General features: G+C 38.0%; 4 protein-coding genes and 1 pseudogene across 8 annotated transcripts; 3 read left to right on the top strand and 2 right to left on the bottom strand.

Moving 5' to 3' along the window:
- The first annotated feature begins 2738 nt into the window (after positions 1–2738).
- Positions 2739–30612, top strand: LOC306854500 (NADPH--cytochrome P450 reductase-like). Of its 2 annotated transcripts, none has more exons than XM_079392591.1 (16): positions 2739–2783; positions 6186–6378; positions 17398–17446; positions 17729–17857; positions 17937–18086; positions 20005–20129; positions 21598–21687; positions 21875–21973; positions 23555–23671; positions 23819–23937; positions 24033–24214; positions 26067–26216; positions 27431–27698; positions 29254–29399; positions 29767–29852; positions 29929–30612. In XM_079392591.1, exons 2-16 carry the CDS (start codon positions 6203–6205, stop codon positions 30071–30073), a joined length of 2031 nt encoding a protein of 676 aa, XP_079248717.1. In that variant the 5' UTR covers positions 2739–2783; positions 6186–6202; the 3' UTR covers positions 30074–30612. The 2 variants fall into 2 exon arrangements, with proteins under 2 accessions (XP_079248717.1, XP_079248718.1); XM_079392592.1 differs by having other exon boundaries at positions 2777–2894.
- Positions 30613–32301: 1689 nt separating this feature from the next.
- LOC306854521 (RNA-binding protein FUS-like) lies at positions 32302–50128 on the top strand. 3 transcript variants are annotated; one of them, XM_079392632.1, is made up of 16 exons: positions 32302–32660; positions 33089–33122; positions 33322–33364; positions 33715–33772; positions 33845–33965; positions 34847–34983; positions 42592–42736; positions 44058–44092; positions 44623–44655; positions 45252–45361; positions 45441–45570; positions 45663–45782; positions 45878–45953; positions 46038–46123; positions 49434–49551; positions 49642–50128. In XM_079392632.1, exons 1-16 carry the CDS (start codon positions 32651–32653, stop codon positions 49679–49681), a joined length of 1296 nt encoding a protein of 431 aa, XP_079248758.1. In that variant the 5' UTR covers positions 32302–32650; the 3' UTR covers positions 49682–50128. The 3 variants fall into 3 exon arrangements, with proteins under 3 accessions (XP_079248758.1, XP_079248760.1, XP_079248759.1); XM_079392634.1 differs by having other exon boundaries at positions 32305–32660; positions 34847–34959; XM_079392633.1 differs by having other exon boundaries at positions 32392–32660; positions 33718–33772.
- A 6502-nt stretch (positions 50129–56630) lies between these two features.
- On the bottom strand, positions 56631–62033 carry LOC306854151 (protein FAM124A-like; the record flags this gene model as incomplete). Its single annotated transcript, XM_079391971.1, has 4 exons — positions 56631–57131; positions 59657–60417; positions 60507–60538; positions 61900–62033. The coding sequence occupies 4 exons, from the start codon at positions 62031–62033 to the stop codon at positions 56631–56633; spliced, it is 1428 nt and encodes a 475-aa protein (XP_079248097.1).
- Positions 62034–69953: 7920 nt separating this feature from the next.
- Positions 69954–91401, bottom strand: LOC306854585 (cullin-3). Its single transcript, XM_079392726.1, has 16 exons — positions 90761–91401; positions 87529–87726; positions 85185–85298; positions 82065–82225; positions 80369–80483; positions 79749–79977; positions 77302–77447; positions 77034–77210; positions 76543–76713; positions 76353–76460; positions 75053–75177; positions 74830–74926; positions 74613–74744; positions 73262–73448; positions 71065–71210; positions 69954–70957 (listed from the first exon to the last, which is right to left on the bottom strand). The coding sequence occupies exons 1-16, from the start codon at positions 90821–90823 to the stop codon at positions 70826–70828; spliced, it is 2301 nt and encodes a 766-aa protein (XP_079248852.1). The 5' UTR covers positions 90824–91401; the 3' UTR covers positions 69954–70825.
- LOC306854150 (guanylate cyclase soluble subunit beta-2-like) lies at positions 90999–106168 on the top strand (annotated as a pseudogene). The gene is made up of 12 exons: positions 90999–91082; positions 93002–93075; positions 93200–93294; positions 93843–93946; positions 94171–94387; positions 96669–96991; positions 101534–101680; positions 101756–101902; positions 102064–102218; positions 102345–102556; positions 105774–105881; positions 106011–106168. The product of its transcript is annotated as a guanylate cyclase soluble subunit beta-2-like (transcript).
- Positions 106169–122637: the final 16469 nt, after the last annotated feature.

Raw genomic sequence — 122637 nt, 5'->3', positions numbered from 1 at the left:
GTGAAAACGCCAACATCTCTATATCATCGCAATAGGACCGAGCATCCGCAAACATTCGTCATGACACCAGTCGTTGCACGATACCAACGAGACAGCGAGCATCTTGGAAGGAATGTCGAACTCGCAATCTTTCGCAGAAAACAAACTTCAGACTATATGCCAGTAACCCCGGAAAAAGTCGGGCAATAAGTCAGGTGACAGCTTGCCTGACTGAGCCGTGAACGTCAGCATCATTGACTGTGAAAAATGAAACAGAGAGTTCAGTGCTTATATACTCAGGTCGTTATGTAGTGATTGGCCACACCTGATAGTATGAATGGATGATGTGACATTTAGGCTGTTTCTCAATACCAAGTTCGCAGAGTCTGGACTTCCGTCCTTTCGAGTTTGGACTTGCCAAGTTCGACTCAGAAGAACGAACTCTCGAGGACGGGAGGACGAACTGAATTCTGGGTTATGGCCCGTATCAAGTCCGCACAAGTCACCTCTCGATGCATCCTCGGTAAAAGGGGCGGATCAAGAACACAATCGGGGATTTGAACTGGACTTGGCTAGATGTGAACTTTGAATTGGAACAGTACTTGGGCAGCGACTGATGACGTTTCACAAGTCCACAAGAACACAAGTACAGACAAGTACGCATATTGAGAAACGGCCTTAGTCTTCCTGACAGAACCTGCACTGATGCTTACACTTCTCTCAACTTATTTTTGTAGGAGATTCTCAACTTTTTGTTGTATAAGCTTAAAACAACAAGTTGAGAAAACTCAAAAATCTGCTGAAGCTGGTTGCCTTAAAATTTTAAGTTGGCTCAACTCTTTTTTTTTTACAGTGCATGAACGACCACAGCACAGCACTTCAATATCAGCAAAGGACAATTAAGCAAATCCCCAGGAAAGACCTCATTGACTGGACAAGCCCTCGTGACAGATCCTTATGGACAGCTATGAAAGCGTCATGCCAGTATCAGCAATGCAGTTTTAACAGGAAGGACACTTAACTTATTTTGGTCAGTTGTCTACTGCTGGCTAAATGGCAGCTATACCTTTCATTTTAAGCTCTTCCTTTTCTAATACAGCTGTGATGTATCCCGATCTTCAAGCAGAAGGAAATGGATATGGCCCTCTACACTGATGGAGAATGAAACGTCCAGATCCAAGGCAGCACCACAGATGGTGCTTTTCCACTGCATGGTACAGCACGGTATGGTTCAGTACGGCTCACTTTTGAGGGGTTTCCCACTGGGTACAGTACCTGGTAACTGGTACTTTTTTATTACCACCTCGGCTGAGGTTCCAAGCGAGCCGTGCCATTACCAAAACGTGATGTGTAAACTCTGCTGATTACTGAGTGGCCGGAGAAAATCATCTCTGCCTGCGGCACGAATAGTTCCTATTCTTCATGCAATCTAGAATGGCATGTTTGAACTATGTGTGAATATACATGTGTGAATATACATTTCCTTCAGCCTGATCGTATTCATTTGCTTTTGGTGTCAAAATAGAATAGAACTTTTTCATCTTAAAAACAAACAAGCCAAGACCTGACTTAAAAAGTAAGACAAATGCAATGTAATCTAAATTAGTTACTATTTAAGGGAGTAATGCAATACTGTAATGTGTTACTTTTAAAAGTAACTTTTCCCAACATTGTTTATTTATATGGACATCCAAAGTAAAGTATTTTTTCATACCTGGATTCAGGTGTTTATAATTTAGAATACATTTTGATGAAATATAACTCTCGTGTGTAAACATAATTAATGAACCACTATCAGCAATATTCTAGAGTAAGATATAACAGCTATGATAAGATTAAACAACAATCTGGATTCAAGGTTATGTTGTTGAATGTTGAAAAAAACACACATTGAAACTGTAATCCCTGTTTTTTGTTTTTTTCAGTTTGATCAGCAGTTCTTTAATTAGTTAGGTTGACTAATAAAAAATAAATAACTAAAGTGCTTATTTAATCTAAAAAAGTGAAACATTTACACAGCTGGCTTTTTTCAATCATAGCATAACTGCACATGCAATTTATTTATTTATTTTTGTCTATTTATATTTAAATAAGTGTGTATTTTTACTCTCATCTTATTTTTATTGTCTGTGTACTGGAAGCTTGTGACACTAAAACAAATTCCCTGTATGTGCATGCATATGCAATAAAGCTCTTTCTGATTCTGAAGTGCATACGTTCAATATAAGCCCATCAGACTTCACATTTGTAATTAAACAAACTAAAATAATAGTAATTATTTTAACATATTATATAATAAAGTTTTTAGATGAGAGATTATCCTTGGCCTTGTTGGGAATTAATAAGAAAACATGGAAAACGTTTAGTTATATTTGTGTAACCTAGACTCCAAACATGACCGAGGAAAGTCTACTGTTTATTCAGAAGACACGGTGTGCCATGCATATGCTTGCATAACCCTCACCCTTAACCCGCTGCACTTTGAAATGGATTAATTCACGTTGCATCTTCAGCATTACAAAATCTTCTTTTAGGAGCGTCTACTGCATTACCAGGGGGGTTAAAGTGATGTAAACTTTACACTGCATTATATTACCGCAACACGAAATAAAGACACACTGCTACATATTTGCACTACGAATAACAAACACTACAGACACGTATGACCGTGTTTACCCACGTAAATAGGTATAAATTCACAAATATTGCATGCGTCCCCCCTCTGCGGAGTGGACGAGTCCGGCGAGTGTGACAGAGGGGCTTCCGCATCGCGTGGATCGCTGGTCGGGGCTCAAGTGAAGCAGGTAAGAGCTTTAAACTTACATGTCTTCAAACCATCTTATCAACATAACTTGCATTTATTAGATATTGCGCGGTAATGTCTGCATTTAGATGCCGCTAAAGATTGGCAGTGGGTTAGTATTGTGTCTTTAGTTCTCAGTTTTGTAGAAATATGTCAACAACACTGCAAATATAATGCGTTTAATTCTACAGTTTAAAGTTTTCGTGTTTGATCAACAGTTTAGAACATGCATGCTGATTTTCTAAGTATAATTCACCTTTTTCAAGTTTGCAAATTAAATAAATAAAGTGGGTTATTAAGTTGTTTTCTACGTTATTGAGATTGCAGACAGTATAGATGTTAATAATTAGTTGAATTGCATGTTTTAAATGTAAGAAGAGTGTGTGAATCTCCTTTACTTTGGTACAAACTTGCTTAAAAATGCTATTAATATACTTAAATACAATAAGTAATTAGCTGTACAAAATATATGCAAAGAAAAGCTTGACCTAAACTCTTTATTTCCATCACAGTTAGTAGTTTGGTCTGCTGTGTTGACTGTGATATTGTAGTTTAGAGCTAGGTCATGTTCTCTGATGCTGACAAAGCAGATTCAAACGTGTGCTTTGATAGATTTGTCAAATGCATGGTTCCCAAATTTTAAATTTTCATGATGGAAGCATGAAATATGGCCAGTCATGTTAACAGTTAAGTCACGAGACAGCCTCGGGTTGGAGTCCTAACATTTGAAGGTGTTATTTCGCATTTTAGATGTTCCTTTAGATGCTCAGATGTAAAACATAATTTACTTTAATTGAATATTCGCTCACCTTCAGGCCATCTGAGATGTAGAGGAGTTTGTTTCTTCATCAGATTTGGAGAAATGTAGTAATGTAGTGCTCTGCAGTGAATGGGTGCCGTCAGAATGAGAGTCAGCTGATAAAAACATCACAATAATCCACACCACTCCAGTCCATCTGGAGAAGACAAAAACATCATTAAGATGTTTTATACTTAAAACTAAAATATGAATCCATAATGGTTTGAAATGAAAAACCTCTTAATGATGGATTTGTTTCTTACAAACACGCAGCTTATGTCTTCTTGATTATTATGATGGGGACACACAGATGAGTTGCTATGGTGGCGATGTGGACTTTGGAGGCTGAACATGGCATTGCTAGTGAGATAATAGTAGTGTTTGTCAATGGGTGATAAAAAAGGTTGATGTAAATTTCGTAGCTGGATTGTCTTGCTTGGATCAGTTTGTTTTGACATTTGACTTTTCCAGTCATTTTGACCTGTCGAGGAGTTTGTTTTTACCGAAAAGGCTAGTTAATGTTATTGCATTGGACTAAAACTTACTGACTTTGCTCACACGGGGTATAACAACTTCCCAGAAAATGTTTGATAATTTTTGAAACGTGGAGATTTTTAAAAATAAAATTCCTTTTAAATGACAGGTTTACGAAAATTGCTTATAAATATCTAATTTCTCGTATTTGTTACCAGGTTTTGCGTTTGTTTTTGGAGCTGATTGTTCATAGACCTCATGCACCTCTGCTTTTGAGTGAATATTGCCAACATTTTCCACAAATAATGCTTTTTTTCACTCAGAAACTGAGGTGATTCATCTTGGATCCATCAAAACCTGTGCTAAGTAAATTTTTTTTAAAAGGACAAAAAAGTGAAGCCAAGATTTGATGAAAATATAGCATAACAAGCGATTTACAAGCAGTTGGCTGGTAATGTTTGACCAGGAACACCAAATTAGGTAAATTTTCAGCACAACATAAGGGTTGAATGGAGGCACATCATAAATGAAGCTTACTTGACAACAACAGTTTCTATATAAAAATGATATTATATGCAATATTGTGTCGAGTCCAGTGCATGCCTTATTTATTTATTATTTATTTTTCTTTACTTTAGATACAATTCTTACTAAATGTATGATTACATGTGCATTACACCTATATAGATATGATAGGCTTGGGCGATATGGCCAAAAAAATGATCACAATATATGTTTTTTCATATTGTCATTATCAATAATTATCACGAAAAATGTCAAATCTTTAGCCTATTTTTAGTTTAGGCTTTAGTTTAAAGCCAGATTTTTGCTTCAAAGTGAAAGTTGTAGAAACCAGACCATCGAATGTGGTTTTAAACGACTCTTTATTGCCAGAAAATGACAAACGCTTCATGTTTTTTGAATCTTTACACTTTTCCAGTTATTTACAAAATAAAAATCTTAATAGAAAAAGTTCTAATGAGTGATATTGTTTCAAATAAAGAAACAGGTTTCTGTCGCCTTTTAATATTAATAATAATATATATATATTTTGTCTGAAATGCACATTTGATAGTAGTAGCAGCTTGAGTTGGGATGCAGATGTAAATTTATGTTCATTATTAAATTCATCTGTAAAAATTGTAGCATTTTTATATGGTGAAATTGAATTATTCTGACTGTTTGAGTTTTATTAAAATGAACCATTAGTACCCTGCTCCTGGCGATCGACTGTCCTGCAAAGTTCAGCTCCAGCTCTAATCAAACACACCTGCTTTTAATTGTCACGCGATCCTGAAGACCTTAATTAGTTGCTTCAGGTGTGTTTGATTAGAGCTGGAGCTGAACTTTGCAGGACAGTCGATCGCCAGGAGCAGGGTTGGGCACCCCTGATTTAGATCATGATGATAACCACAGTTAAAACCATTCATATAGCACAAATCAATACCATAGTAAAAATATATCTATATGGTTTCTAGGTTTTTGTATGAAAAACAGTGGTCTAAAAACATTTAAGGTCATCGCAAGTTGGAAATTTTCGCGTGTTAAAAAATAAATATGACCTCACATTGTGTCAGTCGCGTTTACACACGGCCTCCGAAACTTTTGTTCGTCTTAAAAAATTTGGATCAGGTTCGATTCTCTGCGTTTTTGCATCCGTAACAAGGAAAGGATGACGAATACGAAAAACCGCATATGAAACTTTCGGTCTTAAGGTCCTTTCGTATTCGTCATCCTTTCCTTGTTACGGATGCAAAAACGCAGAAAATCGAACCTGATCCAAATTTGGTGCAGTTAGTATTACTACAGTAAATCCATGGTAAATGATGGGTATTTGTAGATTAAAAAGGCTTCTGACTGTCAGCGCTGTCTCTCGTGAGCTTGCTCTGCGCTGCCGTTTGAACTTTGATCCGAGCTAATAAATGCTCTGTGTGTTGCTCTTTCGTTCTACTTTTGGTGCATAAACATTTAGCGAACTTGTATTATCGCTTTATTTAGAAATTATATTGCAATAATTATAGTTATCGATTTATCGCCCAGCCCTGATATCAGATGTGGCGATGTTACTATGTTTGCTGAAGTGACACATAATGTTATCTGCTAATTCTGTGAGTGTTTCCTCTCTCGCAGCGGCGCTCCGCGTAACGATGGCAGACACACAGGCCGATCCCGCCGCGCAGTCGGAGCTGATGGAGGAGGACCAGCCCTTCTTCAGTAACCTGGACGTCTTCCTCTTCTCGCTCATTGCTGGGCTGCTCATCTACTGGCTGATTTTCCGCAAAAAAGCAGAGCCCATCCCGGAGTTCAAAAAACTAGAGTCTACGTAAGTACCTCCAAACCGCTCCTGTATCGTTTCTCCTAAATGAGGAGCGGGAGAACGTTAGAATGCAAAACTGGAAACACTTTTTAGCTTTTTTCTGTGTGAATCAAACTGTCCAGAAATTGCTGGGTCATATTTCACCCCAAAATTGAAAGATTGTATTTTTTATAATATTTTTATAAGGCAATGCATCTTGTTATTAGAATTGTTTTTGTGTGTAAATCGACTGCAGTGTGAATTCTATTATAAATTGTGTAGTATTAACATGTACCACGATGTTATGCCAAATAATTTATGCTGTAAAGACATTGTGTTCATACAGTATCATTTTTTAATTATAATTTTTAATTGCTGTCACTCTCACAATAATAATAATAATATAAATTTTTATTATTTTTCTTGAAATAAATGCGATTGATCCAAAGTCGTGGTCCACAAACGGGACACGAAGCACAATTATCTCCTTTTTGAATACAAGCATCTTAAATCTGGTGTTACATTTATGAGAAGTTTAGAAGTAATCGGTTTATTTTTTTCTCTTTAAGTAGGCTTCATTTTCTTGTTTCAAAATCTAATTTCTTGAGAAATAAAAGTATAATTATGTATATAACCTCAGAGATAGAAATATTTCACGGCTGAGAAGAAAGTAAATTGGCGTCTGTAAGGTCAGTATCACTGCAGTGTTCCTGGTTAAACGCTTCAGTCCTCCTGGAAACAGTCTGTGTTTTCTGGGCCGTAGCTGATTCAGCTGACGCTGGAGGTGCAGGGAATGTTTATTGCTTGTTTAGCCTTGAATAGTGTCATTGGCAATGGTCTCAGTCTTACTCAATGCCAGACATTACAGTCACTCCTGAGCTGTTAGTGAGATAAACCGTAGAGCGTCATCATGGTTGAAGGATACGTTTGTGGTTCATTTATCTCTCTCGCATTAAACATCTCCTGGCTTCAGACACAGACAGCAAGAAAAAGAAAAATAAGTTCCATAAATGTCTACATTTAGTCATTTAGCAGACGCTTTTATCCAAAGAGACCTATAAAATGAGGACAATGGAAGCAATCAAAATCAACAAAAGCGCAATATTATGCAAGTGCTATGATGGTCTTAAAATATGTTTAATTCAGACCTTTGTGTTTCTGCAAAGCATTTCTGTGTGTCGCTAATGGGAAAAAAGACAAAACATATTAAAATTGCTCATAATATATTTGTCTTACAGCGTTATGAGGTAGTACTAGGTAGACTAGACTCTCACGGGAGGAGAAGATCGTGAAAACATTACAGATGTGTGTGAATTTTATTTATTTTTTTTATTATTTTTTATGTCTGGTTTCTACATCTACTTAAACATGCATAAACATACTTTTATAATGATCAGTGATCTAATCTAATACTTTAATTTCTACAATAATCTAAGGTCAGTAAGTGAATATTGTCTGTGCATGGCCAATTTACGTTAAAATGCCGCATCAGAGAACGACAGAGATATAAATATATATATATTTTTAAAAAGCCCATTCATTAGGGCTGGACAATTAATTGAAAAGTAATCAATACCAAAATTCAGAACCTCTAACCGACCTAATTTTCCCACATCCGTTATTTCGTTAATTTAATCCTGGAAAGTATTCCCCAGGGTTGCCAGGTCCATGAAACAAAACGAGCCAGTGGCGTTCTGTCCATATAAGCTGCGAATGCGCCGCATACCCAGGCCATTCAAGAGAATAAGTTCATGGGATAAAATAATATAAACATGATTATAAGTTGATCCCTTGTCATTTGAAATGTAACTTAAAGTTTAAAGAGTTAGGAATAAGTACATAAAATGATTTATTTGCCAAACGGCAGTAATTTTCAGTAAATCTACGTCGGTTGTGGTTGCCTCCAGGCGAGTGGATTCTCTGCAGCTTTGGCGTCTCCGCTCTATCGCTGTGACTCGTCAGGATTGTAGCGCGTTCTCATTGGTTTGCTGTCCTGCGGCTGATTTAATAAGGGTTCTTATCACTCAGCATACCCAGATAAAAAAGTCACCGCTCACCACTGACGAGTACTATTCACAACTAGACCAGAACTACCCCAATCGCACTTTTCCCCTCCGTAAAATTGCATTAAGGGTGATTGCTTTAAAGGTGCTGTATGTAAGTTTTTGACTCTACTAAAGCATAAAAATACCATAATCTGTTTGCAGATATTTAAGAAACATGCTAAGTTAGCATACTTGTTTATCTGAAAAACAATGCTACAGTCAGTTATTCTCCTTTGAAAATGTGCGTTCCAGGCCAGAATGTCTGTCTCTGTTTTAGTTTGTGAAACCCGCCCACTGCCAGTTTACCCAATTGTATTTCAGCACCCCGGGGTTGCCAGTTGGCTGAAAACACAGAGTATTTAATGTCATTCATCGTCATGTGCGCTCTTTTCCGTTGGTGTCGTTAATCTGGCAACCTGTGTGTGCATCAAGTCTGAGGAGGAGGGGCCGCGTGAAAAAACCGGGCGTACATGGTGCAGTTTTTGCTGTGGTACGAGCTTGTAAGTGTTTTTTCCCCCCATTGTGAGAAATCGTTGATGCTCGTGTGGTTGTGTAAGAGGAATTGTGTGAGCTGATGTTGGGGAAAGCTACTTTTAAAAGTAATGATTACAATATTGCATTACTTCCTTTAAAAGAAACTAATTACATGTATGGAAAGTAATGCATTGCATTACCTTTTCTCATCTGGGCTGGGCTTGCTTGATTTCAATATAAAAAAGTTATATTTTTGGCAAATGTAAACGCTCTTTCACACCAAAAGTGAAATGAATATGCCTCAGGATGAAGAAAATGTAAATTCAAAAAACTCAAACAAACGTTTCAGCTGTGCTGCTATTCTGGATTGCATGAAAAATAGCATACATGTTTGTCCAGTTTGTATTTCACTGTTTTTATTCATTTTGAGGAATACTGAATCTGTTTTTGTGCAGTGAGATGAGTAAATACATAGACTAGATCTGTGTTATTGTAGCTCAGTGGCACACACACCAAATAAGAATACAAATCTCTCTTGGGTTTTTATTTATTTGTTTATAAAGTAATGGCTGCAAAGAGTGCTCGGTTTATAATCACTGAACAGCTGTCACTCATAGTTAATATGTCCTACTTCCTAATCTCCACACTATATCTCCTCCTTTTACTTTCCCTAACTTTGAATCAATTCAATTCAAGTTTATTTGTATATAGCGCTTTTTACGATACAAATTGTTGCAAAGCAGCTTTACAGGAAATTAAGTTTCTACAATATATTTATATATTTTAGAAACTTAATATATTTAATTTATGGCACAATTTGGTAATTCTGTATGTTGTCTGAGGGTTGGCATCCTCTGAGGTCCTCTGAGGGGTTGGCATCATCTCTTCTCGGGTGTTTGGTCATCTCAGATCATTTAAGGGTTGGATCCAGACTGAAGCGTCTGTAATTCCTAGTTACCTCGGGATGTTAATCAGAGAAACAGAGAAACAAATAGAGACATGATTAGCGTAGCTGCTGTTCCATCTAAGCAGAAATGATTTGTTCAACCCAAGCTAAAGAATAATAATAATGTACGTCTGATCAGATATAACTGCAGTACAGGATTATAAGATGCATTATGTGAATGCTTGGCTGAAGAGATGTGTCTTTAATCTAGATAATCAATAATCAATTCAGCATTAACATGGTTATCGTTCTTCTGGAGATCAAGCTGTACCTGTGTTATCTAGCATGTTCAATGAGAGAAGTCACTTCTGTTTGCAGCACTGAATGTTCTGGATAACTGCAGTTAAAGTTGCTGTTCGATGCACTGAAATGGTGTTTGATGTTATCAGTCTGTGTGAATAAACAACACTTGTCTTCATCTGTGGTCTGTTTTCAGTGTCTGCTTTTCTTTTCACACGTTTCGATGTCAGACTAACACTGTCCTCTGTCTTGTTTGGTTTTTTACCTTAGATGTGTCAAAGAAAACTAGCACAAATACATGCCACAAATGTGTTTGAAACAGAAACTACGAGCTTTTTTCTAGCACTTCTGCGATTATAACATACAACATTCTGTATGATTGCAAAGACCATTTCGGGTCAGTGGGATTGCCAGCGTTTTCAATTTTGTGACTCTGTTTGTCAAAGGTTACATACAAATATCTGAATCGTTGTTATTGATGAACAAATGGTTGTTTGAATCGAGATCCTTCAATGATTAATCATGCAGCTGCCTTCTTAAATGATCAGAATAAAGAAGTTATGTGTAGAGGAGTACGGCACCCTTTTCTTATTCGCGGTGTTTGCATGATGCAAGATTAGAATGCATAGAATATCTTCACTTAAACAACAGTAAATATACAATAACATTTAGTCATTATTTCTTCAGTCTCTTACATTTGAGCAACTCTAAAGAATAAATGCATCTAAAAATACAAAGTTTTTTTATTTTTTGTTTGCATCCTGATCTCTTATAACCTGATGTTTATTGTAAAAGAAGTATGTCAAGCTTACATTCATCGTTCATTATGCTCTTTTCTAACCATTTACTATCCAACATCATTCTGCCGTTTTTATCTTGTTCACCTGTGCCAGGTGTGGATTTTCTTTGAGAAGTGTACATTTTTCCCCCACAAAACAAAAATGGCTTGGTGATTTCAGTCATTTGTTTGAAGTAGGTAGAAGCTGTACTTCTATGCATGAATAGAAAAAAGCTGCCAGTGGCGAGACAGACCGTTTTCTAATAAGAAGTTCAGTCTTGTCCTGAATGACAGATTTGCGGTGTGGTCCTCACATGTGTGTGTATCAAAGTCTACGAGACCATGCTGATGGCAAACACCACTGGTCATCATGTGTCTTGTGTCCAGTCGTGTTGCTGCAGAAGTTACCTCTTTCGAAGAGATTTAAGCCAAATACAGTTTGAGTTTTTACCAAAAATGAATTTTAAAAACATGACATAATAAAAAAGTCAGAATTGTGTGTTAAACACAATTTCCTTCACAATTAATCTTGATTAATCCCACCTAATATATACATTTATAGTGCAATATTTTCACATTCTATCTTCAAATGAATGTAGAAACAACATAAAGACAGTATATTTTAATATTTGTTTAATGGCATCTGTTTATGACTGAAGGCGAGTGTCACTGATACCAACACTACTGATATCTCTAGGAAATTATAATTTTTTCCCCTAATATTTAACCATAAATATCGACTATACTAACATTAGTGATTGATAAATCAACTACAAAAGTGATTGATTTACTCGTTTTTCTTTTGATGAACAGACATCACAGCAGCTGGTTATTACACTGTAAAAAAAATAAGTGTAATTTTAACTGTCAAATTTAGTAAACTGAAAAAAACTGTTAATATGTTAACAGTGAGTTCCTGGACTATATACTGGGAAAAACTGTAAAAGATCGAACCAGACATTTCATGTCATTTTACAGTAAAATGCTGTTAATTGTACAGTTTTTAGAAGTAAAACTAACAAATCCATGTATAATGTACAGTCAAAAACTGATATTCCCAGAATTCCCTGCGTGACACTCCGCATTTGAAAGTATTTTGTTTAAACAATCATGTTTTTTAATAGTTTTTGTTATGTACATTTGGGCTTTGTTACTACTTCTGTTGTTTAATGAAAGTTTATTGCATTTAAGTATCGTGTGTTACCGTGATGGTGTTCTGTGTTTGCGTGAATGACTCCGTGCACCTTCTATATATCTATATATCTGCTTGTGGCGAAGCTACTTGTGATGAGCTTTAATTCTTCATGTGGCTTTCTCTTTTACCACCTGCATTATCATGGGGATCGTCAGTATGCTAAAGGTACAAAACAGATTTTTGATTTTGGGTGGCCCTACCCTGCGTTAACTGCATTAAATATGTTTAACGCCATTAAACTGGAAAAGATAATCGCCTGCGTTTACAAGCTTCCATGCTTAGTTCGATTTTATAAAATTTTTTTCATTCTAACTGCAATAATAACATAAATTGCATGTTTTTGTGGCATTAATTTGTTAACACAAACTGTAATGTTTTTTTGTTTTTGTATTTTTCCATTTATTTCTGCCTGTTTGGCTGATTCAGGCTGATCTGCAGACTTGTCATGGATATTATTGCACTGACAGGACTGCATAAGCACAAACACAGTCTGCTGGAGTGATTGCCTCTCATCAAAAACACACGGCCTTATGCAACTTTATGCAATGGTGTATGTGTTGTAGGGATGGTATATAGTGGGTTTTAGTGATGTTATTTTAATATCTTTGCTGATGATGTAGAATTAGTGAATTCTGTGAATATCACAGATTGTTTTATAAACACATAAGTCGATTTCCCGTTTCCGTCTCATGAGTGTGACAGCTGGTAGGCCGCTGCTTTCAGAGATTAATATTTCCACCATGTTTGTGCAGCATTGAGCGTTGTATTCAATCATGGGCAAGGATGGATATGTGCGTTAAGTCTTAAGAGTGTAAATGCAAACTAATAGACCTTTATTACATTCGGTGTGAGGTCATATCCAGCCTATGATTAGTAGCATAATCAGATTTCCGCCTGCATTATTTTCAATGGACGGTCACCAGTCTCTGAAGTATTGTGCATATATACAGTAGGCACGTGATCTCTCCTTTAAATCATGAAATATGTCTGAAAATACAAGTGTTTGATGCCTAATTTAAAAGGTTTTGAAAAATCTTGTAGTGTATTTGTCTTAAATAAAAAACCAAAAAACATCTGAATCATTGAATGACTTTTACTGCCATAATGACTCTTTCTAACTCTAAACGATTGTGCTTTTGTCCCTAGCTCACCACATATATTTGTGAAATGAGCCTGTAAATCAAGCTTGTTATTGTCTTCCAGATATCTGCACTCATCAGTCCAGCCCCTAATGTTACAAAACAACCGCTTCACAGATATTGTCTTCTAATTAGTGACGAAAGCAGAAATTGAATTTGGGTCTGTGTCTGTAGAGAATAGCTGACCGTTCATTAAATAAAATGCACAGAAGAGCTCTTTCTTTTTTTGAAGAAAGGAAAGCATGCGTTCAGCTGTTAAAGTGCTGTTCAATATTTTTTTTAATCGACTATGACCAAGATAACCTGCCAGCAAGGCCATCAGAAATATATAATCTTAAAGTCAAAGTTGAAATGAAAATTCACCCTATCCTTTTTAATAAATGCATTTTCTCGATCTTACTGTGAACAATTCATTATATTTGTTTCTCTTTTTTTTTTTTTTTTTAATGAGTAATTTTTAAGCAAAATGTGATTTTATGTGATGTCATATCCTGAGGGTGAGCACATTTTAGCTCAAGAGTTGGGCTGTTAGAGATGGCAAAGTACATCCTCTCTCTCTCTCTCTGATATGCTACTTAAAGTTGTGCTTATGAAAGTGTGTGTATATAATAAATATACATATATATGATATACTTTCATAAGCACAACTTTAAGTAACATAACAGAATTCATATCTGAATCTTTTCAGATGGAGTCTGTATTTGGCGAGGCCAGCCAAGTCTTTCTCTGAGCTGTGACAGAGGTGGAAAGTTGAGGCGCAGCACAAGCCCTCCATTATATTCAGCCTATTTTCTCTCTCCCTCCCCATTTATGTGGAAACCATTTCCAATTTGTCTCGCTGCTCGCGCTGCCTGGCCTGTCACAGGAGGATCCTTTTATGATAGATGTGGTTGCCACGGCGACCCTGTTCTCCGGAGGGAGGGGCCTGACCTCAGTCGCTGTCTTAAGAAACTGTTGATAAAGGACTGTTCTGTTTTTTCTCTGGGATCATGAGAGGATGAAAGACCTTTCTCAAGTTTTCTGTTTGTTTACATGAGTGTTTGGCTTGCCTGATAGTCCAGATGTTGCCGGTGCACATGTTGGAGAGCATAGGGAATTGACATGATGCTTCACCGTCTCAGTAGTCGTCTGCAGACGGTTCCTGATGGAGGAGGGACTCCTTCACATGCAATTGGCGGTGGCTTGTTTTTCCGGTGTGCTCTGTAGTTAACGGTTCGTCTCTGTTGTGACGGGTCTGTCTTGGCGTCTTCATCCTTGGACGTGTTTCATATGATCATGGGCTGTGTGTTCTCCTTACCGGAGGACCGGCTGGTCGCCATCGATAGGTGAGTGTTTGGTGAAGTAGTCCCTCTGGTTCTCAGTCCTGGTCCTGGATGATTTTGTATGTCTGAATATGATCTTTCAGATGGTTCACATCATCATTCATGACCTGAACCGAGTGAGTCAGAAGAGACAGACGTGCAGAATGTGCTCTGCTCCCACAAGACGGAGAAAGAATGAAGCTAACATGGGAAATCTTGTTTGTAATGTCTGTGTGTCTGTTTGGTCTCCATACAGGCGCAATTTGTTCAAGTACACAATAAAAAACATAATTACAAAATTTTTCCAAAGCAGTTTGGTTGAAATAACTATTTTTATTATAAAACAAGCTTTGATTGTATAACATCACATCATTGCTCTATAGATATAAATTTAGCCCGCATTGTATTTGATCGTCAAAAGTGCTGCTGATTTTCTTTCAGCATTAATGAAAGACTAATAATCATTCTCTTGTTGAGTGGACAATAGTATGCTTAAAACACTGGTGTTTCCCATTTAAGAGCAGCAGTTTTCACTCATTAAATCACACCATTCACATCCTTGTGCAATAGTTGGCCGTGAGCCCAGAGTTTTTACTCTGAAAAGTCTCTCATGCTTTTTCTATTCACTGAACTCTCTTGAACTCTTGAACAATTGTGTTTTACAGTCTCTGTGAGAGAGAGAGAGAGTTGATGTAAAGATGGATGTAAAAATTTTCCAGATGAAACTGAAGAATTGCAAACTTCGGTAACGCTTTAGTATAGGGACCAATTTTCACTATTGACTAGTTGCTTATTAGCATGCCTATTATTAACATATTAGCTGTTTATTAGTGCTTATAAAGAACATATTCTGCATGACCATATTCTACATCCCTTATCCTACCCAATAACTAAACTTAACAGCTACCTAACTATTAATAAACAGCAGATTAGGAGTTTACTGAGGCAAAAGCTGTAGTTAATGGTTTGGTAATAGTGAGAATTGTACCTTTAAAGGGGTGGTTGATTGCAATTTCACTTTTTTAACGTTAGTTAGTGTATAATGTTGTTGTTTGAGCGTAAATAATATCTGCAAAGTTGCGGCGCTGAAAGTTCAATGCAAACGGACACATTGTCTTTTAAAATTATGGCAGATTAATGCCTACAAAAACAGCCCGTAGGGACTACAACGAGTTACTTCCCGGGTTTGTGATGTCAAAGCCCTGATAAACCCCGCCCCCGGGACACACGCAGAAAGGGGGCGGGGCCTCTGCTTTAGAGAAGAGGAAGAGATGCCTCAAAAATAGGGGTGCACAAAAACATCTATTCATGTCTTATAACGATTCTAATGGATTCACAAAATCAGTGACTACGTTTACATGGACATCAGGAATCTAATTATTTACCTTATTCTGAATAAGACAATATTATGATTATATGTTTGCATGAGTTGCTTGTAGAATAATCCTTTCATGTTCCCGTTTCACGTGTTATAGTGCATAGATCGATTAACGGCACCCGACATCCCCTCCAGAATTTTGCGCATAAACATACAGTTCGTCTTTGTTATGGTGCCATATACAGTTTTGGGTGTTTCGTTTTTTATTTTAAGAAAACTTTAAGTGCAGTTAATTATTTGTCCTGCTATACGTGCAAACAGAGAACGGCGTAGTGAAAACCATGCTCTTTTGTTTGATCACAGGTGTAGGGATGTAACATACACTCAACTCACGATTTAACAAAATGAGATTTAAGACAAATTATAAATGAAATGTGTTTCTTTCAAATTGCTGCACGTTTCTTTGTGAAACTGAAATATAACACTATAATAATATATTAATAAAGCGCTTGCATGTTGTTGCTCTTTTGTTGGTTTTGATTGCTTCTATTGTCCTCATTTGTAAGTCGCCTTGGATAAAAGCCTCTGCTAAATAACTAAATATAAATATAATGTAAATATAAATAACAAAACTATATAACAAACCCCAAATCAAATAAATAACTAACACAAATAAAATAAATCTCTTCATATAAACAAAATAAGGCTTTGTCTGTGCTTTAAAATTAGAGGCAACTACAGTATTTTAATCATGATTCAAGCAAAGATGCTGCATACATGCAACATGAGCAGCTTTTAATCAAAATTAGATTTGTATCATTTCGAAATTTGAAGCAAAAACAGAATGGTCTGACTTCAAGTTTGTGTAATTGTTTATATAAAAAATCTCTGCCTGAAGTGAAACCGCAGACGAGCTGAATGAGACGCAGATTCAATCTCTGCCAGCAGGTGGCGCTTCAAGCGTTTCCTTGCTTTCTGCTGTAAACAAAGCAGCGCTGCACTTATGAACTTTAATATGCATTATACAGAGGCTCGCGGGTAATCGTTACATCCCTATTAAGGCGTGTATATGTCTGTACTGCACCTCGATAATGTGACTAAAATAGGAAAACTCCACATGTCTTAATTCATTTGTTCATTTGCTCGTCCGCTCCAACAATGAACTGTTCCAGTTATACAATTTATGTGAATAGACAGACAGATATTTTTCACATAGCTATGAGAAGCGTTAAACATGGACTGAGCTGTAAAGGAACAGCCCTATTCTGGACTGTTCTATTGCGTTTAAAGAGACATGCACAAAAACAGCATTTCTGCTTTCTTATATTAGATGCTGCAAAAAGGTGCATAACAGGTCTCCTTAAGTCTCCTCCATTTAAACTCAGGTGTAAATGACAATAAATCCTACATGAATGTGCTTTTGGTTTCACTGGCAACAACATGAAGCCTTTAATCAGCTGTACTCGGGACTGATCTACTGAGAAGAGCTACAGATGCAGTGTTTTACTCTGATTTCAGAAGTGCTTGAAACTTCAGGGTTTTTTGTCAATATTTGTTTACATGGTCATTTATAATGTAATTATTAGTGATGTATGACCTGTGTTTTGTAGGCCTCAAACAACTAGAGAAACCAGTTTTATTGACAAAATGAAGAAAACGGTAAGAGATGTTTACCCTCCTCTTCTCCAGTAGAAGTTGATATGTGAAAATGATCAAACGAAACTGGCCATTAAACAAATCTTTTTTTAGGCAGTCAAATGGTCAAATATTGTAACTGAATTGGCTGAAAAAAAGAAAAATGTTATTTTTCTGAAACATGTTATTGTTTTTACAATTGAAGTCAAAGAAGTGTTAATCATGGTCGAATGCAAATGAACTGACTGAATCTTGTGGGTTAGTCATTTGTGTACATGAAGTAATGATTTTAATATTTCCCTCTAGGGCAAGAACATCGTGGTGTTTTACGGCTCACAGACGGGCACGGCTGAAGAGTTTGCCAACAGACTGGCAAAAGATGCTCATCGCTACGGCATGAAGGGAATGGTAGCGGATCCAGAGGAATATGACTTGGTAATACATGCAGTGGGATGAAAACCAGCTCTTCATTCCTCTTCCGTTTGTGTTTGTTTACACATGCTTGTATTTGCAGAGTGAGCTCTCCCGTCTGACTGAGATTGAGAACTCGATAGCGATCTTCTGCATGGCCACGTATGGAGAGGGAGACCCGACCGATAATGCTCAGGACTTCTATGACTGGTTACAGGAGGGTGATGCCGACTTCAGTGGAGTTAAATATACAGTGAGTTCCTCACCACAGGGATTATAGTAAGGGTAAAATTCCCTGAACATTTACTCACCCTCAGGCCAATCAAGATGCAGATGAGTTTGTTTCTTCATCAGGTTTGTAGAAATGTGTCTCTGCATCAGTGTCTCAGCAATGGAAGTGAATGGGTGCCGTCAGAATGAGAGTCCAAACAGCTGATAAAAACATCACAATAATCCACACCACTCCAGTCCATCAGTTAACATCTGGAGAAGACAAAAACATGTTTTTTTTTTACTTCAAACCGTTGCTTTCAGCTAAACTTTTGTCTATAATTCATAATGTTGCTTTCTTTTTCACTGCAGGAAGCGTTATTATAGATTATGGACTTGTATTTTTAAGTGATGGTTTAAAGATAAACCTGTTTAATGATGGATTTGTTTCTTACAAACACACAGTTTTGTCTTCTCAAGATGTTGACTGATGGACTGGAGTGGTGTGGATTATTGTGATGTTTCATTTAAGCAGTGGTCAAAGCACTTTGTGAGGTTTTTAGACTTTACCAAATGCTCCAGGAACAATGTGTTTCTAATACGTTAGGTGCTTTCCGGCGTACGCTTGAGCAAACAAAACCCATGACATCTGGGGAATGCTGTGTCATACTTCCACAAGCCAAAGTCTCAGACAGCTTTCTCAACGCATACTACACTGACATTGTGCAAAGTTCAGTGACTCAACAGAATCAGTGGTTTAAAGCTCACAGGTTTAGCAGAAGTGCTCACTACAGATATGGCTGAGTGACTTCTGCAAAGTGGATTTAAAGGAACAGTGCACCCAAAATGTAGCATTCTTTAGGGCTTTTCACACTTGAAATAGTTAACCCTGGGTCATCCTAAACCCTGGATAAATGTAATTCTGGGTTATCTGTATTCATGTTTCACACTGCTCATACTATACCTGGGGTTAACTGTTAATCCTGGTTATTCATTAACAGTCGTTTCACACTACATTCCTAACCCGGGTTAACCTTCTTATTTGCATGTTCTTCTCACCGGCTGCTGTTTACACGATGTGCGTTTCCTGTTACTGACGTGACACGAGCCTCGCTGCTCAATTTCTGATTGGCTGTCTGTTGCCAAGCGTCCAGCAGCAACAAACAAGCACCGCTCCGTTTCACACTGAACAAACTTAGCACCGCCACGCTGGGTCAACCGTGCTCCGGAGCAGGGTTTCATAACCCCGGGTAACGCTTCTTACGTGTTTAGACGATAACCCGGGGTTAAGCGCAGTGTGAAAAGCCCTTTTAAGTATTTACTCGCCTTCAGATCATTCCTAACACACATGCTGTCATTTTTATGTTGAATATAAAACCTGGATTTTTCTTCATATAGCAACATTGTTTGCTCTGTCAAGCTAAAAAATTACAAATCTAACACCAAAGCACAGAAATGATAGTCACATATCATGAATTTAAATGCATCTTTAGTTAAAACAATAACTCAAAATAAATATTTATTTCTGATAGTCAGGAAATGTATTATTTTAGTATAATTGAGTTATCATCATTTTTATTAATATTTTGAATGTTTTTATTTTTATAATTTGCATTATCTCTTCTTTTAATGTTAGTTAAAATTCTTCTTTTTTTCTATTTTTTTAATGTGTAGTTTTTATTCATTTACTGTTTTAGTTTTAAACTAAATACAAATGAGAATGTCTCCTTGGCCAAAATCAATTTAAAGTATTATGATTGAGTGATTATATTATATTTTGTTATATTGTTTTATTTCAGTTAACATTTATTTTATATCTGGTTTCAATTTAAAGAAAGTCTTGGACCACATTTACACTTGTATTTATTTAGTGCTCTTAATAACAGGTGAATAAAAGAAATATAAGGTATAGTTATAGAGCAATCCATTTGAATATGTATTTTCTAAAACTTCTTTTTAAGGTGTTTGCGCTGGGAAATAAGACGTACGAGCACTATAACGCCATGGGGAAGTATGTGGACAAGAGACTGGCTGAGCTGGGAGCGCAGCGGATCTTTGATCTGGGAATGGGAGACGACGACGGAAAGTGAGTGGCGCTGATTAGTATGTGTCTGACCACCATCTGCTGGTGCTGTGCTCACATTTCTGAAATATTTTATGTTTCCCAAATTGAAAATACTCTGTTTTACTTCACTACGTTTCAAAGCCAAATGCCTTAATTCTTTTCCCACTACATTTTATGCCAAACATGACATTTCTTGTTATTTTGAAATTCAAGGGAGAAACCAAACATTCAAACAAGAAAGCAGGACTGGGTGATAGAGCTTAAATATTTTCACAATATTTATTTTGTGTTAATAAAATGTGATATTGGCATTTACGTGTATCATAGCACTTCTTTACATGTAATGGGGAAGGAAATACTTTCCATGTGTCTGTAAGCTCCACAGAATCAGATACCTTTTAATTTAGGGCCCATGAAATGCGTTTTATATTTCTTTTTTCTATTTGATTTCATTTTTTTTTTTTTGTTTGATTTAATTCAAATTTATAATCAAATATTGTGTCTAGTAACTGAATGAATAAATCTTAATCTATAAAGATTAATCAGCCTTTTATAATTAAATGAAAATGTATAACAAAACGCTGCCTTTTTATTTATTTATTTATTTTTTGTCAAATAAGATGCTACACAGCAGAACTGTATAAATTAAAATGTGGATAAATTCTTGGTTTTCCTGACTACTATTATTATTATGATTATTATTTTGAAAAGTACATGTAGTATATAATATATTTGTCGTGGTTTCTTCGAGTTACACTAAACCTTTATTTTGACGGGTTGGACATGGACTTATTAACCGCATGCACTGGCTGATGTTATGATTGTTTCTGCTGTGTGACCATCTGCTAGATTCATCCGTATAGAGTTAAAATGTCCAGAGCTTATCATCGTTATTTTATTGTGATCTTGATATGTAGTTTGTCACGCAGCCGTACTATAAAGATGAAGCCTGTTGAGTTTTTCACATGATCTTATCTCTCATTTATAATGCATTCACTAGGTTAAGGACAAATGTATTCATGTCTCTGTGTGTATTTGTGTGTGCGTGTGCAATTTTGTGACAAATGAGGACACAAATGTGTATAATGACACAGGTATGACACAGGTATTACAAGCAGAAGGTGACTTATGAGGACATTGCCCATGTCCCCATTTTTCAAAACGCTTATAAATCATACAGAGTGAGTTTTTTGGGGGAAAGTAGAAATGCACAGTCTCCTGTGAGGGGTAAGTTTAGGTGTAGGGCAATAACACATACAGTTTGTACAGTATAAACACCATTACTCCTATGGGATGAACCCACTTTTCACAAAACAAACGTGTGTGTGTGTGTGTGTGCACCTGTTCATAGTGAGTGAGAGCCATTGTTGTTTACTTTCAAATTTCAATATGATGAATTGTGGGACTGTCAAGTCAGCTCTTGATGAGAATAACTGATGTGCAGAAGTGTTTGTAATGTAATGATGTTTTGTGGTTGTTTCTCTCTCAGTCTTGAGGAGGACTTCGTGTCGTGGAGGGAGCAGTTCTGGCCGGCTGTGTGTGAACACTTTGGAGTCGAAGCGACGGGAGAAGAATCCAGGTCTGAATGCTCAGTCATCTCTTCAGCTCGTTCCTGCTTTGTTTAGCGGGTCACAGTGACCTGAGCGGAGAACATGCCCTGCTCTGCTCATTAACACCTCTTACAGACTGAAAGCCAGACTAACTGAAGAATAGACTGTCAGTAAACTCTTGATCACATGGGTTTGTTGTCTCTCTGTGTCTCTCAGCATCCGTCAGTATGAGCTGAAGGTACACAGCGATCTGAACATGAATAAGATCTACACTGGAGAGCTGGGTCGCCTCAAGAGCTTCGAGAACCAGAAGCCGTGAGTAAAGCACCTCCTTCTCTTTCTCAGACCAACAGCAGCTTCATCTGAAGCCCCTCTCACATTTACAATGAACCATGATGACAGAACAGACACTTCAGCTGCACCTAGTCTGATTGGACGGAGACGTAATGTTTGTGTAAGATACTTTATCTGCGTATAATATAGACTGTGGAAACGTTTTTATGAAGGGACCATATTTACCCCTAGAAATGAATTTTTAGAGGCCAGTTTCACTTTTATGAGTGCGTGCTATTTACTTTCCAACCACAAGCCATTGAATTAATTCATCAAAGTAAATGTGTGTTATGGCTGTTAAATATCAAATTAAATTACTTGCATATTGTATGAGACAGTGAATATTCAATATACTTAATAAAAGTTTGGAAACCATGCATATATTTGTTTTTTTGAAGTCTCTTCTGCTCACCTAGGCTGTATTTATTTGATCCAAAATACAGTAAAAGCACTAATACTATCAAATATTTTTACAATTTAAAATAATTGTGTTCTGTGTGAATATATGTTAAAATCTAATTTATTCCTGTGATCATCAGCATCATTTCTCCAGTGTCACATGATCACGGTTTGATTTGCTGCTCAAGAAACATTTCTGATTATTATCAATGTTGAAAACAGTTGTGCTGCTTCATATTTAAGCATTTATGCAGAAACTGATATAGAATGTGATATATAGTCAAATGTTTGGTGTGTTTTATTTATTTATTTTTTTAAATAGAAATGAATGCTTTTATTTAGCAAATATGCACTGAATTGCTCAAGGTAGCAGTAAAAACATTTATAATGTTACAAAAGATTCTATTTCAAATAAATACTGTTTTCTTGCATTTCTATTAATCAACAAATCCTGAAAAAGTTTCCTCAAAATATTAAAAAGCAAAAACTATTTAAAATCAGCAAATGATTTCTGAAGATCATGTGACACTGAAGACTGGAGGAATGATGCTGAAAATACAGCTTTGATCATAGAAATAAATTACATGTTAATAGATATTCACATAGGAAACATGCATTTTAAATTGTAATAATATTTCACAATATTACTGTTTTTACTGTATTTTTGATCAAACAAATGCAGCCTTGGTGGGCAGAAGAGACTTCATTCAAAATCAATGTTTCCACTGAATTACTAATGCAAGATAAAGCAACTGCCAAATGAAATGAAATGCTTACAGGATAATAACTGGCGGGCAAATCATGCAGAGGATCATGCTTAGTAAACTGAGAGAAGCAGAAATCGTGATCACAATTAAAATATGATTCATGAACTGAACTGACTCGAGCTGAATCATGTGACTGTTTTTATTGCACTTTTCCATAAATGATTCTGTTGTTTTCATTTATCACTGTGATGCTGCTTTGACACAATCTGTATTGTAGGTTTGATTCTTATAATATGATAATATAATGTTATTAAATACAATACTATCAGATCTTAGATGACAGATAAAAGAAAAAAATGTGCAAAAAATGCAGTTTTTGCTCTGAGCCCTGGTTAAACTCTGACCCTGGTAGAGACTTCATGGTTTACTGTCTGTCATTCATTGTCTGTTCTCACAGGCCCTTCGATTCGAAGAACCCTTTCCTGGCTCCGGTCACTGTGAACCGCAAGCTCAATCAGGCCGGAGACAGACACCTGATGCACCTGGAGCTGGACATCACAGGCTCCAAAATCAGGTATCACCTTTGATATCTTTATTGATTTTTGAAGAGATGGATAACCAGGATGACCATTCACTTGATAACCGGTGTGAACTGCATTCAAAATGTTGAATACAAAATATTTTCATCATACGTATGGCTGATGTTGGAATGTGTGTGTAGGTATGAGTCAGGGGACCATGTGGCTGTGTATCCCATCAATGACAGCGTCATAGTCAACAGGATCGGTGACCTCCTCGGTGTGGACCTCGACACGGTCATCTCGCTCAACAACCTCGACGGTATGACATGAGCGGCTCATTCATGTCTGTCCAGCTGTTATGATTGCTGAAGCCGCGCAGCTGAAATATGTGTGTGTGTGTTTGTTTCCTTTCAGAGGAGTCCAATAAGAAGCATCCGTTCCCCTGTCCCACCACGTACCGCACCGCTCTGACGCATTATCTGGACATCACCAATCCTCCGCGCACAAACGTGCTTTATGAGCTGGCGCAGTACGCCACCGAGCCCAAAGATCAGGAGAGCATGAGGAAGATGGCCTCCTCCTCGCCTGAGGGCAAAGTAAGATCACTGCAGAAATCAAGCCGCAAACTGCACTCAGTGATTTAGGAACATACTGTGATATAATGACAATAGTAGAGAGTTACATTATGTTTATTAATAGTGTTAGTGGTAGTATTAATGTGTGTGATCTTGTTATTGGGGACTAATATTGTCACAGCATTAGGGTTGGGTATGGAAAACCGGTTCCAAATTTCCAAGAACCGGGTATTCGATAAGATGCGTGCATTTCGGTTCTGCGTAACGATTCCTGCGTTCGCATTTTAATGCGATTTAAAACGATTTAAGTGCAGGAACGGAAAGAACTTGCGCCTTCTTTGCATGCAGCACAAGTGCGAGCACAGAGAACAGCGTCTCGGTTCCCAGCCTGTGTTCGTTCCGTGCATTTCACTGCAGAACCGGTTGTTCCGAGCCGGAACTGACTTCTTTCATACTTATCGACTAGTATGCAGAAAACTGTTAATATATTATCATAAACACAGCCGTTTTTGTCTTTAAGTGAACGTAAACCGATGAGAAAGAAAACGCACATGTACAGTATTTATAGATCCGCTCGTGTGCGTTGGGTGTTAAAGAGACAGCAGCCTAATTAACGAGCTGTCTGTCATTAATGTTAATCAAAGAACTGTTTTTTTTTATTGGAATCGAAACTAGGAATCGTTAAGAATCATAAACGATAAAATTCAAACGATACCCAACCCTATACAGCACTGGAGTTACTAACAGTGATGCCTTGAAAATGATTGATATTTAAAACCATGGGGGAAACAATAAGGGCATAAAATGTTCGATTTTTTATTAAAAGACAAATATAACAAGGCTAGAACATGACAGCAAGGTATATTTTTTCATTAATAAATCTCCTTGGGGATGCAGAACACAATGCAACATGACCTGACAAATAACCGTCAATAACCGTTCTACATGATAAAGTATTAACTGCAATTTTTATGGTTAAAATGTGATTTTTAAAACAAGAGAAACAGAGCATTATGAGGAACGCCAGGTTTGTCGTGCTTGTTTTAGGTTATATATTAATATGACCAATGATAATTATGATGATTATTGCTAAGAAATAAACTAAATAAGAAATATTACTATTGTAATAACACTATTTCAATAAAATATTTAATAAACAATTATATAACAATCATTTACATAACATTCTTATTTTACGGAAACCTACCGTGAGCTGTTAACATGCAGTACTGTACAGTACAAGCTATTATAATATCAAATCATTAGATTAGTTATTATAAAATCTGTTATTATGAATAATAGATTTGAATAATATGAATATATTAATTGTGACCAATTTTTTTATTTAATATGAAATGAGCATCTTATGTATCCACTGAAGAAAAAACAACTCCTGTCACTGAAGAAACACGTATGGATTTGCATATGTTTACTTCAAATGTCTTTAGAGAGAAGTGCTGTTTTTCCTATGCTTACCCAAAATAGGGTGGTGCGAGCGAATTACGAATGATATTTATGTTTATTATTCCCCTGTTCAGAATAGATTATATTTTAATCAGTAAATGCTCTCTGGCATGAAAGGCACATCTATTTTGACATATTATAGAAGTCATAATTTGTGGATTTTTTTTTTTAAGGACATTTGATGTTTAAAATGGAAGCCAAAGCATCATCATCACAGAAGTTTTTATCTTTCAATGCAACTTAATTCCATGTGAATATTATATAGTGTTAAAAGTTTTATCAGTTGATGTTTTATGAAAGATTTGCGTAGTCCTATTTCTGTGTGAGTGGTGGGGTCTAATGCAGGCTGTGAGTTCGACTGTACTTCTGCTGCAGTGGGATATCTGACGGGGTCTTTCTCGTCTCTCAGGCGTTGTACCAGAGCTGGGTGCTGGACTCGTGTAGGAATATTCTGGCTGTTCTGGAGGATTTGCCGTCTCTGCGGCCGCCCATCGATCACCTCTGTGAGCTCCTGCCTCGACTGCAGGCCCGCTACTACTCCATCGCATCCTCCTCAAAGGTCAGAGACAGTTTACTTTAATGTTCAAGATGGAATGTGCTTGTTAACTGCAAATAATAATATTTCTCTAGCTATCTTCAGTGATGATTCCACCATACTAGGGCTGCAATGCCGATTATTAGAACGATTAATCGATTAATCAGTAGACTTTATTCAGCTTTTGCAATTAGTTAAAATATTGAGTTATTTTGATATAAAAAATGATATCAACATCTCCATTTGTAAGTCATATAATAAGCAAAATGAAGATAAGACGTTTTATTTTTGGATAAGCTATTTTATTCACAGCAGAATCTCTCTTAAAAAACCTTATAGGGTTATGATAATCAAAATAGTTTGCAAACCAAACTATCACTTTAATAAGTAACTATCTATAACTAACTCATTATTATACTAACCAATAACTATCACTTTTTTCCCACTAATAAACAGATTTTATCATTAGCTGGCTCCACACTGAAGAGCTGCTGTATGACAGAAAATCAAGTCGTTATTGTAGCTGAAGCGCCACTGACTCTGGTTTTTCATGTTTAATGCTGTAAAGCTGCTTGTTTTAAGGCTATCCATTGCATAAAGTACTATATTAATAAATGTGACGTGACTGGACTTTACTGGAGTAGCGGACTGCAGAGCTCCTGCAAACATCCACATCACTGTAATCAGATGCTTTCTTAACTGCTGCTTTCTCACCGCTGTCACTTTTTGTTGTTTATTTCGTTATTGCGAGGGAAGAAGAGTTAATTTGCAAAAACAGGTAACTCGATTTCAAAAATCATGCTTTTTCATTGTGCTTTCCAATTAATCTCAATCAAACTGCAGTCGGGTTATTTTGATTAGGTTAAAAAATAACCCAATAAAAAAATGATAACAATAAAAAACATGATTTTTGAGTTATCTGTGTTTGCAAATAAACTGTTCATTTACATACTCATCCAAACGCCGCGCAGCAGCTTCAGGTTCGGCTGCGTTTGCTCTGAAGCGCTGTGTCTTCTCTTGAATTACATCCGGGAGGGCAGCGTCACACTGGTCAAACCGCATTATTGCAGGCTAAACTATCGATAATGTTGACCACTCATTTCAGCCTTACACCGTACAGAGAATGCAAATAACTTCTGTTAGACATCCCATCTCTGTTTAATTTATAAATGGAAAAAAAGTAACTTTTCTGCACGGATGATTCTGTTGTGTATTGAAGTGTTTTCTGCCTGTGACAGGTTCATCCCAACAGCATCCACATCTGTGCTGTAGTGGTGGAGTACGAGACCAAGACGGGCCGGGTCAACAAAGGAGTCGCCACTAACTGGCTGAAGAACAAGATGCCAACCGACAACGGACACAAGGCCACGGTGCCCATGTACATCCGCAAGTCTCAGTTCCGCCTGCCCTTCAAGTCCTCAAACCCAGTGATCATGATCGGCCCGGGCACTGGCATCGCCCCCTTCATGGGCTTCATTCAGGAGCGCGGCTGGCTCAAAGAGCAAGGTAGGAGAACGCTGCTAAGTGCTTCCTCGGGTTCAACATTTGTGAGTATTTCTTCAGTATCACAGTCAGAGGAGGCAAAAGGAGGCTGAGCCATCTCGTAAATGTATTCAAAATAAACTGAACGTGATTGCTTTGGACTTTTATTCTGATCCTTTTACTCCCTATGTGCTCATATCGGGTGCATATAATATAAAGCATATAAGTGATATTTTTCTCTCATACACTGTAGTCCAGGGGAGTTTTTATCACTGCATGAATGTGAGTGGAGACATATAAAGACAGGATAAAGGCTCATTATTATACTGACCAATCACAATTGATTTTTCAAATAATGCAATATCATTTTAAAATGCTAAAGTGAGGCAAAATGAAAAATGCGTCATTAGGAGTGCTTGTTTTTGGAAAGTTGTTACGATGGCAATATTTTAGATTAATTTGAAATGTACGATTATACATTTGATATATAATGATGATAGCCTAATATAAGAAAAACATTCTGTGGATTACTGAAGACAGGTAAACAGTCAGTAATAAAACAATAGCAAAGAATCTTATTGCATGAAACAGGACAAATATAATAGATCAAATGTACAAATGAAGTAAAGAGCTCTTCAGGCAGGTTTGTCTGCAGAAATGCAAATACTCGCCAAGACAGGCATTTTGCCACAACTTTGGTGTATTTGACTGTTATAGTTATGAATAGTTCACCCAAAAATGAAAATTTCCTGAATATGTCCTCACCCTCAGGCCATCCAAGCTGTAGATGAGTTTGTTTCTTCATCAGGTTTGTAGAAATGTGTCTCTGCATCAGTGTCTCAGCAGTGGATGTGAATGGGTGCCGTCAGAATGAGAGTCCAAACAGCTGATAAAAACATCACAATAATCCACACCACTCCAGTCCATCAGTTAACATCTGGAGAAGACAAAAGCTGAAACAAATCCAGAATTAAGACGTTTTTAACTCAAATGCGAGTCCATAATAAGGCTTCCTCCAGTGGCCTGAATCAGGAGAGAAATCTGCACAGATCAAGCGCCGTTTACAAACCTAAACAAATATGCAGGTGAATTTAGATGTGGGAGACAACATGAGATGGACTTTTACACTCGAGGAAGCATTATTATGGATTATAGACTCGTATTTTAGCAGTTTGGACTCATTCTGACGGCACCCATTCACTGCAGAGCATCCATCGATGAGCAAGTGATGCAATGCTACATTTCTCCAAATCTGATGAAGAAACACACTCATCTACATCTCGGATGGCCTGAGAGTGAATTACATTTTTTGACTAATTTTCATTTATCTACAAACTCTTCCTTTAAACATATTAAACCATGCTGTGACGCACCACTTTGTCTGCACACTGAAAACTGTCAGAACTGAATTCTCATTTGTGAACTTATTGCACTTATACCATGTTTAGCTACAGTATGCATCTCTCACCCTATTCCACTCATACATAACCCGTCATTGCCAGAGGTAACCGTTCGGTTCAGTCCAGGGTTTCAGCAAGCCCACTGTCATGCCATTAATATCCTGATTTCCCATTTGCAGGTAAGGACGTTGGAGAGACAGTGCTGTACTATGGCTGCCGTTACAAAAACGAGGACTTCCTGTACCGAGAGGAACTGGAGGAGTTTGAGAAGACTAGCGTTCTGACGGCACTCAATGTAGCTTTCTCCAGAGACCAGGCAGAGAAGGTAGCGCACATGCTAGGCTACGTCTAGCGTCAAAGCATCCCCCTAAAATACCTTTGATAATAGTATTTCTAATTAAGAGCATGAAGGTATTCAGCATGCCCTTGCTGTGTCATCTAACAGGAATATTTAGTCCACGGGTCTGGAACAAGAAAACTGTGTCGATCCATCAACATCCTTAAATGAGCTGTTTTATCAATTGTGTTCAAACTAAAGGCTGTCAAGCGATTACAATTTTTTATCTAATTAATTATATGATGTGCTGATTAATTAATCAAATTAATCGCACATTAATTTGTACTGAGAAATTACCCCCCAAACAATCATTTAAAGTCATTGTTGTGTTAAATTACTCTCCTCGTTACTCCAGGTGTATGTGCAGCATCTGCTGAAGAAGAACAAGGAGGCCGTCTGGAGGCTGGTTCACACAGACAACGCTCACATCTACATCTGCGGGTGCGTAAACATCACATCAAAACATCACAGAGAGACAGAGCGTCTTTCTCACACTACCTGTCATTCTCCTCCGCAGAGACGCGCGTAACATGGCTCGCGACGTCCAGAACGCCTTCTACGAGATCGCCGAGGAGCTGGGAGGAATGAGCCGCACTCAAGCGGTGGATTACATCAAGAAACTCATGACTAAAGGACGCTACTCGCAGGACGTCTGGAGCTAAACCAGCTCGCCTCCTTCCCCTTCTGTACATTCCTGATGTGTGCTTCTATAGGATGAGTCTGTCATCCTTCAGAGAGAAAACACTGACACACACGACCTCATTCGCTAGAGAGAGAAATCCTGTGTAGAATCATGATCTTAACCTACTAATCCAATACATATGCATGAAGCTTTATAATCAGAAATACGGTCATTTTTAGCATCCACCAAACACAGTGTGTGCAGAGCTGTAGCGGTACTTTGTCAGCACGAGGAGACTTTAACTCACTGTTACTGTTATGAACTGGATGAAAGTGGTTTTAAACATGCAAAGAATACGATTCCTGGAGGAGTATGATGAGGGATCGACTGGTATCTGAGTGTTTTGCTCACTTCTCAGTCTTCAGCTTTTCAGTTTAGTTCTCTGAAGTAAAAGCATCTGAATGTCTACATTTTTCTTGTCACTTTTTTTAGTATTATTATTATGGCTGAATATGAATGTAAGCTCATTTCAGATTTCATTATTCTGTAAGTGCCCAGTAAAGTTAATTTCTCATTGCATTATTTCTCATATTCTGTGGTAACGGATGTGTGATGTTGAGACGCAGACAAGGGAACAGATGCTGGTCTGGAAGCTCTAGTGCCTTACTTACGGTCTCGTTTGCATTACCGGAAGACCAGCTGCTGAAAAGAGTTTACCATTTAGGAAGAGAATAGAAATATATATATATATAGCAGTGGTTTTCTTTTTTACAAAATCATAGTTTCATATGCACCTGTTGTGTCCAATGCATACAGCTATTTAGGCATATTTGTAATGATTAAATATAAATTTAACATCACCCTGGTCTTTAGCCTGTTTTACTGCTTGTAAGGATGGTTTGGTCATCTCGTAAGGAACCAGTGAAATGTTTCAGCATGTTTTTATTCATCACTATTTTCTGCCTTTAGAACAATATTACAAATCATCAACAATAATACACACACACACAAAGTTCAATGACTTTTATAACGCTATTGCCAAAGTGCTCTCCTTTTGCCTAGATTAGTTTTGAGTAGCAGGTGCTACGTTTCAATAGTTTTATGTAATGCAAGACCAAATAGTTTGGTTGTAAATGAATCTAATATTGCTAAACTGTATGTAATGGCTGTCATTCACTGTATCGCAGTAATAGAAAGTCAGTCAATTATTTCACAGTTGTTTATGGAAGCTTATATTTACAGTATAACTCACATTTCACAGACTTTCAACAATTCGAGATATAAAGTCAGAATTGAAAGCTATAAAATATGGAATTGTGAGACATAAACAAAATATACGATTTTTTATTCTATGGCGGGACAAAAAGCCCTCAGAATTCAGAGGAAAAAAATCATAACTGTCAAAAATGTCAGAAATTCTATGTTTTTCTTGACATTATTTAATATTCTTCAAAACTGAGAAAGGTGCAGTTAGCCATATTCTGAGACGGGCTTCTATAAAAACTGAGGTCCTGGCTCGGACAGTTTTTATATTTAAATAAAATATTTAATTCAGAGAATAATGTTAAAGTACTGTCCCACATGAGCTGTTCCTGTGTTGCTGGGACAGAGCATCCGGTCAGTTTTACATGCACTAACTACAGATATTGTAACCTGGTAAAGGCCCTTTCTGCTGAAACTACACACAGCTACTGAAATCTGTTTAGTTTATTAATCATATGGAGAACTGCCGTAATAACAGATAGTTAGGAGACACATGATGAATCTGAGCTCTTCACAAACACATGTATAAAGTGTTGTAAAATAAATACATTTCATTTTCTTTTCTATGGTTCTCAGGAGGGTATTATTAGTTTATTATAATTAGTTTATTATAATATATTTATGCATTTTGTATTATGTAAATATGATTAATAACTGAAAATACTTTGTATTACCCCCATGCAAGCTGTATATTTGGAGTCTGGATCTGAGCTCATGTTAAATGAAATAAGCAATAACTAGCATATATATATATAAATAAATAAGCAATAACTAGCTTGTGAAACCTGATTTGTTTATATGTGCTATTAGTATTCATCACACTGCATAATATGTTTATGTAATTATGCACGGGGGGGGGGGGGGGGCTGCATTTTATCTTTAGGAACGATAATGTATTTTACGGGGCGTTTGGCAGCTCTAGCTGTATAATATGATAACAGTAAAATTATTAATATGAGAAATAGAGAAAGCGGGCGCCATCGTATCGTGACGTCACAAAGCTGTGGAGATCACGCGACAGAAAAGGCGCTAAGTTGATACCACTTTCCAAGAGACAGGGGTCTTTATCCAAATACATTTTGACTAATTATATCTAATTACGTTACGCTTTTCAGAGCGACTGTTATCGGTTCGACATAAATTATGCTTTATAAACGTCGCTGCTGTATTTTATTTGTTACATGTGCCAAATAAACGAATGAAGCCACGCGCTCCCGCTAAGTAGACGGTACCGTCCGGTCTCGGGTCAAAGTTCATAAGAAGTCTGCAGTGCGTGTTTCGCTCCTGCCGGGTTTTTAATTTCTTTATTTTGGAATAACGTTAGGTGGTCTTTCGTTTTAATTCCTTCAGAAAGATGGCCTCAGGTAAAGATGTATACTATATCGTAGTCCATAACGCAGTAATCGCTCTTTATTTGTTCGCTGTTCAGTTATGAGAGACATAAAAGAAGAGAAGCGCCGCGCGGCTAGCATTAGCGGCTAACCTGACGACGCGTGTTGGATCATGTTTACATATAAAACCTCACTAACGATAGAAAAACAATACAAGTCTCTTTTTAGTTATTTTCACTTTATGTGTAAGTTAGTTGTACAAAACGAGCTCGGTGGCTGTGTGACTGTACCGGGGACGAGCGTTTAGCCGCGAGCTCGGCATAGCGTGGTGTGATTGTTAGCTTAGCATATTTACTGATGGTCACAAACGCGCTTATATAGGGTCATCGACTCGATTCAACGGTGTTGCTGTCCTGTTTACACTTAATATATCATACCTAATGGTTTATTTCTGTTCGCAGATTCAGGCTACGGGCAGCCTGGCGCTCAACAAAGGTAAGCGACGGATTATGGGCGTTATAATTACCTACATGATGAATAATTCGTATAGACCTGTATTACTGGGTAAATATCCAGATAACGTTACAGGAATGTGGCGTCAATGCAGTGCCACGGTTTTAGTTTTTGAAATATTAGCTCATTAGTTTGTTTCAAGATGTGTAATCCCCTCCCCCCTTTTCTTTTGATTGTGCAGCTACGGATCTTATAGTGGATCCCAGGCCTATCCAGAGGGACAGGTAAGGTTTCATTAAATGGTTTTTTACGGTGCTTGTATATGTAAGTGCATTTATTTACTTTATCTATCTATATATGAAGAGTTCAGATGTCAAATCTTCCAAGTGGCACCTGAAATTGTCTTCTAAAATGAGCATTTTTATCAGGCTCCCATGGTTGGGTTCAGTAATTTAACTTTAATGGCAATGAATGGGTTATTTTCATTGCTATTGAAGTGAAATAACAAATATAGGAGCCTGAGAAATTAAATAATTTTAGAAGAAAATTTTAGATGGCACTTAGAGGCTTTTGCGTCTGAACTCTTCATATGTATAAAATATAATGATGAAGCTTAATGATTTTGTCTTTCCAGCAGGGATATGGTCAGGGTAACGGAAGCAGCTCGTACAGTGGTTATGGACAATCTGGTGGTATGTGGCTTTTAAGTGATTTAATGAATGTGTTTAATGATGGTTGGTATGTAATGGCATGTTTTCCTGAAGGAGAGAGCTTTGGCCAGCCGTCTCAGGGTTACTCCACTGGTGCTTATGGTCAGCAGCCGCCGCAACCACAGCCGCAGACGCAGAGCAGCTACGGACAGCAGGGATCCGATTCCTCGTCTGGGTGAGAGATCAGACTTCTGTCGTAACAACATCTTGAAACCAATTTAAGCCAAATACAATCTGAGTTTAGCAAAAATAAGTTGTAAAAACATGCATTAATTCATCCGTAATATTTATTGCCATGAAACTAGCAACACAAGCTGGAATGGCATTAAACACAAACTAAATCTCATTAATGATGACAGGTTTTAAGGAGTATAGTGAGTGTTTCCTGGTTAACATGTAGTATTGATGGGTCGTTTTTACTATTTATACGTTTTATGTATGACAACAGAAGATATAATGTGAACAGCTTTATTGGGCATTCAGTTGTATTGCAGTATGTGACATTTCTTAGAGTAGAACAGATCTGAAATGCCAAAACGCGTCTGTACGCAAACTTGATGCAATGACATCATAAATATGCAAATTAATGTGACATCACCTGCCACCACAAGTCTCACAAAATCCTGTGGGAAACACTGCATGAGTATGTTTATCCATTACATGGTTTCTGCAGGAAGTATTCTGAAACGTGTAAACATTTTTCATATGCCAAACACTGGTTTCTGCCACAGAATGCATAGCCCTGCAATTGTATAACCAGCATAGTTGTTACTACAGTGCAATGTGAGATTCTGCTCCTGATTGGCCACGTTCCTGCAGAGTTTAGCTCCAACACTATATGTGAGAGACCACTATTTCATACGAAGTAATATGTAGATGGGGTCATCCATTGCATGGTGTGAGGCCCGGAAGTGGCAATCACCACAAGGTCATTTGGCTGCTGTCAACAGCACCAGCATCTTTAATTGGTTAACAAGGATCATGATGCACCAGAAAATCTGTTGCTACCCACCCATAATTGTTAAACCTCTTCACCTCTGTTCTCTCTCACTGCAGTTATGGTGATAAGTCGTATGGACAGCAGCGATCTTATGGACAGCAGTCAGCAGGAGCTGCTGGTGGAGCAGCAGCATACAATCCGTCCGGTGGCTCGTACGGGACATCTCAAGGTGGATATGCGCGTCGCAGTGATGGTAATTTTGTAATTTATTGCTTCATATCTTGAATAGATTTAGATCCAGGTCTTTCTTTACATTTTTAAATCTGATTTTGTGGGAAGTGTCATACCCCGGGTTTCACAGACAAAGCTTAAGCCTAGTCCCAGACTAAAATATGTCTGGGCTGTTTTTAACTGCAGGGCTCCAGACGGTGACTAAGGGTGCTTTCACACCTGCCTCATTTAGTTCGGTTGAATCGCACTAGAGTTCGTTTTCCCTCTTGGTGCGGTTCGTTTGGGCAGGTGAGAAAGCAGCAATCACACTCGGGTGCGCACCAAAAGCGGACCAAACAAGCGTACCGAGACCTCCTTGATGGTGGCTCCTCCGAGGTGGTCTCGATGCGCTTTCAAACGAACCCTGGAGCGGTATCATAATTCATAATGGGAAATGTTATATAAAAAGCAGCAGTCAGTGTCTTTTGTGTCTAGCAGTCAAGTGCTTTGAGTACCCAGAAAACCCAAGTCAAGTCACCTTTATTTATATAGCGCTTTTTACAATGTAAATTGTGTCAAAGCAACTGCACAATATCAAAAAAGGAAAATGGTGTCAATGTAAAATGAAAAGATAAAGCGCTATATAAATGTAACAAATTATTATTTTGTGAATGCAAGTAAGAATGTGTGAAACTTTGCTTTTGTTAGTGAGAATGTTATTGCAGTTACCTCTTCATATTAAAATGTTGTGTAATTACTCTTCTCCGCGCATTACAAGAACGCTGTCCTGACGAAGCCTCGATTCCCTCTGGCTGTAACTGCATTTTATACATGTGTATATATAATATTTTCACTATAGTGAAAATATAATTATATATAGATAGATATATTACAGAGGAATGACAGCTACATTTTGCGTTTGCCAGGATAGCTATAAAGCTGCAATAAGCCCGCGGAGCAAATTTGTCAATCCATCTTGATGATGACGCAGAGGAACATAAAGTGAACTCTGACCAGTAAGAGGACAGCTTTACTCACATGTGACTTGCATAAACACAGTTTGGTACGCTTTGCAATGTTGCCGTGTGAAAGCGAACCGAACCAAGAAGAAAATGCAACAATGTAACAATTAATCCCTGTTTCGGAACAAAGCAAACAATCTACAGATCTGAAAGCACCCTAAAACGGTCGCATTTGAGACCAAAAATATTAATTTGCGAGTGAAGTTTTTGCCGAGGTCGCCATTGGCAACTATATAGTAGGGCTGGGTGGTATATCGAGTTTGTGCGATATATTTATATACATTCTTATAAGTGATACGGTAGGAAGCAATACCTTTAATATCAATATAAGGTTTGATTTGAGTGCATCTGAAAAAATATCTAGGCAGGACACAGACTGAACTGCTGCTGAGAAAGTGTGTAGTGCAGTTTGTTCTAAACATGTGACAAGCTTTATATGAAGGGCTTTAAAAACTCGTAAGATTTCGTAAGCGGCTCTGACATAAAGGGTGTATGAGGCTTACAGTGTTTGAGATGTGCTGTTTTCCTAAATGCATAACTTGCGTTTCACAGGTATATTCTCTATTTGTAAATGTTAGAAAGCCATGGCAATATTTCCATTTTGCTGTCAGAAGTAGGGCTGGGTATCGAGTTCGATACTTTTTAGGCACCGACCGAATTGCCTCGATACCACCGAGTATCGAAAAACGTCTTGTCGTTCGGTAGCAATTTTCGATACCTAAGGGGTTAATCTCATCACCGTCAGTGAGTCAATAATCCTGCAGCACTAGGTGTGTTTGACTAGAAGCGGCGCGGCGCTGATTGATCAGTGTTTGACATCCGCGAGAGCGTTTCGAAAGCGCACGGAGCAGTCTGCTCTCTATATCGCGCAGTTTGTTTATTATACACAGACTGAAGCTCGCGTGACGCTCGCGGTGATTTCAGCGTCTGCCGCCTCACTAAATGAGGACATAAACACATGAACAACATCTCCAGAACTGCTGTGAGAGTCAATTAATGAGCATTTTACCGTTTGATTCGAGTAAAACTAACGTCATATCATATACACACAGAACTGTAAAGGTATTCCCGGAAACCCGTCAAAATAAAAGTTCGGTTTCACTTGGAAGACACTGCGGCAGAAATATATTAATATTGTTCAGCAGAGAGTACATACTGCTACTACTAGGCTACTATTAAAATTAAAACTTTATTATTTTAGTAATGATCACACAACAGTTATTCCATGTTTTAATTTTAATAGTAACCCCCCTTTGTTTGCCAAAATAAATAAACTTTGATTTTCAATAATTTAAAGAAATTAAATGTTTTGTCGTCATTTGAAAACTAGATACAGAACACAGAATTTCTGAGGAAAAATAAAACCTTTCATTAGGCTATTTTAAGAATAAATTTAAATAAACTAAGTTTTTTGTTTTTATGCATTCAAATAATTAGACATACTACACCAGAATTTAATAACAATAAAACATGGTGAAAGAAAATAAAACACCCGCTTATGAAAGTGGATGAAGATTTAAAATTTCTTGATTTCTTTAACAACCTAGAAATGATGATGTGTTTTAAAATGAACACGCATTAATGTAAACGTAGCCTAACAGATGTGTAAACTGAAAACTATTTGAACTTTATTAAAATTATTTATTTATTGTGTTGGATATATTTGTGCAGTGGCTCAGGAGATGAGGCTTTGAGTCTGTGTAAATATCAACAAGCTAAAAAAAAGTTTTTTGAGATAATGTAATTTTATTAAAACTGATTTCATAAAACTGGTATCGAAAAAAGTATCGTTCAGGAACCGGTATCGAACTCAATGTATCGGTATCGAAAGTTTTTGAACGATACCCAGCCCTAGTCAGAAGTGCATGAGCTTTTGCTTTGTGATTATCCACTAAACTTCACAGACTTCGTTTAGAGCGAGCGCCGCTGCACACATACGTGTCAAACAGACGGAGCTCAATGAAATAGGAGCATAATATCTCTGAAATATACATTTCGCTGAAATATTTGTAGCTGGACAATAAATGTGACATTTGTAAAACTGTAAACCTACAAGTAATTGTATTTGTATGATGGCATTAACTGTAAAGTGACTAATGGGGCAATCAATAGCCTTTTTACTTAATAATTTACATAATATATGCCTACATGGTTGCATTCACTGTTTATTTGTTTAATCCAAATACAAAATACCGAGGTATATTACCATATACCACAAATCAGCCAAAAAATAGAGATGGTGTTTTTGCTCATATTGCCCAGCCCTACTATGTTTACATGTTATGATTTTAAAAATGTGCATGTAATGCCTTTTTCCTGATTGTTTTGCGATCACATCTTTTGTTCACGTAACTGAGACGATGCGCATCAAAGCACCCCTGCTAAACGCAGCTCAGTTGTGCAGCGCAAGAGAGATAGAAATGACGGAGACGTGCAAGTAAAAGTGCAGAAAAGCAGTGTCTATTTCGTTCACAACTTGAACAAACTACAACCGGTAAAGCTGTCAGCTGTGTGGTGGTTGGCAATATCGTCAACCCTTGTTTATTATAATTACTAATATGGCTTCTTAACAAGATCTACGTTTATATTTTGTGTTGTTAATGTGTGAACTTCATATTATTTGAAGAGCACTTGCCACCCAGTAATCGCAAAAAGCTTTTACTTTTTAACAAAGAATCAGCTTTAAAATTACGCCAAATTCATAGCGAAATTGAAACGCATACGGTTTTGGCGCCCCTCAATGCGGCGTTTTTAGCGCCTCCGTTCAAGCAGCAGGTGAACCCATTATATCTTTCTCTTTAGTACAGGGCTCTACGCTTTTCTTTGAGTGCTTGTGCTATTGTCAAATTTAGGAGCACATTCTAATCCATCAAAAATATTCTGATCTGAAAAAAAATAATAACTTCCCATTATGAGGTGATATTTGACTCAAAGCGATATACAGGGTTTTTTTTTTTAATGGCATTTTTAACTTCATTAAGTATGTTATCTTTTATTTCCGATTAAAAAAAAAAAAATAAGTTTTTTTTTTTTTAACATTTCTAATTAAAACAACAGAATAAAAACAAGTAGAATAAGAATGTTACCACTCAAATTAAATCAGTATTTAAGATGCGGTGGCACAGAAGAACACGAGTGGATTGTAGGTGTATTTTCAGACGTTTAATGAGGCTCAGAGCTTGCATGACTGCAATTAAATTCATAAATTCATGTTGAGGTTAATGTTAAATTATATAAAATTTTGAATATAGAAATATAAAATTATTTCATTAACTGAAAAAATGAACTAAAACTGCCAGTAGGTGGCGGCAAGTCACTGATTTTATCCCAATCTTTCATTCAATTGTTTAGTCTTTTATGAATGGGTTATTGAATACTCACTAGATTAATTTAAAAACGCAGCTCATTCATAAACTAAACACCGCTGTGTTTGAATGGAGCTTTTACAAAACTCCATTATTATCAACAAAGCTCCTTACACTGCACACGAATCTCTTATTTACTCTGTCTACACGGTTTGTTTTAATGAGAGGATACGTCTGTGGTGCGTTACTCAATGCTGCAAAAACACGCGAGTACGCTAGAAACCTTTGAAGCTCCCTCAGCGCAAACACAAATATGCTGATCGGGTCAGTCGCACAGGTGCTCCTAAATATTTTTTCATATTCGTGCGCAGTAGTTTTCAGTCGCAAATGTGACTGAAATGGTCGCACCGTAGAGCCCTGTACTAACGTTACTATAGTACAGTGGTTCTCAACCCGCGGGTCGCATGCGGCCCGTCACTAATCCAAATGCGGCCCACCATGCTGAACACAATAAAAAAATAAATAAATAAACTTTCAGTTTTACAACTCATTTTAGTTTATACATTAATTAAAAAAATGTACTAAACAAATATAAGCTGTTTTTGTTACGTAAAATAATGGATTTTCATTTTCAGACATGAACAGATCTATGTACACGTAATTAATATTACGTATTTAACGAACACAAGCGTGCACTTTGGTAGAATTCAATTCAAAATAGTCGTCAGCAGCCATTAGTTCTGTAAAACTGAGCATCAGAACGGACAAATTTGTTAAGGGAGATAATGAAATGTGGAAAATGCCAGCGAAGGAATGCATTCAAACAAGAATAGTCAGATGCTGGACTTTCGGCATCAACTTTCAGTTTGCCCCGCCACTCACTTTAAGATGTTCAGGTAAAAAGAAACACCCAGCAATCATCCTTAATTACAGAAATGTGGCAAAACATCTCTGGAGAGAATCTCAGATTATTAAATTTGAAAATGCTTTCCATATTTGGATCAACATAGGCTACATTTGTGAACGCACACTTTCTGCAATGTCGCGCGTCAAGTCACACTATCATGCGCGTTTACAGACTGCTTCTTACAATCGTAACTTCACTGTGCTGTTACTCATTTCGAGCAGAATATCACAAAATTGGTCAGCTCCTGACAGCATCAGGTGTTTTATTAATGGTGAGTAGAATTACTTATATTATTTATAGCCTAAATATTATGACATCTAAATGATAAAATTTATTGAAATAAGTCTGGTTGGTTTGTATTGATGACGTAATATGTAAATGACATGCGTGCGGCCTGTGAGACTTGCACTTGGACTACAATGCGGTGAGAAAAAGGTTGAGAACCACTGCTATAGTACATAATGAACATGAATCAACATCAAAAGGTCTGCTATTTTATAAGAGATCCTACAGTATAAGTAATGAAATGTCATGTAAAAGCTAAAGCTTGTAAACATTGCAATGTAATACATTTACCTCAGAATAACCATTTGGTGTCCATAAGCTCATCAGTCAGCTAGAGAAATTAACTATTAAGAGGAGCATTTTTGTCACTTCATGAGCATTTGACCTTTTTTCTATTTTTTTTTTTTTTTTTTTTTTAACCATTTCAAAACTATCCTCGTATCATATACACAGAAATCTAAAGGTATTCACGGCAACCCATCAAAATAAGAGCTTGGTTTAAATTGAAGACATTGTGGCAGAAATGCATTACTATTGTTCAGTAGAATGTAAGTTATAGGCTGCTACTAAAATTTAAACCTTATCTTTGAGGAATAATCAGACAATATTTCTTCAATGTTTTAATTGTAATATTAAATCCCCTTTATTTTCCAATAAATTTAATTTGTTTAATTTTCATTAAAAGAAATGAAATGAATGTTTTATGCCTTAATGTAATTACACAACACAGCATTTCTGAGAAGGAAAAAAAAGGCTATTGTAAGAATAAATAACTTGTTATACTTTCAAGTTATTAGACATGCTAAAACACAGGATTTGGTAACAAGAAAACATAAGGTTGGAAAAAATTTAAACATTTCATTGGGCCCTAAACGTGTACTTTTTGATAAATTCTTTAATTTATGGTCATTTAAGTTTCAAGATTTTAATTAATTAGACATTGATTTTTTTTTTTATTTAATTTTATTTAACCATTAAAAAGGTGTCCAGAAAAATTTATGTAAAAAACAGAACCCCCAGCCTTAAACCAGTGGAAACACTGCTGTATATTTCAAGTGGGAAAGACATTTACTTCCCACTTTAAGTGAACCGTAGTTCCCAGGTCATCTACCAGATGGATTAAATCGACTGATTTATCATGGGCAGTTTGTCAGTAAAGCGGTTCTGTAATCAGCAGTAAATCTCCAGCACTTGCTTTCAAGTGGGGCAGCATTTAAAAAGTATGCTGTAGTTCACAAACAAGTTATGCAAAAACATCGCAGACGATATTATTGCGTGATTATGAAATCGATTTGCATAGCTTCTCCATGATCTGCAGCTCTGTGTGAATGCTGCTCCTTCTGAATGCATATGAAAACGCCACATTTAATAACATGGTTTTTACTCAACTCACTTCATAACGTCAGTCGAGTGTTTGAAAGAAATCCCTCTGTGAGATGATGTGGCTTCTTACACAGAATACTATAAAATACTGCGTGCCTTATTCTAAGCAGTGATAAACTGTCGATTAGCATTGCTTTATTATAATGAAAATTGTAAGAAACTCCGATAAACCACATTGTCGTAGTCGTTTGTTTATTAGTCACGTTGAATCAATGAAGACTTAAATCTTCTGCTTATCCAGCTACCGCTATAGAGTGGTGGAACTATGATGTCAACTATGACCCGGAAGCGAGTTAGCATTTTAGCACTTCCGGTTCCATCATCCCAGAGTCATGGGGGGTGCAGTGATTTGTAGTTCATTTCAGCTTTCAGTGTACACATTATATAAAAAAAAAAAAGTAATTAAATTTTTTTTATTTTTTTTACCAAAATTAAAAATAATTTGTTTATAATCTCTGCACAGGAGAGACCTGGTGTTTCAAAACCAAGGGAAATATATCGGTATTGGGCAAAATGAGTTGGAAAAATATCGGTATATCGGATATTGGCGAAAATCCAATATTGTGCATCCCTATGCTATTGTTTTTTTCTCATGATGCACACCAGTAGGGTGTGTGTTTTAAGGCCCATTTATAAAAGATACTTATGTCCTAATTGATCTATGGCCTAATCTTGGCTTAACCTAAGCCCCGTCTGTGAAACCAGGCTTTAATGTTTGGCAGCAAATCAAAAACCGCGTCTCTCCGCAGGTGATAGCCGGAGGTTTGGCGATGACGGTGGCTCGGACCGGTCGGAGGGTTACAGGGGCAGAGGTCGTGGGGGTTTTGATCGTGGTGGTTATGACCGTGGAGGCTTTGACAGAGGTGGCCGTGGCGGCCCACCCTCCGGTATGGGGTAAGTCTGCTCGCCCCAGAAGGTATCACCACACACTGTTAAAAATCAATGCATATAGGCCTCAACTTTATTTTACTTTTTTGCTGTGGGTAACCCAAATATTTTCTTATACCATAAGAGGAGGTTTGTCTCTTTTTTTTTTTTTTTTTTTTTTTTTTTTTTTTATCTGAAGTGGTTGTGGTCTTTATGGACCCACCATCTGTTTACTTCTATGAAGTGACACTCCACCCAATGGAATGTTGTTGTTGTTGTTAACTAACTTTTAATTATTAATGATAACTAACTTTATTGTAGTTATGATGCTTATAAATGGCTTTTAGGCTACAGCAGTAAGGTTAGTCCATCTGTAGTCCATATTTTTATGCATTAAAATGCATCACATTCACATATAGGATGGTATAGCAAAAAACACAAAGATTTGCATAACTGTCACATCTGTGGATATTTTCCCTCATGGTTTCATCTGGTCTAGAATCAGTATGAGCTTAAAGTCTGACTTGGGTCAGTCAAAACATGAGAATTGATCGGAATCCTGGATAATTATGGTGAAATCTTGACGTTTTGTAGGAAAGCCCCAAGTAATGCATTTTGTCCACTTTATTTAATGCATTTCTCAGGTTTCCTTTTGAATTAAATTCTAATTCTGAAGAAAAGGCAAAACAGTCTTGAAGTTTTCACTGAAGCCTTTAATGCCGATTTGGAACCCGGTTGAAGTCCAGTTTTTAGTGCTCATTTCTTCTGGTCTCCATCAGTTTTCCCTCCTTCCCTTTGGGAGAGTGTCCACATTGGAAAGTTCAGCTGCAAGCAACAGTTCTCAGTCACTCAACATGAATCGGTGTCTGTACAGTGTTGTTTCTTTGTGTTAACTGGTCTACATTTTATACTACAGGTATCAAAGTGAATGAAATTAAAGTTGGACCTCAGCCATTGGAGCTCATAAGCACTCATAATGGAAGGAAAATGTGTGCTCGTCTACACGAGTGCCACAGCAGTTAGACGCTCAAATCTAGAGTAAACTATTAAGAACTCAAGAGGGAGCAGGGAGGTTGTCCTCCGTGCTCTCCTCTGGTTTTAGTCCCATCAAATCTTGACGTTCAACCAAAAAAAAAAGCAATTCTAATTGGGAAAGAGGCTTGCCGGCTTTAGTTTCAATTTGCAATGTTTCATGTATATTTGGCCCATCATCTTTAACCCATCTGTCAATGGGAGCCGTTTCCTCCTCAGTAGTAAACCATGAAAGGAATACTGATAAAGAGGGAGCCTTGCGCTCCCAGGTTTCAGCAATGGAAAGCCATCATATCTTCAATTTTTTCCTCTGCAGTGGTGGTGACCGTGGTGGCTACAAAAATTACGGTGGTAAGTGATGAGCATCTGTCTCAGTGGGGGAAAGGAGATAAAAAATACAGAAAGATTAGCTGACAAATGAGCTCTTGAGCCATCATTTTATGTCAACCCAAAGGAACATCACCTTATTGTCATTATTGCTGTCCTCTCTGGTAATGCTCTTGTGGGCTAAAGTCTAACAACTACCCAGTTTTACTCTATAAAATGGTCTTGCATGAGGAAATTGAATTAAATGCCAGTCTTCTGGATGCCAACTGAGCACATGGTGAAGAAGAGACATGATTTAGATGAATACTTCTGTTTTAATTTTGCTAGTCTCACAGAAGGCTTCTTCTGGTGTATAAAGGTGTTGGAAATGGTGCAGCAGTTTTGGACACACTGGTGCATAGAGTAAACTGTCACTTGTAAAGGTCAAATCTACATAGCAAAGCAGTTTGCTTTTATTAATTGTTCATAGACTATAGTGAAATAAACGTTCATGACTTCATGTTATTTCCCAAGTTCTCAAAGTTGTGTTCCTTTCGTGTCTTGTTGTTTTTTAGGATCCAGAGACTACGGTCAAAAGGATGATGGAGGTGAGTGCAGAAAACATTTCACTCTAAATGTAAAATTGAGAACATTGTAGAGAGAAAGCAGTGATTTCATTTGAATTGGCATGAATTTTTCTTTTGTTTTTCAGGATTACCCTTATTTGGGTTTTAATATTTCTGTTTTTTTTAATGGTAAAGTGAAACATTAGTAATTAAAAATTGTCTGATTAGTTAAGATCATGAAACCCATAAAATTTAATGAGTTATTAAATGTTTATCAAATTACTTTAAGGGCCCTTTGAAGTGTTTAGATTTTGTACTTAATATTCCTGCATTCAATCAATGTCGTTAAATTTAAACGTTTATCAAAAAGATTTATTGATTTATTTTTAAATAGGGCTGTTTTTTTGTGTATTTACATTTTTCTGCTAATGAAATGAAGGCTTAAGACTGTTTATTTTAATCAATATGTAATTGTCTAATTACGTTAAGGCATACATTCTGCTGTACAACAGTAATATTTTTCAAAACTTCAAGTCAAACCAAACCTTTATTTTGACTCGTTTCTTGAAGATTTTTTTTTTTTTGGTTAGCATGGTATAAATGTCTTAACTTCAACGTGTTGCTTTTCCCAATTACAGATGGCGATCAGGATAACTCGGACAATAACACCATCTTTGTCCAAGGTCTCAGTGAAGACATCACCCCTGAGGAAGTGGGTGACTACTTCAAACAAATTGGAATCATTAAGGCAAGTTTAATCACCTGACGGTCATGAACTTCACAGACCTGAAGAATCCTGATTTACAGCAGATCTGCTCTAATGACAGGTCAATAAGAAGACCGGCAAACCTATGATCAATCTGTACACTGACAAAGCCACCGGACGACTGAAGGGTGAAGCCACCGTGTCGTTTGATGATCCTCCCTCAGCCAAAGCTGCCATTGCTTGGTTTGATGGTAAGACAATCATCTTTGCTGTCTTTTTGACTTCAGTAGCATTATAAATAATGGGGCTGATTTTGAGGCTGCTTTGTTTTGCTGGGATACAGGAAAAGAGTTCAGTGGAAAACCCATCAAGGTGTCGTTTGCTACCAGAAGAGCTGAATTCACCCAGCGAGGAGGTGGAAATGGAAGTGGAGGTGGAGGAGGTGGTGGACGAGGACGCGGCGGTATGACTTCGTAAATCTGACTCTACTCTGCTTGGGTAAGACCAATCAGTTGTTTTGAGAGTCATATTTCTACTGTTTCGTGGATTTGCTCACAGGTTTTCGAGGCAGAGGTGGCTTTGGTGGAGGTCCCTCGTTTGATGTCAAAGGTGGAGACTGGCCTTGTCCCAACAGGTTTGGCGCGTGTAGTTATTTGTGTATGTGTTTTGAGAGGGATCTGTCATACCATTACATTTATTGCTAAACCATCTCTTGCAGCTCTTGTGGCAACATGAACTTTGCTAGAAGATATGAATGCAACAGGTGTGGAACGGCGAAGCCAGAAGGCGATAGCTTTGGAGATGGTAAGTGATGCTTGTACATGAGAAACAATTCTCTAATAGAGGGAGCAGTTTAAGGAAGCTTGTTTCCACCATGGGTAAAACCTTTGTTTTTATATTCGCCTAAATTGTTTCTCGCAATTCTGTGGAGAAAAAAACAGAATTTTGTTTGAGAAACTCAGTACTGCAAGAAAAAACACGAATGCAAGAAACTCTAATGCAATTGTTTTGTTTGTTTTTCCCCCACAGTTGTGAAATTTAAAAAATCTGAATCTTGAGAAACTCAATTAAGGGAGATAAAGTGAGATTTGCAAGATGAGAATTCAGAATTTATTTTTATTTTTTTTAATTCTGACTATTTTCAATTTTCAGATTTTTCCCAATTGTGATGCACATTTGCAAAAGGAAAAAGTCAGAATTGCAAGATGTAAACTCAGACGTAGAAATCTTGCAGTTCTTAAGAGTTTGAGAGAATTTTGTATTGTTTTTGTCAATTGAGTTTAAAACTCAATTCTGAGTTTCAACGGTGTTTCCCCGGGTTGTTTAAGTCTTAAATTTAGTATAGGGGTCGACCGATAATGTGTTTTTCAGGTCCGATACCGATTATTACAGACCAAGTAGACCGATAGCCAATATATTGAACCGATATATGTCTGGTGTAAAAATGAAAATTAAGAATAACAAGGGCTCTGACAAAAATGACCTTCCCTAGTGTTGGTTGCACTTCTTACTCTTTTCTTCCCCCATGCATCCATCTACAGTAAGGGTAATATATAAAGAGAGAGGTAAAAGTGGGGCCACTGCATGCTTCATGATTAAGCCTATGAATACTAAATACTACAGCTAAACAGCTTGGGGAAATGTAAGTATTTGGCTTCAATAATTTACATGTTAGAAATGTATGTGTAATAGCATAACCTCTCATAATTCTTCATTAATTGTTTTCGGTTGACTAAATCATAACCTACAAGAGGGGACTATTCAATTCATCATCTAATGCACATCAATTGATTAATTTAAAAAGCGCAATGTATAATTAATTTAATTTATCTTTTAATCAAATGAGTTAAACTCAAATTTGGCAAACAAATGGGTTTACTATTAAAATTAAAACATGGGAAAAAATAGCGTATTCTGTGATTGTTCTTTTAAACAAAAGTTGTAGTAATTGTAGTAGTATCAGTAAATAAACCAAACTTTTTTGACAGGCTACAGAAACTTCAGAGGTCCTCATGGCAACCCATTTATGATATGACGATCGTTTTACTCAAACGAAACAGTCAAAAGCTCATGAAGTAACTCTCAGAGCAGTTCTGGGGATGATGTTCATGTATTTATGTCCTCATTTAGTGACATGGCAGATGTGGAAAACACCGCGAGCGTCGCGCACTTCAGTGTGTGTGTGTGTGTGTCAAAACCGCGTGTTTGTGCCATTCACATATGAATTCTGCATGTTCGGCGTGTCTCTGTAAACATTAAGCTGCAAAAAGACTATTTAAATATACAGAGTCCATATCGTGAGTCGATTTAAGTGTACTGACCTACTTTTGATTAATTCATCCAAACTTTGACTAATTCCGTGACTCCGCGTTATACAGTAAACGCTGGATTCCGCGATTCCCCCTGCGTTTCCCCCATCTCGGAAACCATAAATAGATAATATTGAGGTTTTTACAACTTCAGTGTAGTGGATTGTAATTTATTGCAACTTGAGCAACGTCTGCTGCTGCCTTTGAGAGAGAACTGATGCGCTGATGAAGCAGCACCTGTTAGCAAGCGCTTTCGGTGTGAGAGCGCCTTTAGTCTTCCACGTTGATTGGTCGGACTCCTGACTCTCAACAAATCAGATGCGCGGTGGGCGGAGACTGCTCTAGGCCACAGAGTGGTGAGTTCCGACAGGCTGCATCAGAGCCAAATAGCGCGTTTCAAAATTAAATAATTTTATCGGCACATCGGTTTTGAATGACCGATACCGATTATCATAAAAATGCTTAATATCGGTGCCAATAATCGGCCAGGCCGATAATCGGTCGACCCCTAGTATTAAATTGTACAAAGTCTTAATTATGATTTCAAGAGGTCTTAAATTTGCATACGGAAAGACCAGAATTGTGATATGGCTGAATGTGACGATTAAACTTCAAAAGGCTACGATTTTGTGAAATAGACATAAGTGCTGCACGTTCACAATCGGTGCTGTGCTGCATTACTAGGAAAAGTTATATTTCTACCAAACGCGCCACCTGCTGGCAGAGAATGAACGTGGATTTTCAATAAGTCTGTTTTCATCAGAGTTCAGACCAATGCCAAAATCAACCCATGTTTTTACCCTGCAAACATGCAGAGTTTTAAATGTGAACTGGTGGATCGATAAGACAATGTATTATCAATCTAAACAGTAGGGTGTGCGTAATTTTTATTGTTTTATTTATTTTCTTTTTTTTATAAATAATATGGTCTGCGATATCGTAATTGTGGTTTTAACGATGTGCTATTCGACATCAGCGAGTATATCGTGAAAAGCAAACAAAACCCCTCCACGCATTCATTAGGTGAAGTCAGTTAACATGGGTTAAACTAGTGCACGTATTTAGTTCTTTCACTGCATGATTCGGTCTATAAAAATGCATTTAGAATTATCGCATATTTCAAGATATGGGGACAGAAAATGTATATATTTATCATTTCATATAGTTAAAATCTCAGTCTTTTTTTTTTTTTTTTTTTTCTCTCCCAAAGTCAGCATGATTACAAATCTTATATTGATTTTATACAACAGTTCAATAAACAAGTTAATATTAAGAGACTTAGGTTTTGGATACCGTATTTTCTGCTTTTGATCAATTTCTCCAACAAAAATAATCCCAAACAGCCACAGCACCGTTTTGCTTCTCTGTTAATAAGAAACACTCTCATGCTGCTCAGTGACTTGTGAGAGTGAGAACTTGTATCTGAACTGCAAGTTATGCTTTTTACAGTCATTTCACGATCTAATATTGTACTATAGACATTGCCCTACCCTGCTCATATGATATTAATTTTATTTGTGCAGCTAAAGGTTTAAAAAAGTAACATTTATTTTAAGCTCAAACAAAATAAAAATAATGGCAAGATAGAAACAGTATTTCAAAGGCAATATTGCCTTTTTTCCTCCTCAGAAGAGAGTCAGAATTCACAGCGTCTCAAATCCTTTAATTGTTCTGATCTGTGGTGGAAACGAGCTTCCCTAGCAGTTTGCCCTGCTCTGCCGAAGTATCTTGTAAGTGCTGTTTCATGTCAAGCAGAAGTTATCCACCACACTTTAACTGCTGTGATTTCCACCTGACTTCTGTAGATCGTGGCGGTCGAGGCAGTTACGGAGGAGACCGCGGGGACCGCGGCGGCTTCAGAGGCGGCAGAGGAGGGGGCGGCTTCCGGGGTGGAGACCGTGGAGGATACAAAATGGGTGGAAGGTAATGAAACCCCTCAGCTCTGCAGTCAATCAGTATCATCACGAGTTCTCTTTGATATTGTGTAATGCTCCTCTTCATTGCATCCTAAAGGGGAGACCACAGAGAGGAAAGACGAGGCCGGCCTTACTGAAGCCATTCCAGACCTGTTTATTGTGGGGTGGGGATGAGAGGGTACGGGGAGAGGTTTGTGTCCGCACTCCTTTGTTGCATGAGCATATACTGTCTGAAATGAGCAGTTTTTCCCATAAATGTTGAATCTACTGTGAGGGCCTGAGTGAAGGGAACAGGATGAATTTGATCTCTGCCGCTTTGTACAGCTTTAGTCCTGTAAGGAAGTGGCAGCACTGGCCACAGATCAGCTTTAAAGGGTCATTTTGCTCTGGGTAAAAGGGGAGGGGCCAGATGATATTTTTGTTACTTTTAATTTCCTGACTTGTTGAATCCGGCATTTAGTGTGTGATAGATTTGTGAAATGCTTATTGTTTTGTAAAAATCAATCAACACAAACCGTTTTACTAGTTTCTTTTTGTTTTTGACTTTCTTTTTGCAAAAAATATTAAACACCCTTTTGATCTTACTTGTTTTTGTCTTGATTTATTTTTTGAAGAACACAATACTATATGCAATAAATAGCAACATTAAGTTGCAGAAAATGTGAGCGCTTAAAATAAGTCAGATATTGTGGTGTTGGGGAATAACCGTTAACCCAAGGACCAGGTATGATGAACAAAGACCAGGAGACATGCAATTAAAGAGAAATTTACTGAAGAACATAGTTTGGAGTTTCAGGAAGAATTCCGCTTCAGTACTCGCGATGGAGCTCGTAGGCTGCTCTGCGTGCATGTTGTAGACACCAATAGGTCACTAATTACGTCAATACATAGGTAAGCAAGATTCTGGTCGGTAGATACATTTAGAAAATCTCCACACATGGATGTAAAACTCGAAGCATATCTTCTAGTGATTATTTGGAAGACAATTTCATCAGAGGTCAGACGCAATAGGTCTCTCCAGAGACGCATACAGGTGCATCTCAATAAATTAGAATGTGAGTTTTTTTTTTTTTTTTTTTTTTTTTTTCTTGTAACTTATTTCAAAAAGTGAAACTTTACATGCAATGAATCTATAATATATAAAAACATTTCAATAGCTTTTTTTAATTTTGATGATTAGAGCTTACAGCTCATGAAAGAAAATCAGTATCTCAAAATATTAGAATATTTACAATTGACCATCCCTACAGTATAAATTCAGGGTTTCTCTTATTCTTTGAAACCACAATAATGGAGAAGACTGCTGACACAGAGGATCATTACTGAAAGCTGTGGCTGTTTACAGAGTGCTGTATCAAAGCATATTAAATGCAAAGTTGACTGGAAGGAAGAATTTGGGTAGGAAAAGGTGCACAAGCAACAGGGATGACCGCAAGCTTGAGAATACTGTCAAGCAAAGCTGATTCAAACACTTGTGAGAGCTTCACAAGGAGTGGACTGAAGCTGGAGTCAGTGCATCAAGAGTCACCACGCTCAGACGTCTTCAGGAAAAGAGCTACCAAGCCACTTCTGAACCAGAGACAACGTCAGAAGCATCTTACCTGGGCTGTGGAGAAAAAGAACTGGACTGTTGTTCAGTGCTCCAAAGTCCTCTTTTCAGATGAAAGTACATTTTGCATTTCATTTGGAAATCAAGGTCCCAGAGTCTGGAGGAAGAGTGGAGAGGCACAGAATCCATGTTGCTTGAAGTCCAGTGTGAAGTTTCCACAGTCAGTGATGAATTGGGCTGCTATGTCATCTGCTGGTGTTGGTCCCCTGTGTTTTCTGAACTCCACAGTCAACGCAGCCGTCTACCAGGAGATTTTAGAGCACTTCATGCTTCCTTCTGCTGACAAGCTTTATGGAGATGCTGATTTCATTTTCCAGCAGGACTTGGCACCTGCCCACACTGCCAAAGGTACCAAAAGCTGGTTCAATGACCATGGTGTTACTGTGCTTGATTGGCCAGCAAACTCGCCTGACCTGAACCCCATAGAGACTCTATGGAGTATTGTCAAGAGGAAGATAAGAGACACCAGACCCAACAATGCAGATGACCTGAAGGCCTCTATCAAAGCAACCTGGGCTTCCATTACACCTCAGCAGTGCCACAAACTGATCACCTCCATGCCACGCCGCACTGATGCAGTAATTAAAGCAAAAGGAGCCCCTACCAAGTATTGAGTACATATACAGTAAATTAACATACTTTCCAGAAGGCCAACAATTCCCCCATTTTTTTTTATTTTTTTTTTATTGGTCTTATGAAGTACTGTAATTTGTTTAGAGAGAGAATTGGTTGGTTTTTGTTAAATGTGAGCCTAACTAAATTAAAACCTAATTGAAAGAACCAAAGACTTAAATTCAATGCACACAGACTGAAGTAGTTTAATACACTAGTTTCACAATTTGAGTTGAATTACTGAAATAAATGAACTTTTCCACTACATACTAATTTATTGAGATGCACCTGTATCTGTTACCCTGGGCATCAGGGTGACGGCAAATGACGGTTTCCTCCTCGAGCTCTCTCTCTGCATCTAGCTGCAAAGATAGACATTCACACACATACGCAGAGAACACTTATCTGGACTTCAAGGTTGCTGGGCTCTGCCCTGAATCTAATCACATATGGTTAGCTACACACACACACAATGAGAGCAGCTTCTTAGAGAGTAAAAATGCAGACTAAAGCCATATTCAACTTCTTTTCTAACATCAGTAAATGTGACTTTGATTAATAATTATTCAATAAATATTATAATTGTTATGAAGGCCATTGTAGTTCTGCGATCCACTCCTTCAAAGCCTAATGTCTATGGACAGCATTTGTACAAAAATGCATGAAACAGAGATAATGTAATAATAATTGAACAGAAATGTTAAAATAGAGAGAAAAAAATCAACTACAAACACCCAACTCCCGACCCAAATGTGCCATCCAAAAGTGAAAAACCCCAGATTGAGGAAAAGAAATAAAAGGGAACCAGATTTTTTCAAATAACTTTTTTTCCTTTAAGGTATACCTCGTTCTTTCTAAACGTAGTGCACCAGTTTGTTTTTGGCAGAAATGAGCTTGAATAAAACTGTTATTGTACCAGTATTCCAAATATAACTAATATAGGATATAAGTTCAAAAACTGTCAAATGTATCTGGAAAATGTTTTACTTTGGGCAGATAACAGTAAGACAGGTTGGAATCTAAATGTTTAATTTATCAGAGACAACGAATAAGAAACACTATGGCAGGTGTTGATTTAAAGGTATTGCCAGGAATAGCCATTATATACACAAACAAACATCAGAAGATTTGTCAAGCCGAGGGAAACATGGAACAATACAAATCCTCAGACATTTTGACTTTGATTAGTTTGCTCAAGCATGTTGCCAAATTCGTCAAGCTTCAACATTTTTTCAACATACTATGCCAAAAAATTAAAAAAAAAGTAAGAAGAAATGTGTTTTCAAAATTTGCTTTGCTTGAGAAAACATGAAAATATATATATTTCTTTTTTTTTTTCATTTTAGTGAGTTTTGCATCATCTACAATGTGAATATCGGTAATCGAGAGCTGGCAGCAGCAGCACATTTTTTTGCACAGGGTCTGTTCAATGAGGCTCACTGGGGGAAAAGCACATTTATAGGCCCTTGGGCCAGCTGTGAGACAGGATGTCTCAGTCTAGGAGTACCACAACAGACAATAGGTGGATTCTGGTGAGGCAAACAGATCTATCTGCGCCTGACCGCATCGTCTCCAAATCAGCTGGACCATCTGTGGTCCACTCCCCAGAGAGTCGGCTACATGATTGAAGTTGCCCAGAATGTGAGTGGCACGCAGAGACTTGAGTTGGCAGGTGAGTTTTGACATGCGACAGGAGCAAACACTGCCCTGGTGGTTGATTTACGCAGTCGTCGCTGTGTTGTCCGTCCGGACCAACATGTGCTTGCCTTGGATTAAAGGTTGACACCTCCTCAGGGCCAGAAGCACCACCAACAATTCCAGGCAGTTGATATGCCAATGCAGTCAGGGCCCATCTAGACCCAGGAGGCTGCACTCCGGTTGTCTTGGAAGCATCTGTTGTAATGATGCATCGGGACATCTGTTCTAAGGGCACTCATGCCTGTAGAAACTAGATATCCTTCCAAGGGCTGAAAGTGCGACGACACTCTGGTGTGATGCTCAGACGATGTGTGCCTTAGTGCCATCTTGGGACTCTGGTATGAAGCCAGTGTCTCATGTGCATCAGTCCCAACAGCGTGACCGTGGCTGAGGATACCATATGCCCTAGGAGCCTCTGAAAGTAATTGACAGGGAATGCTGGTTTGTTCTTGAGCGTTTTCAAGCAGTTCAGCACTGAAAGCCGTGCTGTTATAGTGACTGAGAAAATAAATACTCTGCACAGGGGAGAGTTTGCTCTTTTCCCAGCAGACCTGAAGTCCCAGTTGAGCTAAGTGGTCCAGGACCATGTCCCTGTGTGTGCAAACCAATTATTGCAAGTGAGCTAGAATAATTAAAGGGAAATTGAGAATATGAATGCCCACTTCCCTGAGAGGGGCAAGGTCTGGCACGACTTTAGTGAAGACGCGAGGAGACAGGGACAGCCCAAAGGGAAGAACCTTTTATTGATATGCCTGCCCTCCGAAGGCAAACAGAAGAAACAACCTGTGCCTTGGAAGGATTGAGACGAAAGTACGCATCCTTCAGGTCTATTGCTACAAACCAATCTCAGTCTCTGACACATGTTAGCATGTGCTTAAGGGTCAACATTTTGAACGGAACTTGTGAAGGGCCCTCAGAGCCCCCCACCCTTTTTGGGAACAATGAAGTAGGGGCTGTAAAACCGTGTCTTGGCTGGGGGAACAGGTTCTATTGCGCCCTTCGCTAGAAGGGTTCTTTCACTTGAAGAACAGCAGCATTCTCGCCTCGCACTGAGGTAAATCGAATGCCATTGATTTTCATTGTATTTAAAACTTGACTCTTCTATAGTTACATCGTGTACTAAGACCGACGGAAAATGAAACGATGCAATGATATTATGCAGCGTCTCTCACAAATGTCTCCATGGTTGCAAGGCACGATGTAACTACAGAAGAGTCAAGCTTTAAATAGGAAAAATATCGAAACTCTTTAGTCATTTTTGAGCAAGATGCTAATGGTCTAATCTGATTCAATGATCTATGCTAAGCTAAACTAAAAGTGCTACCGCCAGACACGGAGATCGGCTGAATGGATTTAAAAACGGTAAAACTCAACTGCTTAACTCTAGGGGAGTTATAAAATAAGCCTATTCTCAAAAATAGTGGAGTGTTCCTTCAACACTATAAAGCCACATTTGTTAATAGAGAAAATAATTTCTCAAGTCAATGTTGATTTAAATGTTGCTGGATGGATTGTAGATTTTTTAACAGAAAGGCCACAGTGTGTTAAAGTCAACGATGTATTTTCTAATCAGTTGTTTTGCTCCACGGGCTCTCCTCAAGGTTGTTGTTTGTCACATTGGTTATATATCACGTCTACAAATGATTGTCGTAGCTCATATGAAGATAGGCATATTATTAAATATGCAGATGACTCCATGTGAGTCTTCTGCAGGAACAGGATCAAGGGTTCGGTCCCGTAGTAGAAGACTTTATGACATGGTGTAGCAATTTCCACCTTCAATTAAATGTGGAAAAAACCAAGGATATGTTAACTGATTTTGGTAGATCAACATCGAGGGTTGACGAATATAGACGGAGTGGATATTGAGTTGACTGACAATTATAAATATCTTGGGATTATAATCGATGACAAACTAAGATCATCAGACAATCCCAATGGCACTAAAACACTATTCACAGAACGCTCATTTGTATTTGCTAATACATTTTCAAGCACTTCTGGCGCTTTCCTATGATAAGCAGTAAATATACTTGCCTGAACTGCACAATGAATTATCTGAGCCTGACTCATTCACTTGCACTCGATCAAAAGACATCCCTACTGTAATAAATTCTATTTTGACAGAAATGTTGTAGCTCACTAGTCTTTTAGTCGTGTTTTATTACAAATACACAGTTTGTTTTATAAAAACTATATGGAATGAGGTCCAGAAGTTCAGATTCAAACTCTGGGACTTAAAAAAAAAAATGTAGTAAATGGTGAAACAAAAAAAAATTAAAAGCATGTAATGACACAATTAAATACAATATATTTAAGATGGTGGGTAATTTATAGGTCTCTAGTCCAATACTAACTGAATTTGACACATCAAGTGCAGGCTGGGATAGTTCACCCAAAAATTAAAATTAGCTAAACATTTCCTCACCTTCAGGCCATCCAAGATATAGACGAGTTTCTTTCTTCATCAGATTTGGAGAAATGTAGCATTATATCCCTTGGATGCTCTGCAGTGAATGGGTGCCGTCAGAATGAGATTCCAAACAGACTCGCATTTTAGCAACAGTTTAAATGTGTTGATGGATTTGTTTCATCTTTTAGATTACTTGTGGATTATTGTGATGTTTTTATCAGCTGTTTGGACTCTCATTCTGACGGCACCCATTCACTGCAGAGCATCCATTGCTGAGACACTGATGCAATGACACATTTCTACAAAGAAACAAACTCATCTACATCTCAGATGGCCTGAGAGTGACTAAATATAAAGCCAATTTTCAATTTTGGATGAACTAATCTCTTAAAGCTGTAGAGGACCAAACACAATTCTGAAAATTGCGACAAAATCCTTAATTCACTGAAATTGTTATATTGATCATATAATTTATACTTAAAAAGCTCTGTTAAAATGCAAAATAGAGGCTCTTTAATTTTCTATCATATGCAAAAGATAAAATGGATTTAGGGAATTATATTAATTGATCATTTATTAAGATTACGTAATTAATGATGTGAGTGGACGATCATGTATGAAAGCGACAGTATTGTTGTTTGATTCCCAGAGAGTCCTTGAATTGATTCAATGTGAATGCACTGTAAACGGTTTTGCCAAATGCATTCATGTAAATCTGTGCTGCCTGCTTTTCCCATTGAATAAGTGTGAACAGTCAGATGAAGAACTCATCTGCTTGTGTCTCTGCTTGGACACTCTTCATGCTCTCGTCAGCCTCATCCAGGCCGTGTTTCAGGTCTCTAGACAGAGTCAGCAGAGCAGATGCTCCTAAAGCGGCCTGCGGCTTCACAGCACAACCCGTGTCCACATTGGTCTCCGGCTCCTCCTCTTCCAGCCGGAGGCGGGACAGGGAGGTTTCGGAGGTTATCGCGGGCTCGTACCAGTTGACTGACAGGCCTGCGGGGCTGCTGCACTGGGACGAGTAACAGGAGCTTCCCGGAGGAGAGCTGCAGGTGCCCTCTGACCCGGCACTCTCTCTGCCTGACCTCACGCCGCGAGGACAGCGGTCCTCGGCCTGCTCCTTCAGATGGGACGTCCTCCTGCAGGGAGCAGTGGAAGGGGGCCTGGCAGCCCCACAGCTCCTCAGCAGCATCCTGGGACAGCTCAGAGGAAACGCATCCCTCAGGAAGCCTTGGGCTTGTGCTGGAGCTTTAACCTGCAGAGAAAACCACACTTTATCAGTTCAACAGTCATTTAGAAAACTGCAGTTTAACCCTCATAATGCATTCTTAATCTGTATAGTATTTGAGCATTCTGGGTCCATTTGGATCCGATGAACCATTATTTTATAAAACAGTCATAAGTTAATATTTTCAACTAAAACTATATTGATGCTGAAATGCATTAGTGTGCAGTGTTTTAGCTATTTTTTATGTTAATTAAGGCTTTTTAACATTTTGGAACTGAAAGAAGTGCCCTGGATTCGTTTTTCTATAAAACTATATAGTATCTGATATGCAACTTATCATTAATACATGTTATTACTGCATTATTGCAACCTGCATTTATAGCAGACACATTTAAGAAAATTATATCAAAATTTGTGATAAAAAGCACAAAAACACATATGTTAAAGCAAAAAGTCCCCATTAAGACCACCAGTCTCCCCAAGTATGCAGAGATGATCAGTCCTTTTCAGTAAAATTACTTATGTTTTTCAGTTTCAGTTTTCTTTGATTTATTTGGAAGCTTGTTTTGCATAAGTAAATGAAAATAGGAAATTGTGACTTTTTCTCTCACAAGTCTGGCTTTTTTTAAGAAAAATCTAAATTGTAAGACGTAAACTCGCAATTGCAAGTAAAAAAAATCATAATTTGAATGACGTGGAAACGGGTTTCGATAACTTTATGCTTCTCTTTACTTTAAAAAATATATAGTATAAAAGAGATAAACACACACTACGGCCTCCAGCTTGTTCTAATGCCTAGCCAGTGATGATATTCACATTAACATGTTCACATTCACACTAGCTCTCATGTTTTTAGCGAACTCTAAACAACGGTCTGCTCAAAGCTCTTGATGAATATTAAAGAGACGCCGCATATGTCTGCTGAATGCAGTTGAACTGCTGTTCGATGCAGGATCTGGGGAAACACTCTGTGGATCATTCTCAGATCCCAGCAGATTCCAGTCATGTGGTGGAAAAGATGCTGTCATCTACAAAAACATGTTCATTCCCATTTGGAGGTCTAACACAGAGACATCAAGGCTGTGGTAATTAGATCATAAAGCCTCCATCTCATCATAACAGTCATCATGGACTTGGGTGCGTAACACTGATCATGCATCTGAACAACACAAGTCTGCATCGGCATCAGGAACATAAAATAATAAGGGAATAAAGATGTATACATGTAAATATACAGGCTAAATGTATTTTGTGTTTCACAGAAGAAAGAATATCCCGACACTGTCACTGAACTGAATGAACTAAACTGAGCTGAATATAATGCCACTACTGCCTTCGTATCCATAGAGCTGTCATTTAATAAGTGATTAATGTTTGCAGCTGTTATTTTCCTGTTTATTTCTGTGACGCTGTACTGTATAAAGCGCTGTAGAAATAAAGGTGTCTCAACTTATCTAATATGTAAAGGTTGGAACCACAAGGAAAACAGGATTTGCTTTAAAATGGACCATGGGAGACCAATTTATACTAAATTCATGGAAAATGGCTTAAAACATGAAACACAGCCTTACATTTCATAGAAAAACCATATGGTTCAAATGTGTAGTAGCACAGTGATATTCTGAGGATATTTTTCCAGCGTATTCAGGGTTTCTGCTGGTTTTGTGAAGTTAAAGTAAGACTTTTAAAGACCAATTAAAGAAAATTGAATTAATGGAAGGGGACACAAAGATATTGATCAAAATGTGCTTATGATTTAAATAAGAACAAATATCTGTCAGTGGGGTCAAAAATAAAGTAGTTTTTTCTGATCCTATTGACAGATATATGCTCTTTTTTAATCATAAACTCAAACTTTTGATCAATTTCTCAGACTCGTCTCTTCATTTCGCATCTTCATGTATATGTATGTTGATAAAAGGATGTTTAGATATTTATAGTGGAAAACAAGACAAAAATACTGAGTAAGATCCTTTTTTTATATCCTGCAACTTTTATGAATTTAAAATTAACACAATTTTGAAGAAATTCAACAAAATGAAGTGAGCTTATGAATAAAACAAGAACAAATGTGACCCTGGACCACAAAACCAGTCATAAGGGTCAATTTTTTGAAATTGAGATTTATACATTAAAGATTTATACATTAAAGAATCTAAATATTGAGAAAATCACATTTAAAGTTGTCCAAATGAAGTTCTTAGCAATGCATATTACTAATCAAAAATTAAGTCTTGATATATTTACGGTAGGAAATTTGTATTGTTGACTATTGCTTCAAATATACCTGTGCTACTTATGACTGCTTTTATGGTTACAAATATCTGTGAGTAGGGTCAGAAAAATTACAAAAACACGGAGGAAGATTCAATTTTTGCTGTGCATGCAACATTTAATGCCATGACTTTGAAAATACTTTCTGCTCTGATTTGAGACCTTTTTAAGGCCTTGATTTGTGAAAATGTGAATTAAGATTTTTAAGACCCGCAGAAACCCTTCTATGACTGTACAAAAGTGCACATAGAAACCAGAGCACGTTTTCGGTAACCTACTTGGAAGAGGATCTTGTTGCCGTCCAGGTCTTCGGTGTGCCATCGGCTGGCACTGATGGGCGAGCAGGTGTTGGGCAGTAAGGGCACGAGCTGTCCGATTTCCTCCACTCTGAACTGCAGCACGGTGGAGTAACATGGCTCCACCCGCACACCGGGCGCCAGCTGCTTGATGGCCAGCTGCAGACTGAACCCGGCTTCTGTGAGCAGCGTGAACCAGCAGAAGCCCGTCTTCTGCTCCTCAACCCTCCTCTGCAGCACCGTCTCATATAAATGCACGGTGTCCTCGAAGTTATTATAGGTGCTGTGCAAAGTCACCCGCACCACCTCCCCTCCGTAGTGCACCGGCCGGACGCCCCACACCGGCATCCCCGCGCCCAGGCTGTAGAAGTCCCTGCTGGGCAGGAGATAAGGCCTCAGTAGGGCGCTGGATGGGTCATTAATGCCGGACTCACTAGCACCGCAGCTCTCTGTATGGTGATACTGCCACGGCGGACACTGCAGGAAGTCCAGCACTCGGAGAATACGCTCCTCTCCATAGGACTCATGTAACAATATGGTGACGGCATGTGAGGGGTGTCCGACCGCGGGGCGCTGGGCATGAACTGGACAGGCCCGCTCGGACACGTGGAAGAGGCGCAGGCTGGGACGGACCCACTTGAGCAGGCGGTCCAGAGTGTGCTGCAGGAGCAGAGACGCGCCAGGGTTGGTCAGCAGGTGCACGGTGAGCAGAAGCTCCTGATCCGGGACAGATGAGAGGTCCACTGGACAAAGGGCAGAGCGGTGAGGAAAAATCTAATCACAAGCCTGGCTGTTGATGTGATAGCTAATAAAATAATGAAAATGGACTTACTGCTACTGCAGGACATTTTACTGCAGTCAGATCTAAAAAAAAGAGAGAAAAAAACACGCTTGTTATAATGGGCCTAATACTGTTCAAATGATATCCATCTATCAGCAAATAACAAATAAGTTCTTTATAAATAATAAAGTGAGAGAGGTATTGGATTTCAAATGGAAAACTCTTGTGAATTTTGTGATGTTTCTAAATAATCAGTGATTCATTCTTTTTTATAGAGTATATATTTAAGAATATACATTTATTCATTTAGCTGACGCTTTTATCCAAAGCGACTTACAATTGCTATATATGTCAGAGGTCGCACGCCTCTGGAGCAACTAGGGGTTAAGTGTCTTGCTCAGGGACACATTGGTGTCTCACAGTGGATTCGAACCCGGGTCTCTCACACCAAAGGCATGTGTCTTATCCACTGCGCCATCACCACCCACCAGAATATATTGGATGGACAAGTCTAACTTCATTTCCAGAATGTTTTGAATATTAATACAAATTGAAGTGTATGTTTTTTTTTTTTTTTTTTGTACAATACAGGCCTACTATTCGTTCAAAAAGTACAATTTCTTTTTATTTTTCATAGGGAAAAAAAGATCACATTTAAAGCTAAGCCAAATTGTGAACAATTTACAAATGAAGTTAAAAAATCTAAACAAAAAAGAAGACCTAGGAGGCACTGTCACTTTAATTTGGTATTATATGTGTGTGTGTGTCAGACATATCCAAATTCACAAAAGTGACTATATATACACAAACAGCATAATAAATGTAAGTAAAGTGTCTACTTTAATGTTTCAAACAACTGTGAAAATGTCAAAATGTTCCATCGTCATTCAGAATATCATATATTTATGTAAAAATGAAACAACCTGATTGTTGTATCTGACCTTATTCTTATTCTGACCTGTTAAAATAAATACAAGAATAAGTGATCATACTAAATTTGATTGTATTTGAAAAAATACTTCTTACTGATAAATGGGTAAACCTAGTGATTTGAAGGATGTTGGCAAAGATGGTAAATATTTAAAATAAGAATTTGTTTTCGGAGGCTGCACTGTGATCCTTAAAGTCTTTTTAATGTCATCTAATGATCCTTGAGATTTTTCGTTATACAAACATCTATATAGCCTCTATTTAGTAGCATAAGGAAGACATATTCTATAAACAAAAGTGCTATTGCAACCAAACTAGTTGCATTTTCATTCATGTAAACAGCCAAACCGAGTTCAAAACTGGTCGTTCAACACTTGGTAGGCTGCATGCATACAAATGAATAATAAATAGTTGGCTGATTAGATTATGTAGCCTACCTTCATGATCCACATTCATCGGCGCGTATTTGAAGATCAAAGTAGTTTGGAATGTTAGTGTATCGTTTGTTGCTTACGTCATAAAGCGTCCTCGGCTCTGTCTGTTACTGTGTTGCTTAGAAACGCAAACAAAAGTGAGCTGATGTTTATCTTTCTCCGCCATCTCATCCTCGGTCCTGCTGCTCGTGAAGCGACGCGGTTCTCGGAGCATATCTGCCTTTACTTGCGCGCAAAACCCGCTTCAAACATGCTTCAGACCTCTCGCAGGAGTCCAGTCCACGCTGACGTCACTGCAGCCTTTATAATTCATGATGATGACCAGAGACTAAATTCTGAAGCGAGGGGCCTGGACCCCAGCAGATGGCTGTCATCAGACCTGTGTGCCACACACACTAAACAAGCATCTTCTCAAGAAGTGTGCAGTCCTGAACAATGGAGATTTTAATTGTACCAAAAACCGAGGGACGTGTGTTTAATTAATAAATCAGTCATAAAAACGAATTCTGCAACAAAACAAAGCATAATCCTTATCATGCTTGTGTTTTACTGTCATTTTTGAAAGGACACATCTTCATGCTACACAATTGCATCTAGAAAATGCAGACATTTTTGTCTCTTTCTTTCTTTGTCAAAAATTTGACAGAAAAATGTCATATTTCAACCTCATTTCGTCCATCAATTTATTTGTACTCTAGGTACAAAACATATACTCAGGAATTTACAGACAAAAGTGTTGCTTTGAAACTCATTACACATTATTGAAATATTTAATCTCAGAATAAAACCATGCAATTCTTAATAGGCTTTCATTATATCAGCAGATTATTTTATGTTTAATATTGCTACTGTTTTCCATCTGATAGCACACTTTTCTCAGCTTTGGTCTGTGGAGCAAATACTTAGTAATAGTAATAATAATAATTATAAGAAATCTGCTTACCATTTAGTATATGGAAAATTATTTATTAAAAAAAAAAAAGATTTAAAAGGTAAAAAGTGGCATCTGTTGTCAGGCTGAATAGGAAAGCGTCCACAAACCAGAATGGCGTCATTGTATCTGTAACTGGCATTAAGATTTATCCTGACAGAAATAACTGAACAGCCAAGAAGAGAAGGTGGATACTTTTGGCCAATTTTGGAATAATCTATTCTTGTTCTTCATGAGCTAACAAATGCATAGGTAGTTTTTTATGGAATTATTTTGTGTGACATAGTTGGAAAAAAACAAAAAAACATCTGTCAAGTAATTTACTTATCCCCCATGCCATTCCAAAATACTTTATCATAATTTTTCTCCCAAATAGTTCATAAAGACTTTATTAAAGTAATGCATAGGAAGCATGCAATTTAATCAAACTCTTCTTAACAAGATCATATGATTTATATAGTGAACAAACTTAATTGAAACTTTTATTCTCATATGGAAACACTGATCAATATGGAAACCAGTTTGCACACAGAATTTTCATTTGAGCTTTTTCAGACTGTAAACAGCAAGACATAAACTCAGAATTTCAAGATATAAACATAATTATGAGGCAAAAAGGCATAATTATAAGATATAAGCTCAGAAAACAGTTTCCCCCCCTTAATTTTGAGTTTATATCTTGCAAAACTAATTCTATGAAGAAAAATCCAAATGGTAAGATATAAACTCAAAATTGTGAGGAAAAAAAGTCACAATAGGGTTTTATTTATTTTTTATTCTGTGGTGAACAAAAAATCAATTATGCTTTTTCTGCTCACCACATTAAAAAAAATGAACACCACATTTTTCCTCACAATTTTGAGTTTATATCTTACAATTTGGATTTTTCTTGAGTTTTGTGAGAAAAATGTCCATAGTTATTTATTCTGTGGTGGAAGCAGGCTACTATGGATCAGTGCTTGATACAAGAGAACAAAATATCACTGGTTCTTGTGGAAGCTTAAATGTGCTTGTGCTACACTGTGAGAATGTCTCAGGCTATCATGTAAGAGTGGTTCCCTGAGAAGGGGAACAAGACACTGCATCCTCTAGTGGGCACTATGGGTAATGCCTATGGCATGACCAGTTTCTGAAGCACATCTAAACATGACTTTGAACTTGACATTGGCCAGTGACATACTTTGATGTCACTATAGTGCGACCGTGAGTATAAAAGGGCACCATGTAGAACACGTCATCCACTTCATGTCTGAAGGAGACATGCAAGGAATACCTGAAGCATGGAAAGCAGACACAGTGTCTTGTTCCCCTTCTAAGGGAACCGTGGTTACATGAATAACTTGAGAAGTTCTCTTTTGAATGGGAACTCTGGGAAACTGCATCATCTAGAGCAGTGCTTCTCAACCACATTCCTGGAGGACCTCCAACACTGCACATTTTGCATGTCTCCTTTGTCTGACACACCCATTTAAAGTCTGTGAGACTTTACTAATGAGCTGATGATCTGAATCAGGTGTGTTTGATTAAGGAAACATGCTAAATGTGCAGTGTTGGGGTCCTCCAGGAATGTGGTTGAGAACCACTGATCTAGAGCAGGGGTGTCAATCTCAGTTCTTGGAGAACCACGGTTTAGCTTCAACCCTAATTAAACACACCTGATCCAGCTAATCAGGTCCTTCAGGCTTATTTGAAAACTACATAGTTTGTGTGTTGGCGCAGGGTTGGAATTAAACCAGGGGTATCAAACTCAGTTCCTGGAGGGCCGCAGCCTTGCAGAATTTAATTCCAACCCTGCCCTAACACACATACAATGCCATTTTCAAATAAACCTAAATGAGTTGATTAGCTGGATCAGGTGTGTTTAATTAGGGTGGAATCTAAACTGTGCAGGGCTGTGGCTTGACACCCCTGAATTAAACTATGCAGCCCTGCTCCAGAGCAGTGCTTCCCAAACCTGTCCTGGGGACCCCCATCCACTGCATATTTTGTATGTCCCCCTCATTTAACAAACCTGATTCAACTAATTAGTAGATTCTGCAAGAATTGAACTGGGTATGGCCTATGGGGGAGGCATACAAAATGTGCAGTGGTTGTGGGTCCTCAGAACAAGTTTGCGAAGCACTGCTATAGAGGACACTATAGGGTAGGGGTCACCGTACTAGTCCTGGATGGCTGGTGTCCTGCAGAGTTTAGCTCCAACCCTAATTAAACACACCTGAATCAGCTAATCAAGGTCTCACTAGAGCTGTATCCGAAATCGCCCCCTATACCCTCATTCACTATTCCCTACATTAGTCCACTCATACAGTTCACTTGAAGGAGTGAATGAAAACGAGTGAGTGAATTCGGACACTGAGTGCACCGGAAGCACTGCTGCTTTTGCATAGTTTGCTTCCTGTTAAATAATCATTTGAAACGGGCAGCTCCAATAGTAAGATTGAAGGATTTATCTAGAACTCAGTCACGGAAATTATGTATAAACCCTAATAGTCAATTTACAATTAATTTTGTACCTTTGTTGTATTCCACTGTATTACGCCGTGGACCAGCGCTTCTAAAATCAATGAATGGATGATTCAGCTGCGGGCGCCATCTTCTGGTGAGACGCGGGAATTGACTCGACGCACGACTCTCGCAGTGCATTCTGGGGATTCTCTAGCCGTTGTCTATGGTTGAGTGTACATCGCTTGTACACTCGTTTTTGCGGTGCATTGTGGGATTGAATGAGTGCACTCGAGAACATCCACTAAGGTTTCGAACACCACTTAAAATGGCCGTCCCCTCAAATAGTGCACTATTTGAGGGTATAGGGGGCGATTTCGGATACAGCCTAGGTGTACTTGAAACTTCCAGGCAGGTGTGTTGAGAAAAGTTGGAGCTAAACTCTGCAGGGCAACAGCCCTAGAGGACCAAGTTTGGGGACCCCTGCTATAGGGAACAAATAACCACTCCACCATGCTGAAGTGATGAGTGCCTTATCAGCTGACAATAAAGTCAAAGTCTCTAAAGGAGTCCAAGTCCCTCAGGTACGCACCTGTAGCTGTTGTGACTTAATTCTCTAAAGCCAAAGCCTAAGAAAAAAAAAGTAGTAGTAATTTGGCCCACAGGCAAAGCTAAAGGGTTTGGCGTTCCAGAGAACACCTTTAAGGGAACATCGTCATTGACTGGAGCTGTGGGAATGGAGGCCTCAGATAAACAACTCTAAAGTGAGAGAAGGCCTAGCTATGTCCGATGCTCAGGACAGCTTCCCAAGAAGGCTCACAGAGAGCCTAACAACTCAGAACTGCTACTCAGGTGGAGCTCCAAAGAGTGGAAGCCTTAGCAGAGTGGTCTCAAACAAAGAGTTTAGCTCCAACCAGCTTCAAATCACACCTGCGTGGAAGTTTCTAGTGATCCTGAAGACCTTGATTAGCTGGATCAGGTGTGTTTGATTAGGGTTGGAGCTAAACTTTGCAGAGCTGTGGCCCTCCAGTAACTGAGTTTGAGACCAATGCCTTAGCAGGATGACTCTCTAAAGTGAGAGGTGGCCTAAGCAATGCTCCCAATTTAAAGGCTCACAGACAGCATAGCAACCTAGCCCCTAACTGAGCTCAAAGTACAGAGGCTTCAGCAAGACAAGTCTTTATAACAAGTGGAGGACATGCTACATCATCTGTCTATCAAAGAGGCTCCTAAAGTGCCTTAAATTGCTTATTAACCAGGTGGAGCATAGGAGAGCAGAGGCCTCGGTGGGATGACTCTCTGTAGCAAGAGGAGGCCTAACAACACCCTAAACAAGGAGTACTGAGGCTCAAAAAAGGCTGTAAATGAGTACCATTGCATAGCTGAGTTCTAAGAACAGAGACCTCAGCATGACAACTCTCTAAAGCGAGATGAAGCCTAACTACGTTCAATGCTCACGGCAGCTTCAAGGAGGTTTAGGACTAAGGACAGCTTCGCAAAGAGGCCCACAGAGCGCCTAACAACTTGGAACTGCCACCCCAGCGAAGCTCTGGGAAGCAGAGGGATGACTCTTTGTAGCAGGAGGCGGCCTAACTACATTTCTCCCTAAAGACAGTTAGCAAAGGATGCTTAGAGAGAGCCGTACAACTTGGATCTAAGCAGAGCTCAGGACCCTAGAACAAAAAAGAGACCTAGCAACGCACCCCAAGGCCTGAGCTCCAGGAACGTAGGTCACCAAAAAAATGAATCTTAACTGGAGGCCAAGCTACATTTGAGGTAAGTTTGACAACCCCAGAGTCCAACGCTACACTCACAATCAAACTCTTGTGTTGAACCAATCAGAAAGGCCAATTGGACCTCAGTGAAATACTGCCTAGATCATCATCAGGTAAGACATGTTGGAAGCCTCTAAACCAGTTTCTCTTATTGCGTCAGACGTTTGTTCTATTCGAACGCAAGTGCCCTGCGAAGTGGACATCACAGGATATTCCACCATGATTCCAGTTCGAAGCGAACGTATATATTCCATTCAAAGTGCATTGAAGTGTACGAGACGTGAATTTAAATTGCATATATTTACAGAGGTATATAATGTCACACTCGTCTGTGAGTGAAGACATTGCGCAGTGCAAATCCATGAATGAATGTTGCGAAGTGAAGTAAACAAACGGATTTCCCCTGCAGAGAGCAATGGACACAGTGTTGGGACCATGTCAGTCAGAACACAGTTCATGCACGGAGCTCACTTCTGATGAGCTGATTATCTGAATCAGGTGTGTTAACTAAGAGAGACATGTAAAATATGGGGGGGGTGCATCTCCTCTACTCCCTACTCCTCGAAGGGGCGCAAGTGGCAACACTCTCTTGGGCCTGTCTTTGGTCCTCAGGACGGATCTTCAAACTTGACCCTTGAGGGCCACTGACCTGCAGAATTTAGGTCCAATTTGCATCAACACACCTGCCTGGAAGCTCTAGTAATAAGACCTTGATTAGCTGGTTCAGGTGTGTTAAGTTGGGGTTGGAGCTGAACTCTGCAGGACAGTGGCCCTCCAGGAGCAGGATTGGACACCCTTGCCCTAGAGGCAGGGTGGCCAGGTTTTCACAACAAAACCTGCACAATTGCTACTCAAAACTAGCCCAATTGCATTTTTCCCTGGTGAAAACTGTATTCCGGGGTAAAATACACGTTTTTGGTGGGAAATCCCTGGTAAAATTCACATTCCAAGGGCTAAATATCACATTATTGCAGTGTTAATTTTGGCAGGCATTTTTGATTTAGTCTTAGTCTTTATCTTGAGACGAAAATGCTTAATAGTCTTAGTCACATTTTAGTCATTTGAGTCTTTCATAGTTTTAGTCTAGTTTTAGTCGACGAAAAGTCATTGCATTTTTGTCAACTTTTAGTCATTACTTTTAGTCAAACTGCAGTTACCAACATTTATTTTGGTAGCTATTTTATATGTAGTATTCAAACAAAAATAGTCAATACTTCTCTCTTTAGACCAAATCAGTTAAGCTTGGTTATGAGAAATTTGAATCAAGGATTGAATTTGGAAAAGAGATATAAATTAAACTCATTTTTCAGATACAGTAGGTTTACTTAAGTATACATTTATGACATTTATACATTTATTTATATAACATCTTTTGTTGGTTAACATTTATGACAGATAATTAGGAATGCTGTCCATTTAAGACAGAAGGTATGTATGTAATAGCCTACTGACATACATTCAGTTTTCACCCACCTGTTTAAGCTCACTTAAACCATAACGGACTGTATTTCCGTGAGATACTCTACATGAGAGACATGTGGACTGCTGTGTGTGTATTTGAGCGCTGAGAACTGATCGCACGCTGTATGAGAACTGAAGAAGTGGAGCGTGTGCGAGAGAGAGCACTTCTATCAGCGCGTTTCCGCCTATCGCACCTTCACTAACTTTAAGTTAATCCACAATGAATTGTGACTCCCAGGAAAAACGGGACGTCTGGTCACCCACTCCCTAACCCTTCAGGTGCTGAGGCCATTGTTTCAGATCGCTAGCTCGCGTTTTGGTAGCCTATCCGTCCACCGCGGCTGCCATGCAAACGCACCTTATCCAATTCGAGACGGACATTTTGAAAGACAAGACGGTTAACTTAGCCTATAGGATGTATTTTGAATGTCCGGTAGTCCTCAAATAACATTTTAGTCCCGTCTCATCTTGTTAACGAAGACGCGCATACATTTCGTCATAGTTTTTATCATCAGATATTAGTTTTAGCTCGTCAACGTCTCGTCTTAGTCACAGAAAAAAGGTTCGTTGACGAATATTTTTCGTCGTCGTCTTCGTCAACGAAATTAACACGTGGACATGAAAAACAACCTGGGGCATTTCTCATGCCTCCAAGGTAGATGTAATCTGTCTGTGGCGTGGGAAATACCCTCAAGAAACTCCACGTACACGGTGCAGGCAGGCTTTGAAGACTCGCCAATAACTTTGTCCTCAACAGCCACATCCCATTTTCTTGGCTTTAGGCCAGAAGCCCGCTAGCTGCTGTATCAGAGGATGTACAAGTCAGTAGGTCCTCATCCAACAGTGCATCGTCATCACCCACAGAAGAATGAGAGATCCATTTCTCCTTTCTCAAACTCCTCTGTGAACTCCACCATGACTTGTTTCATACTCGCCTCAGCAGGTCCACAAGCTGAGGATGGCTGTCCCAATTTTATCAACAAAGGGGACCAACAAGAAGGGAGCTTCTTTAAGAAAAAAACAATCGCAATGTATACATTCACCCCCCTTGAGGACCAAGGATGCATTCTTCTTGCCCATACACAGATTAACACTTCCTGAAATACTTGGCACAAGTGCTATCCATAGCTTCTTGCCTAGACACACCACAAACGGTTCCTGAAGACAAAGAAGAGGATGATGTGTTCTACAGGTGCCCCTTTACTCACATTGTATACTCACAGCTGCACTAGTAGGAACGTCATAGGCTGTCGCCCGCCAACATCAAATTCATTGTCATATTTAGTCACCAGTCATGCAGGAGGCATTCCCCATAGTGTCCTCTAGAGGGCACAGTACAAGGTCCCATTGGCTCTTTTGTGTTAAGCAGCACATTTGAGCTCTCATTTACCATATCTATTGTGCTCTATGTTTGTACACTGCTCATTGTTAATGTCAAATATGTGTAATTTCACACTGCTATCACTGCTTGAGATTTGATGTCCTACCTACCAGGATCATCCATTTGGGAAATCGGAAGAACACAAAAAGTCTGACCCAAAACGGCCAATCCTTTTATTGTTTTTTTTTTCTGTATTTTTCTACATTTAATGATGAAAACAAGGCCCTGTACAGTTCACTTCAGCATTGAGTACAATAACAATTATTTTACAATTTATACACATTGAAATATAATAATGCTGAAAACACAAACTGCGCCCCATCCCTGTTTAAACTGCTTTCAAAGGACTCATCAAAATAAAACACTTTTAAGTCATCTTTTGTCCATGTTAGACATGAAAAACAAAAAACAAAAAAACGGCAAGGGAAAAAAGACAGCCAAACCACCATTTTATATGCTGTGTAAGTGTTGCTCCATCAGTCTTCAGTAAAAGCATGCTTTGAACCAAACGCTACACCCCTTTGTCACTAGATACACATTTGACAATCTTACAGGTAAAGCACTGATGGCGAGAACCTGTACACCAAAATTAGGTGCCAAAGACGCAAACACACTTACACAGATATAAGAAAATAACTCAGAAGGTATTTCATGATATGAATGGTCGTAATGATATCCGATGCTGGGAAACTGTGTGGCTTACTGTATTAATTCGGTTGTAGGATTGTGAAGACGCACACAAAAAAAAATCACTTCTCTCATAGAGACCAAGACCTTCTGTAAAAGTGTTGAATTTAATCCAGTGGAAAGCGTCATGGGAATCGAAAAGAACAATTTAAAACTAGTTCATTAGAAGATGAGAGGTTTCTTCTCAGTTTATTCCCAGTACGAATGACAAAAAAGGCAAAAAGGGCATAAAATAAAATAACATCCCACGTGAGGTATGTAACAAAGTCCCAAAACAATGCTCGCTCGCTCACTTGCTCTCTCATGCCAGATTTAATTGCGCTCCTTGTTCATGCTACGTATGTGTACACTTTGCGATCTTCTGGTGTTCTTGCCAAGTATTCTCTCTCGATAAGTCCTTCAATACGCTTTTTAATGACCACAGGACTGGGAAGGAATCGCGCCTTCAGCTGCTGGGTTACCTAAAGACAAAAGCACGCAGGATCAAACTGAAGCTCTATAAACAATTGTTCAAAAAATGACATCACACTGTTATTCTCAAATAACATGTCTCCATAAGTCTCCACACCTCTGCTACTAGAACATTGTGCTGCATCTTCTTTCTGGACTTCATGATCCGAACGATAGCCGCCTCAATCTCGTGTTTCCGGTCATCATCCACTTTCTGTCGCGTCTCCTTCCTCTCAGGGTCCGATTCTCCCTGTTTGGCTGCAACTGCAGAGATGTGACACACAGGTTACAGAAAAACACTTTCCAAATGATTAACTAGCAGAACTGTTGAAAAGCAGCATGGGTGTACGTCTAAACGATGCTGTGTATAACAATACTTACTTTCCTGAAATACTGTATTTGTGAGAAGAAACACAATACATAATATGACATTTATAAGGATGGATGAGTGACATGCAAAAATTAATGTAACAATGTTCTTATAATTTTGGTCTTTTCACAGTATATATAAAAATAAAGTGATTTTACTTGAAATTTGCCACTTTACAGTTTTTTAGGAGTGGAATTTAAGCACTTTTCCAGCACTTTCACGCAGTGGCTGCCCATGATAATAATACGTAATTATGTACTACTGGTCATACATTGCAAAGTACTGCCTGTTTAAGAGCTCATGCAATCATCCAGTAAATAAGCCATGCTTCCAGACAGGACACAACACAGTGATTAATAGCTCAATGTTCAATAATCAGATGTAAAGCATATGAAAATACCTCACAGAAATAAAAGTTTACATGAATGGGAGATTCTAGCAAATATATTTTTGTGTGTTCTTGTTTGTTCCTACAGCAAAGGAAAAAAAAAAAAATCCGCTATTGCATTTCCATGACTTTCTACAAGAGGGGGGAGGGTAATTTAAAACCAAAATAATGTAACACAAACGCATAGTGATAAAAATGTATATTATTTTAAATAAATATGTAAAATGCTGCAGAAATGCATCAGTCTCTGAAAAAGGTCCATTACCAAGATATACAGAGTCAGATGAAGTTATAGAAGAAATATATATCAAAGGAATAATCATTTGGAACATAAGGTATTTTAAACAATGTAAAATAAGGGTACTTGTAGCAAAAATAGTCAACAAATTGTTCTTTAACACCAAAATCTAAGTGAATATGCACCGGATTGAAGAAAAAAACTAAAAAAAAAAAAAGCAGCAAATTCACACTTGAATGACAGAGGGCGCAACATGAACATGAGAAACTGCAATCTGGATATCAGAAGAGCAGGACGCCGGAGACGCAAGCTCAGAACTGCAGAAATCAGTCTGCTGTCTGTATTTAAACTGCACATACATTATACACATGCATTTTACTATGAGCATAATCCAAATCAATTGCTTCACAAACATTTATTATATATTTTCCTATTGTAAAAAAAATTATATGTGACCACGGAGCACAAAAGCAGTCATATTTGTAGCAATAGCCAATAAATACACTGTATGGGTCAAAATCATCTATTTTTCATAGTATGGTTTCTATGGGTCTTAAAGTCTTAATTCACATTTTCACAAATGAAGGCCTTAAAATGGTCTCAAATCAGAGTCTTTCTAGTCTTTTCAGTCATGGCATTAAATGTTGCATGCACTGCAAAAATTGAATCTTCCTCAGTGTTTTTTATTTTTCTGACCCTACTCTAAAACCAGTCTCAAGCAGCACAGGTATATTTGTAGCAATAACCAACAATACATCGTATGGATCAAGATTATCAATTTTTCTTTTATGCCAAAAATCATTAGGATATTAAGATCATGTTCCATGAAGACAGTTTGTAAATGTCCTACTGTAAATATACCAAAACTTCATTTTTGACCAGTAATATTGCTAAGAACTTCATTTGGACAACTTTAAATGCAATTTTCTCAATATTTGATATTAATACTCTCAGATTCCAGATTTTCAAATAGTTGGTTCTCGGCTAAATATTGTCCTATCCTTACAATCCATACATAAATTAAAAGCTTATTATTTAGATATCGAGAAAACAAATGACCAATTATATGTTTGAGAAAAAGTAATTAAAAACTGTTATTTGAACCTGTAGAAAGATTTTTGTAGGATCATGTGACACTGAAGTGATGGAGCTTTACCATTACAATAATAAATACAATTTGAATATATATCAAAATAGACAACATTGTTATTTCAAGTATTTCAAAGATGAAAGCTACATTGTATTTGTATGGGTTTTGATCATTGCTGAACATCTCATCTTGGCTTGAGCTCTACAGCATCGGTCAAGCTGAGTGTTACCTGTTTGAATCTTGACTCTGTGCAGTCTGGAGGTGAACTGGTCATTGACCGTGAAGACGTGGCCGTTCTCGATCTCTTTAGACTTGGGTTCTTTCGTGAGGACTCGCTGTGTGGGCTTTCCACAGGCCAGAGACTGCAGCGCCCGCACCAGCTCTCTCTCCGGGATATCCGTCTCCTGCTGGATCTCCTGTCAAGAGCGGAAAACAACAGGGACATGTGGGAAAAGTACAGCAATGCCATTTAATTCAATGCACAGGCTGATTAATAAGTACTACGAGTGAAGGCCAGTACAATCTCATTTATCACATTTTTTTACCATGCTTTAAAGTGCCCCTATTATGCCTTTTCGAATATTACATTTCTGCAGTGTGTCATGTAGCAGTATGTGAACAAACTTTCTGCAAAGTTGTGAAGCCGAAAGTGCACGATATAAAGTTATTGTCTATCAAAAAAAAAAAAAAAAAAAGTCAAGAGTCGGCTCGCAATCGCCTAAACGAGTCGTTAGGAATTCAAATCTTATTCTGTTACGGCTGTACGTCACGAAGTAACACATTTGCATAACGTCCGCCCTATGGTCTGTCATTCGTGCTGCACGCGGTAGACCATCTGACCAATCACAGCAGCGAGGGCTCAAAGGAGGGGTTTAGAGAGACTGATTCTTTGAACTGCTTCGCACAAGTCGTTTAGGAATCATTTAGGAATGAGGTCAAATTAAAGCTATTTTTCTTGAGAAAACTAAAGTGTTTTTTTACCTTGGATGCATGTAAACCTGTTTTAGGAGACTCATAAAACGATATTAGCAACTTAACCTTAAAAATGGCATAATAGGGGCACTTTCAATTTTAAAAATTAAATATTAAAAATGGTAACACTTTAGAATAGGGAACACTTATTAACTACGACTTTTCCCTCAATAAACTCCTAATTTGCTGCTTATTAATAGTTAGTAAGGTAGTTGTTAAGTTTAGGTATTGGGTAGGATTAGGGATGTAGAATAAGGCATTAATATGTGGTTAATTACTACTAATAAATGGCTAATATTCTAGTAATATGCATGCTAATAAGCAACTAGTTAAGAGACCCTAAAATAAAATGTTACCATAAAAATATACTAAAAAAAGGTACAAAAAAAATGTGCTGCACATGTAAAGTATGCAACTTTGAATATAGGAACATTAACAAAGAACTTTCAGCACTGGAACTAGTTAAAGCAATTATTATATGGCAATCTCACGACTTGTTCGCACTAAAACTATTGCTTATATTTTAAGGACTCGTACAAGAAACATGTTTTACTAAAGCAGAGAAATTGCCCAAGCTTTGCTAAATGTGGCACGAACGAGTGCAGTACCTCAAACGTGGATTTGTCTCGGTTGTTGAAAAGCATGAGGATTGTCATCTGGAATGTGGAAACCTGCAGGATGTGTTTCCTGGCATTAGAGCCTGTGACCTGAGCCCCACCTACCATATCTGAGCCATCCTCCTGAAGAAAGACGCACATCAAATTATCACAGGTTACATTATAAGAGAAGTAAAGTCTTTGGAATTCTTCAGAGACTGCTTGGTACCTTTTTGACTGGCCCATAGAAGGTGGCATTGAGGTCTGCTGAACCCATGTGATGCTGTAATGTGAGCTGCCTACCGCTGTGCTTGGCTAAATAAAATCTGCAATGAAAGAGTTAAGTGGCCGTGAACACACACAAAACCTCAGGAGTGACTCTGAAAGTCAAAGTTCTTGCCAAATGAGTTAAACACTAGAACAAAGCGACTGCAAAATACAACAATCAACACCTTCTAAAGACCTCGAAAGCATGTCTTGGTGAAGGGGGGATGTTACATTTGGGAGTCGCTGACTGGGTCGGCCAGTATCCTGTGGTTAGCACCCTCACTGTGAGGTCAACACCACCTAAAGACACCTAAGAGGAAAACATGATTAAACACCACTCAATCCACTGTAATCACTACAGTCTCACTGTAGTGTGCAACTGAGGCACTTATTCTGGTAGAGTAGTAGGGTATCGATTCATATGTCCCAATTCGCAAGCTCTCAATTCGATTCTCTATTATTTTATTACATTCAGTGAATATAGTTTTAATACAAAAGCTATTGTTATTTCTAAAAAATGAACAGTAAACATCAGTTTACAAATGGTGAATAAATGAAAAGAAATTAAGAGCCACAGGGCTGTATTTTAAACCTATTCTATTTTTGTATAGGGTCCTTTCTTAAACAATAATAGGGCCCTATAAAATGTTTTTCTTAATTTTTCTGGTAATCAGATGAAGGCATAAAACATTAATATAATTTATCCTAATCAAATGAAAATGAAACCCTTTTATTTTTTGGCAAACAAAGTGCTGCACAACAGAGGTTTACTGTTAAAATTAAAAAAAATAAATGGGATTATTCCTTTAAAAATAAAGATTTATTAATATTTATTAGTAGTAGTAGCATTGAGTCTTATATTCTGACAGTTTCTTAATGTTAAACTAAACTTTTATTTTGACGGGTTGCCATGAGGAACTTGCAGCTGCTGTGTATCATGTGATATGATGGTAGTTTTCTCAAATTAAACGGTAAAATGCTAATAAAACGACTCTCAGAGCAGCTGGAGATGATATTCGTGTGTGGATATCATCATATAGTGAGACAGCAGAAAACACTGCGAGCGTTGTCCGCGCTTTAGTATGTGTGTAGTAAACAAAACGCATCACGCCATCCGCCATTCATTGCGGAAATCATGACGCCTTATGCGTGATGTCAAATGCTTCTGCAGATTTATAGTATTGCTACAGCATTTCACCTGAGCATTACGAATCACGCGTATGGCTTTGTTCTTGGTTCTCATCAACAGTATCTCCGCCATGATAAACACTGAATGAATGACAGGATTTCTGTTGTAACATCGCTCAAGGTAAATAAGGGTGACATCTAGTGGAGAAGACTAATCATAAGAATCACATTAATCAGATCTTGTTTTAAATGTGTGCTGAAATAAATACCGGAAAAGATCGATTTGCGGCTTTTGAGAATCGATATCGAATCGATATCATTAAAAAAAAGCCCTATCGAGTAGCATTTGCATCTCACCCCTGTCGACGTAAGGTGCTGCCGGAACTCATCCATGGTTGTGTTTGAGATGCTCATGTCCCTGAACATGCCTTCCAGTTTAGATGTGAATTGACAGCCGCACTCCGTCTGTGGAACGAGAAACGGCACATGAGACACATACAGGGTTAGGGCACGCCGAGCCTCCGCTCTGTACAGCAGCAGATCTTGCCTTTAGCTTGGAGATCATGTTTTTCTCTGAGTCATCAGACACGCTCTTGTTGGTGAGGAGTCTTCTGGCCAGGTGCTGCTTGTAGTAGCGCTCAAACACGTCCTTCTCCTGCATGAACCTGAACAGCACCATGGCTTTATCCAAGATCGACTCCACCTCCTGCTCCGTCAGCTAAAACACAGGCAACAGAAAAACACCTTGGTTTAACTACCGACTTCCTATATGTAATTTACAAACAATTAAAAAACTACTATGCACTAATGAACAAAGGTTTTATAAATGGCGTATGGAATATTTAGGAAGGTTTAGTGTTTTAGCTACTAATAATGCTTGGCAAAACACATCTTTCCTTTTCACTCATCCACAATCTACACTAAATGATCAGTTTTAGGATTTAAGAACTGATACTGCGTTGCTCAAATTAAGTTTTTAGGCATGATTTCTATATTGGAAAGCATCCACTAATCATGTGACTAGAGAAACTGACTCACTCCTTTCACTCCTTTCTTCAGCTTGTCGTCAATGAAGAGCGAGAGATACTCGGGCGAACGAGAGTTCAGGTTCAAGAAATACTCAAAGTCCCCTGCAATGGTCTGCTTGAATAAACGGTCGTTGTTAAAGGACTCTTGCAAGAAGCGATCAAACCGTGACTTCAGGTCCAGAAGACCCTAAGAAAGGAAGAGAGAAACAGGGAGGTTTGAACATAAAGGGTTTTTCCACATCTCATGTGTTCCATGAGTTAGATATGATCTCTATTACCTGGATGTAGTCAACAGGGTTCTTGCCTTCTCCTTCCTCAGACACCAGAGCTTTGCCCTGCTCCCTCAGATAGGAGCTCATACACTCGCACATGGTCTTCAGGCCATTCGGCACCCTGCTGAACAACTTGTACATGCAGGCCAGGTCTGCACACACAAGCATGAATATTATCTCTATAATATCATAAAAGCTTCCAAACCACTGATGTCAACTTCCTATTCATCTTCTATTTAATGTTCACTGAATTTTTCATTCAAGCTCATTAAATGTTTCAATTTGAATTTAGCAACAAAATGAAATCTAATCTTTAATTGATCAAATGTGGCTTTTTTCTTTGCTTGTGATAAACCAAAATTCTTTTGGCCATTAAGCAGCACAGACACTTCTTTCAGAAATGTGTTTCTGCATAGTCACAACTATGAATACAGTAACGTGATCGCTCATGTATTTAGTGTTCTGCCTAGTGTAAGAGTACGGTCACATTAGCAGAATAAAGAAGGTCCACTGTGAACAGAGCAGTGATCACTTTCAAACTAGGCCTGGACAACTATATCAATTAAGTATTATCTTTATCACAGAAAAACACAAGATGCAGGCAGTGGAAAGGGGAAATTTATGAGACGTGAGCTGAACTTCTTTTAACTTAGTTGAGCGCCACATTTTTAGAAAAAGACATGACATGTGAGCACAACGTCCAAACGCGTCCTTCAACAGCATGCTCGCACAGAAAAAAAACATGAAAAAGCAGGGCGGTGAAATGCAAAAACAAAAAAAACAAACAAAAAAAACTACTGCTATAAGTTTGATATTTCATATTCCCATTATGGTCACAGACTGAAAGCTTCTGGCATTTTCTTTGTTTTTTAACAAAACATTTGCTGTCAATAAAAGTCTACTGGTGTTATATTTTTAGTCATTCTGAACTTGAATTGCCTTGAACTTTTGAGTTGACCTGTAAAACTCAATGTGTACATTTTTTTAATAAGAAATATTTATAATTTTTCTTATTTTGTATTACTTCTGAATATATAGGCTATGTTTTAGGCAAGTTTGGACAATACTTGTCTCCATATTTCATGCAAAAAAAGTTTCACATTTACACTACGTTGAACTTCACTTGGAATAAAACTTTCTTTAACCAGATGGTTAATAAAGTGAATGTTACTTGAATCCTGTTGCAAGTTAAGTTTGTAAGTTGACTAGTTAAACATTTTTTTGTAAAAATCAAACTCATTATCTAGAATCGGTCAAATGTACAGAAAAAAAAATGGTTTAACAGACTCACAGAAATTGTGGAAAATGGTGATAAAACTGACATCTAACATTATTAGGGGTGGGAATCGCAGGGTAGCTCACGGTACGATATAATCACGATACATGGCTCACGATAACGATAATATCACGATTCTGCGATAATTGATATATTTCTAGAAAATCCTATAATGACACATCACGATATCTCTAAACAAAATGCCTGTGAAAAGGTTAAGTGCAAGCTTTCTTTCTTTATTCAAGTCCAAACTGTTAGAAAACAGCAAAAAAAAGTTCTGCAAATAAATTTTAACATGTCGAGTAGGGTAAATTAATCATTTTATTCTTGGACTTATTAAAAGCTTATACTTTTCTTTTTCTCGGTGTGTAAACGAACACATTTAACTGCTTATCAAACAGAAGAAAAAAACTAGATAGATAGCTAGAATATAAACCTGGTACATTTCAAAATGTACCTGGAGTGCTTTCTCAACCTTTCTACTCTTCTCGTCATAAAAACGGAGCCCCACACCAAGAAATAAACGTTCACATTGTGTCTTTTGCACGCTCAGATTCGTTATTTCAAATCTAGACGCGCGGCAAGCATACACACTTCTGCGCCGCATTACGTCTCTGACAAGGTTTTGTTTCGTCCTCCATGCCATGGGTGCAGATTTATGTTTCTGCCGGTCGGTGCCATACTGTTCACACTGCATAACTCGCACTTGTAATATCTGAGAGAGAGGGAGAGCATCCAGTGTTGTTCACATAAAACTGGACGCACCGGCGGCGCTCTCTCACACATCTACGATCCGAGCGGAGAGGCTACTCGCGGACTGAATATGCGCTCTGCAATAATAACGTGATCGGTGCCTATGGTCCACACTGATAGCTGTTCTGGGGCAGCTAGTTTTCATCTCCATAAACATATCAGTAAAGCTAATACAGTGGCTGGAAACCTGTTTATTCTTCGGCTCCTCGTGCTAACCCATCTTCATAGAGAACGCGGATCATGGTTGCTCAGAGCGCGCTTGGATAGAAGCTGAAAATGGCACGGCCACGATTTCCACGCATTTTTAGACGCAAATATCGATATTTGGCGCCAGATATCGATTATCCATCGATTCTAACCACTAAGCTTTAGTACTGATGTAATACAAGAGTAATAATGAATGACTGAGATGAGGACAGTGCACCTTCTGTCTTTCCATTCTTGAGCATGTGCACCAGGCCCGAGTTCTCCATCTCTACAATAGTCTTCATGTGTTTGGAGATCAGCTCTCTCTCCACCACCTTCACAATCGGCTCCTCCGTCGATTTATCCAGGCAGTGTATCACTCGCTCGATCTCCTCGTTTATCCGTGCCTCTACTTTCTTTATGTACACGCTTGCACTGTTCTCGGCTAAAAACTTTTGACTTTCCATCTGAAAAAGACGAATAAAATTCAAACAAAAGCACAATGAGAAACAAACAGAAACAGAAAACATCACATTAATGTAGAAATTATTACACATTCAGTCATTATTTACTCGCACTTATGTCATTCTAAACCCCCTATTTCCAAAATATTTTTGAGCAATCTTCACATAAAAGTCTGGTCAATTCAACATTCAGTTCACGGTAGTTGTGAAAGAAAGAAGGTTTACAGTATACAGGTTTGGAACAACATACTAGTGCGTAAATTATACCACTAATAAGAGTATTTTTATTCTTTGGGTCAACATTTACTTTAAAAATGCTAATATACACATTCACTGTGATGCAAACTACAAACCATCTGATACAGAAATAATAATGCAATAAAGCGTAACAAACCTGAAAGAATTCAGCAGACATTTCTAAGAATGGGGCCTCGAAATCCTCTTCATAGACGGACCGTCCTTCCAGGCCCAAAATCATTAACATCTGACAAGCGTTACGAATGGCACCCCTGAATGAAGACGAGCACTTGTTACAATACACACTAAGAAAACTGCAGATCCTTTCCCCATTACATTTAATAACCAGTCTGAGTGTTATGAAAAGCAGCAAATCAGAAATGTATATATATTTTTTTCCATTTCCACTTTTCAGTTTGACTTTGTGCCCATAAAAAGTCTAAAAATGTAAGTTTTACAACATTTAAGGCCATAAAAAAATGGTAAATATCTTAAATCGTATAACAAACATCTTAATCATCATTTTCAGAGGTCTTAAATTTGGGGATGGAAAACATAACTGGTGATGCAGCCTAATGTGTTTGCTAAACTTCAAAAGGCTGATTTCATTAAATAAATATGAGCGCTGCACATTTCAAAATTAAAAAGCAGCACTGTCCCTTCAGAGCGGTTTCATGATCAATGAATACTGTGCATTTACACCAACAGACTGCTTATGATCTACTGCTGATGAATTATGACAGTGTTTATATTGTAATGTGTTGTAGACGGTGTAAAGAGTGCATATTTTATCCCCCTCATCTTTCTGAATGAGCCTTAAATTAGAATGAAATATAGAATTAGAGGCTTGTTTTTTTTTATATTTGTATATTGTATTAAATAAAATTTCTCGTAATAATCTTATATGTTCAGAAAGGTTTAAAGTTAACCAATATTTAACACATTGATGAGAGGTAATATCAGTTGTTTATTCAGCATTTTTTCTGCCGCTGTTGAGCAAAAAACAAAAAAACAACCCACAATGTATTCTTTAAGAAGAACTTATAATTGGCCCCATGAAATGAAATCGGTAATTAGTTATTATTCTTTGCTTTATGCATAAAGTGATTTTAAAGGGATATTGAAAACTCTGTCATCATATACTTACCCTCACATCGTTCCAAACATCTCTTCTTACTTCAGCGCAACATAAATGATCTTTTAATGAATGTTGGTCACCATTGACTTCCATCGTACAAAATACATCTCAAAATATCTTTTGTTTTACAGAAAAAATTCAGCTATACAGGTTGGGACCGAAATGAGAGTCGGCAACTGATGACAGCAACTTCATGTTTTGGTGAACTATCCCTTAAATTAAACAAACACTGCTGTCTCTTGATTTAACGAGTTCATTTCAAAAAGAAAAAAAGAAAATATATAAAAATTAATCATTACGTACAATTAAATGTGGACCTTTTTACTTTCTCTAAAGTATGTCACTGGCTAGTTTGACTTTTAATACCATAAATTTGACATTAAAATTAAATATTACCTAATTTGTCTTTATGTAGAATGTCTTGGTACTTTTTACACCCCAAACTCGTCCTAGCCAGAGGGGCTCATTGTGTTTGCACAAACAACGGAGCAGAAAGTACTTATAAAGAACATGAATTTAAATCACAGGATTTAAAAAAAGTAATTGGCAAAAAAAAAAAAAAAATCTGTTGTGTGTACATTAGCAAAGGTAGGTTTTGATATATTAAAAATAAAGTAGTTGTGTGGCAACAAAAATGGCCATATAATGATGACTTGCACAGTTTTCTGCATGGTCTATATGTGTGAGGCTACTCAAACAAAATAAAGACGCCCACCTGTCCACCACCTCTCCTTTCCTCTCGCGCGCAATCATGTCGAGTAAGGTCTGCTTCAGATGGTCCCGAATACAGCCGTAACGAACCACCTGGTCTCTGAAGATGATGAGACCTAGATTATAGACGTTCTCTACGTTATTCTGCTGAACATACACCCGGTCCTGTACAAAGACAGAAGGGGAGAGAGGCAGAGAAGAATGAAGCCAATACAGAAAATAAAGCTCTTCCAAGCAACAGTCAATTTGGTTGGAAACATAATACACAACTATCCAGAAGAAAAAAAAACTAAATGTATTTGAATTCACAAAAAGAAATGCCAGCCAACTGCGTTAACGCCCACCATTTAAAAAGGGTCAGATCGAAAGTTAGGCAAATTAAAACTAAAGAAATACGTATGTAACTACAGCTTCGAAATGACAGACAACGCACAAAAATCAGATTGAAAAATCAATTAGATATTTTCCCCAAATCGCACAGCCCTAGTTCAGACTAAAAAAAACGATTTTCCTACAGGGTTTTATACCTGGGTTTTTCAACCTCTGAGTAAAGTGTGTTGGCTTTTGCACAACAAAAATAGCCCCATAGTACCGTCTAGCATCCAAGTTTGTTTTCAAAAGTATTTTCCTAGTAACAATATAAATAAGATTCAGCACATAACTGCATCAATTTACTAACTAAAAAATAATGCAATTAATATTGTCATCTTTGGCTTGTTAGTGAAGGTGTTGTGGTGCTGTATGTAGGATTGAACTAGGTATTGCAGTTCAAATTCTAAATATTGGAGAGGGTTTTTTCACGCGGCCCCTCCTCCTCAGACTTGATGCACACACAGGTTGCCAGATTAACGACACCAACGGAAAAGAGCGCACATGACGATGAATGACATTAAATACTCTGTGTTTTCAGCCAACTGGCAACCCCGGGGTGCTGAAATACAATTGGGTAAACTGGCAGTGGGCGGGTTTCACATTCTGGCCTGGAACGCACATTTTCAAAGGAGAATAACTGACTGTAGCATTGTTTTTCAGATAAACAAGTATGCTAACTTAGCATGTTTCTTAAATATCTGCAAACATATTATGGTATTTTTATGCTTTAGTAGAGTCAAAATCCTACAAACACCTTTAAAATGGTTTACAATATTTGGTAAAATACACAAAACCATGAAGTGAGCAAACATTTAGGTGAGATAATTGCAGTGAGAGTCAGCTAATGGGGAAAATTCCCCCACCTTTTCTGAAATGAATTTCAGGCCTTGGAAAAAATCTGAGATTTCTCAAAATGTCTGTTGCGTTACAAAGAAGAAAGCATCTAGATTTGAAATGACATGAGAGACATGATGATGACATAATTTGTATTTTTAGGTGAACTATCCCTTAAACGCCCCCCTGCTGACAGATACAGACACACTCAGTGTTTTGCAATACAATCTGAACACAGCAAGTACATTGTACTTATTTTTTTATGCAAGTACATAGTCGTTAAGGCCACTTAATATAAAGTGGGACCGAGTTTTGTGCTACACACAGAGATCTGATCTGATCATCATCCAGTCTGTCTGGAGTGACTTGAAGAAACAAAACAAACTGAGACAGACTCAATCCTGAAGAACTGTGTCTCCAAGACGCTTCAACAAAGCTACCTGCAAAGCTACAGTACTGTTCAAAGTTTTAGGCACTTGTGTAAAAATGCTGTAAAATGAGGATGCTGTCAAAAATAATGTCTTAAATAGATTTCCTTTAATTTAGTTAATAGAAGTTAATTGATAAAGCGACATTTGGTGTGAGCATCCTTTGTGTTTAAAGCAGCTTTTGCCCTCGGTGCACTTGAGCAGAGTTTCTCAGGAGCTTTGCAGGAAGGTTTCTTGAAGCGTCTTGGGCTGCATTTACACTGCAGGTCTTAATGCACAAATCCGATCTTTTGGCCCGTCTGTTTACATTCACTTTAGACACGACTGGTATCCGATATCGGTCTTTACATTAATTCCTGCCCAATAGGATTGTCTGCAGTGATCACTTTACTATGCACATGGTAGACCCTCGGGTTTTCAATGACTGTGCAATTAAAATTATTTATATAATTCACGTCGAATGGCCATTATTATTTGCCAGCATGGACAACGGCTGTCATGGATGTTTTGCAGCACAAAATCTGACGTAACAGATAAAGACCAGAAAATAACGGCAATTTTAAATTTGTTAGACTATTTTATCTACTGCTCGTTAGAGGTAGAATTCTTTAGTGAACTAAAAATGAAACTAAAGATGATATTTATTGAAATGAATTCGAATGAATTAACGAGAGAGAGAGAGAGAGAGAGAGAGAGAGAATGAATGAACGCATGCACCCACGTGCGAGGGAGTGAGTGACTGTGAAGCATTGCAAACAAACTTGTCGGCTTAATTACAAAAACTGCTAAGTTATCACCTCATTGCTGAGAAATATAATGTAGCTTTTAGCTGTTGTATTTTCAAAATTCACGGGGCAGGGGTTGAAAACCAGCTCCTGAATGTGCAATTTCTTACATATGAAAAGTTTCCATCTCAATAAAATGCGAGCGCATATACAGCACGCCGGCATTAAAACGCCATTAAATCAGATTTTTTTGTGCCAGTGTAAACGCAGCCTTGGAGACGTTGCCACAGTTCTTCTGGATTTAGTCTGTCTCAGTTTGTTCTGTTTCTTCATTCCAGACAGACTGGATGATCTCTATGTGGAGCACTGGCTGTTGTCAGACAAAACTCTCACTGGATTACAATTAATGGCAAAAATGAATTGGAAATGTAACGGACTTAAAAACATTTTTCAGCTGGTGAAAATACTAGTGTTCTAATAATTTTGGCCACCACTGTAAATGGGAATTAGAACTTGAAATGCAGCTAACCAGGGCTGCATTTCCCAAAAGCATTGTTTGCTAACTATGGTCGTTAGTTCCATTGAACTATTGGTAACGACGGAACTAGCGGCAATAGTTGCTTTTGAGAAACATGCCCCAGAATGATTGAGGTTTATCAACACAACAATGCCTCACAAGCTCAGTAATAAGCTACCACTTATGAAGTAGCATCATCAAGACAAAAATCAATCAACATACAATGAAAGACTGTCATGAGGACCCACCATGTACATCAAGATGTCTCTGATCATCACCATAGCCGTCTGGTGGTCATTCCAGGCTTGATTGAGTGTTTGCAGAAAGTTGTTATTCAGGGCATTTAACACATCTTCTCGTACCTTTAAACAGACAAAGATTGGAAATAAGTACAGGATAAACACGGCTTCCTGCTAATTCATCAATCAAGCCAGCAAGGAGAAACACAACTCTGTGTAATCAGCTAATGAAGCACTCGTGTCACATGCGGTACATTGAACATCACACCTCAAACCCACTTAAAAGAGTTGATCTCATTTCATTAAACCAACACTGCCTGTTGAGGCCTGTTCACACCAAGACAAACGTAAAGATTTCCATTTGAATGAACGACTGTTAATGAGTCTGTGCAGACACATTCAACCTCAGTGCAAGGTTTTTTTGTTTTTTGTGAAGGGACAGTGAATAGCAGAGGACAAGTATGTAACCGGCCTCTTGTCTCTGTACTATTGTGTTTGATAAACACCACAGTAAATGCAGAAATCTGAACTGCTATTTGAAAATATTTAAATAAGATAATTGAGCTTCAGAAACTATAGGGATGCTGTCTGCTGATAATGATAGTTCAGTGGTAATGTTGTGCTGTATGGTTTAAATTTTATTATGCTGCCAAATGCTTAAGATACAGTACAGACAGTATGATAACCGTCTCAGAAAATATGACGATATGTAGTATTACACAACTGGATTCAATATCAATTCATCTGAAAAAAAAAATAAAATTCAGGTAGGCCTATTTTTTATTTTTTTTTGGAAAATAAAATCTCTCACAACCAATGCTGTAAACTAATTTGGTCCACTACTATAAAGTAAAAGGTTGAAACTAAAAACAGAACTAACTATTATATTCAACTGATATTTATTTTCAGATATACTGATAACTCTAAAAAACTAAACTGTATACAAACGCTGATGCTCATCAGGTTGAATGTTGATTGTTATTGGTAGATTAGTAAAATGATTTTTATTTTTTAAAATACTTCGCTCTCACTGAATAAATATACTGATGTTTTACTTTTTTTTAAATCAATAAATGTAAATATGTTTGTGAATCAATCATGATGTGGGCTTATTTGGAACACTGCAGGCTTAAATGGAGCCGAAATACCAATTAATCCTATGCCAGACTTTTGACTTTATTCATAAAATATTTTAATTTTATAATATTTTATATTCTACAATGTACATCCACTAATTTATACATTTTCAAATGAGAGATAAATCTTACATTTTAACAAATAATTCTTCGTATAACAATGTCAATATCTATAAAAACAGCTAAACTTAGATTTCCGTGGGCTTAATGGGTACACTTACCCAAAATGTAACGTTAAGTGACTTATTGTTCACAAGCAGTTTTAATTATTGAAACACTAATGGAGTGATTACTTGATGCATGATGATACTGTATCTCTCAACATAACTTCTGCTATTCATTCACATTTATTTTGCGCTATAACTTTTATCAAAATGAAAGATGATGCCACTTGAACTGAAGCAGCTTAAGCCATCTGTCACGCCACATTAAACAGCTTCAAAACGACATTTATTGTTTGATTTTCATGATAAAACAGGCCAAATTTGAAAGCTGAGACTTTGTTTCTGATCAGAATGTTAGCAAACGGGACAAACCTGCATTAACAGTGCTGTTTTTAAGAAGAGAAATTGCATTAATGTGTATTACTGCATTATTATTACCTACATTCAACAGAGACATTTATATAGTACTGTATGACAAGCCACATGTAGTCTGACATCTTTCCACTGCCTTTTGATTGACAGGATATAATCGGCTCTGGTCATCAGTTGATTTAAATGGCTGTCCGATAGGGCTGATAACTGCTTTTATCGGCCAATACATCAGTGCATCAGAAACAAAAAAGCTGTGCACCTACTCAAAGAGTGAATTTGCATTTTCATTCAGCCCATATGCCTTTTTTCACATTGGTCTACTCTAAACAGACAAACTGGATGAGATCTGAGTAGATTTTTGTGCTGAACATTCATATTGGTTTGTGATAGCGTTTATCTCCTCCACATTACTTTCTACCCTCTGATATCCCTTTTCACTGAACTGGTGTTGGATCTTCCTGTAGCTAAACAGTAGAGCACTGCATTAGCAACGTCAAGTTCACAGAATATGATTCTCTGGGAATGCATGAACTTCAGAGAAAAGCATCTGCCAAACGCATTAAAAGTACATGTACATGCATCGTTTCTCATGCCAGAGGATCTGCCAACAGAACGGTTCCAGGTTCAACACCATCACCCTCACCGTAGAGAAGAGGCATGACAGAGACGTGTGGCTCTTACTTTGTTGATGAGATGTTCTGTGACCACCTCCCTCAGGCCTGTGTAGAGCTTCTCTCCGTGCTTGTGCAGGACCATGGTGTAGGCGTTCCTGTAGAGCTCCTCAAAGCTCAGCCCACTGTTGTTTTTCCTCTGAATCTCTTGGATGGCATTTTTCAAGAGGTCCCAGATGTTGTTGACATACTTCTCATCCATGGTCATCTGAGATGAAGCAGAGAGAAGAGGGGAAACCATTAAGGGAGAAATGGTGATGCATGAAGCTACCAACTGGTTGAGGGTTACCAAATTCAAATGTTATGCACTCTATGCACTTTTTTTTACCCTTCCTTTTAAAGGGACAGTTCACCCAAAAATTCAAAACCGTCATCATTTACTCACCCTCATGTTGTTCCAAATCTGTATGAATTTCATTCTTCTGTTGAACACAAGAGAAGATATTTGGTAACCAAACAGTTGGTGGCATTGACTTCTATAGTTTTTTTCCCCCCTCTCCATACTATGAACGTCAATGGCTACCAGAAGCAGTTTGGTTACCAATATTCCTCAAAATGTATTTTTATGTTCCGCAAAAGAAAGTGAGTCATACAGGTTTCAAACGATAATGATGATACAACTTTACTTTTTGGGCGAACCATCCCTTTAAGTCTGTTCACACCATGGACGATATCTATAATGATAACTGTAAATAATGATCATCCCAATTCTATGAGAGTAGGGAAGTCCACACAACACAAGGGTAATAATGACACAGAAAAATGTCAGAATCACTTTAATTTTTTATTTTTACTGCTAATGAACAATTAACACATTGACAGCAAATTAGAATCCATTCTGCTTTAAAGAGCTCAAGCATTTAAAGCAGCAGATGCCAAAGCTCCAGCGCATGCAAACAGAATGTTATTGTGCGCTGATGTGGAGGCCAATATAGTTTTTACTGTTGGTATGAATGGTTATTAAAGCTTTATAGTCATTGTTATAATTACAGTTATCATTCTTGGTATGAACTGGCTTTTACTGTGGCTCAGTATAACCTTGAACAGCAAACTGGAATGTACAGCGCTCTCTCCACCCTCTAATACCACGACTGAGCAAGGCACCTGACCTGCTTAACATTCAACCTGTTCTTTTTCATCAATTATTTGTGATTTTAATTTTGTGAACGGGAGTTCCTCTTTTGCTGTGCTATTAGTGAAAGCGTCTGGGCTTCGGACGCTTTCACTTTTAAATTTGAATTTACAAGAAAAGATAGTCGTCTGTTTTGCTTACATCTATTCACTGTTTAAAAATAAAACAAATGATTGAAATATGGATTCATTGTTATTCTTATTACAAACTAATTTATAGAATGTAATTAAAGGAATAAGATGAGGCATGGGAGGAACACTGAGGAATCAAATAAAGAACGAACATTTAAAGAAAGCCTCCATAGCGTAACGTGAGATAAACAGCAAAGATAAAACCAACATGTTCACCTTCTCTGGTTTAAGAAGCAGTCTTTTATTTTACGTTCGCTGGAAAACCAAATAATCTGTCCCGTCCGCCATCGTTTCCTCATATTCGCGTCATTTTGGCAGCTCGTGCTGAGGTGACGAGTATTAACCAGGCTCTGCTCCTACAGAACTCGCATTGAAAGCACCTCTCTCACTCTCTTCACGTGATCAGAAATCTTAAGGCCAAAGTATACTTCGGCCGACCATGTCTGCGCACCGTCCGCATTACATCATTTTCATCATCAGGAGGGCTCGCGTACAACAGCTCACACGCGAGGTGAATGTTGACAGAGCGCAAGTCAAGCAGGTGGTACTGCGCATGTGTTGAGCTCGTCTGTCCGCAGTAATCTGTGGTTGAGTATGCTTCAAAGCCGTGTTCGGCGGCTCTGCAGCGCACGCTTTATGCATGGAGCAGAGCAGATGTTTTGGAAAAGCGCAGACCATGCACTGGCACAAATGCGACCACGTCAAATTTTAACTCGTTCATAACTATCGGTATCGGCTGATATCATTCTGAATAATCGGCTATTAGTATCAGCAGAGAAATTCAGTATCGGTGCATCTCTAGTATGAGCGTGATTGCGTTCCATAAGATAATATCAGACCAATGGCCTTTATCTTCAAGAAAGACTGCAAAATCAAGCAAAACATTCCACAGAAAGTTAAAAAAACACCAACAGGTCAAAATGCAGACAGAAATTGTGCCATTCTGTGCTTTTCAATCGCCCATAGTTAATATGATATACTGTCAACAGCAGCTGATGCATCAAAAAAGTTAGTTAGAAGAAAATACACAGCATTTATTTGATCGAACAACTTGATGTTTTATGACAGTTATTCATGCTATCTTACCATATCAATAGTATACTGAGAAAAAAAAAAAGCAAGGTAAACACACAAAAGTCTTGGCCACCAGGATATAATTATAAGGGAGTTGTCTCAATTTTAATCTCAATCTTAATAATAAAGCACTTCTCCAATGTGTTCTGGGTAGTCTATATTGGCTTGACAAGCGATTCTGAATAAGAGCTGCCTGATGGCAGGGATGATTCATCATTTTCTCATGATATCCCGTTTTCCACAAATACCCCATCATCTGAGGTCACGGTCATTGATGGTCATGATTTTACAGCAAATCTCAGTGCATTTTGGTTTTACTGTATATTGACTGTTTAGATCAAGGCAACTGCATATGCATATCCACATCAAACCTCTCTTGCAGCATCAGTGCTACTGAACTCGTTTCTTCACTGGCAGTAACGTAAATATCCCGTGGTACCCACATCTGCACTAGTCATGTGTGACATAAACATGCAAACGGTACATGTTTGACGCAAAACTTCGTCATAGACAAGCCGACCTCCCACAAACAACGTTACTAGAACAAATGTTTTGATTAATGACACATTTACTGTTGATTAAATAATCTCACTGGGGTAACTTATGCAATAAAACCAGTGTATTTGGGTCACTGCGCATTTATTTGTGATCATCTGCTGCTGTTAAACAGGTTAGCCAGCTAACAGGCTCGCTAGCTTGTCATTAGCTATTAGCTTGACGTAAAACAACGCAAGAGCTTCTAAACCCAGACCGAACTGACGCTGCTCTCATGATGACTATTTGATTATTTGAGGTATTTGGGGAAACACAGAGACGGTGTGAAGGGTATTATTCACACAGGCCTGTCTGCTCGGATCCCCGGAGCTCGAGTGACGGCATCGCCGGCTCAGAGCGCTCATACTCACGGGGAAGGCTCGTATCCTCATCTTGGTGTCTTTTTTAGTGCCCCCTTTGCTGAGATTTGACATGTCTGGCTTATTCCCCGCCGTTGTCTCCTTTCACATGAAAGTCTTCTCTGAGAAAAGACGGGGAACAGATATAAAGAGGCAGCGCTGAGCCCCGCTTGACCTTCTTTATGAGTCTCACTCTTCGGACTTGTTGACAGGCGAAGCTTCGCGTTCTGCTACTTTTCTGCTCCTAGAGATGGCGGACGCGCAAATCTCGCAGACTCTCGTCTCAACGCCGAGGAAACTCTCGCGAGATCTTACACACCGTATACTGCAGACTGTATTGAATATATTCAGCCTCGAAAACGACGTAGAAACGTGTAATTTGATTAATAACTGTATTGCTGATAACCTAAGTTGTTGTCAAAAAAAGTTATCTGCCTGAAGGAGTCGCTCAGAAAGCCCAGTCCTCCGCTGAGTTATTCAAATTACATTTTGTGTTATTTCTAGAGATTGGTACACATTACGGTATTTCTGATATATAAATTAAATTATTCCCATCAGCAATAGCTATTAAATTAATTAATAACTTGTCTTCTTATGCATTAACACAAACGGTCCAGACATACCTGAGCTAAGAAAAGTGACACGTATCACGTGACAATAATTTTCGTATCACGTGACTTTTAACTAAATGATGCTCTACAAAACAACACGCTTTCAAACACTTTTTACTTACTGCTGAAACTTAGATGATTTACTGTGAAATCTGTTTTCTCTTCAGTCCAGTATAAGCTTCATGGTGAATACTTCTACATCACTCTCGTCAACGTAGTCCATATTTACAATAAAAATTCTCTTGACATTATCTTTTGGTTATTTTGGGAGAAATAGTAGGGGGCTTTCCCCCCACTCTATTACTTACAGTCGCGTATCGTCACTAAGGCAGCATTTATTAAATAGAAATATAAAAAACAGTAATATTCCGAAATATTAATACAATTTAGCAGAATAGTTTTGTGTGTGAATATATTTGAAAATGTAATTTATTCCTATGATGCAAAATTTATTTATGTAATTTATTGATTTATTTTTTGGTTAACATTAACATAGGCCTAAAGATATAGGATACACAATATCCTAGATATAGATATAGGTTACACAAACCTGGGTAATCCACCTGCCCTGGACCAGAAAACTCTGCTTAAAATAGATAAAGTCTCTCTGAAGCGAATAATTATATAGGGTATATATGTGTCTGCTGGTGTAACCCATGTTTGGGTCAAATATGGACAAACCCAACCACCATTTTTTAGAGTGTGTGTATGTGTGTAACTGTCCAAAATTTTGATGTGATAGATTTTGATGTAAAAGGACAACAGGAGATGGAGTTTTAAAATTTATTTATTTTTATTTTTTTCCACTGGAGGAAGTGTTATTGCAGATTATGTTGGCCAGAAGCCAGACCAAGCAATGTATTTTTTTGGCAAATTATTAATTATTTTAATGTAACTTGCTCTTTGTCCTTTAAAAACACATTTGTATCATCCACTAGAGCAGGGTTGGAACTGAATTAAAAAAATAAAAATCCCACCTCTCTTGCCATTCATTATTTATTGCATATAATTCACCATTTAATACGAAAATATGACCACTTTGCCAGATTTAGTTTGTGCATTGTAGCTACTGTAGTCCTATTATAATGGTCCCATCAGTGCACTCGGGTTCTTGCTTGTATTTTATTTAAATGTAGGAACAAATACTCTTATACACACTTTTTGATTTTTAGGGTCTTTACACCCTGTATATATTTCAATGAGGCCTACTTCAATTTCTTACTCAGGAATGCATTAACCATATTCCCTGCTCACCTTTCATGAAAGAGTGACATCAGTTACCCAAAACATTCAAATTAAAACGCAAGTTTAGACATTTTTAAAAGCTTATGCATGTATTTTCATTTAAATAAGTTAATAAGCTGAATATTAGGCTTATTGATAAATGTTACAATACTTGCTTAATGCATTAGGCCTCACTTTACTTGATGGTTGATTGGTGGAGTTTGCGATCTCTTACCCAGAATAAAACCTGCAAGGCACATTTTAATGAGCAAAAGCTGATTTGAAAACTGAAATATAATTCTTGTGACAACTAGCATGTGTCTTATGTATTATTATTGCAAATGTTAATTCAATATTCAGTAGCTAGCTCTAGTTACAAAACATCAAATGTCTAAATGCAGTTACCTCTAATGTCCAGTATGGGTTCATCAACACATGTTTGAAGTCTCTAGTGATTGACAGATTTGGAGAAGAGACGTGGGACAAACTCAGGTGAGCATCCATAACACTGAATTGATTATTTTGCAGAGATTTTTCAAGGGATTGTATTAATGTCTGTGAAATTGCTTATAAAATCATATGGAGAAAAATACTGATTTGATTGGATTTTTTGCAGGGATGCAGCAGGAGTTCAAGACACTTTCATGACTTATGAAGTGTACACAGATAACATCACCATGCAGTTAGAGACAGAGGCCTGCAAGATGCTCGGTAAAGCACTTTCACTTCTTAAGACTTGGTCTGATTTTCTGAGTGTCCAGTATTTATTAGAAGTGCATTGGTTGCTTATTGTATTTGATGTACAATTTAATTTGTTTATCCAAATTACAGTACTGTTGAGAATGAGTGTTTTGTTTGGGTTAATACAGTTTACTGAAAAATACACCTCTGTTGTCTTTCCAGGACTTTCCTGAAAGGTCCCTGCAAAAGAAATCTCTAAATCATGTAGAAAGAAAACGACTGGGACACAGCCAGAAACTTGGTGCATCCAGAAAAGGGTAAAGATGGTATAAAATTATTTGTTTTATGAGATACAACAAATGTATTATTTGGTATTCTACAGTTAAATATAACTCTTAAATGAGCAGTTAGTAAAGCTAAATGATTTTTTTAATCAAGGAACTGATTTTCTGATGAGGTCCGACTCAGCAACATTCATACATTTTCTATATAATGAATATATAAGTAAATGTAGTTTGAAATTTTGTATTTCTAGGTGTATGTATTGGGGATTCATTAGATTTTTTTTTCATCCTCAGGTAAAACTTTAAGGGTATTTGAGCCTGTGTATCCAGATAATCTGTGCATCGATCTGGAGACATTTTGCAATGCCTTTCCTTTCCACATTGTGTTTGATGAAGAAGTAAGGGATGATTGAGGATATTTTTTTATTCAAAATCTGAAATCATTACATTTCTTGCTTATTTAAATATGGAACGTTGCCAGTTGTGACAGAGGTGTTGATGATATGAGTGAGGACATAGTTTGAAAGCATTGTATTTAAAATGTTCTGCATTGCTGAGCGCTGAATTGTTTGAACAATGTTATCATTGCTCTTTTCTTCTTTTACTCAATGCATCCGTTCAGCTCCAGGTCAGACAGGCCGGGGTGACTATTCAGAGAATCGTGCCAGGGTTACAGAGCAGGTGCGGCCAGCTGGATCAATATTTCAACATCCAGCATCCACAGGTGACTTTCAACATCTGCAGCATCCGCAAGTTCATTAATAGCCATTTTGTTTTGCAGACACGAAGAGACAGAAAGCCTATGGCTTGGAGAGAGAGACCCATGCTAGAACTGAGAGGTGAGAATTCTAGAAAAGGTGATGACTTCATGTATGCTATGTATGTCTTTTATTATTCTTAATTCTGTATTTGTCTACTTTAGCCAGTTATACCTTATTATTATTGCTGTTCTGTCTAAAATTCTGTTTCTCTATATGAGCACTATGTATATTCATTGAAATGATATATAGGCTACTGTATATATATGAAGTGGTGTGGGAAACACTGCATACAAATCCCCAACCCTGTTTCTGTAGCTGCTCTATAAGTCTGTACATTATGAATGTCTTCAGGTCATGGATGTTCAGGTGTCTTTGATTAAGGAGACATACGAAATTTGCACAGCTGGGGGAGCTCCAGGAACAGATACAACAACCACTATCTTTGAAGAATGCATTCTGAACCATCAACTTCCTGAATAATAGTGTAGATGCTTTTTAGACCAACCCCACATATTGTCTGTATACATGATTATTTTGATCTTATATTTATTTTCCAGATTTATATATTATACACTTTGAAAAACATTTATTGACTACATTTAGAATTTTTTTTTTTTGCATTCATTCATCCATCTTACCACTGATCAAAATGCATTTACACTGCAATTACAACAGCATAAATAATACTATGAAGTGAACGTTTTAAATATAGCAGTTTTGAAAATAACTATGAAATTATACTATACTATGAAATTATACTTATATATGAAACTAAAACCACCAGTAGGTGGCGTCAAGTCTTATAAGTAATACATTTCATACCAGAATAAGTAAATTATAGAGTCATTGTTTTGAATGATTCACTCAAACCAGCTGATTCATTCATAAATGAATGAATGTCTTTATGAAACAGTCACTGAATCATTGACTCACCCGATTCATTCAAAAACTCTGGTTCATTCAAAAACGAAACACTGCTATGTGTTGTTGTGAGATGCAACTTCTGCCTTGTTTGGAATGATTTTTATTAGCAAAATAGAGCAAAAAGAGTCAAAATTGAGAATATTTCTAAAACTAGTCAGTTTATATAATTAATCAGCATTTTATTAAAATCGGTATTGCTTAACTATATTATGTAACTATATTAACTATATAAAATAATAATTTTTTTTTTTTTTGGTGGCACTTTTTACCTCCTTGTCAACGCCAGACTAGCATGTTGTTAAGCATAATGGAGGGCTATTGCCTATTGCTGATTTACCTGTTACTTGTGGTTGCTGTGGCAAGGGATCTTGAAGAGAGGCAGAAGTTCTTAAGCTGTCACAGAATTAGAACTTAAATGCAGTTGTCGAGCACACACTTAAAGGGGTCATCGGATGCCCATTTTCCACTAGTTGATATGATTCTTTATGGTCTTAATGAAAAGTCTTTAACATATTTTGGTTAAAATTTCTCAATGGTAGTATAAAACGACACCCATTTTACCCTGTCAAAATCAGCTCTGCTTTCAGCAAGCCGTTTTAGTCCATATTCCTTTAAATGCTAATGAGCTCTGCTGACCCCGCCCCTCTTTTCCGTGGAGTGATGAGCCGTTCTCATGATACTGTTTACTTTAGCCGCGGAACTTGCTAACTTGCACGTTATTAGGAAAGGTGATTTGCAAAGATTCATAAAAGAACCTTATACTCACTTCTTCTGTAGGTGAGGCTGGAACACAAATGATTCATGCGAACATAAACACATTTAGGCAGATCGGAGGATGCATTCCCTTCAAAAACAAATGTAATCCTCTGTGTCTTCAGCGGCTCAGATGTCAGGAGTAAATGACGACTGCTATGTTCATTATGACATCCAACAACAAAACACCTCAATTTGCTTGGGAACCATTATTTTCTACATCTGCTCCAGCATCGAAACAATGGTGGACTGATGACAGATCACTCAGGACGGGTCTAAGGTAAAACGCTAGTGTCAATCAACAGTCGTGGGAGGGCCTGGGTCTGTGTGACGTCACACAGCCATAAGAATGGCTTGATATTAGAAAGGGGAAATTACTTAACGAGATAAAAAAAAAAACAACAAAAAAAAAACACTGGGTTATCATTAAAGGGTGGTTGTGTACACACACTGCCAACACACATTTCAGTTCAAACAACTTGTAAAAGTGTGACCCCTTTAATTGAGAATTGATGCCACGCTGGCCAAATCTGAATAAAATGAAAATATAGAAAAAAAATGTCTTGTCGTGCCTGTTAATTCTGATTATCAGTCTCCTCTTTTCATCTCATTGTGTCCACCTCACACATTTTTGTACCTTAATATCAAATAAGGTTGTATTTTTCTTACTTCCTTCTCCCAGGACAAATGTTATGGATGTCTCCATTGCATTGCATGCTGTACCTATAGCATCACCATTACTTCGCAGCTTGCAATAATTGGAGGAGCACTGCATGCACTTCTCTGATATTGCTCCACATGATGCTACACGTGACCTGATCCTGCTCAACCAACAGCGACTGGCGGAGATGGAGCTCTCCAACCAGCTAGAACGAAAAAAGGAAGAGCTGCATCAGCTCTCAAAACACCTTGAGGAGGAAAAGCAGAAGATGGAGAATCTACTGTATGCCATGCTGCCCAAACATATGGCCAACCAGCTGAAAGAGGGCAAGAGAGTGGAGGCAGGTGAATCAAAGAGAAAGATGGATGGTTTGGAGAGCAGAAAATGTAATAAGTATGGTTTCTGTGAGACAACAGAAGTATGCCTTATATTGTAAAGCTCAACTCTCAAGGTCCACTTTCCTGCACAGTTTAGCTCCAACCATAATCAAACACACCTAAACAAACTAATCAGGGTCTTCAGGATCACTATAAAGTTACATGCAGGTGAGTTTGATCAAGTTAGGAGCTAAACTTTGCAGGAAAGTGAACCTTGAGAGCTGGAGTTGAGAACTCCTGGTGTAAAGCTAGGCAGTCATTCCTTTTAAATTCTTAAACCTAAAGTATACTCCGTTTACATTCGCTACACTCCGCTTTTTTGTTTCTGTCTGGACGATGTGTATACAATACATAAACATGGTTTGGAATGTTTAGAAGAGTTCACTATGTACCGTGCATACAGTGAAGGATAAATTATTTGATCCCCTGCTGATTTTGTACATTTGGCCAGTCAAAGAAATGATCAGTCTATAATTTTAATGGTTGGTTTACTTGAACAGTGAGATTCAGATTAAGTTATTAAGTGACAGAATAACAACAAAAAATCCAGAAAATCGCATTTATAAAAAGTTATAAATTGATTTGCATTTTAATGAGTGAAATAAGTATTTGATCTTCTATCAATCAGCAAGATTTCTGGCTCCCAGGTGTCTTTTATACAAGTAAGGAGCTGAGATTAGAGCACTCTGTGAAAGTGTTGTGGTCAGATGATACCAAAATCGAGCTCTTTGGCATCAACTCAACTCGCCGTGTTTGGAGGAGGAGGAATGACCCCAAGAACACCATCCCCAGTCAAACATGGAGGTGGTAATATGATGCTTTGGGGGTGATTTTCTGCTAAGGGGACAGGACAACTGCACCACATCAAAGAGACGATCCCTCCTGAGATGTGTGCAAACCTGGTGGCCAACTACAAGAAACGTCTGACCACTGTGATTGCCAACAAGGGTTTTAACACCAAGTACTAAGTCATGTTTTGCAAAAGGGTCAAATACTTATTTCACTCATTAAAATGCAAATCAATTTATAACTTTTTAGAAATGCGTTTTTCTGGATTTTTTTGTTATTATTCTGTCTCTCACTGTTCAAATAAACCTACCATTAAAATTATAGACTGATCATTTCTTTGTCAGTGGGCAAACGTACAAAATCAGCAGGGGATCAAATAATTTTTTCCATCACTGTATGTTAAACTAGTCCATCCACATCCACAGTCACCCGCTGTCCATTTTGAGTAATTTTGTTCCCGACCTGACCGTTCCCACTAAATTTAGATCTCGTTTCCAGAATCACACATTTAAATTTCCTCTACTGAAAGAAAGAGAGATAGGCTAACAAATAAAAGTGTAGTCTACACAAAATTTATGTACGTATTTGTTATTTTATTCTTGTCAAGAGTCTTTTATTGACAGCAAAATGTTATACGAATTTTGTCTTAAGACACAAAATTTGTTTAACATTTTGCTGCCAAAACAGCAGGAAAAAAAAAGTGTCACAGAAAAAATAAATATGTACAAAAATTGTATTCCTTATTTTTATACGTCTTGTCACTTTTACAACACAATAGGAAAAAGTGTCGCAGAGGGAAAAAAAAGTAGGTTGTACAAAAATGGCCTATTATAATTTTATTCGTCTTGTCAAAATACTAAATTCGTTTAACATCTTGCTGTAAACACAGTAGCCTAGGAAAAGTGTCGCAGAAGAAAAATAAAAAAATTCGACATCTGTCATTTAAAATGATAAGCTAAGCAAATTATAAACAAAACCGAGCTGAATGTTCTTCAAGGAAAGTGCATCCACACTTTGCTCCATCTTTATTCTGCTCTGTCACTCATCGACAACCTGCTTGTTTTGTCTGTGAGCCGTATATTCACCACTAGTAGGCTAGCATGCTCGGAGCATCGTTATGCAAATGCTGTGCACAGACCTCGCAAGAAATCTGGTCGGGTTCCCGCGGGAATGCAGACCTCTAGTTGGGGATCCCATGGACAGGTTTGTGAAGTACTGCTCTAGGGCATCTTTGGCTTAGAATTCGTTCTTCTTTATGCATTTCCATGATGCAGAGATCAGAAACCCTTTCTACAAGGGCACTATGAACTTATGGTGTGTACTGAAGTTGCTTATGCCAAACTGCTGTCTAAAGAGAATAGTTGAGGAACAGGTCTTCTTGCAGCTCATGTGTCATCCAAATATCCGTGTGACGAGTAGGGTGGGGCCAAAAGCCGTGGGAGCGGAGTGAGGCCGGTGGGGTGAATGATAATGAGCAACACCTGTGCTACTCACCAGTCTCGAGTGCCACAGAGGAGCTCCGAAAGAATAAAAGGAGGAGTGCCGATAGTGAATGATGAAAGAGGACAAGGCCTGGGACATTTTAGTTGTGGTTTTGTTTATGTTAATGAAGGTAGCCCATGAGGGGTCCATGAGTTGTGACAAATGTCTGCCGGTTCCCACCTTCTTCTTCCCTTAACTATGAACTGTGTTACAATCCAATCATCCAAACATGTGATGTCTTGGGCCATGGTACCTTAGGCCATATTACCTCCAAACCAGGCAGCGATTTGCTCTGTGAGAGGACTCTTCACAGCCCCAGTATAGAAAGCCCTCAGCCTTCTGTGGGAGACCTTGAATATGTCCAGGTGTCATAAGTGGTAGAGGTTCTGATGCGCCCTTTTCACCAAGCTGTTTGTGTACTGTCCAGCAGAAATATTCTGTGAGATGGACCCCAAGGTATTCGAAGCTGGTCACTTTCTCGACAGCAGCCACATTGGTCATCAGTAACTGTAGTCTCTCACCTTCTTACCCCCATAATTGATGATAATCTCTAGATAATCTTTAGTCTTGTGGTATTCAGGAGGAGATTGTTAGGATGTCCATTTCCTCTAAGTAGGCCTTCTTGTCAATATTAGTAATGAGGCCACTATGATGTTGGCAAAGTTAATTTTTTCCATGATTTGTTGGAGCTGTGTTTGGTCGTGCAGTTGCTGGTGTCAAGTGATTAAAGCACCTGGCGGCATCTAGTCAGGAAGGAGGGTTCAGTCCAGGGTTCTGAAGCCTTTTGTGAATTTGTGAAGAGACAATGGCGTTAAAACCAGAGGTGTAATCTACTAACAGCATCTGCATGTAGTTCCCTTTCCTCTGATCAAGGTAGGAAAGGGAAACATGTAGGGCAGGGGTAGACAACGTCCGTCCTGGAGTGCCGTTGTCCTGTAGAGTTAAGTTCCAACCCTAATCAATCACACCTGAACAAGCTAATCAAGGTCTTCAGAATCACTAGGGTTATAGGCAGGTGAGGTTTTTCAGGGTTGGAGCTAAACTCTGCAGGACATCGGCACTCCAGGACCAACATTGCCTACCCCTGGTGTAGAGTGTGGTTAATAGTGTCATCTGTGGACCTGTTGGATCAGTATGCAAACTGTAATGGGTCCAGGCAGCTGGGAAGGGAAGAGAAGATATAGTCTCTGATCAGTTTTTTCAAAGAGCTTTTGTAAACATAAGAGCTATAGAAACACAGAAATGAGACATTACCTCCTTCCCATGCTAGACACACCTAGGGTTAGGACTTCTGATTGTGAGAGGACCTTGTCCATTAGGCACCTTGTCCATTAGGTGGAATTGGTGGAGCTGGAGACCATCACAGTGGTGCCAAGGTAGGAGAACAGGTGGGGCCAAGTAATCTAAGGTGGTGAATCCAAGTACCTTGGCTGTGGTGATAATCCTGAGAACCAATGGTGGTCTCTTCATAAGAGACTGTGGTCAAGCTGGTAAAACCAGAGACACCGGCAGAGCAGAAAGGTGAGGAATCAGGAGAGCAGATGAAGACCATGGAAAAGCCAAAAGAGAAGGAACAAGTATCCTGGTTAGGGATTAGCAGGAAGTCTTTCATGGGGAAGAGGATGAAGGTGGAACCAAGGGTAAATTATGCTTGACGAAAAGAGCAGTGGAGGAAGGTCTAGGGATCTGGATGAAACCAGGAAACCATTTTTTCAGCTTTGGTAATCAAAGATGGTTATCAAAGACTATTGCCCTTCATACGATCTATAAGGCGACTATTACAGCATGTCATAAGGGTTTCATTGAGACAACACCCGCATCCAGAAGTTGCGACTGACTTTCCAATATTGTGATGTTTTTCTGAGTGAAATGAAATTGCAGGGTTTGATATAAGTGCACCTCCCCAGCTCACAGCAGACAGCATGTATGCAAACTTGCAAAGCGATTGCTAATGAGCTTGTGGTGTTTATGTTGTAGATAAGTTTTTTTGTTTATCTTTGTGAATGAACAGGTGGAAGCAGTAAGGCATAGTCATTTCATAATAAGAGTCCCAGTGTACATTGATCTTGTTTGTAATTAAAAGTCCCAAATAATTCATAAAGTATTTTATATGGTTAAGGTTACACAATAAACTGTTTATTACTTTTCTTTAAACAAATAGACAGATCTTGGAAGAGTAACTCATATTATTTCATTATTTTTGTCCTTAATCTTAATTTTACATTGCTTTTCTTTTAGGTGAGTTTGAAGAATGCACCGTTCTCTTCAGCGATGTGGTGACCTTCACCAACATCTGCTCTGAGTGAACCCATTCAGATTGTTTCCATGCTCAATTCCATGTACCTGAAGTTTGACCGCCTTACCACTGTACACAATGTTTACAAGGTGAGCATTAGTCTTGAGGATTCTTCTTAAATGTAAGACTTTTTATATTAATAAGTGTTGTAACGTGCTTTGCAGGTTGAGACAATTGGAGATGCTTACATGGTTGTTGGTGGCGTGCCCATCCCAATGTCAAGTCACACTGAGCGTGTGGCTAACTTTGCCCTTGGCATGATCATAGCTGCAAAAGAGGTCACTAACCCTGTGACTGGTGGCCCTATTCAGGTGGTTGAGGGTTATCTTTGATTAATGTTTCATCCTTGAGTTCAGTGTTTCAGCCTGTAACCTCAAACTGTACCTGCTTTCCTGTAATTGACATTTCATCCCCATCTGTTTTGGGGATTTAGAAAAGAGTTGGAATTGATTTTTGGTGTTTTGTGTCCCAGATTCGAGTGGGCTTGCACAGCGGACCGGTCTTGGCAGGGGTGGCTGGTGAGAAGATGCCTCGGTATTGTTTGTTTGGAGACACAGTTAATACGGCCTCCCGAATGGATAGTCATGGACTGCCTAACAAAATCCACCTCAGTCCCAGTGTTTATCAGCGAGAAGCACAAAAATATGTCCTCTGTCTTAGTTACTTCAAATAATCTCTGTTTGGCACTGATTGATACTTGCCTTTAGATGAGAATCTTGATTTAAATATTTTTGGCTTATTTCTTATTACCAGTGCTCTAAGAAATAAAGGCTATCAGATGGAGGAACGTGGAGAGATAGAGGTAAAAGGAAAAGGAAGAATGCACACCTACGTCCTGCAGAGGAACCAAAAAGTCACAGAGAGTGAGATCATGGGGCTTTTGGTGCCCAACGCTGACTCAGACAGGACGATGAATCATTCTACACGAGCTTCACAGTTACTTCGCTATAGGTCAGCATTAGAAGGTCGGTTGAATGTCTTTTTATTATTTGGTTTAAAAGACAAAGTATACTTTAGTTTTTGAGCAAGGGTGTACACAAATTTTGTCACAAGACTATTGTGTACGTATTGTACGTGCACCACCTGATTTTTGTAACAATGCACTCATGCACATTGACTTGATTTTGCACTAATTAGTTGTTCAACAAGGTGGCAGCTCTGGCCGAAGCTGTTCTATTACAGTAGAAAACGAAAATAAAGAGAGGGAGCAACAACGAAATAGTGGAGACTAGGGGTGGACAAATTTTGGTATCGATCCGATACTGAGTAAATACAGGGCCAGTATAATTTTCATTTTAAAAAAACATACATTTAAATGTCCAACTACACTTTGAAAATTAACAATAACTAATGTTGTTATGACTAATATTACATTCACCTTAAAGCTCCAGTCATGGCTAAAAATATTGGCACCCTTGGTAAATATGATCAAAGAAGGCTGTGAAAATTAATCTGCATTGTTAATCCTTTTGATATTTTATTTTAAAAATTCATAATTATTATTATGAAATAAATGTTTTTCTCTAATACACATTGGCCACAATTAACAGCACTCTTTTATTCAATACTTTTTGAAACCTCCATTTGCCAGTTTAACAGCTCTAAATGTTCTCCTATAATGCCTGATGAGGTTAGAGAACACCTGACAAGAGATCAGAGACCATTCCTTCATCCAGAATCACTCCAGATCCTTTAGATTCACAGCTCCATGTTGGTGCTTCTTCTCTTCAGTTCACCTCACTCATTTTCTACAGGGTTCAGGTCAGAGTACTGGAATGGACCAGTCCCATTTGAAGTTCCAGTCGCGTCTGATAACTGAATATGCTGGAGTTTGTTTTTGGATGAGCTAGGAGAATTTTTCTTGAAATCCTGCCAAACAACATGTGCTGATGTAGGGGCTGTTTGACCATTTGTTTTAAGGTTTTCTGACACCGAGACTCAACTATTTTCTGCAATTGTGGCCGTTGGAGAGTCTTTAGCCGCTCAAATTCTCCTTCTCACAGTGCATTAGGACGATATAGACACACGTCCTCTTCCAGGCAGTTTCGTAACATTTTATGTTGATTGGAAACTCTTAATTATTGCCCTGATGGTGGAAATGGGAATTTTTACTGCTCTAGCTCTTTTCTTAAAGCCACTTCACTAATTTGTGAAGCTCAATTATCTTTTGCTGCACATCAGAAATATATTCTTTGGTTTTTCTCATTGTGATGGATGATTAAGGGAATTTGGGCTTTGTTTTCCCTCCTATTTATATTTCTGTGAAACAGGAAGCCTTGGCTGGATAATTTCATGTTCATAATCACCCTGAAGTGCTCAGAATTGTGAATATGAATGGGAATATACTTCAGAGATATTTTACTCATAAGAATTTCTAGGGGTGCCAATAATTGTGTCCAATGTGTATTTGAGAAAAACATTTATTCCATAATGATATTTCCCCCCATTTTAAATTCTTATTATCCAATGAAAGGTTAGATTTTTGTGATTTTGTTTAAATAAAAGATCAAAAGGATTAACAATGCAGATTCATTTTCAAAGCACTTTGATCATATTTAACAAGGGTGGCGATATTTTTGGCCATGACTGTATGTGGATATTCCTTGCCTTTCTAAAAGTGCATTGCAGGCAGAGGAGCCCAGAAAATTAAAGCAATGCGCAGTCTCATGTTAAGCATTTCCCTCCCATACAAAAGAGAAAAAAATAAATAACGTGGCTTTATGTAATGACGTGGCTTAATAAATTAAGAACGTAATATTAAAAGACAAAACTCAGTATACACCTTATTAATGTTGCAAATAAGATATACAAGTTAGCAGATGTGCCCAGAATATGAAAGCAAAGTTTTCACATTATGCATTTTCCTCCCATAGAAAACCATAAAAACAGACCGCTGCATTGACGAATGCTTGTGCGAGAGGTTTATGAGATTGCCACAACTTTAGTTTAAAAGAGTACAAAGATAATTTTATTGGTCATAACTTCTGGAGAAAAATAGCACAGACTCTGGAAACAAAAACTTTTGAAAAGCTTGAAAAGTGTAACAAAAACAAAATATACTTTGGGCTTTAATAAGGCCAGAAATCCCATCATTTAGTGGGAGATCTTTAGATATTAGACAAACTATTTCATATTGTATTAAATATATTTGATTACTTATACAGTGGAGGCCAAAATTATTAGAACACATGACGGATCTGAAAATATTGACCTTTTTGCCTCCAAAACATGATTTCATTTCATAATGTTCATGAAGCATGCAGATGGTTGCTCTGAGCACAACACATATCAGATGAAGTGAGTTCTTCTGTTTTTATCCACTTTTAACTTTAATATTTGGTATATGTCCACCTTTTTGCAACAATTACAGCAGCACATCTCTCTGGCATAGTGTCAATATATTTCCTGAGAACCTCAACACTAATGTTATCCCATACCTTCTGCCACTCAAGCCAAAGTTATACCTCTTAAATATGCCAAGTATTCTAATAATTTTGGCCACCACTGTATATAGTTTTTTTGTTTACAGTATAAACAGTAATTCGTTTGAATCACATCACTGTACATCAGGGTAACCTGCATTCAAGATTTGATAGCAAAGTGATAGTTCATCCAAAAATCAAAATTACTCACGCTTAAATTGTTCCAAACCTGTATGAATTTCTTTCGTCTGCTGATCACAAAATAAGATATTTTGAAAATATGTTGGTAAACAACCATTTGCTGGTGCCCCCTGACTTCCATAGTATGGAGAAAAAATACAATGGAAGTCAATGGGGACCTGCAACTGTTTGGTACATTCTTCAAAATTATCTTTTCATTTTTTGTTTTGTTTTTTGATGAATTGTACTTTAATATAAAATGAACATAAAACAGTACATATCATATTTAGTTTCACCTAATTTCTGTTAGTTAAGCACCTCCTTCCACAGACCCTTTGTTGAGAAAAACAAGTGGCACATTTGTTTATATATTCTACAGTGGATACAGTATGTGCTGTATATGCTTTCAATAAGAACGGAGTCGTACATTTTTAGAGTGACAGTATTGCACCATTCCAGAAGAAATTCATTCTATTAATAAATAATAATACAAAAAAGTGTACATAAAACATAAGGTATGTTACGGTTTTCTACATGTAATTGTCCTCTGTTTTCTTCCTCGTCTATCTCTCCCTCAAAGGTACCCAGAGATTACAGAAAGGAGACAATGGTACCAATGAAATATGGAGTCCAACAGAGAGCAAACCTCCCACACGATTTACTGAACCTGAGCACAGCACTATAACAGGTATCACCATGCAGTACAGTAGAAATTAAAAAATGTAATGCAGCTGTTTTAAAAAAAAGTAAGTTTTATTGATGACAAAAGGGTGCACTGACATTTCTTATTCACATCGACTGCTCTAATTACTAACAGGTAAACCACGAGATTCGGAGAGTTATGGGAGTCTTTACAGTGAGGACGAGCCCTCTGAGCTCATGAAGGACGGCACACCCAGCAAGACAGAGAATAAGAAACCTTCAGCTGATAAACGCAGCAAACATGTTCACACTAGGCTCTGCTTGTTATTCTGACCTGTTTCTTGAGCCCAGGTGTATCCAAAATGTTACACTGTAACTCTAAAGAGTTTAATATAATGACCTAAGCTGTTAATATGGAAAATGGTTAATGGTCATGTACAAAATTATTTTTGAAGTGTTTTCTACACCTCAAATAGTCTATGAGATAAATATTTCTGTTTTTAGCCTTTAGGTGTGACTATTTTCTCTTTATTAATTAAAAAAATGAGTGGCTTTGTATTACCTTTGGGTTAAACAGGGAAGTGAATTGGTAATTGATTTCAGGAGTGTAAAAAAATATTTTTGGGACTGAAGCCTTTGGACTGCCAACCCTGATACCTTGTGCATTTTCATTATCTTAACTAAATAATCATAATAATGTGTAAACCTTCCTTTGGCGTTCTCTTCCTTGTAGCAAAAGTGTCACTGCTTTAATCAATTTTTAATATGATTTAATAACAGTTTTTATTTAAAGGCATATTTCACCCAAAAATGAAAATTCTATCAGCATTTACTCAACCTCAAGTTGTTTCAAACCTGTATGAGTTTCTTTCTTATGGTGAACACAAAAGAAGATATTTTAGAAAGATATTGGTAATCAATCAGTTGATGGTAGCCACTGACTTCTATAGTATGGAAAAAATTAAAATAAAATACTGTGGAAGTCAATGTTACCGTCAGCTGTCTGGTTACTAACATTCTTCAAAATATCTTCCTTTGCTTTGGAACAACTTGAGAATGATTCATTATAAGAGAATTTTCATTTTTGGGACAACTATCACTTTAAACATGTTTTTAAGGAAACTGTTATGTTAAAGGGGTCATATGATGCTTTTTTAAAGATCATTATTTTGTGTATTTGGTGTAACAGAATATGTTGACATGCTTTAATGTTCAAAAAACACATAATTTTTCAAATACTGTACATTATTGTAGGTCCTCTATGCCCCGCTTCTCTCAAGCGCTTCATTTTCTACAAAGCCCCTCCTTCCGACAAGCGCAGTCTGCTCTGATTGGCCAACTGGCACAGTGCATTGTGATTGGCCGAACACCACAAGCCGGGCCGGAAATGCCCTTTCCATAATCGCAAGCTTCAGATTTCAAAATAAAAGTAAAAACAGTTAATATTGTCCTTAGTTTTACCATCAGTTCAAGCCCGAGAGGGGAACAGAGTCGCGTGACAGATACAGTGATGATGCTCGTATGTGTTTGAACACAAGCCGTGATTAAGATGATTTCTGACGGGCTGTAGGCCTACACTCCGCTGTGATGTGACCGTCTCTCTCTCTCTCACACACACACACACACACACACACACACACACACACACACACACACACACACACACACACACACACACACACACACACAAACAAACAAACAGCGATTAAGATAGCTGTGCTGAGATATGACCCTCTCTCTCTCTCTCTCTCTCTCTCTCTCTCTCTGTCTCAGTCGCTGATTCAGAAGCGCCAGATTGTCACAGCACAGTCAGAATTACCTCCTCTCCTAGGTTCACGAAACGGTCATCCATAAAATGCGTTGTGATAACATCTGGGTTGTGCTGTTCTGTTGTAAGTAATCTTAATGATTCCTAAATGCATCTCCTTTGGGAAGTCCAAGTAAAGTGCTTTTGCTTTCTCATAGAAACACACAGCGTCTCTCTGACACAGCTGCATCAACACTACTGCAGTTACTGAAACCACGGCTTCTTTCTTTGCGTGAACATTTGGGCAGCATTACGCAAATATTTCCACATGGTGACGTAGACATGTGGGGGCGTGTTTGAATGAGCCGTTTTAGGGGGCGTGGCAGAGTTTTAACTTTGATAAAGAATATCTCTTTGGTTTTGAGACTTTAGTCTCTGTAACTTCAGGGATCTTATCTATGCATGAACAGCTTGTAACTCTCCAAAGAGAAAGAAGAACTTGAAATCGCATCATATGACCCCTTTAAAGTTGAGCAAGCTAACACTGAATAAAATAGTGGGAGATTCTGTGGCAAACAAACTGATGTAAATAATGTTCATCATTCTAAGCGCTATGAACTAACAATTACACCAAACTCAGTATAGTGAGTGGGAAGCACATGTCTCCACTGGCTCTTCACACAAGCAGACACCCGATCCAAACGCCAGAGCGGGACTGACAGGTCATCGTACGAGACCATGGGATGACTTGAGTTTCTTTAGCTGGATGAATTTGAGAAACCAAATCTGTAACAGGAGTCAAAGCGTTGAGGTCAGGTGTGGGTATTACTTCACCGCAGGACTCAACTAAAAACACGTTGGGATAGAGTTTGACCGCATTACTGCTCTTCCTCTTTGTCAGCTTCACAAGCATCAGTTTTGTGGGTGTTTCTGTTTTTCACGAGTCTGTTTCCGCTATTGCTTGGAGTTCACAGGTGCTCGGAGCTGACAGGTGCTCGGCCAGTACAGGTCGATTGGTGTAAATGTCATCCACTGGCAACAGGAAAGTTACCGTCTTGACTTTGGCTCTAAAATGTTAGATATAACAATTAGCATAAACGTTACTAAGTGCTAGTTAATATTTCATACGACTAAAGCCAAACTCACTTGTTTTTGTTGACATACTCCTGAAGGGAATGTCTGTTGGTTAGTTTCTCTATGTCTGGTTTAGAATAGGCACTAGAAGGACGGCTGTGTGAACCATCATGTAGTTTTGTCCATTTATTGTTGTTCACAGTCTCCTCGTATCGTCTCGGCTTGTGCAAAATCTCATTCTTTCGAGAGTTTCCGTTCATGGAGTTTGACGATATGGAGTATCTTCGCACGGTCATAATGATGTTTTCTATAGAAATAAAGCAGAAGGCATGTACTATAAACTCTTTTTGAATAATAACCAGTACTTGACTAAGAATAACACTACTGGTTTGGAAAGAGATAAATGTATTGATCTCTGCATCTTTATAATTTTCATCAGTGCATTTATCATGAATGGGCAGCGGTGGGCAACTCTGTCCTTCGAGGTCCATGGTCCTATCTACAGTCTTCAATCTAAAAAAATCTAACCACAGTCTTCAGAATTGCTTAAAAATTACAGGCTTTGTGTTTGACTAGGGCTGGAGCTAAACTAGGGCTACATCTACTCTTTTCCTGCAAACAAGTTTTTGTTCTGCACAAAATTGAGGTTTTTGAAGATGCTCTTCTTAATGGATTAATTTGAAAACAGTACAGTGGACTGTGGTATTTAAAAATGATGATGCATGTTTAGTCACGTGACACATATAGTTAAAATCTGTTTTTTCAGTATGTGGTATTCACTTCACAGTTTTGCTAAATATATATGTTACATGATTCAATCTTAATATTACGTTCTTGTAAAGATGACATAAATATTACCTCGCATTTGCTGGCCTGAAGCAAAACATGAGGGCAGTTGCATTTTAGACCAAACATATAATGGTGATTGGGTGCGACCTGGATGCACCAGTACGTGGTGAGATGTTTTGATAACATGATTGTGGCAAAAGAATAGTGTGAGAACTTTACTACATCTGGTATCTCTGTACCATCTCAGTGAGCTTTCAGTAATGTTTCAGTGTGAACTACAAACTTTTGGAAAATGCTTAAAAAGACTGGATGGAGAGTGTTTTGAAATTGAAAACATAAACACCATTTGCAGATGTATCTGGATTAATGTAGACGTAGCCTATACCAGAGTTGCCCAGTCCTGCCTTAGGGCCTACTATTGGACCGTAATTAAACAATAGGTATTATTGTATATGCACAGTGTGAAAATATAGAACAACAACAACAAAAAGAGCAATTTATGAAAATATAAAATGTCAGGTTGCTTCTAAAACATTCTTTACCACGTAATATCCAAATTATTTTAAAATTATTTTAGTCAAAACTGTTATTTAACATCACCACTGAGTAAGCCTTTTTAGTCAGGTAAAATAGATAAGCCTACCTGATAGCAATTGCATGTCTAACAGTAACACTATTTTCTGATTGTCCACATTCTACTGTCTGTAAGTTTGCAACTATAGAACATGTCAGCAAGCAGTCATTAACATATGCTTAATATCTGCTAACTCTTTGTTGTAATGGTCTCCCAACAGATATTCTACTGACTATAAGTAATTTTGCAAGTACTTGTCATCTTATTCTACTAACCCTAACCTAAAATCTACTAATACTCTAATCAGAGTTAGTTGACATGTAGTTGCAAAGTTACTTATAGTCAGCAGAATTTCTAAAGGGGACATCAAAATAAAGTGTAACCATTTTTACAGCCAGGCTGCGTATTTGCATTCCACTGGATTAAGATGTGACATACTTATTAAAGTTTGAGTGACACAAGATATTTATTTACCTTTGTACTGTGATTCAAGTTGTGGTGTGGACACATTTCGTCTCAGGCTGGCGTGGGTCGAGGTGTCCTGTGACCCATCCTTCTGCTTCACTGAGTCCAAGGCTGAAGCCGGCCGGTCAAGCTGCCCACGGAGTGATTTGTTTTCACTCTCCAGCTTTCTGATCTCATTCTGCATTTCAGAGATGACCTGCGCCAAGCTCCGTTCGCTCTCCATGCTTCCAGACTATCCGTCCATTCGAGTGCAGCATGAAGAGTCCTTTTTCCACCCCTTATACCGGACCTCTCCCGCAGCGTTGTTCAATCTCAGTCCAAATCTTGTCCCGAGGAGATTATGTCGCCTTTCACCACTTATACAGCTGAAAGCGTTCGGGTGGTTGGCCCTTTGGGCCTCGAGACAATGTTTTATTAATCACAGACAGAGTGTCAAGTTTCCTTCGTTAGCTTTGTCCAGAATGCTGTATATGGAGGTAAAATAACCATACAAAGTAAACAAAATAGACATAGAATACTGAGCTGCAAGAACATCTTGATTAATTTTCTTTCTGAGAGGACAAATGCAATTAAGTTGTCATCAGACAGAGATGAAGATCTGCGATAGATTCAGTGGTAACTGATGCGCCTCCCTAGGAGCTTAAAAAATTCATCAGGTCAGTCAACAAGTAGCAACAAATCTAGGATGGAAAAGTACCTCATAAGCATGTCCTTATTACATGTCCCCTTCACATCCTTCTGAAGTGACATAGTGTATAAATAATGAAGCCTATTCTATATGAGATAAATTATGAATTAAATCCCATTGATTAAAAACCTTATATCAAATGCTTTATTCTGGTCATCTTCAGCGTGCGCAGCTAATGAAGCGCTACAGAAATGCAGAACATTAATCAGTTATATACATAACGTTATAATGAGAACACTATTGTAAAAGATGTTGTGAATTCTTAGGGTTTTGCTGACGTTTAATGCTATCTTTTAATCAAAACATAAAACATTATTTTTGGATCTGTGAGGCGTCCGTAACACATTTTTCCTGTGTGTTAATGTCATGTCTGTCGAATGTCTGACTTGACTCTTGGTAATGTATCCCCCCTCCTGCCCCCAAACATATGATTTGACTACCAGTCGACTATTGGCAAGATTCGAAAATTCAGATTCGACTGTGAAAATCCTTAGTCGGGGACACCCCTACTACTATTCAGAAAAGAAATCAAGATTTATTTATTTACGAAATTAGAGTGAAAAGTGTAGAGTGGCGGCATACTATAACTACTGAGTTTTAGATAATGAACCGGAAGTCTCACACATTCACAGAAAACAGCTTACGTCTGCATTGCATTACATAAATTACATAACTAATACTTAACTAATCACTTAACAGTTTTGATATTACAAATCTGTCATTTTCATAATAGATTATTATTTTTTTGTTGTAAAACCAAGACAGTTGCAAATATATGCCTTTTTAAACATTTTTTCAAGACCAAATTATTCAGTTCAGAAGTGATAGCAGGTTTGAATTGTTTATGTTGACTTCAGGCAGTGAGGCAACCTTTTTGTTTACATTTAGATCCTTTAAATGAAATGAATACATCACTAGTATCGTAGTCAGAACCTTTCTCATTCTACAGCAATGTCTTTTTTTCAGAAATCATGACCAAGAGAATCCACAAACCTTATTCTGAGCAGTTTCTTGTAGAAACTATCTGTAGAAAGAAAATAGTTCCTACATGAAACTGCTCACAACTAATTTGTGGATGACTTGACACTTGAAAAACAATAAAAATGAGAAGGACAACATTACCTTGATGATCAAGCAAGCTAGGGGTTGTTGGTGGCATCACAGTCCCTTAACCATCAGTGGCTGTAGCTGTAGCACAAGGCTGCAAAATAATATATCAATAGAATAAGAGTACAACAAGACTTAACTGTTAATAATCTGTACCTATGGTAGCACAGTCAAAATTTGCGCTCAAATAATCCCTTTCCTTTACCGATTTATCATTTTTCAGTTGACGAAGTAGACAACAGCTGCTCGGTATCACACACACACAGCAGGGAAGAAAAATATGAAGAAGCCCATTAATGTTACTCATTTTAGATGAATTTCCTACCTTTGCCATAATCCACGACACTATAATTTCTCTGGTTGATAATAACGATCATAAAGCCATTTTACCTTACATCAAATTTTATTCCCCAGTGGTCACCTTTGTGGAGCGAACCTACACAGGGAAAGAGATCGCTGTTAGCGCTAAGAAAAGCTAAAGCTAAAGTTAAGAGATAATGACATTTTTTTTCCCGAAATGAGGCTCCAAAAAATTAGCTAATGTCTCACAGTTAGCTAGTCACATAATACGATACAATTACTACAACCAGCGTCTTTTTATGGTTCAAAAAATTGGCGCGGTCAAACCTATAGGTGCAAGCTAATGCAAATAACGCGACAACAGAACCTACAACTAATTATTTGGTTAATACTTTAAATTACATGCACTATCAGATATATTTTATTATTCTAATTTTTTGAGATAGGAATTTTGGGTTTTTATGAGCTGTATGCCAAAATCATCAATATTAAAACAATAAAAGGCTTGAACTACTTCAGTTGTGTTGTAATGAATCTAAAATATATGAAAGTCTAATGTTTATCAGTACATTACAGAAAATAATGAACTTTATCACAATATGCTAATTTTTTAAAAAGGACCTGTATATACTGTATATATATATATATATATGCACTTCATTATTCAGTTGATGAAGCAGACAAAGGCTGCTCTGTATCACACACACAGCAGGGGAGAAAATTATGAAGAAGCCCAGTTAATGTTAATAAGGGAAAGAGATTGCTGTTAGCACTAAGAAAAGCTAAAGTTGAGATAATGACTTTTTTTTCGAAATGAGGCTCCAAATATTAGCTAATGTCACACAGTTAGCTACTAACTTAATACGATACAATTACTACAACCAATGTCTGTTTATGGTTTACAAAATTGGCGCGCTCAAACCTACACAAGTAAGCTAACCGCTAACAACGTGACAACAGAACCTACAACTAACTCTACTTGGTTAATACTTTTAAATGACATGCACTGTCATATAAAAAAGGCATTTAATTTTATTTTCACAGTACAATTCCCAAATACGGTATTATACTGTGACAATCACTGTAAAAGTCTGTCAAGTGATAATAATGTAATTTACTGTGAAATATTACAGTTGCATGCTGTGAAATCCTGGATTTTACAGTGTTGTTGTTAAAGGTCTCAGCATTGTGCAAATAAAATGAAGACTGTAGTTTCATATTTATTACAACTAAAGAGGTTGACATATAAATATGTTCATTCATGATCATTCTGTTCTCAGTTCTAGGAGACTTGCCAATGTCCATACCAAAATAATTAAGAATATTTAGCAACAGAAATTACAGACGTCAACATGTTGTACACCTCAGAAACAAGAGGAAGCGACAATCAGTGAAAACCAACCACAATCATTGAGTAATTATCTGTAATTAGCACCCTTAAAAAAATGTTTGTTATTTATACACCATTATCCAGTGTCATTATGAGCTCCAATGAATATGCATTTGGCAAGGCAACATAAAAGAGAGGTTAAGGATATTACCCTTTAGTTATAGCACAGGCACAAGAATAAAGAATACTGTGTTTGAGTCTAACAAAGAATTAATTCTAACGAATACACATCAAATAAAAGTGTACAACAGAACATGCAATGGGGGAAATGACAGCAAATTGCCCTAATATACATAAGCACAACATGGCTAAGCTCAGTATGCAGTTGTTGCTGCTTTAATGTTTTTTTTCTCCTCTTCACACTTCTGTGATCACAATTTTATTAAAGACAACATAAGGTGGTTTAAAACATTTCCATATTTGACAAACAAGAAATGCTGTATATTGTATACACAAGCAAATATATTGTATTAGATTAATGAAATGTAACTATATGATATTCTTTTTAACCATTATGAAGTCAAAATGACATTCATGTTCAAAATGATTTTAAAAAGACAATACGAAAATGATGATCTTTGTTTGTTTTTGTTTCCTCATTGTCATAGTGCCGAAACCACAGGCATATTTGCTATTGAATACCAAAACATTGTCTGTATGTTGTTAACAGAAAGCTATCTGATTCTCCAGTGTGCACACTAGACTCTGAATCATGCATGAGGCTGTCTGTGTGGGAGAGAAACCCTATCACCCAAACATTGCTATCCATGACTTCAAATGTGTGCCCCGAGCGTGTGCATGGTCGTGATGACAACCGCTGATTATTGTGAAGCAACCGTCCTAAACAAAATCTTGCACCATCTGTAGAGTGATATTTTATCTTTTGTAATTTTATTATTGGTTTTAAAGCACAATAAAGCATTACCCCCCCCCCCCCCCATACAACTATTTTTAGAAATAAATACAATTATTTCTACAACTATAGTTATTTACAGATATAATTATTTTCCACACTCAATAATAATAATAATAATAATTATTAAGTAGACACAACCTTTGCTAATATTTTAGAAATAAACATTAGATTTGATATGGGTCTGTAGTTTGTAGATGTGAATTTCTAATGAGAGACTTAATAAACGCCAGCTTGAATGTTCTCGGGTTGGGTTGTGACCTGTGTTGAGAAGAGGCTCTCAGTTCCTTCAGTAGTTTAGTGGGTGTGAGTATACCTGTATGTGATTGACTTGACTTTGATGCAGTAATAAGCTAAGCTCTCCTATAGTAATAAAGAACTGCGGTTGTTATTGTGGGATGATATTTGGAGCTTAAAACTGTGGTGCTGTAATTGGTTGTACATTCAACAGTTGTATTTTTGATCTTTTATATTCTATCACTGAAAACTACTACTTACTACTAAGCTGTGTTGGAATATTTCATTTGGGCAACATCTGATTATTTGTTATTGAATATTTTCAATGAGTTTGCGGAGATGCTCGGCCCTGGCAGCTCTAGACATACTGTCCTTCCATGCAGTCCAGAAAACCTCTAAATATTTATTTCCCCTTGTGCTCAAGGTTACGAGTTGCTCTCTTGAGGGTGTGAGTTTGACTGCTGTACCATGGTGCAGGGTATTTCTCTCCAACCTTTTCAACCTGATTGGGAGCAACAGTATCTTTCCATGCAATGTGAAATACCTCTAGTTCTGGCTATGCTGCTGTATTGAGGCTGTGAGTGTGTTCATTATACCACGGTGTCAGACTGTTCTGCTTACTTCTTTAAGCAAAAAGGAGCAACAATATCTAGTGTGGTAGAAAACAGAATCGATAGTTTATGTTGCAACATCAAGTGCTTCAGAAAGATTGTTAATAAAGCAATCTTTAGTAGTAGAAATGATAGAATGATAGTTCCACCATATTTATAACATGGAGTTGATTTGACAGTTTTAGCTGAACGGAGCATGCCAGAGACTATGTAATGATCATAGATATTATCACTCTGCTGTAGGATGTAGTGCCATCAACGTCCATTTGACAGTATTGAATCTAAGGTATAATTACGATGATGTGAGGATCTTGACATGTTGTCTAACCCCAGAATTTCTAAAAGTTACGATGTCTGTAAATTTCAATCCTAATGCATCTTTTTCATTATCAGCAGGGATGTTAAAATCACCAACACTTTATAGGCAGTCCGTACTGATTCAGATAGAAAAAAATCAGCAAATACCTTGATAATTCAAGGTGGTCTTTATACAGTAAAAATGTCAAAATGGATTTATCGTTTGAATTAGACATTGTTATGCAATGACCCTCACCTAAAAATAATTATACCTGAAACCAGATATTTTAGTAACACTGAAAATAGTGCTATAAACTGTAGCAACACCTGCCCCTTTTCCTTTCAGGAAGTGAAACAATACATAAGGCAAAAACTAGGTTACGTAGCATTTTATAGAGGGCTAGGTATCACATTGTGACAGTCATATTCATATTTACAGCTCACATTTTAAATAATTTATTATAAGTGCGGAAAATTAAAAGTTAAAATAAGAACTACAGTAAAAGAACCAAATAAAATACAACCCGAATTCCGGAAATGTTGGGACGTTTTTTTTTTAAATAAAATTAAAACAAAGACTTTCAAATTACATGAGCCAATTCAATTCAAGTCAATTTTATTCACAATAGAACATAGATAACATAATGGGGGCATGTTTAGAATCATAATCAGAATTAGAATGAGCTTTATTGGCCAGGTATGTTTACACATACAAGGAATTTGTTGTAGTGACAGAAGCTCTACAGTGCAACAGAAAGACAGCAACAGGACAGGACACAGATAATAAAAGAATAAAATACCAATATACAAATAGGCAATGTACAAAATAGCAAAAACACAATATATAATATAGACAATTATGTGTGTACAGGTCTGATATGTGCAAATTTGAAATGAAAAAATAAGTATGTGTGGTGAATAAATTATGTATAATAGTGTTGTGTGTTCCACGTTTAATTTCAAATGTTCATGAGATGTATTGCTTGAGGGAAGAAACTGTTTCTGTGTCTGGTCGTTCTGGTGCTCAGAGCTCTGTAGCGTCGACCAGACGGTAACAGTTCAAAGAGGGATTGTGCTGGATGTGAGGGGTCCAGAGTGATTTTGCCAGCCCTTTTGCTCACTCTGGATAAGATACAGTTCTTGGAGAGTGGGGAGGGTTGTACCAATGATTCGCTCAGCAGTCCGGACTATTCTCCGTAGTCTTCTGAGGTCAGATTTGCTAGCTGAGCTGAACCAGACAGTTATTGAAGTGCAGAGGACGGATTCAATGATGGCGGAGTAGAACTGTTTCAGCAGCTCCTGTGGCAGGTTGAACTTCCTCAGCCGGCGAAGGAAGTACAACCTCTGCTGGGCCTTTTTCACAATGGACTCAGTGTGATTGTCCCACTTCAGGTCCTGAGAAATTGTGGTGCCCAGGAATCTAAATGAGTCCACTGCAGTCACAGTGCTGTTCATGATGGTGAGTGGGGGGAAAGCAGGGGGGTTTCTCCTGAAGTCTACGAACATCTCCACAGTTTCGTGTTAAGCTCCAGGTTGTTAAGACTGCATCAGACAGCCAACTCCTTAACGTTTCGTCTGCAAACTTCAGGAGCTTGACAGAGGGGTCTTTAGATGTGCAGTCGTTGGTGTAGAGGGAGAAGAGCAGTGAAGAGAGAACACAGCCCTGAGGAGCTCCAGTGCTGATGGTGTGGGTGCTGGATGAGAATTTTCCCAACCTCACTAGCTGCTGCCTGTCTGTCTGTCAGGAAGCTGGTGATCCACTGACAGACGGAGAGCTGTGTCAGTTTATTCTGAAGGGTGTCCGGGATGATGGTGTTAAAAGAGGAGCTGAAGTCTACAAACAGGATCCTCACATAAGTCCCTTGTCTGTCCAGATGCTGCAAGAGGAAGTGCAGTCCACTGTTGACTGCATCATCCACAGACCTGTTTGCTCTGTAGGCAAACTGCAGGGGGTCCAGTGGAGGCCTTCAGATAAGCCAAAACCAGTCTTTCAAATGATTTCATGGCCACAGACGTTAGAGCCACAGGTCTGTAGTCATTAAGTCCAATAATTTGGGGTTTCTTTGGGACGGGGATGATGGTGGAGCATTTGAAGCATGAGGGGACTTTTCACAGCTCCAGAGATCTGTTGAAGATCTGTGTGAAGATGGGGGTCAGCTGGTCAGCACAGGTTTTTAGGCAGGCTGGTGACACACCGTCTGGGCCTGGTGCTTTCCCTCTTTTGTTCTTTCTGAAGACCTGGCACATGTCATCTTCACTGATCTGAATTGCAGGTGTGGGGGAGAGGGGGGTTGCTGGGGGTGTTAATGGTTGTGTGGAGAGGTGTTCAGGGCGGGTGTGGGGGGATTTTTTCAAACCTGCAGTAGAACTCATTCAGATCGTCGGTTGCCAGTTGTTGATTCTCCAAAGTGCTGGGGGATGGTGTCTTGTAACTGGCAATATCTTTCATACCTTTCCACACTGAAGCAGAATCACTGGAAGAGAATTTGTTCCTTAGCTTGCCAGAATAATTCCTCTTTGCCACTCTGTTCTCCTTTTCCAGTGTGTATTTGGCCTGTTTATACAAGACTTTATCCCCCTTTCTGTAAGCATCTTCTTTGGCCTTACGGAGCTGTCTGAGTTTTGCAGTGAACCATGGTTTGTCGTTGTTGTAAGTTAGATGAGTCTTGGTAGGAATGCACATATCCTCACAGAAACTGATAAAAGATGTTACAGTCTCTGTGAGCTCATCCAGATTGTTTGCAGCAGCTTCGAAAACAGTCCAATCAGTAAGGTTGAAACAGGCTTGTAAAACCCGGTCTGTTTCATTGGTCCATCTTTTAACAGTTCTTAATACAGGTTTAACAGATTTAAGTTTCTGCCTGTAGGTCGGTATGAGATGAACCAAACAGTGATCAGAGAGTCCTAAAGCTGCCCATGGGACAGAGTGAAATGCGTCCTTTATCACTGTGTAACAGTGATCCCATATATTACTGTCTCTGGTGGGACATGTGATGTGCTGTCGGTATTTTGGCAGTTCGCGGGAGAGATTTGCTTTATTAAAGTCCCCGAGAATGATTAAAACAGAGTCCGGGTGTTCTTGTTCTGTGTCTGTGATCTGATCAGCGAGTTTCTGTAAAGCTGATCTCACGTTCGCTTGCGGTGGAATGTAGACACTCACGAGAATGAACAAACAAATCTGCCATGGCGAATAGAACAGCTTACAGTTAATGAAGAGTGTTTCTAGATCTGAACAGCACATCTTCTTTAACACAGTTACATTTGTGCACTACCTCTCATTGATGTAAAAGCACGTCCCGCCACGCGATTTCCCCATTGATTCTGCATCGCGATCTGCTCTGATCAGCTGGAAGTTAGGCAGATGTAGCACGCTGTCCGGTATGTCGCCATTCAGTCAGGTTTCCATGAAACACAGAGCAGCAGAGTTTGAAAAATCCTTGTTTGTCCGGGTGAGCAGAAGGAGTTCGTCTGTTTTGTTGGGTAGAGAGCGGAGATTCGCTAGATGGATGCTAGGCAACGCCGTTCTGAATCCACGCTGACAAAGCTTCACAAGTGTGCCGGCTTGCTTTCCACATCTGCGCGTCCTGAAGCGTTTGACCAGAGCTACAGCTCCGCCAACTACAATGCCCAGCAAAACGTCAGAATAATCAAAATCCGGTCAAAGATTTTGTGGTGTGTTCTGCCGAATGTTCTGCAGGTCATCCCTGGTAAAACTGATCGTGTTTGAGAAACAAAAAACAGGAAAAACAAACAAAAACAGTACAAACGCTGAAGAGCAAAGCACTGTAGCTGCCATTTGCGGCGCCATCTTAGATTTTACCATGGTGTAGCATCTCCTCTTCTTTTTAAAACAGTTTGAAGATATCTGGGCATCAAGGTTATGAGTTTCTGGAGTTTTGGTGTTGGAATTTGGTCCCATTCCTGCCTGATATAGGTTTCCAGCTGCTGAAGAGTTTGTGGTCATCTTTGACATTTTTTGTTCAATGATGCGCCAAATCTTCTCTATAGTTGAAAGATCTGGACTGCAGGCAGGCCAATTCAGCACCCGGACTCTTCTACTACAAAGCCATGCTGTTGTAATAGCTGCAGTATGTGGTTTTGCATTGTCCTGCTGAAATACACGTCATCTGGAGGGGAGCATATGTTGCTCTAAAACCTTTATATACCTTTCAGCATTCATAGTGCCTTCCAAAACATGCAAGCTGCCCATACCGTATGCACTTATGCACCCCCATACCATCAGAGATGCTGGCTTTTGAACTGAACGCTGATAACACGCTGGAAGGTCTCCCTCCTCTTTTAGCCCGGAGGACACGGCGTCCGTGATTTCCAACAAGAATGTCAAATTTGGACTTGTCTGACCATATAACTCTATTCCATTTTGACACAGTCCATTTTAAATGAGCCTTGGCCCACAGGACACGACGGCGCTTTTGGACCATGTTCACATATGGCTTTCGTTTTGCATGATAGAGCTTTAGTTAGCATCTGCAGATGGCACGGCGGATTGTGTTTACCGACAGGGGTTTCTGGAAGTATTCCTGGGCCCATTTAGTAATGCCAATTACAGAATCATGCCGATGAGTGATGCGGTGTCATCTGAGGGCTTGTCCTTTACACACAGAGATTTCTCCAGTTTCACTGAATCTTTTGATGATGTTATGCACTGTAGATGATGAGATTTGCAAAGTCTTTGCAATTTGACATTGAGGAACGTTGTTTTTAAAGTATTTCACAATCTTTTTATGCACTCTTTCACACATTGGAGAGCCTCTGCCCATCTTTACTTCTGAGAGACTTTGCCTCTCTAAGACCCTTTTATTTTACAGACCTGATGTCAATTAACTTAATTAGTTGCTAGATGTTCTCCCAGCTGAATCTTTTCAAAATTGCTTGCTTTTTCAGCCCTTTGTTGCCCCCATGACAACTTTTTTGAGACCTATAGCAGGCATCAAATTTGAAATGAGCTCATTTAGTGGATAAAAGTGTAAAATGTATCTGTTTAAACATTTGTTATGTTCTCTATGTTCTATTGTGAATAAAATATTGGCTCATGTGATTTGAAAGTCTTTTAGTTTTCATTTTATTCAAATTTAAAAAACGTCCCAACATTTCCGGAATTTGGTTTGTAAAAAAATAAATAAATAAAAGAGATTAATTAAGCAAGCACATTTATAACCACACTAGTATAGCTAAAAATAATACAAATAAGATTTAAAGCATAGAATAAATAAAATCAAAATGTTTATTTTAAGGCTGTTTATGGGAAACCTGCAGCTGTCAAATGTCATTGGATGGGGGAAATTTGGGCGGGGATTGAGCTTGCTTTGGGCTGAAAATTTTTCCAAAACCTGGCAACCCTGAATGGTTTTAGGAATGACATGACACTTTATTTAGACAATATTTATAACATATTTTTTTTTCAGTACTTCAGTATTCAATCAGTGTTCATTCACAAATATGATCGTTAAACATTACTAAGAATTATTCAGAAGTGTCTGAATTTTGTCCATAGCAAATTCTATGGGTTTGGTAAGCATAGATCACCTGGACCTGGGATCGTTAATGAAGAATAAAGCTGGACAGCGCGTTATAGTGGATGTTGACTAAAGCGTGTTGTCTAGCCATTTCCTAAAGGCTCTGATTGATTCAGTGATCACACATTGCCACCTCACATGCATGCACCTTTTACAGAGACTGAAGAGCTCAGCAATTATGTCATTTGTGTTCAGAATTTCTTTTGTTTCTGCAGAAGGCAAGGAAATGAACAGAGCACAGCTGTGTAAAAGTGCCTCTCTCTCTACAGGAAAACTGTTTTGGGTGGAGTGCCAGTGATGATTTTTGACAAAGACAGTCAATCTTGAAATTCTATTTAAACACTAATAATAACTAATACATAATAAAGCATTTTTGCATTATGTCATTTCATTACTACCTTTTTAAATGTCTTTTTTTTTACTGCCAATAGTTATTCAAGAGCTTGACTATCATATTGAGCCAGGCCTTCAGGTGGAACAAAAATGCAATGGCTGAAATCTCAATGCAGTGTTGGAAGTAACACATTACAAGTTACATAATCAGATTACTTTTTTCAAGTAACCAGTAAAGTAACACATACTGTTACATTTACAACAAAATATATGAGTTATTTTTTCAAATATGTAATACCATTTATTCATTTATTTAACTCAATTAGTTACTTTTTTATGTAGTAACACAATATTGTAATGCATTACTTTTAAAAGTTACCTTCCCCAACACTGTCACAATGTCCATAAAAGACTAATTTGTAAATATTGTTGTCATCAAAGCATAGCATCCAGGCAATACTTGTCAAATGAACATGGATCTTTGTTACAATTACTGGGTCTTTGCCAAAAATGAGCACAGCTTCAATTGAGCACTACGGATTGTCAATCCACTGCATCTTGCACTCAGATTCATGTTGATTAAAGCGCAAATAGTGTGATAGCACTATGTGATAGTATTTCATTTCTATTCACTAACGATTTCAATATGCATCTGGAGTGAAACATTTTACATTGATTGTTTATACAAACAGTGCATAAGTTGCATTAAAAGTTCATGAAATTCAAAAATGACTTATACA

The sequence above is a fragment of the Barbus barbus genome (genome assembly GCF_936440315.1).
Source record: "Barbus barbus genome assembly, chromosome: 34".
Lineage (NCBI taxonomy): Eukaryota > Metazoa > Chordata > Actinopteri > Cypriniformes > Cyprinidae > Barbus > Barbus barbus.
The sequence above is the reverse complement of the archived record's forward strand: the minus strand, read 5'-3'. Positions and strand labels throughout refer to the sequence as shown.

What these genes read in the sequence shown, in the direction of transcription:
- LOC306854500 (XM_079392591.1), top strand. Translation starts at nt 6,203, where the DNA reads ATGGCAGACACACAGGCCGATCCCGCCGCGCAGTCGGAGCTGATGGAG. An exon ending in GCGACGGGAGAAGAATCCAG is followed by an intron (nt 21,688 to 21,874) that starts GTCTGAATGCTC and finishes TGTGTCTCTCAG; the next exon opens with CATCCGTCAGTATGAGCTGA. An exon ending in CCTCCTCGCCTGAGGGCAAA is followed by an intron (nt 24,215 to 26,066) that starts GTAAGATCACTG and finishes CTCGTCTCTCAG; the next exon opens with GCGTTGTACCAGAGCTGGGT.
- LOC306854521 (XM_079392632.1), top strand. An exon ending in CGGTCAAAAGGATGATGGAG is followed by an intron (nt 44,656 to 45,251) that starts GTGAGTGCAGAA and finishes TCCCAATTACAG; the next exon opens with ATGGCGATCAGGATAACTCG. An exon ending in AACAAATTGGAATCATTAAG is followed by an intron (nt 45,362 to 45,440) that starts GCAAGTTTAATC and finishes CTCTAATGACAG; the next exon opens with GTCAATAAGAAGACCGGCAA.
- LOC306854585 (XM_079392726.1), bottom strand. Translation starts at nt 90,823, where the DNA reads ATGTCAAATCTCAGCAAAGGGGGCACTAAAAAAGACACCAAGATGAGG. An exon ending in AAAGGAGAGGTGGTGGACAG is followed by an intron (nt 80,484 to 82,064) that starts GTGGGCGTCTTT and finishes GTCTTCATTCAG; the next exon opens with GGGTGCCATTCGTAACGCTT. An exon ending in ACCCTGTTGACTACATCCAG is followed by an intron (nt 77,211 to 77,301) that starts GTAATAGAGATC and finishes TTCCTTTCTTAG; the next exon opens with GGTCTTCTGGACCTGAAGTC.